Here is a 138,161-nt window from a genome sequence, read left to right as displayed (position 1 = left end):
CCAGCCACGACCCATCTTCAATGCTCTTACTGAGGGAAGATCTTGCGATACATGGCCCCATCCATCCTCCCCTCGATACGGTGCAGTTGTCTTGTCCCCTTTGCCGAAAAGCATCCCCAAAGAAAGATGTTTCCACCTCCATGCTTCACGGTTGGGATGGTGTTCTTGGGGTTGTACTCATCCTTCTTCTTCCTCCTCCAAACACGGCGAGTGGAGTTTAGACCAAAAAGCTCTATTTTTGTCTCATCAGACCACATGACCTTCTCCCATTCCTCCTCTGGATCATCCAGATGGTCATTGGCAGACATCAGATGGGCCTGGACATGCGCTGGCTTGAGCAGGGGGACCTTGCGTGCGCTGCAGGATTTTAATCCATAACAGCGTAGTGTGTTACTAAAGGTTTTCTTTGAGACTGTGGACCCAGCTCTCTTCAGGTCATTGACCATGTCCTGCCGTGTAATTCTGGACTGATTCCTCACCTTCCTCATGATCATTGATGCCCCACGTGGTGAGATCTTGCATGGAGCCCCAGACCGAGGGAGATTGACCGTCATCTTGAATTTCTTCCATTTTCTAATAATTACGCCAACAGTTGTTGCCCTCTCACCAAGCGGCTTGCCTATTGTCCTGTAGCCCATCCCAGCCTTGTGCAGGTCTATAATTTTATCCCCGATGTCCTTACACAGCTCTGGTCTTGGCCATTGTGGAGAGGTTGGAGTCTGTTTGATTGAGTGTGTGGACAGGTGTCTTTTATACAGGTAACAAGTTCAAACAGGTGCAGTTAATACAGGTAATGAGTAGAGAACAGGAGGGCTTCTTAAAGAAAAACTAACAGGTCTGTGAGAGCCGGAATTCTTACTGGTTGGTAGGTGATCAAAAACTTATGTCATGCAATAAAATGTAAATTAATTATTTAAAAATCATACAATGTGATTTTCTGGATTCATGTTTTAGATTCCGTCTCTCACAGTTGAAGTGTACCTATGATAAAAAATTCCAGACCTCTACATGCTTTGTAAGTAGGAAAACCTACAAAATCAGCAGTGTATCAAATACTTGTTCTCCCCACTGTATTATATACTATCCATCATTCCAGTGGGGGTTTTTATGATACATTGCATATTATCTGTTGTTGAGGTGTGTGTTTATTATAGATTTTATCGCATCACCGTTCTGGTGTGTTTTTATAATAGATTGTATTGTATCCATTGCTCAATCAGTTATTTCTATAATAGATTGTATCGCAACCATCGTTCTGGTGTGAGTTTCTATGATAGACTGTATCATATCCATTCTTCTGTTCTGTGTTTCTATAATAGATTCTATCACAACCACCATCATCATCATCATCATCATCTTCCACTTATCTGGGGTCAGGTCGCGGGGGCAGCAGTCTAAACAGAGATGCCCAGACTTCCCTCTCCCTAGACACTTCCTCCAGCTCTTCCGGGGGGACACCGAGGCGTTCCCAGGCCAGCCGGGAGACATAGTCCCTCCAGCGTGTCCTAGGTCTTCCCCAGGGTCTCCTCCCGGTGAGACGGACCGGAACACCTTACTGAAACAGATGCCCAAGCCACCTCAGCTGACCCCTCTCGATGTGGAGGAGCAGCGGCTCTACTCTGAGCTCCTCCTGGGTGACCGAGCTTCTCACCCTATCTCTAAGGGATCACCCAGCCACCCTGCGGAGAAAGCTCATTTCGGCCGCCTGTATCCCGGGATCTTGTCCTTTCGGTCATGATCCAAAGCTCATGACCATAGGTGAGAGTAGGAACGTAGATTGACCGGTAAATCGAGAGCTTCGCCTTGCGGCTCAGCTCTTTCTTCACCACGACAGACCAAAACATCGACCGCATTAGACTGCAGAAGCTGCACCGATCCATCTGTCAATCTCCCATTCCATCCTTCCCTCACTCGTGAACAAGACCCCTAGATACTTAAACTCCTCCACTTGAGGCAGGCACTCTCCACCTACCTGAAGTGGGCAAGCCACCCTTTTCCAATTGAGGACCATGGCCTCAGATTTGGAGGTACTGATTCTCATCCCCACTGCTTCACACTCGGCTGCAAACCGTCCCAGTGCATGCTGAAGGTCCTGGTTTGAAGGGGCCAACACGACAACATCATCCGCAAAGAGCAAAGACGAAATTGTGTGGTCCCCAAACACCCTCCGGCCCCTGGCTGCGCCTAGAAATTCTGTCCATAAAAATTACGAACAGAACCGGCGACAAAGGGCAGCCCTGTCGGAGTCCAACATGCACTGGGAACAAGTCTGACTTACTGCCGGCAATGCGGACCAAGCTCCTGCTTCGGTCGTACAGGGACCTGACAGCCCTTAGCAAAGGACCCAGGACCCCATATTCCCGAAGGATGCCGCGAGGGACACATTCGAATGCCTTCTCCAAATCCACAAAACACATGTGGATTAGTTGGTCAAACTCCCATGAACCCTCCAGCACCCCGTAGAGGGTATAGAGCTGGTCCATAGCGCTCGAGTATAGAGCTGGTCCCCCTATAGTTGGAACACACCCTCCGGTCCCCCTTCTTAAAAAGAGGGACCACCTGGTGGTGTGTTGGATCCGATGGCAGGGGAGGAAGCTGGACAGGCTCGGCAGGCCCAAGCGTACTGTAAGGGTCTGCTGGGAACGTCTGGCCGAGTCTCCTGTCAGAGAGATCTTTAACTCCCACCTCCGGCAGAGCTTCGACTGGATCCCGAGGGAGGCTGGAAATATTGAGTCCGAGTGGACGAGTCCACCTCTGAGCCCTCATCCTCTGCTTCTTCAATGGAATACGTGATGACAGGATTGAGGAGATCCTTGAAGTACTCCTTCCACCGCCCGATGACATCCACAGTTGAGGTCAACAGCTGCCCACCTCTACTGTAAACAGTGTTGGTAGGGCACTGTTTCCCTCTCTTGAGGCACCGGACGGTTTGCCAGAATCTCTTCGAGGCCAGCCGATAGTCCTTCTCCATGGCCTCACCGAACTCCTCCCAGGCCCGAGTTTTTGCCTCCACAACCACCCAGTCTGCAGTCCGCTTGGCCTGCCGGTACCCGTCAGCTGCCTCAGGAGTCCCACAAGCCAACCAGGCCTGATAGGACTCCTTCTTCAGCTTGACGGCATCCCTTACTTTCGGTGTCCACCACCGGGTTTGGGGATTGCTGCCTCGACAGGCACCGGAGACCTTACGGCCACAGCTCCGAGCGGCCGCTTCAACAATGGCGGTGGAGAACATGGTCCACTCGGACTCAATATTTCCAGCCTCCCTCGGGATCCAGTCGAAGCTCTGCCGGAGGTGGGAGTTAAAGATCTCTCTGACAGGAGACTCGGCCAGACGTTCCCAGCAGACCGTTACAGTACACTTGGGCCTGCCGAGTCTGCCCAGCTTCCTACCCCGCCATCGGATCCAACACACCACCAGGTGGTGATCAGTTGACAGCTCCGCCCCTCTCTTCACCCGAGTGTCCAAGACATATGGCCACAGGTCAGATGAAACGACAACAAAGTCGATCATCGACCTGCGGCCTAGGGTGTCCTGGTGCCACGTGCACTGATGGACACCCTTATGCTTGAACATGGTGTTCGTTATGGACAAACTGTGACTAGCACAGAAGTCCAATAACTGAACACCGCTCGGGTTCAGATCAGGGGGGCCGTTCCTCCCAATCACCCCCCTCCAGGTGTCACTGTCGTTGCCCACGTGGGTGTTGAAGTCCCCCAGTAGAACGATAGAGTCCCCAGTTGGAGCACTTTCCAGCACCCCTCCCAGAGACTCCAAGAAGGTCGAGTACTCTGCACTGCCGTTCGGCCCGTAGGCACAAACAACAGTGAGAGACCTATCCCCGACCCGTAGACGCAGGGAAACGACCCAACACAAATGGCGGCAGAGCTGGGAAGCTATAAGCAAACCCACACCAGCCCGCCGCCTCTTACCATGGGCAACTCCAGAGTGGTGAAGAGTCCATCCTCTCTCAAGGAGTGTGGTTCCAGAGCCCAAGCCATGCGTAGAGGTGATCCCAACTACCTCTAGTCGGAACCTCTCAACCTCACGCACGATCTCAGGCTCCTTCCCGGCCAGCGAGGTGACGTTCCACGTCCCTAGAGCTAGTTTCCATGTCCAGGGATCGGGTTGTCTAGAGCCCCGCCTTCGACTGCCGCCCGATCCTCTCCGCACTGGCCCCTTATGGTCCCTCCTACATATACAGTGGATATAAAAAGTCAACACACCCCTATTAAAATGCCAGGTTCTTGTGATGTAATAGAATGAGATCATGTCAGAGCTTTTTCCACATTTAATCTGACCTATAATGTGAACAATTCAATTGAAAAACAAACTGAAATCTTTGAGGAGGAAAATTTTTACAATAACCTGGTTGCATAAGTGTGCACACTCTTAAACTAATACTTTGTTGAAGCACCTTTTGATTTTATTACAACACTCAATCTTTTTGGGTAGGAGTCTGGGCTCTGACTGGGCCATTCAAAAACTCTTCTGGTGAAGCCATGCTTTTGGATTTGGATGTGTGCTTTGGGTCGTTGTCGTGCTGATAGGTGAACTTCATCTTCAGCTTTCTAATGGACGCCAGAAGGTTTCATGCCAAATTTGCCTAGTATATGGAACTGTTCATAATTCCCTCCACCCTGAGTAAGGCCCCGGTTCCAGCTGAAGGAAAACCCTAAGAATGATGCTGCCACCACCATGCTTCACTGTGGGTATGGTGTTCTTTGGGTGATGGGCAGTGTTGTTTTTGCGCCAAACATACCTTTTGGAATTATGTCCAAAAAGTTCAACCTTGGTTTCATCAGACCATAACACATTTTCCCACATGCTTTTGGGGGACTTGATGTTTGCAAACTTCAAAAAGGCTTCCGTCTAGCCACCCTACCCCATAGCCCATTCATATGAAGAAAATGGGAGATTGTTGTCACATGTAGCACACTGCCAGTACTTGCCAGAAATTCCTGCAGTTCCTTTAATGTTGCTGTAGGCCTCTTGGAAGCCTCCCTGACCATTTTTCTTCTCGCCTTTTCATCAGTTTTGGAGGGACATCCAGTTCTTGATAATGTCTACGATGTGCCATATTTTCTCCACTTGATGATGACTGTCTTCATTGTGTTCCATGGTATATCTAATGCTTTGGAAATTATTTTGTACCCTTCTCCTGACTGATATCTTTCAACAAATAAATCCCTCTGATGCTTTGGAAGCTCTCTGCGGACCATGGCTTTTGTTCTGAGATGCAACTAAGAAAACGTCAGGAAAATCCTAATAAAACAGCTGAACTTTATTTATGGTTAATCAGAGTCACTTTAAATGATGGCAGGTGTGTAATGACTTCTATTTAACATGAGTTTGAATGTGACTGGTTAACTCTGAACACAGCCACATCCCCAGTTATAAGAGGGTGTGCACACTTATTGAACCAGGTTATTGTAAGGTTTTTATTTTTCACCCTAGAAGATTTCAGTTTGTTTTTCAATTGAATTGTTCACATTATATTTCACATTAAAATTGGAAAAGGTTCTGACATGATTAATTTTTGTCTCATTCTTTTACATCACAATAACCTGGCATTTTAACAGGGGTGTGTAGACTTTTTATATCAACTGTATGGTTGAAATGAGACCTAGAGGGAGCTGAGTTTCCGCACTTCCAGTGGCCAGCAGTTGAACATTTTAGATACAACTGGAAAGTAGAAAGTAGGGCTCCCCTGCTTCCCAAATCCAAATTTGACCCCTGTGTTTCTATAACAGTTTGTATGAGATCATACCTTGCTGTAGCTGCTGACCCCTACCAGGGGTCAAATTTGAATGTAGCCCCATCACAAATAACATGGGAAAGGTACTCATACTCAACCAATCAAACTGGAATTACACAATACTTTTTAGACAAATAACATGGGAAAGGTTCTCATACTCACTTTTTAGGCAAATATAGACTATTTTTTAAAGAGATAAATAAAACATTTAAACAATTGGATGACAAAGCATGAGTAGGCAAGAATAATGAACAGTAAGCAATTAGTGACAACAACTTGAACTAAAATAACTATAAAACACAACTGATATAAAAAAACATGACCATGGCAAAATTAATAGTGGATTATCTTTCTTGACAGATTTGTTACATTTGAGGTGTTGATTCTGCTTACTATGTCTTGATACTACCTGCTATGTCTTGATTCTACCTACTATGTCTTGATTCTGCCTGCTATGTCTTATTTCTACCTGCTATGTCTTGATTCTACCTGCTATGTCTTGATTCTACCTGCTATGTCTTGATTCTGCCTGCTACGTCTTGATTCTGCCTGCTATGTCTTGATTCTGCCTGCTATGTCTTGATTCTGCCTGCTATGTCTTGATTCTGCCTGCTATGTCTTGATTCTACCTGCTATATCCTTATTCTACCTGCTATGCATTGATTCTACCTGCTATATCCTGATTCTACCTGCTATGTCTTGATTCTACCTGCTATATCCTGATACTACCTGCTATGTCTTGATTCTACCTGCTATGTCTTCGCAGGGGTTAAAGGCATCAGCCTCTGGGGTGCACTGGAGGGTTGGAGGGTTGGTCTGACAGTCAAGCCCTAGTTCTGGATACTGGAAATCTGCACCTATGTAGGACCCGTCTTTGACGTCATTGGGTATTTCAGGTATTTCTAGAATGGATGGATCCATCACTTCACCGGGAGGCCTGGTGGTACAGAAAGAGAGGAAGGTACATGTAAAGACTAGGTCAAGGGTCACCAAAGTTGTTTAATTTAAAAATGATCTTATTTACATGTATTTTGCCCTGAAGCCCAATATGAAAACAGATGTACTATTAGCTGAATAGAACACCTGTTTTCATAATTCCAAGCAGAAAAAGTCAGAAGGTCATAACTGGACCTTCACGGCTGATCATGATGTATTGTAAATAAAGCAGGATTGCATGAAAAACAAGAAATCTTCACCTGAATAGGTTAACTGGTACTCCCTGAGTAAAATGTATTAATTTGGCAAATTGTACTGTATATACAAATAGAATTATAGAAACCTTGCCCATCCTGTGAAGTTTAACATATTTTGCAGAGGGCAACTCAGGCTATAGAGTTCTACAATTGTAGTAAAGAGATACAATATCTTTGAAAATGTTCACTCACTTTTTCAATGTACTGATATCATCACAATACACAGGTCAAGATCTATTACGTTCTGCACTGATTGGGTAATCCCTAGAAGAGAAAGAGGTCAATTAATATTTTTTTATACAAACACAGCTTTGAGACATAGAGATGGATAGAGGGCGCTCTTTTCCCAACATACAGTCCAAAATAAAACAATTCAGCCTATTCAGTCTGAACAAAAAATTATGTTGTGGAGGGGTTCTCTCCTATACCTGGACCCGAATGCCATGATATTAATGTAATTGTGAACTTCATTGTTGAACTACAACAGATTGAAACGGATATTAAATCAACTTATTATCTGATAAGAAAATATGTAACTGTTTTCTATATTTTCATATATTAAACATTTGCAAATTGTTACAACATAGTACAAAGCCAATTATTTAACGTTTGAAATGTATTTATCTTCCTTGAAACATTGGTAGGTGTAATGTTTACTTGACCTGGGAACTTTTTTTGTACATTTACTTTGTGTAACACAAATACATTTAACCAGAATCAAATGTTATTACAACTGGCTTCAAGAGCTAATAAGTGTCATTTTTTTGGGTTCACAGCTTCTGTAAATGGCTTGAGAATTAAAACCATCTGTTTTGCCCAAAGCCCATCAGGAACAAATCTAAGCATGACCAGTGGCGTTTCTAGAATATTTTACATGGGTTGGCAAGTTGAAATTCAAGGGTGGCTTATCATTCTATTCTATTCTATTCTATTGTTGGTTATGTCCAATTTATTAATAGAAATCCTGCTATTGAAAACAGACAGTGTAATGTCTTGCTACCATACATCTTCTACACTTTGTTGTTTATGTGTTCAAAGTTTGGTATGAGTCTTTCAAGTGTGCAAAATATCTATGAGTGTTGGGAGTTCCCTAAGCAATTTACAAATTGTGGGAAAAGATCCAGTATTTTACGGCTGATCAGTGTGTATGGCTGATCAGTGTGTATGGTCACTACCAATCTGGTTAACGTCACAAATAATTGAAAAAGTGACCCCGCTGTTCTTGTGAACAACTTCGATAAAGGGCTGAATAAATGTAACCACCATCAAATTCACTGACAGAGCTATGTAAGGAAAAACAACCCAAATGACATTTTCACTATGTTTTGTAGACAATGTATACAGTATTTGTTTACAGTTAGATCCATACAATGAATTACTTTGAAACTTTAAAGAAAACTCAGCGAGAGACAGGCCTGTTCTCAGTGTCCTTGAACCTCATAAATACTTTAGGGTAGAGGTTGAATGTATTCCAAGTGCCAGATGCTTTCAATGCATAGGGATGTGCAGTATATACTTTATGTTCAGTATGTGTAGCCTATAGGATCTCTGCAACTGGCTAAAGGTGAAGATGACTGCAGATGGTTTTGCGATAACAGATTTAAAAAAAAGATGAAAAGACAGGATTTTGTTGCAATACAGTACGTTTAACTTACAGTACTCTTGGGCCCTCTGCTCCTCTTTATGGATCACTCTAAGGTTTCGGTTATTCTATAAATAAAAAACTATATATAAAACTCCAAAACAGTTGTAATTGTGTGATTTATTGCTGTAGCTTGTATCTTGTAATTTACAAAAAAAAATCGTTTTGAAAAGCTAAAAGCTTGGGAAATAGTACAATGTATTGATCTTGGTTCCATTAAAGGCATGGTCGTGTATTTCCCTAATACCGTTGTTGAACAGGTTCCTGGAATAAAGGAAGGAACAATATTACTATAATTGACTTTGAGGCTTATAGATATTGCTTAAGTTGTGTGAGTATGAAATAAATGCACGGCTTCAACCTTGAAACTTACTCACTAGCGCCTTAACAAACCTGAGAATATAACAGGAGACAGGAACTAAGAGGATACAAGGTTATAATCAGGTCATAATAAATTCCATTACAGGTCATAATTAGGTCAGATAAAAATGAATCACTTCAGAGTAAGTTCCCCCACATAAGCAGAAAGCGATGACGGAATAAAAAGCTTTTCAGGGTAGCCAATGTCACTTTCATTTCTTTTCTTATGAAATTACTTTCTTTTGATAGGAAATGAGAAGTGAGACATGTAAAACGTTCCCCAGTTTGTCCCTGTGGGCAGGTTTTGAGAAAGTTAGATGTGATTGTTGCATTGTAGACCTTGATTATAGATATCCCAGACTTTCAATGTTATCTGAATTTAGTCCATATTTTATGTTGATTGTATAGTATTCCAGTAGCCTATATTAGCTTACCGAGAAAGTTTGTATTCGAGTCCCCATCTGTAAATACTATAACATGCATTAATACTATGACATTTCACAGTAACACTTTACAATAAGGATACAGTAATAATCATTATTAAATGCATTAAGTGACATGGATTAATGACTTATTAATGCATCTATAAAGCCTTGATTATGTGTGCATGTGTTAATAAACCTATTAACTAAGTATTAGTTAATGTTTATTGATATGTATTCCAACAGTTAACTAATACATTAAAACATAGTGTAAACTAATAGTTAATTACTGCATGTACATATAATGAACTTTGTGTGGTTGTGTCAATAAACATGTAAAGATCTTACATTTTATTCATCTTTAATTATAATCAAACTAATTATTATAGCTTTTAAGCTATGAAAACGTAGTTATGACTTTACAGTTTACAAGGATCACAAAGCTACTTAACTAATACTTAATTATAAGAACTTAATAGTTTATAACCATTTGCAAGTTCTATTCAGCAATTAATAAACAAATGAATAGTCGTGACTTTACAATAAGGATAACACATTAACTTAACTAATTATTAATTATCCGTATGTAACAGTTCATAATCATCTAAAAGCATTAATAAACTATAAAATACTGCTTTACTGTCATTAGCATGAATAAATGACATTTGCATTTTTGCACAAAACACTCTAAAAAGCATCAGACATTTGGGTAATATTACTTTGGAGTTAATGAAATGCTGTTTTTTGTGAGAACATTCAAGCATGTTTAAAGTATATATATAACAGATTCTTGAAACAGCAGAATTATACATGTGATAATTAAGCAATACATTTGGAGTGTAACACATGAGTTGTGTTACACTCTCTGCTTAGACTGCTGCCCCTGCGACCTGGCCCCGGATAAGCAGAAGAAGATGAATGAATGAATGTATCACAATAGGGTTGAACATAGTTAACAGGAAATAGTTTGTTAGTACTGGTGCTTAGGGTGCTGAGAGCAATATTTACACCCAGGAAATGGAATCCACACCCAAGCCACGGCTCTCCAAGGTAGAGAATAAATATTTCACTTTGACCATATTGAATGCCTTCTCTTCTAAAGAGATAATTACTTCAGGGACATTTGACGATGCAAGAGAATATAAGCAGAAAGAAAATGATTGATGAGAGTTGGCAATCCCTAATAAACCCAGTCAGTCTGATCTATTTATTTAATGTCTGCCATTATAGTCACAAAGGATTATGCAAAGGATTTCATGCATATTTAAACATCTAAATTAAAAAACACTATTGGATGGTATGAGCCACACAGATGGATTTTTCCAGGGTTTTAATAGCAGTCTGGGGCACGGTTGAACATTTCAAGAAAAAGGGGGTTTATCAGTTTGTCCCAAAATGTCTGATTGGATAGCAATCTTGGTCAGAGGATTTACAACTTTACATTGCTTCAATTGAGTTGATAAAAGACAGAGAGAGAAAAACAGGGCTCTGACAATCAGCTGTTCTGGTTTGTGGTCAATAAATCAAGATAATTTTTTGTCTGAGATAACCTTTCAGACCAGGCCATGGTGAAATTTGTGTGGCCTCATGACAATAGGACAGAGACAAAAACCACTGTCATTTTGACACAGTTTGCTACACTATAATTAGCTTTGGATTACAAAAAGGAGTACCCATTATAATAGTACAGCGCTTACATTGTTGTATATTCAGTTGTCATCCCAATGAAAGCATTTTCTGGTATTGACAGAAGATAAATGTCACAGATATCCCTGAAAGACAAGTTAAGGACAGGGTAATACAGTACTGAGTAGGCTTCTAGTTACTCTTCAACAGAAAGCCGGCAAGCCCCTTCAAAATCACCAATAAATGCTTTGCATAAATGTCTCTGAAAAGGTGGTGACTGCAAAATGTGCTGCAAATACATTTCTAATAAATAACAACAGAGGAATGGGGCGTGTAATACGCCTTTCGATCTCATGGACTGCTCTATGATTTAAGGATGCACCTGCTCTTCTGCTGATCTTGCATCCCTTTTTCATTCACATACTTACAAGAAAAAGTTTTGTTTCCATGGTTCCAGAGAATGGATGGATGTCATGTCAGGAAAAGACTGTTATACCAGTGTTGGATATACTCCTGTCAATACCAACGCTTCACATTACTTCATAAAATCATAGTAACATAATAACATATTTGCATTATCGTAGCAATGATTTTCTCATATCTTGTTGTATCATATATGTTTTATAGTTTGCATTTCTTTAATGTAATTTGCTGTATGTCTCCCATGAGAACAATAAAGATTCTCACAGTGTCAACATGTGCATTGTGGTAAAACATGAGAAAGTTTCAAAATGAATAAAGCGGTTCAGCAGAATCAAGTAGAGATGAACCAGCCCTCTTGAGATGAATGCCTCATGCAAAATGGGATCCTGTTTCTTTTACAGTGCTCTACTTTGAATCAGAGCATTATGGAACCTGGTCAAATGTAGTGCACTACAATGTCCAACACACTGGATGCGATTAGAGATGCACCAATGGTATAGTATGATATGATCTGTCCATGTTCAGAAGGCCTCTCACAGATAACGCAGCTTGGGAAGGTTGTTGAACGTCCTATGAGCGATGTGTTCTATTAAGATTGTTCTATTAAGAACGTGTGTATGAGGGCGCATGGAGCCCATATCTAGCACAAAACTGATTTTAGACAATCCCTTTAATATATTAGAATTTTTTACGACATAATACTATCCTACAATATTCCCAGAAAATCTGAAACACGATATTGAAAAAAAAAATGCTGTAGTCAGTATTAATAGAGTGGTTGGAGATGAGATGAGAAAGGAGATTACACTTTCTACAACGATCATTGTTGTTTTCTTGGAAGGGAAACAAACTCACATTTCGTCAAGGTCAAGAAGGTTGTTAAATGCATGGGTCTCGATGGTTTCCAAAACAAGACTCTGGGCAATTTCTCAGAAAAACTGTATTATAGTTTATTGAAATGTGAACAAATTGACAGATCATAAATAGCGAGGAGGACTTCATGCAATGAAATTACAAATATATATTTATATATATATATACAGTATATATTTAAATTAAGAGACCACTGCAAATTGAACACGTCAGTTCCTCACTCAAAACTTTGAAAAAGGTGCAGTGATCTCTTAAGTTTTTATGGAGCTGTAAATATATTTCGATAGAATACCTCTGTTATTATTCAGATTATTTTATATTTTGAATAATAAATTTTATATTTTTCTTTGAACAAGTCAAAAACATATGTGTACCGTTATGAACTTTTTCCTGCATCAGCTTTTTCCTGAAGTTGACTTGATAACAACACATTGTTTAATGTTTTCCACATAACCACACATACAGACCTCTTATCACTACTAACTTGTACTGTCCCAATAATATACTATAAAATGCTTTTCTCTGCGGTATACACAGTATCTCACAAAAGGGAGTAAACCCCTCAGATTTTTGTAAATATTTGAGTATATCTTTTCATGTGACAACGCTGAAGAAATGGAACTTTGCTACAATGTTAAGTAGTGAGTGTACAGCTTGTAGAACAGTGTAAATTTGCTGTCCCCTCAAAATAACAACACACAGCCATAAATGTCTAAACCGCTGGCAACAAAAGTGAGTACACCCCTAAGAGAAAATGTTCAAATTGGGCCCAATTAGCCATTTTCCCTCCCTGGTGTCATGTGACTCGTTAGTGTTACAAGGTCTCAGGTGTGAATGGGGAGCAGGTGTGTTAAATTTGGTGTCATCGCTCTCACACTCCCTCATACTGGTCACTGGAAGTTCAACATGGCACCTCATGGCAAAGAACTCTCTGAGGATCTGAAAAAAAGAATTGTTGCTCTACATAAAGATGGCCTAGGCTATAAGAAGATTGCCAAGACCCTGAAACTGAGCTGCAGCATGGTGGCCAAGGCCATACAGCGTTTTAACAGGACAGGTTCCACTCAGAACAGGCCTCACCATGGTCAACCAAAGAAGTTAAGTGCACGTGCTTAGCGTAATATCCAGAGGTTGTCTTTTGGAAATAGACGTATGAGTGCTGCCAGCATTGCTGCAGAGGTTGAAGGGGTGGGGCGTCAGCCTGTCAGGGCTCAGACCATACGCCGCACATTGCATCAAATTGGTCTGCATAGCTGTCGTCCCAAAAGGAAGCCTCTTCTAAAGACGATGCACAAGAAAGCCTGCAAACAGTTTGCTGAAGACAAGCAGACTAAGGGCATGGATTACTGGAACAATGTCCTGTGGTCTGATGAGACCGATATAAACGTATTTGGTTCAGGTTGGTGTCAAGCGTGTGTGGTGGCAACCAGGTGAGGAGTACAAAGACAAGTGTTTCTTGCCTACAGTCAAGCATGGTGGTGGGAGTGTCATGGTCTGGGACTGCATGAGTGCTGCCGGCACAGGGGAACTACAGTTCATTGAGGGAACCATAAATGCCAACATGTACTGTGACATACTGAAGCAGAGCATGATCCCCTCCCTTTGGAGACTGGGCCACAGGGCAGTATTCCAACATGATAATGACCCCAAGACGACCACTGCCTTGTTAAAGAAGCTGAGGGTAAAGGTGATGGACTGGCCAAGCATGTCTCCAGACCTAAACCCTATTGAGCGTCTGTGGGGCATCCTCAAACGGAAGGTGGAGGAGCGCAAGGTCTCTAACATCCACCAGCTCTGTGATGTTGTCATGGAGGAGTGGAAGAGGACTCCAGTGGCAACCTGTGAAGCTCTGGTGAACTCCATGCCCAAGAGGGTTGAGGCAGTGCTGGAAAATGATGGTGGCCATACAAAATATTGACACTTTGAGCCCAATTTGAACATTTTCACTTAGGGGTGTACTCACTTTTGTTGCCAGCAGTTTAGACATTAATGGCTGTGTGTTGTATTATTTTGAGGGGACATCATTTGCACAGTTATACAAGCGGTACACCCACTACTTCACATTGTAGCAAAGTGTCATTTATTCAGTGTTGTCACTTGAACAGATAGAATCAAATATTTGAGTGTACTCACTTTTGTGAGATACTGTACATACATATACATTGTATGTACATGTAGAGTGCCTTCTGAAAGTTTGAAGTCCAAGAAACTTTCTGTAGACATCTGAGAATTGTGTCTGAGGAAGGAAAAAAAATTGCTACAGCACTTAAGGTTCCTAGGAGCACAGTTGGCTCCATCAAACTGAAATGGAAGATGTCTGGAACCAAGTAACTGGGCAATACGTCCCTTGATCAGGGAGGTGACCAAGAACCCAATGGCCTCTGCTGAAATTAGGAATTCTGCTAGAAGGACAACCATCTTTGCAGCATTCCATCAATCATGCCTTTATGGTGGAGTAGCTACACGGTCACTTCTGAGTAACAGGCATATGACATGTTGTCTGAAGGACTCTCAAGAGGAAAAAGATTCTCTGGTCTCATGAAACCAAAATCAAACTATTAAGCCTGAGTGCTACATTCGGCATGTAGCGCCTGAGATGCTTCTAAGCAGCAGGGACCAGGAGACCAGTCAGGATTGAGGGAAGGATGGATAGTGCAATATACAGAGTCCTTAAAATATGATCCAAAGAGGACAGGACCTCAGACCCAGGGAAAATTCCTATTTCATCAACAACAACCCAAAGCACACGGCCAAGAGAATGCTGGAGTGGACTCAGAACAAGTATGTGAATGTGCATGAATGGCTCAGCCAAATCCCAAACCTGAACCACACTGACTATATCTGTGAAGATATCTGAAGATCTCACTTCACTGACACTCCATCCAATTTGACACAACTTGATAGCATCTACAAGGAAGATTGGGAGAAACTGACCATGAGTGAAAATATTCGCATACATGACATATAACCCTGTATCCACAACAATTGCAAAAAAATTCAAATAAAAACAGAATGCAATGATGTGCAAATAGTTTATCCCTATATTTAACTGAAAATAGTACAGAAAAAATATAAAATGTTGAAAATTTGAAATGTTATAATTTTTTAGAAAAACGACATGCCCATTATAAATTTGATGCTAGCAAAAATGTTGTTTTCATCACTTCTACTTTTAACAATACTGTGTAAGTATTTAGGAACAGAGGAGACCAATATCTGTAGTTTTGAAAGAATGATGTATTCCCATTCTTGCTTGATATAGGATTTCAGCTGCTTAATCAGTTTGGGGTATCCTTTGTCATATTTTAAAATTCATATTAATGTTTTCAATGAGTGACAGGTCTGGATTGCAGGCAGGCCAGTTTATCATAAAGACTCTTTTACCACGGAGACATGCTGTTGTAATATGTGCAGAAAGTGCTTTGGCATTGTATTGCTGCAATAAGTATGGCCTTCCCTGAAAAAGACGCGGTCTGGATGGCAGCATACAATGCTCCAGAACCTGTATATATTGTTCAGCATTAATGGTGCCTTCACAGATGTGCAAGTCACCCATGCCATGTGCACTAATTCACCCCCATACCATCATGGATGCTGGCTTGTGAACTGAGGGTTGATAAGAAGCTACTGTAGATTTTTCCTCTGTAGATGGTCCCTCTTCTCTTTAGTCAGGAGGATGCTGCGTCCACAATTCCCAAAAATAATTTCTAATTTTGATTAGTCTGACTGCAGGACAGTTTTTCACTTTGCTTCAATCCATCTTAAATGAGCTTGGTACCAGAGAAGGCGGCGGCGGTTCTGCCCATGCAACAATTTCCAGTACAGAATTGTGTCTGTTTGTGCAGAGTCATCTTAGGGCCCGAAGATCATGGCCATCCAATTTTGGTTTTTGTCTTTGTCCCTTGCAGTTGACCTAATTAGTTGTGTGATATTCCACCAGGTTTAGATTTTTAACATTATACAACTTTTCCAGTCTTTTGTTGCCCCTGTCCCAACTGAAACATGTTTGTAATGTCTGCACCACGTGGCACAGCTACCCTCCCACCTCTCCGGCTTTCCACCTTGCTGACTGATGGCAGCAGCGCTCCCCAAGGACGCATCTGTTCTCCATCAATAATTAGTAGCATATATACATGTTTGTCTTACCACTGCACCCCACTGACTATTATTTGTTGTTTGACACCGTGAGGCAGGGGCATAGGTTTCATTATACATGAGTGGGACATGTCCCCCCCACTTTTTGAAAATGGCGTTTTGTCCCCCCCACTTTTTACTAACACAACTCTTATTATAAGCTCAAACTCTTATGAACGTTGCAGTGGCAGAACGGTAAGCAATTGCGTAATTCTAATCAGACTGGCTTTAGGACCACATGCAGGCACTTTGCTTTGAGGTACAGTAGTTGCTAGATAGGTCTGGTTACGTTAGTAGGGTAGAGGCTACGGTTGCAACTGTGATCTCTGGCTCATGAAATTGTATTAACCTAGCTGATATTACTTCTAGCATCGTATGAATGAGGTAGATAATTATCTTATCAGAGTGTTTTTCTAAAACCGGTAAGGTATAGTTCGACTAACGTTATATATGAATGACAGTTGCAAAATATATATCAGCTTGCCAGCTAACGTTATTTCACTAGCTAGGAAACAGTCCACATTACACTAGGTTCACCTCACTCACAACTAGCACCGTATGAAACCAGCCAAGAAAAGACTGAAATTAGACACACTGGTCTGTCTTTATGCAAAGGCAAAGTGAGTGGTACAGCTAGCCAGCAATGAGACATTAGAAGATATAGCTAACTAGAGTAGCTTAATAGTTGATCTCTTGAAATGTTGGCTGACGTAGCTGCATTTGACATTTCAACTTAATGTGGGTCTTATAGATCAACCATCTGGTTCTGCAAGCTTCAATGTAGCTCAAGTTGTTCATGTCAATTTTATGGCCTGCATTTTAGCAGGATCAGATGGTGACCGTAAGTAGGTCCTTGTCACAGCAGGATCAGACAGCCAGGGAGAAAAGGTCAATTGGGAAGCTGTGGTGAAATGTTGTCTTTTAGGGTGGATAACTTAAAGAACATAAGTTATGTTCTGTGTAGCCCATATCTTGAATATTCATATTTATTAGCAGAACCAGAAGGATGTTGAGTCAACCAGTGTAGTAATGCAAGGGAGTGGTGGAGCTTAGGTGGTGATGGTGTGAAATTCATGTACAGTACTGGCAAAATGTAGATCACATATCAGCCACACACATTGAAATACAGAGGTCTGTAGTAGCTCTTAACTGAGAGCACACATCATAGACAATATGTTAACTAAGCAATATTAAATTGAATGGCTGAAGGCTGTATTTTGCGAGTTTTTTGTATCAGAATCAATGAATTATTGTGTCCATCAGTGCACATACAGCATATGGCCAAAAGTATGTGGACACCCGACCATCACGCCTATATGAGCTGGTTGGCCATCCCATTCCAAAAACATGGGCATTTGTAAAAACATATTTGTCCCCACTGGCATTGCTATCCTGGGTGCAGTTGCACCAGGGCCTGCATTGGGTGGGAGGCCCGTGCTTGACCTCTATGTGGTTGTCACTGCTTTCCACCTGCTCGGCCGGCATTCTTGCCTCCAACTGCTGCATCACCTGGACCATATTGGTCATGGCCTCCCCCAGGGATGCAATCATGTCCCCATGCTGTCGCAGCAGGTCGCTCCCTGCTGACTCCATTTTCCAGGTGAGGTATTCTGTCAGAAAATCAAACGCTCAAGCGCAACAACAAGCGTGCAAACATCTTGTACAACGACAGACAGAGAACAATACCTCATAAAGACTCCTAGAAACACAAGAACTAATATAGGCAACCTAATGAGGGAATGGACACCAGGTGTATGTAATAACAAGACATGACAGTGCCGTGGGAGGAGGAGCGGCATGACTAGAAGGCCAGCGATGACGCACGCCGAATACCACGTTGGGAGGGATGGCACGCATCTTCCACGCGCGTCCTCGTTACAGGTTTAAATGATTTGCACATTATTGCATTCTGTTTTTGTTGTTGTTTACATTTACATTTTTGAAAATAGGTGTTTTTAATTTTCTATAATTTGGGAATTGTTTCTGAAAACAGGTTTGTTTTGATTGTTTCGATCAAACATTTTGTTATTTTATCAATAGTAAAAATAAGTTTATAACACAAAAACACATGGCGAAGGTTAATTTGTCTGAATACTTTCCAAATGCATTGTATAATGGTGAAAAAGACAATCATCATCTGTACTGAACTTGGAAAATAAAAGATCTGGTAGGTGAGAGACAGTATATATTACATCATGTCAGTAATCCTCAGTAAGTACAGTATGGTCTGTCACTGTGTATGCTATACCAACACAATAAACAAAGAAAATAAACACTGTAATGTAATCTTGTGCCTTAAGAACAACTCATTGGTTCAACTCATTTTGTTCCTTGCATGCTAGATATATGCTATTGTTTCTGTGAGCTCTGGAGTTTGGCTGACCTTAGAATGAATAATGGAAGAATTCAAGTTTGAAACATGTTGTTATTCAGTCAATACTGTTATTCAGATTGAAGAGGTCCTTACCAATCTGAATTGATTCAGTAGTTAGGAACATTGCAACATCAACAGAATTACTACATGTTCCAGATATTAATAATTCCATTATTATTATTCTATCTTATCGGAGAGTTCCACCTGGTGTATGTGGACATCTACCTGAACAGACAAATCACATAAAATGTTGCCAGGCAAATTACCCAAAGTCCATAAGCAGATTATACACACAATGCTGTCACTCACACTGAATCATCACTCAGGGATGGAAAGTTTAAAACATTCTAGTGTAAAACTTCAAAGTTATAATTTTGAATGGAAGTGTTCAGAAGTTGTCCAGTTATCTATCTAAAATAGGAATGTGCATACATTAGAGTGTAAATGGGGTCCTCCATGAAGCATTTAGTTTTTTCCTATCAGTATTTTTGAAGTCTTTTGAAATGTCCTTTAGTTGAATGATGTTAACTGAATAATACATACATTTGAACAATGACTGATGTCAGATCCTGGCTGGGGTGCATTTAGTCATCCCTATATGCCCTGGGGGCCACAGCCAGGGCCTGATTGCAGAGGTGCCTCTAGGCATTGTTGACAGGCCCCTTGTTGACAATCCCCAATTAAAGGTAGCTGCCTCCCGTAGCCTGTATTTGGGGACCCTATTTAAGTTGCCCTTTTGAATCTATCAGTTTGTGGAACATTATTTGCGTTAGTTCAGGGTGTACCTTGTTGTGGAAATTTCTTTATACAATGTATTCTCACTGAGTAAAGGACTGTGTCCCACTGTTAAGATAGGTAGAGGAATGTGTGGGATCTGGTATTTGCATAGGGGACATCTATTGTCTGTCCAGATGGAGATCAATGGGTTTTAGGACAGGATAGGAGAAGATACAACAGGGGGCAGTAAGGCCAGTTGGCCCCTTTGGGTAAACACTACAGTAAACATTATGGCAGGAAGGATAAGGTGGGGGAAGATAGCATTTGACTTGTGTGATAGAACAAAGGGAAAGGTGTTTGATTGACATGAGACAGATGGCAGCATCTTACCACACCCCTTTTCCTATGTAATAAATTCTGTCGAAATGATGTTTTTATTTAGAAACTATTCACTGTTACTTTGTAACCTGCATACTTTCTCCTTGCAAGCAAGATTAAAACCGTTTATTGCGCAATTGATTTCTCCTGTCTTACCTACCATTTTCATAGAATTATTTGGATTTTAGAAATTGCCATCACAACCTCTCCTTTTATTGTTTGAGTTTTTGTATTTTCATCCTCCTTACAGACATCTGAAATGGTAAGGTTTTGAAGTTGTCCATTACTTGATACATTTCCAGTATGGCCATTGAATTATCACGGCCCCCTAATTCTTCCCAGCTTCCAATTGGTACATTATCCCCTCTACGTCCTCTTTACTAAAACAAATTCTAACTGTGAAGTCACCTAAATTACAACCTTGTTTCCAAAAAAGTTGGCATGCTGCGTAAAATGCAAATAAAAACAGAATGCAATTATGTACCTTAACTGTAGATGGGCTGATATTTTTGTATGTCTCTGACACGCAAAGTCTGTAAAATACTTGCTTTTTATCAATGCAATAGGTACTTCCAAAACTATGAAGTACCCTTTCAAAGTCTCAGGCCACCTAACCTTTTTTAAAGCTATCGGGGCAGTGTGTGTTTATTCGCTCATATAAACACAATATAACAACAGAATCAATAAAAATTAACACAGTAAAATGTAACATAGATTTTCTGAGTTGTCCAAAAGGTAATCTTCAATTAATTGCATACCGTAGTGTTAAAGAGAATATGGTGATGTGTGATTGTCAAATTACTTCAAATGTATGGCTGCATGTTTGTAAACCGTCATCAATTTGGCCAAGAACAGATATACCCTCAAGGCATTCCTAGCACCACATATCTATTCTAAAGTAAAGGGATTGTGGAGAGTTTAATGTAAGCTTGCTGGATCTGCGTGAGGCTTATTGTGTTAGCCACTCTACTAGATAACATGACCATATCAATACCATGAAATTGTTCAAAAAAGCGTATTTGTGTTTAGATGCTGAAGTGCTCCTAAGAGCCTAGATACTGTTTGTAATGCAGCAGAACATTTTCCTTTGATTCTTATTTTGGTTTACATCTTTTGTCTGAAAACAGTTCTTTAAATTGTATTTTTATTTGTAGCAGGCCAACATGACCCAAATACTTCTGAACAGATAAGGCTTTGTATTTGGATATATGCCACCAATCACCAGGAAAGAGTGCACGTTTGGTAATTAAGACTTTAGTTTTTGCACTGTGTGCACTCCAAAACATCTGTATATCCACAGTTGATGAACTCCCAGTCATACAGACAGTCAGGGATGTAGAATTACACCCAATATTACAGAAAGTGACCCCGATTATTGACCCGATTCATTGACCCCGACCCCCCCCAATATACAATACAAACCTACGCCATCCTATGCTGTTGCAAAAGTAGTATCATCTTATAATTCAACTTTTTAAACAACTTTGGACCAAATTTAAACACCAGATGGAGAGTCTGTGGAGATTGTAGGCCTAGACATGGCTTTGAAGATAAAAACGTGTGTGGCCTAACATAATTACATTTTCTGGAAAGTCATGTAACAATTCTCAACTAAAGATTAGCTAATCTTGCTAGTTTAGTTGCGAAACTGTCACACACACACACACACATACACACACACACACATTGTTTTCAGACACATCAGAAATCATGCATTCGCTATATTCAAATCCTAAGTACTGTATCCTATCCATAATTACACTCCGTCCGTTCTAGCTCAATAAACTAAGAGACAGCACCAAACAACTGGATAAAGGAATCAAGGGAACAATATTAATTCTGTATATTTTTTTTGCTTTTATCAAAACAAGTATGCTACTACTGACAATCATGCTTTTTAAAACAATTTCTCTGTTATCCTCATTTAACTTTTATTGCATGTCAGGCCCGGTGCCACCAGGGGGCAAGAGGGGGCTTAGCCCTTGAATTTGCACACAAATCTCGCCGCACACGGGCAGATTAGGTAGAGGAAGAGCAAAGAAGATGCATAGTGCAGAAAGGGAAGAGAAATCCACATACTGGAATTTTCCTAATCTTCAAGGTCAAGCAACACGCTCATCAATAATTATTTGGTAGAATTCAAAGGACCACATAGCAGCAGCAAGAAAGACAATTTATCCTCCGTTTTGTGTTTGCACAAAGTCAGTGGAAGTTAAAATGGAGCAAAAGAAACCGTCATTGCTATACCCATCAAAAGTACAACCTGTGCTGTGAATTCCACATAGCGAAGCGAAGATGCATGCCTCAGACTTGCGTGCAATGTGCAGTCCAGTCCCGCCTCGGTGCCAATCCCCCCTCCCTCATCATTCTGCACCCGTCCTAGCATTTTAGTGGTACTCTGCAGGGTGAGATGGGTAGACCATTCACACCATTTCATGCCTATTAATTTAGACGTATTGTATGTAGTCTTTATACGGATATTTTATATGGACATGTAATGTACACTATTGACAAATAAATGTAACACAATTTAACCAAATACACTTAAAGATTTTACTTTGCACCAATTTTTTATAAAACATCAACAGAAATGTAAACTCAGCTAAAGGATTATTAGGAACACCATACTAATACTGTGTTTGACCCCCTTTCGCCTTCAGAACTGCCTTAATTCTACGTGGCATTGATTCAACAAGGTGATGAAAGCATTCTTTAGAAATGTTGGCCCATATTAATAGGATAGAATCTTGCAGTTGATGGAGATTTGTGGGATGCACATCCAGGGCACGAAGCTCCCATTCCACCACATCCCAAAGATGCTCTACAGCGAACTCATTGTCATGTTCAAGAAACCAATTTGAAATGATTCCAGCTTTGTGACATGGTGCATTATCCTGCTGGAAGTAGCCATCAGAGGATGGGTACATGGTGGTCATAAAGGGATGGACATGGTCAGAAACAATGCTCAGGTAGGCCATGGCATTTAAATCATGCCCAATTGGCACTAAGGGGCCTAAAGTGTGCCAAGAAAACATCCCCCACACCATTACACCACCACCACCAGCCTGCACAGTGGTAACAAGGCATAATGGATCCATGTTCTCATTCTGTTTACGCCAAATTCTGACTCTACCATCTGAATGTCTCAACAGAAATCGAGACTCATCAGACCAGGCAACATACTTCCAGTCTTCAACTGTCCAATTTTGGTGAGCTTGTGCAAATTGTAGCCTATTTGTAGTGGAGATGAGTGGTCCCTGGTGGGGGTCTTCTGCTGTTGTAGCCCATCCGCCTCAAGGTTGTGCGTGTTGTGGCTTCACAAATGCTTTGCTGCATACCTCGGTTGTAACAAGTGGTTATTTCAGTCAAAGTTGCTCTTCTATCAGCTTGAATCAGTCGGCCCATTCTCCGCTGACCTCTAGCATCAACAAGGCATTTTTGCCCACAGGACTGCCGCATACTGGATGTTTTTCCCTTTTCACACAATTCTTTGTAAACCCTAGAAATGGTTGTGCGTGAAAATCCCAGTAATTGAGCAGATTGTGAAATACTCAGACCGGCCCGTCTGGCACCAACATCCATGCCACGCTCAAAATTGCTTAAATCACCTTTCTTTCCCATTCTGACATTCAGTTTGAAGTTCAGGATATTGTCTTGACCAGGACCACACCCCTGAATCCATTGAAGCAACTGCAATGTGATTGGTTGATTAGATAATTGCATTAATGAGATATTGAACAGGTGTTCCTAATAATCCTTATTTGGCGTAAACAGAATGAGAACATGGATCCATCATTCCTTGTTACCACTGTGCAGGCTGGTGGTGGTGGTGTAATGATGTGGGGGATGTTTTCTTGGCACACTTTAGGCCCCTTAGTGCCAATTGGGCACGGCCTACCTGAGCATTGTTTCTGACCATGTCCATCCCTTTATGACCACCATGTACCAATCCTCTGATGGCTACTTCCAGCAGGATAATGCACCATGTCACAAAGCTGGAATCATTTCAAATTGGTTTCTTGAACATGACAATGAGTTTACTGTACTGAAATGGCCCCCACAGTCACCAGATCTCAACCCAATAGAGCATCTTTGGGATGTGGTGGAACGGAAGCTTCGTGCCCTGGATGTACATCCCACAAATCTCCATCAACTGCAAGATTCTATCCTATCAATATGGGCCAACATTTCTAAAGAATGCTTTCATCACCTTGTTGAATCAATGCCACGTAGAATTAAGGTAGTTCTGAAGGCGACAGGGGGTCAAACACAGTAGTAGTATGGTGTTCCTAATAATCCTTTAGGTGAGTGTATTTCTGTGCTTGCACTTACCTCTGTTGGTTCTCATCCCCACCGCTTCACACTCGGCTGCAAAACCGTCCCAGTGCATGCTGAAGGTCCTGGTTTGAAGGGGCCAACACGACAACATCATCCGCAAAGAGCAGAGACGAAATCGTGTGGTCCCCAAACCTGACACCCTCCGGCCCCTGGCTGCGCCTAGAAATTCTGTCCATAAAAATTACAAACAGATTGGCGACAAAGGGCAGCCCTGCCGGAGTCCAACATGCACTGGGAACAAGTCTGACTTACTGCCGGCAATGCAGACCAAGCTCCTGCTTCGGTCGTACAGGGACCTGACAGCCCTTAGCAAAGGACCCAGGACCCCATATTCCCGAAGCACTCTCCACAGGATGCCGCGAGGGACACAGTCGAATGCCTTCTCAAAATCCACAAAACACATGTGGATTGGTTGGGCAAACTCCCATGAACCCTCCAGCACCCCGTAGAGGGTATAGAGCTTGTCCAGTGTTCCTCCGAAAACCACACTGTTCCTCCGGTTCTACTTTCGTCCATATTCTCCTCTCCAGTACCCTGGCATAGACTTTCTCGGGGAGGCTGAGAAGTGTGATCCCCCTGTATTACAGCTGAATTCAAGAGGGTAAATTCCACAGTTCTTTTACCACTTAGGCCCTCCAATCGTTAATAGCTGAGTGATGTGCTAACGAAAGCTTAAATAAACAATAATATTGAAATGCGAGGACAGTAATTGGAATGCTAGGACAGCCTAGTGGTCCAGAGCATTGGCCCACTAAATGAAAGGCTGCTGGCTTTAATCCCAAAGCTCATCAATCAATAACATTTATTTATAAAGCCTTTTTTACATCAGCAGTTGTCACAAAGTGCTTTTACAAAACACCCAGTTTGAAAACCAAGGAGCAAGCAACAACAATGTTGAAGCAGAGTGGCAAGGAAAAACTCCCTAAGAGGGGCCGAAATTTATGAAGAAACCTAGAGAGGAACCAGGCTCGGAGGGGTGACCAGTCCACTTCTGGCTGTGCCAGGTGAACATTTTAAGAGTACAAGTTGTAATAATTAATAAATGCATTTGGGCTGTGTCCAGAGTCTATAAAATCTAATCCAGGGAAGAAGCTTGACCAGATTGACAAGGACAGAGACAACCAGGGTTGGGGTGGGGGGTTGGTCAGAAGAGTGGTAGATGGAATTGTCAGGTGTTGTCTTGATCTGCAGCACAACCAGGAGGACTTTGGACAGGGTCAGCAAAGAGTCTTTAGAGTCTAGTACTTAGAGGTGTGGCCCAAGACCTGCCAAGGTACAATGCTCTGAGGAAGACAGTCAAATCTAATTACTCTGAGATTGTGGTTGTAAATAAAAATGTATTCTTAGCATATTAACCTGATACAATGAAAGTTAAAATAAAATCTCAACATGCTTTTACAAGTGCTCTTCCTGGCACAAAAACATGTGCTTTTTGTTCATTTGATCCCCCAAACGATTAAATTTTTTTTTTTACATACACACAATGCGAGATGCAGTTAATAAAATTAAATCAGTCAGTTGAAATAAATAAATTAGGCTTGTAAAAAAAAATTTAACAGTCCAAAGATCTAAATGAATATAAACTCCTAACTGCCAATGTAATATAAAAAGATAACAACATCAAGACATCATATATTGCTTCTCAATTTCAAATTTCTATCACAGGCTCTAATCTAAGGATTTCAGATGACTTGGAATACAAGATATCCATCTGTTAGGCACAGGTAGTTCGTAACATGGTATGGGCGTGGATTAGAAAACTAGTCAGTGTCTGGTGTGAACACTATTTGCTTTTTGCAGCGCAACATCGAGGGTCTCAGGACTTTGTCACAGTACAAAAGCACAGAGATGTGCTTCCCTGAGACAACTTTGGATATTTTGTCATTTATGCAAACCCACAATTTCATTTGCTAACTGATCACTTGCCACGTGTCAGATGATCCAGAAGGTAAAGGAGGAAGACGTGGATGTCCTGGGCTGGTGGGGTTACACTTGGTCTGCGGTTGCTACAGTAGGTCGGTTTAACTTACTACCAAATTCTCTAAAACGACATTGGAATTCTAACAGAAGAAAAGTGCACATTCACTTCTCTGGCAACAGCCCTGGTGCACATACCTGCAGGCAGCATGCCAACGCTGTCTCCCTCAAGACCTGAGACAAATCTGGCATTGTGTCGGGCGACAAAACCTGAACATATTACTGCACATTTTAGAGTGGCCTTTTTAGTAAAAGATGTAATGATGATACTGTTTTATCATCTTGATATGACACACCTGTCAGGTGGATGGATTATGTTGGCAAAGAAATTCTCACAATGAAATGTTGTGCACAACATTTAAAAGAAATACGATTTCTGTGCGTTTTGAACATTTCTGGCAATCTTTTATTTCAGACTCTGAAAGTAGGGACCAGCACATAACATCTTCAGTTCATACTGTACTACTGATCTACAAGCCCATGAAGAGTGAGAATAGACCACAGTTGACTCAGACAACAATAAAGTTTACAATGGATCCCAAGAAAGTATTTTAAAACATCAGATCCAGTTCACTAAGTTAAACAATAAATAACAATTAAAAATGTACAGATAAAATTTACAATAAATAAAAAACTCAGTAACAATATTTGACACTAAATTCCAAAGCATCTTAAAAAAATATTTTCAAAAATCCCTCACTTTCATCCTCGTAACCAAGAACAACTTTCCGTACCAGCTCCATATTATCACCTGTCAGTCTGTTTATACATGAAAAGGTGAGTGTAACTTTTTAAAGAATCTAGTATTACAGCTCTTTCTTCAGTAATATTTTACCTTGTAAAAATCCCATAGTATCTTTACTTTGCGTTTCTCTTGCTCATCATTAACCAACAATCACATACAAAGTCAACACCATCAAAATGCATGGAAGCTACAGCCCTAACATTGGCCAGCAATTTCGATATTTGAGAAATCAAAAATGATCACATACTAATGATAATCTATAAGAATAAATGGATATAAACAAACAAAACGTTCAATAGCCACTGATCTCCTCAAGAACTGGAGAAGTTATTGGTCTCTATAGGGGTTCCCAAATTTCACCAGCTTTGCTTTGTTTCATTTGAGAGACCAAGGAATTGTTGGTTGTTTTTAAGCACAATTGTGAAAAGAATTTGGTATGCAATTTAAAAAAATAAACCCAATTTATTATTCTTTTACCAAATATATTTGTCAAGATAATTTTTATCAAACCACCATTTAAAAAAACAGTAGTAGTTTGATTGATAGTGACAGTCACACATAAAATTACTTCACAAGCAAAGTAAATTTCGACTTAAAAAGGTCATAGATCAGCTTCTGGATGTCATAGAGACAAACCAAAATAATCCCACACGCCTCAAAGTCGCTTTATTTTCCGTATTTCCCAAATAATCACACATTCGTTTTGTAATGCACTGGTATAAAATATTGTTAATTAAAAAAAATAAACATTTTAATTCTCTTCAAATTAAGGAAGACACATCCCCTCATGAAATTTTGGCATCCCATATTTGCATCATGACCCCTAGTAGATCAGGTTTCCCTGCTCTACATGATGGCTTTTTCATTGTTGACGTTACAAAGGATGTTCTTAGCACCACTCTGCCACGCCAGAAGATTGTCACTTGGGGACTTGCCGTCCTGCACAGGAAGAACACACATTCAAGTAAAGAGAGCATAAGTTAAATAGCAGCTCCCCATTCAAACTGCTATATTATAGTGCACACTGGAGGGCGCCATTTTCACACAATATGCAGTAACAACCATGTTTCTAAATATACCTAAATGAGTTACAATATGAGCAAAGTATGGCCTGAGGAAATGTCTCTACAGACTTATTAGATGGCTCTAGGCAATACATACATTGTTCTTAGTTTTAAGACTGGCTCCGTACATCAGCAGTAGCCGGATCATTTTGAAACGGTTTATCCTCACAGCGTCGTGCATAGGTGTGTCCCCATCCTGGAAAGAAACAAAGCAAATATAAGAAATGCAATGGCCTACAAAAAAAAACACAACTCTTTACAATACAGCGCACCAAGTAAAAGTGTTAGGTTTGCGAAAGCCCCTTTGTGCATGGTTGTAATTTGTTGTTTTGCTTTACTCTGTCTTTAGCGTTGATGTCTGCTCCACAGTGGATGAGGTGCTCGGCACATTCATAGTGTCCCGTCCTCACAGCTACATGGAGAGGAGTGCTCCGCAGCTGATATGGTGAAAAACAGAGGGAATGACTCGGACCTCAAACACAGACTAATCAAATGCATGCCAACGGCACCCATCAGGCACACTGATCAAAAGGGTAACTATACACTTTGAGTATTCTGTCCCTAAATGTTGTCTAACACTAGCATCACTGTAACACTGAGTAGAATTCTGACTACGTGATGACACAATTAAAGGAGATATTGCTCCTACATCTGTAATGTTGGCCAAAGCCATGGGGTCCCAGTTCCGTACCTTGTCTCTGGAGTTGAACTTCCCTCCTTCGTTGAGTAGCAGTTCCAGAGCAGACAGGCTGCCTCCTCTGCAGGCCCAGTGTACCGCCGTGGCGTCCAGCTGGAAGTGGGGGCAAACGAGTTGGGTGACAATTCCCAGACATTCTGAACCATCGACCATCTACATAATTAGAGCTCCTTTGGGTGAGTGCGTGAGAGAGAGAACTAACTTTATCTTTCTTCTCAATGGAAGCCCCGGCATGCAGGAGTCTTTTCACAATCTCCACGTGACCCTTTGACGAGGCTTTGTGCAGCGCGGTCCTCAGGAACTGTGAAAGAGGGGGCGGAAGGGCTTTAGAGACGTTTTGTTTGGCTGCCTGTGACATCATTAAACTAGGGCTATTTTGGCACTTGACTGCATCCGAAGATTTGGTTTCACAGCCCATATAGCTTTCAGTACGGCAAATGGACGGATTTAGGTGTTAGTAGGTTAGAGAATCATCAGTGCATACATGATCACCGACGTTGGGGTCACCTCCATCTGACAGATACTTCTCAATCACCGGAAGCTTGTTCTCCATGGCTGCATTCAAGAACATTTCTTCATTGACTGTGTCTGGCTAAGGGATCACAAAAAAGAGACACGTTGTTAGTCGTCCTGGTTACCCAGAAGTTATGTTCTCTTGCGGATGTTTGTAATTTCCTGTTTTAATTCTCTGGTGAATACTGTGGTGAACAACTGTGATTAGCATATCTACTAAGAAAGGAAGTGAAGACTCTTCCCTTGCAAAAGCAAACTCTGCTAAATACCTTCCCTGTGCTAATTCCACATGCTAAGTTTGCTTATATAACATTTTTCTTACTACAAACTACTACTGCTTACACATTTCATAACTCTCGATGGGTCTTTACAGATTCTCACCCTTTAATCTGTGATTATCAAATTTGCATAGTTTTGTTGAACAGCTTTTAATTGGTTGTTGGCCTTTCTGTATTGAACTGATAAAGAATTGATGGGACATACAATGATCTCTGGCTCGGGTTCTTTTTTGTTCATCACTTTCCTCTCCCTCCTCCTCTTCCTCAGCTGAAGGATGTTAAAAAGGTCGTCCACAGTCTCTAGCTTCAGCCGGCCTGATTTGTCTGTCTGTAGAAGAAAAAGGCATTGAAAGAATTGGGCCCCATTTCAGATGGAAATTATAGGAAAAACAAGAGGCAACTCGCTTTTTCTGTTTCTAATTGAGTATTAAGCATGAGGTAATAAAAAAATAAAAAACTCACATTAAGATTGACAACTGTAATCTCCCCCTCACTCTCCTCTGGAAAGTTCGCCAGGTGTTTGTGTGATCTATGGCCATCCTGTTTCTCCTGGTTGACGGCGGCTTCGTACACGCTCTCCGAAAACGCTTCCGTCAGCCGCTCGTCTGCCTCCCTGCCCTCACACCTCCTTCCTGTGACCTAGGAGGAGATACAGATAGAGATTACCACTTTCTATTACAAGAGAGGAAAAAGCCGAATGGAGGACAGGCAGCCATCAGCACACCAAAGCCCTCCTTAGCTGAGCTGTTTCTTTCACGGTCAAGAACCAAAAAAGGAAGTAATGAGATTGCTAATAAGTGAGTGCAGTCCCATGTCCTGCTCGTTTACAGACCAGTTAAAGCAAATTATGTTAGATGACATAGCAGGCTACCCAATGATGCGTTATTTAGAACCAAATTAGTCAACCATTTCTTTACTTAATTGTGTGTTGGTATGCGTGGATGTGTGTGTGTGCAAGAGAGAGAGAGAAAGAGAGAGTGGGAAAGTAAGACAAAAAAAACTGTGTTGACAAACCGGACATTTTAGATGGTTGTCCGAAGAGATTACTAGCTGGATTGCGTTCAATAGAGCCAAGTTACATATACATACACAAATTCCAATAAAAGTCTCCTAATGAAATGACTCCCAAACAGAGAATGATACTGTCTGATACAATAACATCCAGACAGTCCAAAACCCAAAGGAAATAATGGAGTAAGTACCTAATTGATGCAAAGTGTTTCGAGAAAGAACCTACCAGCTCTTCAACGGTATGTAGCCCCATGTCTGAAATGTGTGACCAGAAGTTGGATAGTCCAGTGGCTCAACTCCCAAAGCGGTCAGTGTCAATTCTGTTCTGAGCGAGGCAGAGATCCATCCACTTATATAGACTCCTACGTGCTTAGGACTGCTAAAAAACAGAAGTGAGGTCATGTTTCCCGCTATTTAAATGCATCCCATACCATGACCAGGCATGCCAAGGTGTCTCGTCAACTAGGCATGCGCTTATGTCGCCACTGGTAGCTTCATCAAACAAACTCTTCCTCCTCGTAGATCAAATGTGACATTGTAGAATTCCGGTGACAACACGCCCCAGCTATGCGCTTCTGTTAGTGAAGTGTTAGGCTATTACTTGAGCTCATCAGAAACAGCTGACAGCGCTGACACATACAGTATACGTCTATATTCACAAGGTATAGGGTAAAAGGGTACTTAATGAAAATTACAGCAAAAAACTGAACTAAACAAAAGATGCCACAAATGTATAAAATATAGCACTTACAATTTCTAGTTGAGACTATTAATTATTCTTGCCTGGGTCTCATGAATAACAGTCATTAGGTTACATTTTCTGGCAACCAACATTATAGAATTAATAAGAAAGTGTTAGTCCTAGTAAACATTTCTCCTCAATAGTACTCCGTAAAACATTTCACTTGTGTCAAACTATTATTTAGTAACTCATTCCACAACTTTGTTTATATGTTCAGTTTGGTTTTTCATTTGGTTTAATCACTTTCCCCTGCCTCCCCATGTTGTGTTCTGACACATACAACATACTGTAAACATTTTGTATTTGCTCTACTTTTCTCAAATGTTCATTGAAATATGAATTAGTATCTGTATATGTTTGGAATTTATTACAAAATTTGTTGTAAGCTGAGGCTACCAAAAAAACATTATTAATTGAACAAGAAATTAAAAGTTTCAACAACGCCTCATAGTGTTTAGTAAGGCAAGATGTTTCAAAGCACCTTCCATTACTTTTAAGTAATATAGCAGACATTCTTCATTGTCACCTAGAGCAAAAACATTCATGCTGGTGCCCGATAGGAAATTACCCACAGCCCTGGGTTTACAAGCACCATGCTCTTACCAGGTGAGCTACAGGGGGGATACCTTTGCAATAAGGCCAAACTGACACAATGATTTCATACATACTCTAACTGTGATTCATTATACTTTCTCTTTGCGAGTTGCACATGAACAATCAGGAAAGTTGACATATCCCAATATACAGAAAAATGTCCACAGGCTCCCACCAGCAAAAAGTTCAGATGAGGTTCTCTTTTGGAGGGCCAACAGAAACGACATGCATTTATCACTATGCTCCTGGATAAATGTATGTTTGATATCATAGCATATAGAGACTGGCACATTGTCATTATTGAAGTGATATTCACTGATATTCATCTGGATTATGGGATAATTGGGAATGAAGACCAAATAAGAACAAATGTATTTTGGTCTTTACATCTGACTATGTCAATGTGTTTCTGCTCCTTATACCCATGTAGGCACACTGCACAAGTGTCTAACAGATATACATTTAACTCTTAGCTGCTTTGATACATGTTCAGACACTTGTTTTTAAATCTATGAATATAGTGAAAGAAAATCTAATTACATTTTACATGTGTTTAATTCAGAAGTTTACATTTGTAGCTACAACATACAATTATTTAGTAATAATATTTTTTTTGTTTAGATTAATTAACATTTGAAGCAATTCAAGCAAACACATTTTAAATTGGATCTAAGTTTGGGCAAAGTTGAACATTCAGACAACCATTGAGAATGCTATAAGGACCAACATCACTCAATTTGTCTGGCTGTTTTAAAAGGCAACAGATAAATTTGGGTGTGTGTGTCAAAGTTCGTCCAAGCAATAGCACTTCCCTAAATATAATAACAATGAAAGTGATGATGACGATAATGAGGACAAAGGTGATTATAGCTCCATCCAGGACGTCAACACCATGCCACCATGTCCGGAGGAGAAGGTTTGGGCTTCTGAACGCTGCTGCCCTGACAAGACAAACCATCCAGGCTAGTCAGTGCAAGCATGAAAAGGTTTTACCTGGAAGTAGTAACTGCGCTGTTATCTGTGTTTCTTTAAGCAGAGAGCGAGCGTGAGAGATGCCAAGGTCTATGCTTCTGTATTTTGTGGACTCCATAGTTTTTTCCCTTTTCTTCTGTTTTGGGGTGAGGATTTTGTTGCTAAGTGTTTCAGCACTTTGCTCTCCAATCTGTTACATGGTGATAATGATGTTGGTGGTGGCAATGAATATGGTAATAATAAGGAGAAAGATGGTAGATGACAATGGTAATAAGGAGTAGGAGCAGGATTATTTTAGTGATGACAATGTTAATAACGAGTAGGAGCAGGATTATTATGGTGATGACAATGGTAATAACGAGTAGGAGAGGGATTATTATAGTGATGACAATGGTAATAACGAGTAGGAGATGGGATTATTATAGTGATGACAATGGTAATAACGAGTAGGAGCAGGATTATTATAGTGATGACAATGGTAATAACGAGTAGGAGCAGGATTATTATAGTGATGACAATGGTAATAACGAGTAGGAGCAGGATTATTATAGTGATGACAATGGTAATAACGAGTAGGAGATGGGATTATTATGGTGATGACAATGGTAATAATAAGTAGGAGCAGGATCATTATAGTGATGACAATGGTAATAACAAGTAGGAGCAGGATTATTATAGTGATGACAATGGTAATAACAAGTATGAGGTGGGATTATTATGGTGATGACAATGGTAATAATAAGTAGGAGCAGGATCATTATGGTGATGACAATTGTAATGACGAGTAGGAGATGGGATTATTATGGTGATGACAATGGTAATAATAAGTAGGAGCAGGATCATTATAGTGCTGACAATGGTAATAACGAGTAGGAGCAGGATTATTATAGTGATGACAATGGTAATAACAAGTATGAGGTGGGATTATTATGGTGATGACAATGGTAATAATAAGTAGGAGCAGGATCATTATGGTGATGACAATTGTAATGACGAGTAGGAGATGGGATTATTATGGTGATGACAATGGTAATAACAAGTAGGAGGAGGATTATAATGGGGATGACAAAAGTGATAATAAAGAGGATGGTGTGGATATGGTGATGATGATTATGGTTGTGATAATAATGGTAGGACGATGAGAGGCTGACATGCGTTTTATTGACCACGATGACGTTGAGGATGCTGTTGAAACAAAGAAAAGTGACCATGCATTTTCTCGTTATTATTGCCCATGGTGATTTTGTCACATATATCACCCCTATTGTCTACAAGGGAATACAATTTGGATGGATGACCTCTGATCAGCTCCATGTTTTTGTACTAGGCACTTCACCAGTGATCTGCACATCTCTATTTTAAGTCCTGGGGGATGTAGGAGTGTTGCTGATTTAAACTGGCTTGTGTGAAATTCCTGTTCTTGAAATATATAAATCTTGTTTAATCTATATATTATATACCGAATGTATACCTTTTTTAATCACAAGGTGAGGTTAATCGTGATATTTCCATTAGCATTTCACTATATTATATTTTGTTTCTGTGTCCCAGGTTGATTCAATGTCATCCCATTAGAAAGGATTTGGTGAGTTAATAATTAATTCAGAAGTTGCAGTGGTGAGCTAGTCCTATTATTAGGTTAATCCTCTATATGCAGAAGTGGCCAATGCTGTCTCTACAATTACACATCATAAAAGTGATTCTCATAGCCTGGGGTGGTCTGGTGATCTAGGCAGCAGCCTACGGCACACGTGCTACAGTAGGTTCTGGTCAGACCCATTGCTCTTTCAGTTAAAACTCTACATTCTTTCCTTAATGTTTTTCTGATAAATCATGAAATGCTTGAATATTAGATTAACTTTAATATTCCATGTAGGGCCTGGCACAAACATATTTTGTTTTAAACACAACAAATGCATAGATCTACAGTACATACTGTATATTATGGGCTGGCCATCCAGCATCCTAAAGATTCTCTTTACCATGCCATCATGAGGAAGTACTGATACAGTAAACAGTGAACAAATGTACACTCTAAATACTGTATGTGCAGCTTTCACAAGTTACATGCCGGATGTACGTCAGGATATGCAGATCTGTGTTTGGGACATATTTAGATGCCATAGTGAGTCATTTATTGATAGAAGACCACAAAGCCTTTCCTGGGAAAGCCAGGAATTATTTATAGTCCATGAAGTCAGAGCTGTCACTCACTAATGAGGAGGGTTTAGGGGGTGTGTTGATGAACCACTAGAGATCAGGGGTGTCAGAATTACCATCCTTGCCTGGGTAACCCACTGACCTTGGGTATGGTTTCACTCAGCAGCTAATAATTTGTATAGAGCGATCGTGTTTGTGTTGAAGACTGTGTTTAGGGATGGGTGGATTGTGGATGTGCACTCAACCAATGACAAAGATAACCTGCCAAAAGTTAATAACTAATGATATCATAAAAGAGTAGAAGTCACCTTACATAGAAATACAGAAGCTACTGATTTGAATTGAAGAACATACAGTAAAAACACTAATTTAACTGTTACTGCCATTGTGGGGACTGAACAAATGATCCCCATTGAAAATCCTATTTTCCCCTCACAGTAACCCTAACTAACTATTAATCATAACTCTAACCCCTAACCGTCATTCCAACTCCAAGCCTAACCCTAATTGGGATTCCTCACGGGAACTGGCCAAATTATTCTTGTTGTACTGTATGTATTTTCATGAGGGGGAGGAGGGCACACACAAACAAGTGTTATTTTCTCAGCCATCTCCTTACATAGTTTGTGATTTCACAGTCCAACTGTAATTGGCCGATTGCTTTTTGAATCTGCACACGATGGCAGGTAAGAGGTGATATAAACACGCTTTTTTTCCACTAAAATAATTAATATTTAGGCTTCCGTCTTGCAAACATTCAGCTAGTCAAACTAGTTTTAGAAGAATATTAACAACAAAAAAATCTCAATAACTGCCACAATTAAGTGACATCAATACACACACGTTTAGAACCCCCAAACTCAGATATCATGCATGTTGGGTTGGGAGAATTATTAATTATGAGCTGGACCGGCTCTTGACTTTTGGGGACCATAAGCAACATTTTATTTGGGGCCCAATCCCATAGTGGTCGGGGCCCCCTAGCCGTTTGGGGACCTAAGCAACCACTTATGTCGCTTTTGCATAGAACCAGCCCTGATAATGAGTTCACATGTCCAGTTGTCAGCAGGATTGTTTTGCTCATGATGTCCGGGTGTCAGACATGCCCTGGGGGTACTTGATTTATACACGGGGGTACTTGAGAAGCATATAAATGAGACCATAAACTTGCTGGTAAAATGCACATGGTACTTCAGGGACACTCAGTGCAGAGAAAAAATCTATAGGTGGTACAGTCACCAGAAAAGGTAGGGAACCACTTGTCTTCAATGACACAGACCAATACGTACTGTATTGTAGGTCTTGAAACGGAATCAACAACTTACTATTGTTGTTCCAGTATATGTGTAGAAAAATATATATCAGATGGATATATGTTTTCTTTAACTGACTCACAATTATGAATTAAAAGGTTTCTAACATTTACAAAGTACAGCTAATTATGTCACATCTGAAACCAGAGTAATAGCTAGTTAATAATACTGTAATAATGTAATGTGGGCTCAGATAATTAAAAAGAAATACTGTAAACATGAATAGATGGTACCAAAACAAACAATGTTGTTATTTACAGTATAGTGAGCATGCTCTAACAGCCGTTGAGGAGTAAATATAGCTAGGCCTATCAGCCTCTCAGCTGTTGATAAAAGCATTTCTGCTGTGATCTCACCTAGCCTATTTCAGGAATGAATCTGTGATGTCTCCGGATGAAGGAAAATACAAATGCACTAGGCTGTTTCTTCTCTTTAGCTTTGATCACCACCAATGACTTTCATATACTGTATATGTTTCTCGCAGAGTGGGTTGACAAAAACATATTTCGTTAATCCTTTTCTAAAACATCTGCATGTGGTTAAATAAGTGAAATACCCTCCACATGGTTCTTAATAGCTTAAATCTGCGGTATCTTCATGCAGCTAATCATAAGTGGGCTTAGGCTCTGTGTTTGGAATGTGCATCCACATAGTCTATTATCAGAATAACTTTAATACCAGTCAGAGTGAATGACTGACACAGCATTTCCCACGGCTCACTGCGCCAAACGCTTTTTCATTAAATTATGCCGGTCTTATCTTGGCCAAAACAAGAATGGACATGCAGAGCCTTCAGGGCTGGAGAAAGCCCTCTCTCCTTTCCTCCCTCATCTCTCCAGCTGCTTTCAAAAGAAAACAATGGGAATGATAAAAGTTCCAAAATAGACTACAATTTTTATTTATGCCCTTGAAAACCCCCAAAGATTATCCCTTAGCATAATCCTATAGTTTCTGATGACTGATTAACACGAGCAAAAACATAGAACCTAGACAAAAAATTTTTTTATAGAATATGAATTTAAAAAAAAATCTGCAGTTTAACTTAAGCAAGAACATCTTGCTCCTTCTCATCAGCTGACTGATACTACTGAAAAATATTCCTATTGTGATCACTAGATTTAATCTCTGTCACTGGTAATAATAATAAAAAAGAATTCTAAATTAGCCCATACTGTATCACCTTAAACTTATGGGTTCAATTGTATGCCATCTTTTTTGTCCTATTTTATTGTAGCAACACAGTACCATTAGACACACACTGTTTAGAGTACCTTACAGGCAACCAGAATGGAAGTAAAATGGAAGTATGTTTTAATATTAACAAACTCTGTAATACAACTATGATACCAAAGCAAGACAAGTAATGACAACCTTATTTCATGTACTGTACTACACCATAAACCGTAAATGCTTCCAAAATCAAAAACAAATGGATTAATTAAATATCTTGTGAGGAGGGTGTTGTATTTTACTGCATTTGACTGTCAGATTGGTACAGGGTAGATCTAGGTGTCCTGATTGGTTGGGTTAGCAGCTACATTTGTACACATACACATTTGAAATTATCAATGTTTTTTTTTTTTTTATCCCTTGAACCTATATATTGCACCAACATAGTTAAAATTCAACTTAAACAAAGAAATATAACACTGATAAAACCAAAAAAATCTAAGGTAATGATTCATATTTTATCAGTTGACTTAATGTAAATAAAATTTGGTTATCCTGTATTTAATTTATTTTTCATACTGAAGACTCCAAACACATGGCTATGCATTTGCATGTTTGTTATTCGAAATTACTTCCAAGTATAAATTCCCTGAATAGTAAGTTTACATGTATGCTGGCACAGTTTAAAAGCAATGGGATTCATAAGTAAAAAGGGTAATGTTGGCTTAAAATAAGGAGTACAAAAAACATAACCAAAGCGTTAGAGTATGTCACGATTCGGTATGGGTGGAGAAGACAAGTGCAAAGGTTTTTCAAGCGTTAACAAAGTTTAATCAACAGGCTCACCAAAAACAGTGGCTGACAGGAAAATAATGACCAACAAGAAAGACTTGGGCTGGAGGAACTCACATAGGGATACAAAAAGGGGGCAAACAAGACACAGGGGTGAACAATAATACAGAAAGACAAGCTACGTTCAAAATCAAAAGACAAACTGGACCTCAAATGAAATCAAGTGGAAGGATTGAACTTCCAAGTTTAAAAGTGACTAATAGTATACCCAATATAAAATAAGCAATGGCAAAAAAAACACTGGAGAACAATGTGAATGTTGTAAAATGAAAATGATTTCACCAATGGCAAAAAAGTAAGTTCAGCTCCCCATTCAATTCCAAAACGATTGAGGTTCAATGATGAAAGCAAAAAATATTAATCAAAAGCGTATAATTTAAGTGAGCTGTCCATAATTTGTGAATACTCTGCCTACTGTGCACTGTGTAGCTTGGTATTCAGTTTCTTGACCTTGATGGACATGTTATTTGAGTCAAGCTCCATAAGGACTTTCTGAGCAACCTCAAAAGTGAGTCTCAATTCCTTTGGATATTTCAGTTTAAGTGCATAAATGAGTCCGAAGAGCATGGCAAAACCTGTTATGAACAAAGGCAACTTGCTCAGGACTTCAACTCCCTCAATTTACAATCCCGATATCTTTGGATGTGAAAGATTCTCATCTTCCCTGATGACAACCATAGCCATGGTGGCCTGCTGTAGCCTGTGTCCAGCCTCAACCAGAAAAAATAAAACACAACTCTGGACAACAAATTCTGGATTTGAATTCATGGCATTGCTGTATTAAAGGAGAAGCTTCCATTTAAACATACAAATCTTGTTTTTGATGTTAATCGTATGTTTGGGAACGATCCAGATACTGACTGGAGTGTTTGTCCAACTGGGCCATGAACTGCGCTTGCAGATTTTTTTTTTGGATTCAATGAAATTAAGCATTTATCTAGGGAATGAAAAGCAATGCATGAAAAGTATGTGAATTAATGGATGACCTGTAACACAAAGCAAAATCATTTGATAAGATTACTTGATGAAAAGTTTTAATGAATGTTATTAAAAACACCTTAAGGGATTCTACATAAATGGCCTTGATTCCACAGTAGGTCTAGTTAGCACATTTGTTGAAAGATCACTTCGAGCTAGTGTACCTCTACCACTTGAAGAAGTGCTGGCCATCTGTCCTTGACATCTTCAATGGTGAGTTGTTTATCCACAAGATCTTGCTTCCTGAACACACATTATTTTTAGTATATTGTGGTGTGATGTTGTTCTACCGGGCAGCTAGTGGTGGAATAGAAAATTACAACATAATCTCAATGGAATATTATGTAATTTTAGAGTTCAATTCATGAGTTCAATTCATGAATTGAATAACTAATAACTAAACAAATTTGGTTAATGTAATGTCAACTGTCGGTGTCAGAAATAAACAAATGACTTAAATTTTTTTGCAAATTACTTAAACCCATGTCGGTATTTCCAAATGTAAAAAAATCAAGTAATCTAATTTTGCCACAGGTCAAGTTCAGTTTGGGGCGGTGCCGGGACAATGAGAAAAAAAGTTAGTAGCAAAACCTGCCCAAATGTCTTTGCCATTCTCTCTCTCATAATTTCACCATTATTTATCTTCTTTACTTCTGTCAAAAGGGATGTTCTCACTTGTTTCATGCTTTGTGGAGACTCACTGCTTGAGAATGATGGATAGTGGTTGGACTCATCTCTTCTTGGTTTCTTGATGTTCTTTGCTGGGTGGGCATCATCACGACATTTATGGTTCAGGACATACCGTGCGACTTAAGCCGAGTCCAGTAGTTGGCCATCTTACACTTAAGCCTCTATTTCCATCCATAGCTCTGACTGAAAGGCAGAGTTGTACAACCCTGTTTCCCAAAAAGTCAGGACGCTGCATATGTAAATGTAAATAAAACCAGAACGCAATGATGTGCAAATCATTTAAACCCTATATTCAATAGAACATAGTACAAAGACAACACATGAAATGTCTCAGTTACATCATTTCATTGTTTCTTGAAAAATATATCCCTACTTTGAATTTGATGCCAGCAACACATTTAAAACAATTGGGGGCCGAGGCAACAAAAGAATGGAAAAGTTGTGTAATGCAAAAAAACCTAAAACTGGTGGAGTATCACACAATAATGTCAATTGGCTACAGGTCAGTAACATAACTGGGTATTAAAAGATCATTCCAGAGAGGATGGCCTGTCAGAAGTAAGGATGGGAAGGCGTTCACCATTATGTGAAAGACTGCACTTGACAAATACAATTATTTGACTTTTGCTAGCCACCAAAGTAGAAAGCTAACATGGCTAATAATTTGCTAATGATAGCAACGTAGCTAGGTGTATGCCATTATGTTTTCAGAGAACAGTTTGGATAAGAGATTTTATTTACCCGATGTAGAAGGCAAACAGTCCGCCTGGATGCAACTTTTTGGTAGTTAGATTGAGCATGCGCATACCTGTGCTAAATCAAAAAAATCATTAATTGAATCAAACTGAAATATTTAGGCTTGCATGTAACTTTTTTATTTTATTAAAATAATCATTTGATCATTTCCTCAAATCAAAAAGTGTAGGTTTTACAAATTAATTAATCATTTTCAAATAACTTTATATAGACTTTATTCTATGTTTTTTAAGGCACTTTACACTGCTACATTTTAAACTTGTTCAATTGTTAGAGCATGCCACTTTCACCAACAGCATGGGTTTCCAACCTGTTGGGATTCCAACAGGCAGACAGATCATGTTAGTAAAATGTAATTTTTTTAAAATTTCAGGCAAATTATGAAATCTGTTAAATAGTTGGTCAATTTACTTGCCAAGTTTTACAGACAAAACAAGCCACAGAAACGACACAGAAAATACAGTAGGCTACATACACTGAACATGCATTTAAACCCTCTTCTGAGACAGTTTAATTTAAAACCCAAAAATTTGTTAAAAAAAAAACGTTTTACAACAGCAGAACAACAACATTTAATTTAATCTTGTCAAATGTAATCTTAATTTAGAGAATGATTAACTTTTCATTAGGCTTAATTTCAAACTGGGTTTAATGTTTGGTGCCACAAGATGTATAAATAAACCTTGATTTAGGTCAGTTGAGGAGTTAATCCATGCCAATCCACCCTTCCTGACACCTTGGACCCCCTCCAATTTGCATATCGCCCCACCAGATCTATAGTTAATGCCATTGCCCTGACTGCACACACCACCCTCTCCCACCTGGAAAAGGGTAACCCATATGCGAAGATACTGTTTGTGGACTACAGTTCTGCATTCAACACAATTGTGCCCACAAAGCTCGTTCCAAAGCTCCGGACCCTGGGTCTTAACACCTCCCTTTGCAACTGGATCCTGGACTTCCTGACGGATCAGACCCCAGGGGGTGAGAATGGGCAACCTCACCTCCTCTATGCTGACCCTGAGCACTGGAGCCCTCAGGGCTGTGAACTCAGTCCCCTCCTGTACTCCCTGATCACGCAGGACACAGCTCCAACGTCATACTTTTGCAGATGACAACACCATCCTGAGTGTCATCTCCAACAACGATGAGACAGAATACAGAGAAGAGGTTAGTGACTTGGCTACATGATGCCAGGACAACAACCTTACAGGTGCACCACTGAGAGCATCCTCTCAGGCTGCATTACTGCATGGTACAGCTGCTGCTCCGCTGCTGACTGCAAGGCCCTCCAGAGGGTAGTGACGTCATCAGCATCATCTCCCTTCCGTGGAAGGCATCTACTACACACGATGTCTTAGGAAAGCATGGAACATCCTAAAGACTACAGCCACCCAGGCTATGATCTGTTCACACTGCTGCCGTCTGGTAGACATTGCCAGAGCACCATTACACACACTTCCAGACTCACAAGCAGTTTTTACCCCCAGACCATAAGGCTCCTCAACCAGCAACCGAAATCTATTGATCACATGAACACTTCATATGCTCTAGTCACTTTCTATTTACACTCATGCACATTTTAATGTATCCCTTTATTGGCACTACAACATTCATATTTATAATATTTAAGATCTCTATTCATACTGTCCATGTTCCCATTTCTACATAATTTGATTATGTATATCTTGTATTTTCTGTTATTATGTTTACTTTATAGATTTCTTAATTACTATGCAGATGTTGCTTCCCATGTCACAATAATTTCACTTCAGAATGAGTCACGTTATTCAGTGCACTTGACAAATACAATTATTTGACTTTTGCTAGCCACCAAAGTAGAAAGCTAACATGGCTAATACTTTGCTAATGATAGCAACGTAGCTAGGTGTATGCCATTATGTTTTTAGAGAACAGTTTGGATAAGAGATTTTATTTACCCGATGTAGAAGGCAAACAGTCTGCCTGGATGCAACTTTTTGGTAGTTAGATTGAGCATGCGCATACCTGTGCTAAATCCTAAAAATCATTAATTGAATCAAACTGAAATATTTAGGCTTGCATGTAACTTTTTTAGTTTATGAAAAGAATCATTAATCATTTCCTCAAATCAAAAAGTGTAGGTTGTTCAAATTAACTAATCATCAATGGCAATAATTGCATGGACTTAATATAGACTTTAATCTTTAATATAGACTTTTTAAGACATTTTACACTGCTAAATTTTAAACAAAAGGCTTCCACACTGGCGATGGCAACAGGGTAAAACAGCTGGCATTCCAATCTGGACCGTTATACATTGAACAAAATTATAAATGCAACACTTGTTTTTGCCCCCATTTATCATGAGCTGAACTCAAAGATCTAAGACTTTCTCTATGTACACAAAAGGCCCATTTCTCTCAAATATTGTTCACAAATCTGTCTAAATCTGTTTTAGTGAGCACTTCTCCTTTGCCGAGATAATCCATCCACCTCACAGGTATGGCATATCAAGATGCTGATAAGACAGCATGATTATTGCACAGGTGTGCCTCAGGCTGGCCACAATAAAAGGCCACTCTAAAATTTGCAGTTAAATCACACAGCACAATGCCACAGATGTTTTGAGTGTGCAATTGGCATGCTGACTGCAGGAATGTCCACCAGAGCTGTTGCCTGTGAATTTCTCTACCATAAGCCGTCTCAAAAGGCGTTTCAGAGAATTTGGCAGTGCATCCAACCGGCCACACAACCGCAGACCACGTGTAACCACACCAGCCCAGGACCTCCACGTCCAGCATCTACACTTCCAAGATCGTCTGAGACCAGCCACCCGGACAGCTGCTGCAACAATCGCATAACCAAAGAATTTCTGCACAAACTGTCAGAAACCGTCTCAGGGAAGCTCATCTGTATGCTCGTAATCCTCATTGGGGTCTTGACCTGACTGCAGTTAGTCATCGTAACCGACTTGAGTGTGCAAATGCTCACATTCGATGGAGTCTGGCACTTTGCAGAGGTGTTCTCTTCACAGATGAATTCCGGTTTTCACTGTACAGGGCAGATGGCAGACACTATGGCGTTGTGTGGGTGAGCGGTTTGCTGATGTCAACATTGTGGATTGTGTGGCCCATTGTGGCGGTGTGGTTATGGTATGGGCAGGCGTGTGTTATGGACAACAAACACAGGTGCGTTTTACGAAATCTTGAGGCCCATTTTTGTGCCATTCATCCACGACCATCACCTCATGTTGCAGCATGATAATGCATGGCCCCATGTTGTATGGTCTAATTAGCATATTGATATGCCACACCTGTGAGGTGGATGGATTTTCTTGGCAAAGGAGAAGTGCTCACAAACACAGATTTAGACAGATTTGTGAACAATATTTGAGAGAAATAGGCCTTTTGTGTACATAGAGAAAGTCTTATATCTTTGAGTTCGGCTCATGATAAATGGGGGCAAAAACAAAAGTATTGCGTTTATAATTTTATTCAGTGTATATAAATGGATGGGAAGTATAACCGCACTGTGGTGCAGTTGGTACAGCATTCTAACTTACAGGGGCAGTAAATATAGTCAATACAAATCCGGAAAAAACTATATATTCCACCCACTCATGGTCTAATAGTTTTTTTGGCTCTCTAAAGATACAATACAGAATATAGTACCATATTCTGTGGGGGGACTAAAGTATCCAAATACACCACCATTCCAAAATAATCAATGAATGCATTTTTCATTACACTGAAAGCGTCACTGTCAAATGATATTGTTTATATAATCAACTGTATACATCATAATCAGAAGTATGTTGACACATACCCTGCATTTTATGTCATGTCTAAACAATGCTGGTGTACAGTTTTTTAGAAGGTTTTTTCTTTAAATTTGATTTAGTTCAGGGCACTCTCTCTGTCATTTATAAACATTTACAATTTTATTACTTAGCCAACCCACATTGGAATGGCTATGTGTGTCTATCCTAAAAAGTGCTGCAGTCCCTGACAATGATAAAATTCCCAATCTACAGTGGGGAGAACAAGTATTTGATACACTGCTGATTTTGCAGATTTTCCCACTTATAAAGCATGTAGAAGTCTGTCATTTTTATCATAGGTACTCTTCAACAGTGAGTGACAGAGTCTAAAACAAAAATCCAGAAAATCACACTGTGATTTTTAAGTAATTAATTTGCATTTTATTGCATAAAATAAGTGTATGATACATCAGAAAAGCAGAACTTAATATTTGGTACAGAAACCTTTGTTTGTAATTACAGAGATTACGTTTCCTGTAGTTCTTGACCAGGTTTGCACACACTGCAGCAGGGATTTTGGCCCACTCCTCCATACAGACCTTCTCCAGATCCTTCAGGTTTCAGGGCTGTCGCTGGGCAATACGGACTTTCAGCTCCCTCCAAAGATATTCTATTGGGTTCAGGTCTGGAGAATGGCTAGGCCACTCCAGGACCTTGAGATTCTTATTACGGAGCCACTTCTTAGTTGCCCTGGTTGTGTGTTTCGGGTCATTGTCAGGCTGGAAGACCCAGCCACGACCCATCTTCAATGTTCTTACTGAGGGAAGGAGGTTGTTGGCCAAGATCTCACAATACATGGCCCCATCCATCCTCCCCTCAATACAGTGCAGTCGTCCTGTCCCCTTTGCCGAAAAGCATCCCCAAAGAATGATGTTTCCACCTCCATGCTTCACGGGTGGGATAGTGTTCTTGGGGATGTACTCATCCTTCTTCTTCCTCCAAACATGGCGGGTGGAGTTTAGACCAAAAAGCTCTATTTTTGTGTCATCAGACCACATGGCCTTCTCCCATTCCCCCTCTGGATCATCCAGATGGTCATTGGCAAACTTCAGACGGGCATGGACATGCGCTGGCTTGAGCTGGGGGACCTTGTGTGTGCTGCAGGATTTTAATCCATGACGGCGTAGTGTGTTATTAATGGTTTACTTTGAGACTGTGTTCCCAGCTCTCTTCAGGTCATTGACCAGGTCCTGCCGTATAGTTCTGGGCTGATCCCTCACCTTCCTCATGATCACTGGGGCATGGAGCCCCAGACCGAGGGAGATTGACCGTCATTTTGAACTTCTTCCATTTTCTAATAATTGCGCCAACAGTTGTTGCCTTCCCACCAAGCGGCTTGCCTATTGTCCTGTAGCCCATCCCAGCCTTGTGCAGGTCTACAATTTTATCCCTGATGTCCTTACACAGCTCTCTGGTCTTGACCATTGTGGAGAGTTTGGAGTCTGTTTGATTGAGTGTGTGGACAGGTGTCTTTTATACAGGTAACAAGTTCAAACAGGTGCAGTTAATACAGGTAATGAGTAGAGAACAGGAGGGCTTCTGAAAGAAAAACTAACAGGTCTGTGAGAGCCGGAATTATTACTTGTTGGTAGGTGATCAAATATTTATGTCATGCAATAAAATGAAAATTAATTAGAAAAAAACCCTACAATGTGATTTTCTGGATTCTTGTTTTAGATTCCGTCTCTCACAGTTGAAGTGTACCTATGATAAAAATTACAGACCTCTACATGCTTTGTAAGTAGGAAAACCTGCAAAATCGGCAGTGTATCAAATACTTGTTCTCCCCACTGTATGTTGCTCCCTTCACAGTAAGAATGGTGTTCTTTTGGTAATTTGAATTAGCGCCAAACAAAACGCTTTACTTTCACGCCAAATAGTTCCATTTTAATTTTGTCAGACCACAAAAAAGTTTGCATAGCTCCTATTTATTTGTTTGCTTTAAACAGGCTTTGTGCAACAGTTTGAGCTACAGTGAGGGAAAAAGATTTTTGATTCCCTGCTGATTTTGTGCATTTTCCCACTGACAAAGAAATTATCGGTCTATAATTTAATGGTAGGTTTATTTAAACAGTGAGAGAAAGAATAACAACAACAAAATCCAGAAAAACTACTGTCAAAAAAGTTATAAAATGATTTGCATTTCAATGAGTGAAATAAGTATTTGATCCCCTCTCAATCAGAAAGATTTCTGGCTCCCAGGTGTCTTTTATACAAGTAATGAGCTGAGATTAGGAACACACTCTTAAAGGGAGTGCTTCTAATCTCAGTTTGTTACCTGTATGAATGAGACCTGTCCACTGAAGCAATCAATCAGATTCCAAACCCTCCACCATGGTCAAGAACAAAGAGCTGTCCAAGGATGTCAGGGACAAGATTGAAGACCTACACAAGGCTGGAATGGGCTAAAAGACCATTGCCAAGCGGCTTGGTGAGAAGGTGACAACAGTTGGTGTGATTATTCGCAAATGGAAGAAACAGAAAATAAATGTAACTCTACCTCGGTCTGGGGCTCCATGCAAGATCTCACATTGTGGAGTTGCAATGATCATGAGAACGGTGAGGAATCAGCCCTGAACTACACGGGAGGATCTTGTCAATGATCTCTTGGTAGCTGGGACCATATTCACCAATGAAACAACTGGTAACACACTACGCCGTGAAGGACTGAAATCCTGCAGCGCTCGCAAGGTCCCCCTGCTCAAGAAAGCACATGCCCAGGCCTGTCTGAAGTTGGCCAATGAACATCTGAATGATTCAGAGGAGAACTGGGTGAAAGTGTTGTGGTCACATGAGACCAAAATCAAGCTCTTTGGCATCAACTCAACGTGTTTCGAGGAGGAGGAATGTTGCCTATGACCCCAAGAACACCATCCCCACTGTCAACCATGGTGTTGACCATGGTGTTGATGCTTTGGGGGTGTTTTTCTACTAAGGGGACAGGACAACTTCACTGCATCAAAGGGACGATGGACGGTGCCATGTACCATCAAATCTTGGGTGAGAACCTCATTCCCTCAGCCAGGGCATTGAAAACGGGTCGTGGATTGATTTCCAGCATGAAAATGACCCAAAACACACGGCCAAGGCAACAAAGGAGTGGCTCAAGAAGAAGCACATTAAGGTCCTGGAGTGGCCTAGCAAGTCTCCAGACATTAATCCCATAAAAAATCTGTGGAGGGAGTTGAAGGTTCGAGTTGACATACGTCAGCCTTGAAACTTTAATGACTTGGTGAAGATCTGCAAAGAGGAGTGGGACAAAATCCCTCCTGAGATGTGTGCAAACCTGGTGGCCAACTACAAAAAACGTCTGACCTCTGTGATTGCCAATAAGGGTTTTGCCACCAAATACTAAGACATGTTTTGCAGAGGTCTCGAATAATTATTTCACCGATTAAAATTCACATAAATTTATAATATTTTTGACATTTTTTAAATTATAGACTGATCAAATTCTTTGTCAGTGGGCAAACGTACAAAATCAGCAGGGGATCAAATACCTTCCCCTCACTGTATAGTATGTATACTGTGACTATGACTATAAATTGTTTTATTCCAGGAGGGGAAATTATCACAACACCAGTAGAAAATGGGTGGCATTGTCTGTTTGCTCTGAGTTTGTCTATCAAAGATAGGAAGTTCACTTTTGATAGGAGGTAATCTGCCCAAGAGTTGTTTTGGATCCATATGGGCATAAGCTTTCTTTCTATGTTTTGTTATTGCCAAATATGTCTTCAGGCATTGCGGCCCAATAGCTCCACCATCATCCTATTTGTCCACAGCACAATGTTCCAGTCGTTTTGTAGTCTTTACCCAGGTGTTGTCAGGCAAATGTTAATCGTGTATTGATATTATTTTTTGAGAGCAGAGGCTTCTTCCTTCCTGACTACCTATGTAGGTGAAGTTTGTGCAGTCTCTTTCTTAATGTTGGCTCCTGAACCTCAACATTGATTGTGGCAAGAGAGGCCTATACAGGTGCTGGTCATAAAATTAGAATATCATCAAAAAGTTGATTTATTTCAGTAATTCCATTCAAAAAGTGAAACTTGTATAATGTATTCATTAATTCCACACAGACTGATATATTTCAAGTGTTTATTTCTTTTAATTTTGATGATTATAACTGACAACTAATGAAAACCCCAAATTCAGTATCTCAGAAAATGTGAATATTGTGAAAAGGTTCAATATTGAAGACACCTGGTGCCACACTCTAATCAGCTAATTAACCCAAAACACCTGCAAAAGCCTTTAAATGATCTCTCAGTCGAGTTCTGTAGGCAACACAATCATGGAGAAGACTGCTGACTTGACAGCTGTCCAAAAGACGACCATTGACACCTTGCACAAGGAGGGCAAGACACAAAAGGTCATAGCTAAAGAGGCAGCCTGTTCACAGAGCTGTGTCCAAGCACATTAATAGAGAGGCGAAGGGAAGGAAAAAATGTGGTAGAAAAACGTGTACAAGCAATAGGGATAACCGCACCCTGGAGAGGATTGTGAAACAAAACCCATTCAAAAATGTGGGGGAGATTCACGAAGAGTGGACTGCAGCTGGAGTCAGTGCTTCAAGAACCACCACACACAGGCATATGCAAGACATGGGTTTCAGCTGTTGCATTCCTTGTGTCAAGCCACCCTTGAAAAGACACAGCGTCAGTAGCGTCTCGCCTGGGCTAAAGACAAAAAGGACTGGACTGCTGCTGAGTTATGTTCTCTGATGAAAGTACATTTTGCATTTCCTTTGGAAATCAAGGTCCCAGAGTCTGGAGGAAGAGAGTCACATGCACAAAATCCACGTTGCTTGAAGTCCAGTGTAAAGTTTCCATAGTCAGTGATGGTTTGGGGTGCCATGTCATCTGCTGGTGTTGGTCCACTGTGTTTTCTGAGGTCCAAGATCAACGCAGCCGTCTACCCGGAAGTTTTAGAGCACTTCATGCTTCCTGCTGCTGACCAACTTTATGGAGATGCAGATTTCATTTTCCAAAGAGACCTGGAACCTGCACACAGTGCCAAAGCTACCAGTACCTGGTTTAAGGACCATGGTATCCCTGTTCTTAATTGGCCAGCAAACTCGCCTGACCTTAACCCTATAGAAAAGGTATGGGGTATTGTGCGATACGCCAGACCCAACAATGCAGAAGAGCTGAAGGCCACCATCAGAGCAGCCTGGGCTCTCATAACACCTGAGCAGTGCCACAGACTGATCAACTCCATGCCACGCCGCAGTAATTCAGGCAAAAGGAGCCCCAACTAAGTATTGAGTAGTGTACATGCTCATACTTTTCATGTTCATACTTTTCACTTGGCCAACATTTCTAAAAATCATTTTTTTGTATTGTTCTTAAGTAATATTCAAATTTTCAGAGATACTGAATTTGTGATTTTCATTAGTTGTCAGTTATAATCAACACAATTAAAATAACATTTTAAATAACATTTGAAATATATCAGTCTGTGTGTAATCAATTAATATAATATACAAGTTTCACTTTTTGAATGGAATTACTGAAATAAATCAACTTTCTGATGATATTCAAATTTTATGACCAGCACCTGTAGATTCCTTAATGTTTTCATGGTGTTCTTAGAAACTGTGAGCATCTTTCGGTCCGGTCTTGGGTTGAATTGTGGGGTGACTTGTCCTATGTTGATTTCCAGTGGTCTGGAATTTTTTCTATTTGTAAATGATCGATCAGATGGTTGAATGTACTTCCTATTGCTTGGAAATTGAATGATCATTTTCAAATTGTTTGCACTTATTTTGATGCACCTGATTCAAATTTAGCCATTTTATATTGTGGTTAAATTAGGGGTGTCCTCAGAACACATTTTTATTTACAGCAGCACCTGGGAACAATTAGGGTTAAGTGCCTTGCTCAGGGACAGAACAAAAGGATTTTCACCTTCCTTGCCCAAGAGTTCCACCTAGCAACTTAAGATGCTATAATCACAAGGCTATCTGTCATCTTTCATGATTTCCATAGTAAAGATAGGGAGGTTTCTGCATTTCGTATGATTTAAAATGTAGTGTGATTTTGGTTCTTAAAAACTCATAGAACACAGGTTGAGGAACTGAGGGTTTAGCCTAAATACGCATTTGGCAAGTGTAACTTAAATGTTTAATCATTGAATCTTAAACTGTGGTCGTGCTGAGTCTGCAGGGCCAACCCCTGGCCATAGGCCAAGGCTGTGCATAACCCCCGATGTCAAGGGTGGCCCAAAGGTCAGCTGGTCTCCATAATTTTTAAGAAGCCTGATGGGGTGAGTTGATGGAAAGATTAAACCCCTGAGTGGCATTTGGGAGAACATTTCCTTTAGGATCTACCAGTTTTCTTGGGTATATATGCTAGAAACCTGATGGGTGAGTTGATGGAGAGGCCAGCCCCTGATTGTGGACTGAAGCTAATAGCTGGCCTCCTGGCAGGATTAGGCCCTGGTCATGGACTGAAGTTGTAATGAGCATACAGATGGAGCTTCCAGTTCTAATGCTCGAATACAAAATGGAAGGACAAGCCAATGCACAATGTTCAGTAGGGTTACGTGTGTCGTGTGAAGCTTACATTCCAGTCCTGAAATATAACGGAATAAGTAACTTAATTAGTTTTTCTATTAAAATGTAATTTAAAATCTAAATATGTCTTACCCACCTCTGTCCTTGAGGTTTTCCTGAATTTGTCAAATTTATCAAACGTAATTTGCGTAGCAGTCAGAAGTGGCTCCTGTATAGCTTAGTTGGTTGATTCCCGGGGAGCAGTATGAAAAAGTAACCCTCACTGCTATGTCACTCTGGAGACAAGCTTGTGATAAATATAAGTGCCATTATTTTCCCTGGATGCCAAGAAGACAATACTTTTCAAATCCTTCTGTAAAGGCATTTTGAGGTAGAATGATACATTTGTATGTTTCTGTAGAAAGATCTCATTTGAGGTATCCAAAATCTTTATTCAAAAATAAAACTTTTTCCAAGAATCACTGCTGTTTCACAATAGCACCCAGCAATGATACACAAGATCTCCAGAAACACAACCAAATTATTGTTTTTACAATAGCATGGCTTTTATAGTATATCCCTGAATTGCTATTCGAAATAAATTTTTGTAATAAATTTGTAGGGAAATTAATATGACTCATTTTGTCAAAACAAGAAATATGAGTAATTTGGGTTGCAAAAGTAGCCTATGATGAATTGGCAGCATCACACGCGCTAGTGACTCTCCCGCCCACTTTTCCAATCTGTGTGGCTGCGAGGCAGAGGTAAATTCCGTATTCTTGCCACTAGTATCATACTACGTCGCTGAATTCACCAATAACGCAGTGTCACGGATTGCCTGTTCTTCTACCTGCTATTATAACCTCATTGAAAAGGTTGAGAGTTTACAAGGTAAGAATTAAATGTTGCCGATATCGTTGAAACGTTTCAGACAAAAATCGAATGTAGCCTATCGGTTTATAATTCCCGTAATAGCCTACAGTCAAAACTTTAACGGTAGGATGATGGCTCGTGTGTCGTGAGTGAAATGATATGCACTACTGTATTTAGATTGCTAATGCTAGTGCACGTTAATGTTTTTGTTTGAAGCAGATGCATTGAGCTCGTCCACTGCCTTCACTTCGTACGGCTAATCCTAGCAAGTCGCAACTTTGTTTCAAGTAGCCTACGTGGTGTACATTTCGTTGTGGCTACAGTAGCCATATGTTTGAGGCTTCAGTGTTGTTTTGATAGAGGTGACGCAAACCGTGACGTTTTCTACGTTGAGATAATCCTACCGTAGTCTACCGATTTTCACTACGAAGCGTATGGTCCTTGTATTTCTTAACTGCGTATCAAGGATTTTTCTAGCAAACCGAGGGAGGCATTTGAATGACGTTTACGCCGCTATGTGCTGCGCTATGTACTGAATATCAGTTCTGCTGGAATACTATTTTTAATTTGTTTGCAAGCGTGTTTTATCATTAAGATAAATAAGCAGTCTTGTTGTTATTGCATCACTAATTATGTGGGTGGATTGGCAGTTGATATTTTTCCTGAAGTGTTATTTTGACAGGCGTAACGCATCCATTAACGCTGTAAATACTTTTATTTATATTTGTGTCATGTATGACCTGTTCTGTCGTTTTGTTTTGCTTGATGAACATACACATGTTCTGTTTTATGGAGTAACCTGTGTTAGACAAGTAATTTAGCTGATAGTCTTATTAAAAGATACTAACACAGTGAGTGCATGTCTTTTTGTACTTTGTTGCACTGGCCCCATGTAGAAATCAAACCCATCTGCATGCAGCAAATGACATAATATTTTTTCTTCGTTGTCTGTGTTCTATACTATATCTGCCAGGAAACCTGAGGGTAATGGTCTTCAGAAGAATGTTTCCCGGCCGATGAAGATTGGCTGAGGATGACAAAGATGAGGAAAATATAGGGGTCACCCCAGCAGTGTCGGGGGCTGCAGGGACCTCTGTGATTACTGACCCCTCGTCCCTGACCTCCCAAGCTCTGTACACTGGCTGGCTATGGCCGCACAGAGGACACCCCTGGTTAGAGACTTTAACCACTTCATCACTTGCTCTCTGTGCAGAGGTTATTTGATCAAACCCACCACGGTCACTGAGTGTCTACACACATGTAAGTGTCCCTTTCCAAAACCTAACCCAAAAGAGAATTCTTCCACCCATTCATTTTAATTCCAACCCTAACAATAACTTCACCTTTTTAATATTAAGTTGTACCCTCAACCTAATCTTTAAGATGGAAATAGCTTTTTCCTAGTAATGACTGGCTGAAAGCCTTGTGATAATTGATTTGTCAGGTTTTACGATCTCTGTGGGAACTTATGGTACTCAAATGTTTTGTTACACCTGGATCCAACACACACACACACCATCCCTTCACACACATCCTCTCCCAAAGCCACTGTAAGCTTCATACATTATGTAATACTTATAGGAGTTGTCTTGTTTTCCAGTTTGTAAGAGCTGCATCATCCAACACTTTGAAGACAGTAATGACTGTCCCAAATGTGGCATTCAAGTTCATGAAACTAACCCTCTAGAGATGCTAAGGTAAGATCCATACTCATTCATTAGCTCTAATACTCTGGCAGACAAAAAAGCAAACAACAAACACTTTGTTTTGAACACTGCAAGTGCTCCGTCAACACAAATCACAGCTTCCTCTTTGTCTTAACCCTTCTGGCTTCCTCTCTCTTCTCTTTAATTGGCCTCTCCCTTTCAGGTTAGACAAAACTCTGGAGGAAATCATTTTCAAGCTTGTGCCTGGACTTCGAGAAAGTAAGTTTCTATCAACTATGCACTTGACAAATGGTATATGTACCGGGGCATTTTTCTTAAATGTGTTTTAGTAGTTTAGCAGATACTTTCATCCAGAGGTACTTACAGCTTGTGCATTCATCTTTAGATAGCTGCCTTTATTTTATTGGGGGACAGTTGTCATTTGATTACTGGGACTGGATCTCATGAGATGATCTTTATGTTTTTAATGTTCTTTATGACTGTGTGTGATCCAGAAGAGGAACAGCAGGAGATTGATTTCTGGAGGAAGAATAAGTCAAAAGAAAATGGCCAAGGTATGGAATAAATCTCAGTGATGTCCTGCTCACCACTTGCATTTGGTCCTACTTGTACTGTACACACTGAAGAAGGCTTGAACACAATTCCTGATGTTGTCAATAGCATATCAATTGAGTATGCTTTATGCACACAAAAAACTATTCAGACCATCATGCATTTTGCTGCACTGGGTCTTAATGTCAGATAATACAGTAATAAGAATGTTATTATATGTTGTTAAAGTAAATCACGGGTATTGGACAACTCTCTCTTCTAGACTGGCTAGAATAATTTCCTAAAACCATTTGTACCTTGCTATCCCACAGGAGACAGCCTTGGATCTAAAAGGCTTCGGCACAGTGATGATGAAGATGGTGATGAAGATGGTCAAGATTACCACAGGAGCGACCCCCAGATAGCCGTCTGTCTGGACTGTCTCCACAGCAATGTCCGTGCAGGAGAAGACACAGTTAAGGTTATGCCTGTGTCTGTATTTGGCTGAATTATTTTTCTCTTCACATGTGTTCCATGGCAGTGTTCCGTGGGTAGTATGGGAGTGTTCCATGGCAGTGTTCCGTGGGTAGTATGGGAGTGTTCCATGGCAGTGTTCTGTGGGTAGTATGGGAGTGTTCCGTGGGAGTGTTCCGTGGGTGGTATGGGAGTGTTCAGTGGGTGGTATGGGAGTGTTCCCTGAGTAGTATGGGAGTGTTCCGTGGGTAGTATGGGAGTGTTCCATGGGAGTGTTCCCTGGGTAGTATGGGAGTGTTGTATGGGAGTGTTCCCTGGGTAGTATGGGAGTGTTGTATGGGAGTGTTCCCTGGGTAGTATGGGAGTGTTCCCTGGGTAGTATGGGAGTGTTCCCTGGGTAGTATGGGAGTGTTGTATGGGATTGTTCCCTGGGTAGTATGGGAGTGTTCCCTGGGTAGTATGGGAGTGTTGTATGGGAGTGTTCCCTGGGTAGTATGGGAGTGTTCCCTGGGTAGTATGGGAGTGTTCCCTGGGTAGTATGGGAGTGTTCCCTGGGTAGTATGGGAGTGTTCCATGGGTAGTATGGGAGTGTTCCATGGGAGTGTTCCCTGGGTAGTATGGGAGTGTTCCCTGGGTAGTATGGGAGTGTTCCGTGGGAGCGTTCCATGGGTAGTATGGGAGTTTTCCGTGGGTGTGTTCTGTTGGTTGTATGGGTGTGTTCTGTGGGAGTGTTCCATGGGTTGTATGGGAGTGTTCTGTGGTTAGTATGGGAGTGTTCCGTGCGAGTGTTCCATGGGAGTGTAGTATGGGAGTGTTCCATGGGAGTGTAGTATGGGAGTGTTCCGTGGGTGGTATGGGAGTGTTCCATGGGAGTGTAGTATGGGAGTGTTCCGTGGGTTGTGTGGGAGTGTTCCATGGGTCATATGGGAGTGTTCAGTAGCCTTTGGAGTATGTTTTTCAATATGCCCAAGCCACATCAGATGTCCTTTATGATCTGACAGTGACATCCTCTTGTCCATCTCAGGGATTGATGAAGAAGTTCATTCGCTGCTCTAGTCGAGTCACAGTGGGAACCATCAAGAAGTTCCTCAGTTTAAAGTTAAAGCTTTCCAGCTCCTGTGAGGTAAGACCTTTAGGACTAGTAGTCTAACACCAGTATGTGCCTCTGTGGTTTCTTACATGTGAGCCCCTCTCTCTCAGCTGGACGTTCTGTGCAACGGGGAGATCATGGGGAAGGACCACACTCTAGAGTTCATCTACATGACCCGCTGGAGGCTGCAAGGTGACAATGTGAGTATATTATGTCATTTCCTGCTTCTGTGCCTCTCTCCGTGCTTCCCATCTCAGCCAGTTGTTAGGAAACCTCTGCACTTGTCAGTCCTGTTATTGATCCATACACACTCTGGCATGGCCCAGTATTTTCCACACCCATCCAAATGCCCAATACAGCATGGAGCTCACAGGGCCGGATGACATCATGGGATCGGGTTATTGTTTAGTCATTTCCTGCCTGTCCCTGCCATCTGACCGGCTGTCCTCACCCTGGCAGGTCAGCTTGAGCTTCTCTGTTTTCTTCCCAAACTGTCACCACCACTGTCACACATTAGTCTACTGGGAAGCGGAGCATGTTGGGGGGCTCTGGTATTTGCTGTGCGTGCGTGCGTGAAAAAGAAGGTTATGAATGGGCTCAAACTTGTGTAAAGCCTCTGACAAGTGCAACAGCTGCCTCTGTTCGGGGAAGGGCCAATTGAATAAGTTACTAGACTCCTCCCCGGCCAGCACAGGGAATGGACCGTTCATCCAACAGTAGCCCAGACGTACACGGGTGTCTTAGTAACGGTTTCAGCTAGTTGATAGACATTTATCCTATGGACTGTTTTCATAGTCAGCATTTCGCTTTTCTTTTAGCATGATGGGAATTAAACCTTCACTCCCCCCCCCCCCCCCCCCCCCCGTACTGTTCGTGTTACCATTTCAGATACTTAGTGGGTCTTGACTGTTGGCTCCCAAATGCAGTGTTATAAATATATCCGTGCAGTTTTCTAGATGAATATCCAGCAGACACCTAGGAATTATTAGTAGCAGGTGGTTTGGACTAACTGCGTGTAGTTCCTGTCATAGAGAAACCACAAATACCGTAGCTTGTTGCCATGCACCTGAATGTCCAATACTGCCTCCTGTCTTCTTTCAGCTGTCAGCCGTAGGGATGTGGGATGGTTCACAGGGAAGTGTGTTCTTAAAACAACGTCCAGGAAAATGTTGGTTTTGAAGTCAGTTAAAAGGGGCAGTTCTGTCTCTTGGCATGACTTCCTGTAGAATACGGGCTATTTGAGTTGGAATTGCAAAGCTCATTAGTTAAATACACTTGGCTTGTTATAATGTGCCAGCATCTGTGCTGTTTATTTTGCAGGTCTGTTTATTTTTGCAGGTAACAGAAAATCAACAACACTAATGTCTCTTTCTACACTCAGACATACCCCATGGTCCTGGAATACAGACCGCGAATAGACTTTGGCTGAACGAAGCCCTTGAGAAGCCTTCCTCGGCAAACCAAGCAGTGACTGGATGTACCTACAGCCAAGGCCGGGAAGTCATTCCTTCTGAACATTTTGGCCCTTCTATACGTTTGACACATTCATTTTTTTCTTCAGTTTTTAGTTCTGTTGTGTCCCTCGTTGTCGGAAATGATGTGCTTGTGGCCAAAGTGATCTTTGAGACAACTAGGTGGATGTTTAGCTAAAGTATAGCTGTATGAATATAAATGTATCAACATCTTATTTATTAGCCAGGTAATCAGGTACCCTGGCAGTGATAATGAGCATGCAACTGCATGATAAATGCAAGTTGGACGGCGTGAATAGATAATTTTTTTTAGAAGATCAAAAGGGAGGATTCAAGCGACTTCAAGGGCTCTGACTGGAGGCCTGACTAACAAGAAATGTTAATTTATAAATGTAATTTTCCTCCTCTCTTTATAAATGCATAGAAAACTTCCACAGATTTGCCTGCAATCAATCAATTAGGAAACTTTTCATGTGACAGAGCAGCCTAATATTGGCAACAGGTTTCAGAGTCTAAACCTTAAGGCCATTTGTCTTCATTCTGACTTATGCTCAGTTATTAACCAGTCTGACATGCTATTGAAACCTGCAAAAAAAAAAAATTCTGGCAGAGGCTGGGGAGCCTGCAAGATGAGGAGAAAAACATTAAGCCTCTTTCGCGCACGTACAGACAGACAGACAGACAGACAGACACACACACACACACACCCATGAACTAAACCCATCCTGCAGTGTGATTATCCTGGCTCCTGCCAATCTCAGACCTGCACTAATATCTTATTTGGCACCTGTCAGAATGAGCAGCAGGTATTTCTTTTAGTTTTTTCAGATTGATCTTGGTATCTTTTTAGGCTAGTGAGATACTATTTGAAAATTTTCGAAGGGAATCCTTAACCCCAGCGGTGTGTACATTTCGTATTGTTACTAAACATTCGACATCGAACTGTTGGGTTTTCTTGAAGTCGTCATGAATTAGATGTCATTACAGCACTTACAGTATATATTAATTATATACACCAATTATGCCAATTCTGGATACGTTTTATCACTGAATAGCTTTGGGCACTGTAAAAACTGGTTTTAGCTAGCCATCTCAAGTTCAAACTTTTACACTGTAGTCTATGTTTATTTGATTTATACGTGTAAAACATTGATGTAAGTCTGTGGCAGTGAAACCAAGCTAATCTGCTGATAATAACAAAGAGCCCATCCCACTAGAGGCCTCGGACCAATAGCCATGGGTCACCATTGTATTTTTCTACAAAATAACGAAATAAGAAAGCGTGTACATACTACGATCAAAGACTTATGCTGCTTAGAATAATACATTTTTGAATCATATGATGAAGCTGTATAGAAAGATTGTACCTATCTGTATTTGATTTAGAATTATAATTGATTAATAAATTAAATGATTTATTCTGTCTACTGTTTATGGGCTTATTTTGCAAGTGACATGTATTTTTTGTTTGGTTGGCTTGGGCTTTGAGCCCCAGGAGCCAAGTCAGTTGTCAGGATAGACAGGTCGGTGTAATAAACTGATGGAGATGATGTTTGTTTCTCCAATAATCCTGCAAATGGCATGTTCACATGGTTCTAGTCTGTATTCAGTTTCTTACCAAACCCAATGTAAAAATATGCAAACGGTTCCTGTTCAAACCAGTGTACCCTCTTCTGGCCTTCTGTTGTATAGATGATGTTGGTCTGTTTATCTAGCTTAACAGTCAGAGGTATCGTGTTTCTAGATATTAAAAGCAGTAAGGATGTGAAATGCATCAGCCCAACTTAATCAGGACAGACAAAACGGGGTGGGAATGCACAAACGCATGCGCGCACTCAGTCTCTCTCTTGCTCTCTCTATCTGTCAGTTTTTGTCCCTTCAGCTGTCCCTGTCGGCCTTCCTGCTCATCTGGGAACGTTTAAGGTCAGATCCAAAGTTACCTACAGGCATCGTTGGTTCTCTACATTCACTCCCGCTCCAGTCTCGCAGAGATTTGGTCAGGGGGCCTAAATTGAGATTTGATTTTGGGGGCTCCTAACTCCCCACATACCCCCCCCCCCCCCCCCCCCCCCACACACACACACTTCCCCACAGCACTGAGAATTTCAGTAAAATTCTGAACATTCTCATTTTCCCTCATGACAAAAATCACATTTTGCTCTCTCTTGGAGTGACAATAATCCCCAAAAATCCTGTGGGACCCCTGGGTACTTACCTGCCTACCTGCTTGGTCAGTGTGGAGCCATGATTAGTATGGCAGCTAGATTGCAGTGTGTATAATTTTAGATGGCTGTAAAAACTGGTAACTGGCAATCTAAAAACTGACATGGCTAACTGCCTGGTTCACTGACTCACATAACATGAAAAAAAACCTTGCACATTTAAATGAATCTAAATTGCACCTGGTGTGTTGTACTATTTTTACTTTCAATATTAAGTTCAGATCCTGACCAGTTTGTTTTCTCTGGGGCCCCCTAGCAGCCAGGGACCCTAATTGACCGCATATTTCTCTTATGAGTACAGCTTGCCCTTCAATCTTGTACAAGCAAAATAGGGGGTTAAAGATATAATGTACATTCTCTTGGCACTGTCAGGTCTTTAAGACTACTCAAGGGTCCTAAAAGGGTCCCATAACTTCTCGATACAATGTATTTTATTTTTGGTGTTAAAAGACTAAAGCTCTTAAGCTCATGATGTGGAGTGAAACATTTTGGTCCAGTGCTTCAAGGATCTCAGATATTTTTACACTGTCTGTACGCTGCAGGGTAGCTCTTATAGTTTCCAGGGACATTGAAGAGTTGTTACATTTAAAGGAACCTGTTTTGTGTCACTTATTTACTAAAAATAAGGCCCAGGACCAGTAGCTACGGCTGACAGATGTAACAATATGGGCCAGTTTTGCAGACACAGAATAAGCCTATTCTAGGACTTAAATAACAAGCTCAATGCAGTTTCTGTTGAACTTGATTTTTTTTTGTCCTAGACTAGAACCCGCCATTTATGTTTTGTCCGAGAACTTCAGTCTATTGTAAACAGTTGTGTTCTGGGAAGAAAAGGGATTGCCATGACATGAAACAAGAACTCTGTTAATTGTGCAGAGACGCTGATATTAATAATGTAAAACATTCATAAGGAAAATTATATTTGAGAGACACCTTTTGATCAGTGACGATATTGTGTTGAAACAGGTGAAAGAGGACTCTTGTTAGCAAATGTTGGTGACTCACAGTATTCTAGAACAAATTAGTGTCATTGAACACACCTGTCAATGCCATTATGATACCACTGAGCACGCCTGTCAAAAAAACTATTGAAGTGTAAAGGGCTGAAATGATTACCTATCACTAAGTGAACATGGTTATTTCTTGACTGGTATGATCATTACCTAGATCTTCTTGGGTTACATCTTTGTTGTCAGTCGTACTGGTCACGCAACTGCCTGTTGCATGGATTTCTATATGTTGCATCATTTTTCCCTGGTACTTGATTGTTTTGTCAGGCCATTTGTGAGGCGTGTATCTGAAAATTGGATTAGAGAGCTTGTGCTTCCACAGCTTCATATTAACTCTTCCACATTCACTAAATTGGTTCGTCAGAGCAGTAAAGAGACCCCCTTCCACTTTTATCAAGACCGTTAGGTGTAGGATCTAGTTTCAGGTGTTTGGTTGCCCATGTACTGTATAAACAGAGATACATTATCTTAAGTTCCCATGTTAGGTTTCTGTCCTGACACGTCATCATTAGCCAAGTATCCTATTGGGAGCCTATGCTGTCCTTACAGGAATTCCAAATATAGAGTGATTCTCTGTTACACTTTGATTACTGACTTTGCCCGAGGATGACATCACTTTTATGGAAGTACTCCAAATATCTCTTGTCGGTGATATCGTCACCTATCACAGGCTTCAAAAGAACAGCATTAATCACCATAGATAGAAACCCTGTCCCCTGACGTGTTTTACCATACGATATAGGTCAAAGTTCAAACCCACATTGCTCAGTGTACATCGGCTGAGTGAGCACAGGCCTGGCGTGGCAAAGATTCTGCCGAGATGATGTCGCCTGTATGTCTATGGTTTCACCCTATCGCTCAGCAGCCCACATGCAGTTATGGCACACGACTCTGTGCCTATTGTGTGACACTGATGACACATGCCAACTGATATAGGCTAACAGCTGAAAGAGCCTGCAGTCTCCACTTACATGAATGGACTATTGCTACTGGGCCTGTCTCCTATGCCTTAATAAGTCAAGCCACCCGTATGGAGAAAGTCACTTTGACTTCAAGGACTTCTGTCTGAGGGGGGACCTAGATGGGTCTGCTGTAGTGCTGCACATGACTATTACATAATCCTAAAGCCTTGATCTTGTCACGGCAGGTAGCCAATTGGTTAAATAATGGTAAACATTATATAAAGGATGTTAGATCTATGAATACTGTATATATTGCCAACATGGGTACACTACTGTTCAAAAGTTTGGGGTCACGTAGGAATTTCCTTGTTCACTATGAAAACATACATGAAATTAGTTTGAATTGGAAATATAGTAATTGACTAGGTTAGAAATAATCATTTTTTATTTAAATAATAATTGTGTCTTTCAAACTTTGCTTTCGTCAAATAATCTTGCATTTGCTGCGATTACAGCCTTGCAGACCTTTGGTATTCTAGTTTTCCATTTGTTCAAGTAATCTGAAGAGATTTCATGTGTTCTCCAGGGAAGCGACGCACACGGACCCGGCCATCCACGTGATGAATAAGGAAATGTGATTCATCAGACCAGGCCACTGTCTTCTATTGCTCCGTGGTCCAGTTCTGATGTTCACAGGGTTCAGCATGGGTACCCTGACTGGTCTGCGGCTATCCAGCCCCATTCGCAACAAACTGTGATGCACTGTGTGTTCTGGCACCTTTGTAGTTTTGGAGATGCTCTGACCCAGTCATCTAACCATCACAATTTGGCCCTTGTCAAAGTCGCTCAGATCCTTACGCTTGCCCATTTTTCCTGCTTCTAACAAATCAACACATCAACTTTGAGGACAGAATTTCCTCTTGCTGCCTAATATTTCCCACCCACTGACAGGTGCCATGACAACGAGATTATCAGTGTTATTCACTTCAACCTGTCAGTGGTCATAATGTAATGGCTGATAGGTGTATATATACAGTACCAGTCAAGTTTGGACATATACTCATTTAAGGGTAGTTCTTTATTTTCACTATTTTCCACATTGCAGAATAATAGTGAAGACATCAAAACTATGAAATAACAAATATGGTGTTATGCAGGAACCAAGAAAGTGTTACAGATCAGGGAGAGTGTGTGTACATTTATATTTTAGATTCTTCAATGTAGCCAACCTTTGCCTTGACATCAGCTTTGCACACTCTTGGCATTCTCTCAACCAGCTTCTTAAGGTAGTCATCTAGAATGCTTTTCAAAAAGTTTTGGAGTTCCCAAATATGCTGAGCACTTGTTGGCTGCTTTTCCGCTGCTTTTCCTTCATTCTGCGTTACACACCATACCATAGCATCTCAATTGGGCTGAGGGCAGGTCATCTGATGCAGCACTGCATTGTTCTTCCTGGTCAAATAGCCTTTTCGCAAGCTTGAGGTGTGCTTTGGGTTATATTCTTGTTGAATAACAAATGATATCCCACTAAGAGCAAACCAGATGAGATGGTGTTTCGCTGCAGAATGCTGTGGTAGCCATAATGGTTGTGTGTACCTGGAATTCTAAATAAAACACTGACAATCACACCTCCTCTTCCATGCTTTGGGCAGAACCACACATTGTTGGAACCCAAAATCTAGAATCTTGACTCAAGTCCAGTGATAGATTTCCACTGGTTTAATGTCTCTTTTTTCATACACTTTTTCATACTGCTGTTCATCAGTAGTGTCTTTTCAACAATTTGACCATGATTGCCTGATTCAAGCAGTCTCCTCTGAACCGTTGATGTTGAGATGTGTCTGTTACTTGAACTCTGTCAAGCATTTATTTGGGATATATTCTGAGGTGCAGTTAATTTCCAAATTCTTAGGCTGGTTACTCTAAGGCTGAGAACATATTCTCTCCAGTAGAGAACTCGGGGTCTTCCTTTCCTGTTTCATCATAGCGCTTGATGATTTTTGCAACTGCACTTGAAGAAACATTTGCACTGCACTTGAAGTTCTTGATATTTTCTGTATCGGCTCACTTTCATGTCAAAAAGTAGTGATGGGCTGTCATTTCCCTTTGCCTGTTTGATCTGTTCTTGCCATAATATGGACGACTACAGTTCTGACAAAATGATAGTCTTCTGTATACCAACCCTACCATGTCACAACTCAACTGATCACCTCAAATGCATTTAGAAGGGAATAACATTCTACAAATTATATTTTAATAAGGCACACCCGTAAATTCAAATGCATTCCATGTGACTACTTCATGAAGCTGGGTGAGAGAATGCACATTATTGTGAAAGCACATTATTTGCTATTATTCAATGTGGAAAACTAAAGAAATACCCTTGAAGTAGGTGGGTCCAAACTTTTGACACAATCTCTGTCTCACCTTGCCAACACCAAGCTTCACACTGAGGGGCAGGTCTGAAGGAGTGATGTAATGTGTTTTTTGTACCTAACTAGGACCACAAGTCCTCACAATCATAGTTAATAATAAATTCTGTGAACACACTCTGTCTCGTTAAAAAAAAAAAAAATCTTTGAAGAGACAAGATTTAGCGTTAGCATTAGATTCACATTTAGCATTAGGATGTCATGTTTAGGCTAGAAGTTATGATTAGGTTTAGGGGTTTCAGAGTTATGGTGAGGGTTAAGAGTTAGGGTTTAGGGTTTAGGGAAAACAGCTTTTTACAGTGGTGTGTGTGTGTGTGTGCGCGCATGTTTCAATGCGAGAAAAACAGGTGTGTCCCTGAAATAGAAAGGTGACATTGAGCTCGAGCGGAACATACAACACGATGACACGCTGGCAACGTGTGGGGATGTATTGTATATTGAGTGAGAGAACAGATGAATGTGTGTTTGTGCTTCTATGAATGGAATGTGGTTTATGATAGCAGGTGTTTGTTCTTTACTGAACACGCATGTACAGATATGTGGGTCTGTGTGGCTGTATGTAAGGGTGAGGAGGGGCCAGTGCAGAACGCCCGGCCTTTTTATGAGCATCCCCTTCGTTTGTTCATTGGCCGATGCGGAGGGGAGGAACTGAGAGGCTAGATCGCATGTGACCTAAAACCTGTCCGCCTCCCCCCACCAGCCGTCTAATGGAAATCTATCTGTTCATCTCGACATTGGGACAGATTTGCAAATGACATGTTCGAAACGGAGGTGTGTTGTAGACTGATGCAAAGGATGGTCAGGGCCTATGTAATGTGGGGAGATTCAGTTGGACACAAATGCCATGCCATTAGCCTAGCATCCAGGTCACAGCATAAGCATGGCTTGTTCACTCAAACAGCATATTACGTATACTGTCAATAAATGACATTTCTCTCCAGGATATAGGATAGCTGCTGCTCTCTGCTGGATGAAAATGAGAAAGTAACACTATTGTCTGATGTCATTATAACCGCTTAAATAATGCCCGCATTTAGTAGGCTGGGATAATCTTTTACAAATATACAAATCAAAACATCATGCTTTTAATAAATTCACGTTATGAATTTATTCACAGGCTGACTTTATTCCAACGTGGACGACATTAAACCACTTTCTGAATATTAAACGCTGTTCATAGATGGGAATGGTTCTGTGGTAATCATAGTGCTGTCCTATGTAGGTCCCTTTAAAGCGTCTCCGTTTTGTAGTGCTCAATGTTCTTAATCTTAATAATCCTCCTGATTATCTACAAATGTGGCTGGAAGTCCTACCCAGTTGAGTACATTGAAAAGGTAGAAGCCCCACGGTGCTGGCACAGAGATGGATAGGCGCCTCTTAGTCTCTTGAGGTAACAGAAAATAGTGGTCCCTGGGCACAAGGTTGTAAAATCTCTGTCTCACCTTGCCAACATCGATCTTCACACACAGGAGCAGGTGTGAGTGTGCGGCATGGCATGTGTTGTAGTGCATTACTAGTGGGGGGGAGGGGATCCTCCAAACACCTTTTGTACTGTCTTCACTTTGACAAAGGCTGTTTGTGCCCTAGGGGTTTGGTGTATGATTGGGGTTAGAGTTAGAATAAGGGGGTAGGTTTATGTTTAGTTACAGGGATTCTTAGGGAAATAAATCAATCTGTTATGGTTTTATTGATTCTATTTATCTAACTTTACTGTATAGAGGGATCACACCTCTGCTTTCAGTTATATCCTCTGCTGACAAAGGAGTGGATTATAATGCTATCCAGTAGATGTGGGAAGTCCTATATTATTAGGTGTATAAATAGCCACTGCTACATTTTTATTGGCTCAAAGTGGGTCATATCAACAGCTATAGACAGAGTTCTGTGTAAGCTAGAGCGAATGCAACTTCTTCTTACCTCTGACCCGGAGGAATTTAAAACATGCATTTATAGGCCAGCCTCCCAAACCTCTTAAAAGGACATAAAATAACAAATATTTGTTGGTTTAGGTCCTGGGCCTTGTATAAATTGAATGGTGTGTTGTCTGTCCAGGTTTGACAGAATATCCAAGGAAATTAATTTGCTGTGTGAAATGCATATGTAGAAATAATATTTGTAAATTCTTCAAATGGTGACGTCTTATTAGTTCACCTAACTAATGTATGTAATTGTTTTATTGATACTGAAGATTTGAATAAGAGGAAAAACATTTTAAAGATTTTAATGCGCTGTACTAACTCTGACACAATCCTGCCCCTGTCGACTGTATTCTACAGCTTTCTATTGATAGAGACTTTACTATTCTATTATTCATGGTTCTCTTTTTCTTTCTTTTATCAAGAGGCTGCTCTGCAAAGGAGTTATAAATAATAAGGGATGAAAAAGAAATGAAACAGACAACTAAAGAGCATCTGTTATCATGCATGAAAAATAGTTATACAACTCTCGTCACATGAGCACCGCACTGAAATTGCCAAACTCCCCCAGAAACACACTGTTGTCAACCCACACCTCATCCAGTTTCACACATTCAATGACCTTCGCATGTATTGGGGTGATTAACAGTTTTGTTTGGTTTTGGCTCTACACTCGAAAAGTCTGGATTTAAAATCAGTTATTATTAGGTAGACACATCTTGGCCGTCTTTTCACGTTTGTCCATCTGTTTGGGTACAAATCTATTTGGAAATCATCTACAGCTTCTAGCCTGGAATATATATTGTTATTGTAAATTGTGCAAGCCTATACAATTATTTTGTCTTTGTTGAAATATCTACAGGAAATGAACACAAGAAAACACATTTGTTTTCTATTTTAACCACCATATGCTGTATTGACAGTGTGTTACTGCGTAATTGCTTGGTGGACAAAAGACGTGTTAAAGACATTCACCTGGCAATTGGTTTGAGAGTAAAATTTGTTTGGTTGGTTAATTATTGAATGAGGATGGATATTATTCTCATATTGTGAACTTCTTACTGACTGCTCATTGACCCCAAAGGCAAGCATTCTATTTCTGCTTAATGTGCCTTCCCGACTCTTTTCACATGGCAAATGAATGAAGCTTACCATTCCTCATACTGATATGCTACTAAATGATAATCTTGTGAATAATTGTTGAGAATGTGAACAGCAGTGCGTGGGTGTGGTTTGCCACTGCCAACCAGCAAGTAAACCAGATGCTTAATTTAGCATCTGTTCTTAATCGCAAACATTAGCTGACTATAATATCATTTTTCCCAGTTCATGTGACTAAGAAAATAAAATGTCATCTGCACTGTTTTTCCATGACTTGGATTTAACGATGGATTTATTTCATTTAACCTTGGTATCTACTACATTGTTGACCTAATGATAAGGTTTATTATTTTGTATATTGCACTGTAAACCAAAACTCAGTGAGTGCACATGACAATGGAACATTGGGTTGGGAATTTCTTTATGGTTAAAAACTGAATTTTCACAACTTAGTTGATAATGAGGAACAAATTCAAACCCCTGGATGGTAAGTAATCTTGTTGGTCAAGCCTCAATGAGTTATGGTCTAATTCACTTTTCTGTCAGGCTGTGCAACCTTTCACAACTAAAGAATATCTAATATATAGCTACTTTAGTTGTGATCCAAGTTTCCTGATGTTTTTTTTATTATTTATTGAGGGACGTTTTTGGTTTGGGGCTCAGTATATTCCTGGAATGTTAGACTGGGCCTGGGCTCAAGCTTCATATAAGGCTTGGGTCGGACCATACGTTTTCAGACCCGATGAGAACTTTAATGTACAGTTGTGCTCAAAAGTTTGCATACCCTGGCAGAAATTGTGAAATGTTAGCATTGATTTTGAAAATATGACTGATCGTGCAAAATATTTAAGTATAGTGATCATATGAAGCCATTTATTATCACATAGTTGTTTGGCTCCATTTTAAATCATATTGATAACAGAAATCACCCAAATGGCCCTGATCAAAAGTTTACATACCCTTGAATGTTTGGTGTGTCACAAGGTGACACACACAGATGAAAATGGCAATTAAATGTGAACTTTCCACACCTGTGGCTTTTTAAATTGCAATTGGTGTCTGTGTATAAATAGTCAATTAATTTGTTAGCTCTCACGTGGATGCGCTGAGCAGGATAGATACTTAGCCATGGTGAGCAGAAAATAACTGTCAAAAGACCTGTGTAACAATGGAACTTCAAAAAGATGAAAATGATATAAAAAGATATCCAAATCCTTGAAAATGCCAGTCAGTACTGTTCAATCACTTATTAAGAAGTGGACATTTCGGGGATCTCTTGATACCAAGCCAAGGTCAGGTAGACCAAGAAATATTTCATTCAAAACTGCCAGAAGAATTGTTCAGGGTACAAAGAAAAACCCACAGGTAACCTAAAATACAGGCTGCTCTGGAAAAAGCACAAGGCCAAGCTGACCCTCCAGTGGTTACAGCAGAAAAAGGTGAAGGTTTTGGAGTGGCCATCACAATCTCCAGACCTAAATATCATCAAGCCACTCTGGGGAGATCTCAAAGGTGCGTTTCCTGCAATACAACCAAAGACTTTGCATGACTTCACCAAGACGAAGGGACTGCAATACGACCTGCAAGAATTTGGGGCCTCGTAGACAACTATTAAAAAAGACTGCATGCTGTCATTGATGCTAAAGGGGTCAATACACAGTATTAAGAACTATGCAGACTTTTGAACAGGGGTCAGTAAATGTTTTTCTTGGTTGCCATGTTTTGTTTTATGACTGTGCCATTCTTCTTAAAAGAGCCTGCCTCAAGTGGAGGAGTTTAAGTATCTAGGGGTCTTGTTCACGAGTGAGGGAAGGATGGAACGGGAGATTGACAGACGGATCGGTGCAGCTTCTGCAGTAATGCAGTCGATGTATCGGTCTGTCGTGGTGAAGAAAGAGCTGAGCCGCAAGGCAAAGCTCTCGATTTACCGGTCAATCTACGTTCCTACTCTCACCTATGGTCATGAGCTTTGGGTCATGACCGAAAGGACAAGATCCCGGATACAGGCGGCCGAAATGAGCTTTCTCCGCAGGGTGGCTGGGCGATCCCTTAGAGATAGGGTGAGAAGCTCGGTCACCAGGGAGGAGCTCAGAGTAGAGCCACTGCTCCTCCACATCGAGAGGGGTCAGCTGAGGTGGCTTGGGCATCTGTTTCGGATGCCTCCGGAACGCCTTCCTGGGAAGGTGTTCCGGTCCCGTCCCACCGGGAGGAGACCCCGGGGAAGACCTAGGACACGCTGGAGGGACTATGTCTCCCGGCTGGCCTGGGAACACCTCGGTGTCCCCCCGGAAGAGCTAGAGGAAGTGTCTGGGGAGAGGGAAGTCTGGGCATCCCTGCTTAGACTGCTGCCCCCGCGACCCGGCCCCGGATAAGCGGAAGATGATGGATGGATGGACTGTGCCATTCTGTTATGACCTACAGTTGAATGTGAATCCCGTAAGAAATAAAATACATACATTTTGCCTGCTCACTTTTTCTTTTTCCCTAAAAAAATAAGAAGGTACATATGTGATATTACAAATTCTCCAAGGGTATGCAAACTTTTGAGCACAACATCATTCAGTTCATTGTCACACCAAAGATGTTACAGGGGTGGACAAAATAACAAAAACAACTAACAATATATTAATATTATGGACCTGACTAGGAGTAGTGCCAACTTTTGCCTTTAGAACATTTCTCATATTTCTTGGAATGCTGTGATTCAACTCCTAAACTGTGTGTAGTGGGATATTATGCCATTCCTTGAGAAAAGCTTCTACAGTAGTTCTCATAGGGATGATGGAAGTGGAAATCTACTTCCGGAGGTGAAAACTCTACCACTGTGCTCCAGAACATTCCGTTCAATTATGTTTAGATCTGGTGATTGAGGCCACGGAAGGTGTTTGACATCATCCTGGTGTTCATAAAACCCTTCTTGAATGAATTCAGCAGTGTGTATGGGGGCATTATCATCCTGGAACAATGGAACACCATGAAACAGAGGGAACAGTGTTTGCACCATTGGGTGCACCTGGTCCTATATAATATCCTCATGTTCCTTGGCTGATAAACGACCGTGTAGAGCAATCCTCAGACCCAGTGACTCCCACAAGATGGCTGCCCATAACATTACTGATCCCCCACCATGTTTAACAGCTGGTAGCAGCCATTGCGGGCTGAAGGCATCCTTTAGCAATTCTTCCAAAGGTACACCCATCTGGATATTGGAAATATAGTGAAAGATGAGTCAGATCATATAACTTTTTTCTATTGCTGAAAGATTCAGGTTTTGTGCTTACACCATGTTACAAATTGATTCAATTCTGTGGTAATTTATATGGCTTTAATATGCAGTCATGATATTTTAGACTTGAGATTTCAAATGGATGATCATGTTTAAGTTAAATTGGTTCTGAGGCCTTTAGATTCTCTTGAAGTATGTTCCAAGGGAAAGTGTTGTAATAGCTGAAGGATGCCTCTGGCTTTTGTAACAACTAATAGGCCATTGCCAGGGGATCTAAGAAAATGTTGCATTCATTGTTTGATTTGGCATATACATTTTATGTGAAAAAAACATAGGCTATATGCGTGCCATTCTGTTGCTGTGAAATAGCCCAGAGGTATTTTAATCATTCTACACAAGCTACCGTGATTATATAATGAGTCCTTGATGAAGTTACAATTAGTCTCTTAAAATGCTAACCTAATTGGGAAGGTACAGATTCTGACAACCTCAGGCTATTCATGGTAAGCCTAGCAAATGACTCGCCTTTACAAAGAGCATTTTACCGTGAATGCTTAACCAATTATATTACTGATCCATTCGTAACATAGTCCTATTTAGCTGAAAATACTTTTGCTATCGATGATAAACCTGGAACAAAAAACAAACAGTTTCTTTAAGAAATACACATATCCTCCTAGTTATTATAGTACTACTTGCGTGTTGTATCGGAGACAGTGTCTATTGCTAACACTGTAAAAACTGTAGAAAGATGCACTGATTCACTTATTCCACTAGGTGGAATGCTGTACACATCGGAGCATGGTGCTACTACATCAGAGGCACAGGGCTGAGGACTCACCGTCGTCAGAGATCGTTAATGATGGCTGGTTAAAAACATGCTCTGTAACTTTGGCGTCTATGTAAGTATTTTTAAAATCATCTGCTTGGGCTGGATGTGTCGATGTTTCTACCAGTTATGTCCTCTAAACCATCTCTATGTATAATCTTTGAGCAGAATAAGAGTTTTACCCTCATTATCCAGAAAATAACTAGTTTGAAGGCAATTGCGTAGTGAGTACGGGATGGGTTTCCCTACATTTTACCCCATGTGGCCCAGCCCCCTGGCAACTAAAGGCTGAGCCAGTGAACAGACCCAGTAGTGGAACAGAGAGACATTCATATGACATGCTGCACATGCATTAACTGCACAGATATAACATAGTCTGTCATTTGGAAGGAGACATGTTTGCACTTCAGCGTTTATTTCAGAACTACTAGGTGAAAAGTATGCAAATCTCATGGAGAGGCTTGAAAGTGTTCACACTGTGTTCTATATTCAAACCTGTTGAGTCTCGAAACTTGTGAATGTGAACAGTTAAAAAATTGCTGGCTATTTCCTCAGAATGTTATGTCATCTTCCTGAGCAGGAAAGGCTGGCCAATCAGTGACTCACATTCATTTCTGTAGACTAGCCCACATCATTATTTTTTAAAGGTACACCCACATCATTTTGACACAGAATATATGCTAGTAACATACTTTATTACAATGTTTTGGACTGTTTATCCCAACCTGAGCAGGGTCTGTGTGGAAAGTATATCTAGATACTGTCACTGTAAACAATCTCTTTACGCAATCCTGAAAAATGCTAAATCAATGTTTCAGACCTAAATGTTTCCATCTACGACTTTAGTTTCCTGTCGTAGAGTGGGGAGAAATGACAGAGATGGGCAAACATCTCTTGAAAACTGCCAGAAAATTGTGAAGATCTTAAGATACCCATAAACACTTACACACAACCATGCAAACGAAAACCACAAAACACACACACACAACGACAATTACAGATGCAGACAGATAAGTGTCTGTCTTAGAGTCAAGTGTCAGGAGGTAACGAGTTGAATTTCTCGTGAGAAAGCTCAGTATTCACCATACAGACCCGGAACTTGTGGCGGCAGTGGTTTCAGTGCAGTTGGCGATGTTCTCCTTTTGGCTGACGGGTCAGAGGACCCGGGTGCCTTGTCACCCCGACAGGAAACCTCCAAACCTCGAGTTGAAAGGTCGTCAGAGTAACACCAGCCGGGTCAAAAGTTTACGGCAGACACAGACACGCAAGACAAGTAGTTCGTAGGTAAAGAAATTGTTTGAGACAAGGTCCCGAAAATGTATAAGATGTGTGAGGGTGTTTTCTTGAGTTTCACCGCATCATCGACCTGGTTGAATTCTGCTGCATGTCTGATGCATGAAGATGGGATATATTGTAATTAGGCTCATGAGAAATACATCACATTTGTCTTCTTCACACTTACTTAAATCTGTGTAATGTTATATGTTGCATAATAATGTAGGATTTTCCTTATCAAAACATCTGATTAAAAGCATCAGAAGCGTAATACACTTCCAAACGCTTTTGACTAGATTATTGCAGATAGGTAGACCCACGGGGTGGGAATGTTTATTCCATAATTTTCTTTTAAAGAACACAGCAACTTACCATAAAACGTTTCAAAGTGTTAGACGGGACTTCTATGTGATTTTCCAAACATCAACATCCTGAGAAGATGTGACAAATTCTGTACTTTGAGTGAAGATAAGTGTTATTTTTGTTCACTGGTGGAAATGGTAATTGTTTATGGACCGATAGTGCAGACAGTTTAAGACGTGCCTAAAAATTTGTGAAATGGACGGTTTTAGGAGCGATGTCTACTTTATCCCACAGTCTGAACTCCTAACATCCAATACTTATGTAATATGAAAGGAAGAGAGAAAACCCAGGAGGGGCAACCTTTTATCTATAAAACACATCCTGACAAATGATTCCTGCATCACACATTATTTTAAGGAATTTGCTTATTTATTGTTTGTAAAGGATATCCTGTCTCCTTCAGTTGTATTACTGTTTCCATATTGATAGAGTAGACTCACTTGTTGTCCATAGCCTATTTTTGGCTTCATCCTGAGAGAAACAAAATAATAATAGTAATTGTGATTTGTCTCTCACAGAGTTTGAACAGTCACATATACACTCTCATCTAATGGTCATTTAATAGATGCTCTTATGCAGAGTTATTCACTAAGCAAATGCAGTTAAAGAAGGATATCCCTTTTTTCAACTTGATTTCATTGTAAAATTACTTTCTTGGTCTGACAGAAACCTTTATCAACGTTTCAGTTCCTTTAAACAGTCAGTGCTAACACTTCTATGGAACATCAAGAGCTCAAGCGAACAATGCTTGGTTTTTCACCTTACCAACGCCAGAATTAATTCGAACCAGCAACTGTTCAGGAAGTGGCCCAAGACAATTAGTGAATACATGATCTTATCGACTATGTCGTCAGCAGTGGCTTGAAGAAAGGAGACTGAAATCACAGGTTTTAGACCTACCTTGAATACAATATGATTTTAATCTTTGAATCAAAAGTAAAAATGCTGCTTTCTCTTGCTCTTATCTGCTTTTGAGTGTTTTGATTAAGATTTTTATTATTTAGTCTACTCCCTGACAAACAGAGACCTTGGGTGAATTAATTCAGATTAAGTCCTGTTTTGTGGTTTTCTCCCCAGATCCATTCTTTGCAGGAAAGTTTTTGAGGATTTCCTTTCCAGAGTTTGTCTTACCTTTTTATTTGTGTTTCACTAATGTGAACTTTTTAGAACACCATATACATCTTGGAACATTGAAAATACTTTTTCTAAATTTCTAATATTCTAGAATCCACTGCAGCTGTCATGAGAAAGCGGGTCTTTGTTTATAGGAAGATAGAAACTGCCCTGAGATCAGGCTATCAGAATAACATTCTGGATTAGAGCAGTGTAACATAAACAAATTGCCTTTGGATCAGACCATCAGGCAACTGTCCTGGGACCTGCTAGTGTCCCACAGGAAAGTCAAGGGTCAACACATGATAAGACTGAAAGCAGATCCTTTCCAATCCTCTTTCAGTTTTTGCCAGTGTTTTTCCCGAATAGGAAAGAAACAGCTCAGTCGCTGTCATAATTCAGCTGTTTGTTGCTACTGGGCTACTTGCCAAACGCATCCATTTTTACTTCAAATAAACTTAGTTCATAATGTGTAGTTAATGACCTCACCAATATCCTGTAGTCGAGGACATACAGGAGATACACAGGGACAATTGAATACGCATTATTCCCAGGATACCCCTGGGTTCTACCGGTGCAGAGGGAGCTGTGACATCACACGGGGGTTAAAATCTTCATTATCCCTCTCTTTGCTCCCACCCTGCCGTCCTTGGCCCTTGGTGACATTGTTCCATCCATATTGGATTACTGTCGCTCCGCTTGCACAGAATCCACTGCGGTGATGGAACATTATCCGTGCGGACACAATAAGTGCCCATTCAGGGACAAGGACTGGCAATGGGTGGGCCACATTAGCCGGGACGTTGAGCACTCTGCCCAGGACAGCGTGCCCTCTGATGGGCACAGGGAGGAGGCATTATGTGGCAGTCCCCGCCCTTAGAGGATCAACAGCGGCCAGCGTCATGGCAACACACTGGGCCGGCACCACAGTGGAACTCACACTGCCAAGCGTTAATGTCCTGGTTAATTGGACACGGTTCGGGAGATTGCTCCTTTACATATTGTCTCACGGACATCGACGGTTAGTCTGGGGGATTCAGCCTTTGTCTTTTGTGAATTTACAGTAAGATGTTTCTTTGTAAGTGTTGTGGTTGGTTATATTGGGCTTTAGAATAAAGGGTTAACTAGTCCGCTTTTTCCCTGTATGCCTTAGTCACTTCCCCTCTGTCAGCGGGCTCTTTCTCACACCTATCATTCCTCTCGCCTAAACAATGAGTTCTCTGATAGCACAGCTCAACTGGACACAGACCCAGGATGGGGTTCTGTGTCGTCTCATCTGGAACCCGACGCATTTATTCGGGGAGACTGATAGTGCTGTGAGAAGTAGAGAATGGTCAGTCAAATAAAATAAAGTGTTATTACTTATTTACAAATGCCTTGAGGTTGCAGCAACATTTGCAATATTGACTTTACTGTCCCAATACTTGAGGGCACTGGAGGTCATCTCATTCTAGCCTGAGTTGGATTTCTTTCTCACCTCTTCCCCACACCATTCTGGTTAAATTAATAAAATGCCCTCCAGGGCACTGAACATACATTCTGTGTCCGTTACAAGACCAAATGTTTTCGAGCAATAAACATGGAAGTCCTTTAGACAGGTCTCCTTTCTTCAGTACAGCATTCAAGCAGAGGATTTGTAATGACTTCATTGACCAAAACAGAATAAAATCTTTTTTTTTACATTTTATTGTTCATTTCCTGCAATTTTTCAAACAATATATAATGACTAACTTTGGAAACCATTTTCTATCCTGTCAGAAAACATGGTGAAAAGCACCCTCCTTCAATGGACATGTGCACAGTAGGTTTCTTGAAATGTGACAACCAACAAAAGTCTTAGTGCTAAAAGCCCACATTCCACTCAAAAACTTTTTGTACAACAACACTTTCTAGATCAAACAGTGACTGCTGTGGTAAACCCATCAATGTTATTGGATGGACCACAAAATGTTATGACATTTTCAAAACAGTCCAACAGGTAATCATCTGCTTCATCTGACCAGTTCCTTACTGAGCACATCACTGGTACTTCCTGATCAAGTTTATTCTCTTGATTTGGGTGGGCTGGGGATGGTAATCTTTTCGACAATGTGATCCAGAGTTATGTCTCTTCCAGTTGCACAGTGTTCTTTGTGGTAAACATTTGATTCAGTTTCTCTGTGTTGAAGTCACTGCCACAAAGTACACCACCTCTGGTTATGCATCATGAAAGTGTTTGAGCAGTTCACCCTGCAGACTTTGTCTACTGAGTCAACAGAAATGTGCATGATGCTATCAATATTGACTTCCACTAACATCCTCCAGCTCAACCACACGTAGATATGTCACAGGGTATTGTTTGTGGACCTCAGCTCTGTGTTCAGCGCTATCACCCCAGAACTATTAAAAGACAAACATTTAATAGTTCTCAGCACTGCAATGCTGTATAAGTATGCAAGTTCTCACAACATAATTCCAAAAGTGCCATCCAGAATTATTAGCACCCTAGCTAAAGATGAACCAAAAAGGCTCTGAATTTAAAAAATCTAAACCTTTAATTGAATGAAGATTTAGAGACAAAGTATAAGAAAAAGTACCACAGTTATTGGCAATACATCTTTTGAACAAAATCTAATTGATACAAAATCTGATTAAGGTTTTTATATTTTAAAATTAAAGGGTCCAAATCTTAAGTGGTCATACGTTTCATTAGGGAATAAATATGAGGTTACTCACATGCTAAACTCCCTTAGTCATCCGTCAACATGGAAAGGGCCAAAGATGATAATGAAATGAGACAAAATATTGTTGACCTTTAGAAATCTGGCAATTACTTAAAAAATGTTGATACACCCCTTTATTATAATGGCAATTATAATCAGGAAATGGGAAACAATTAGAACTGTGAGGAACCTGCCTGGAAGAGAATGCACATGCACAAGAATGGCAAAAAATCCAAGGAAAATTCCAGTTTAAGGGTCATCAAGCCTCCAAAACTACAATTTAAGCGTTTGGAGTTATGGTCTGATCTGGCCAAAATGTAACTTTTTAGTTATAAACACCAGAGGTGGGTTTGGTGTAAAAAGAGCCTCGATCTTGCAGAAAATTACCTAATCCCCACTGTGAATGATGGTGGTGGATCTGTGATGTTGTGGGGCTGTTTTCCTTCCAAAAGCCTCCTGTAAACCATTTTAGAATAATCTGCAAAATTAAGTCAATCAGGTACCAGGAAACTTTAGGCCAAAGTCTGTTTGCCTTGGCCAGGAGGCAAAAAAGTGGTCTTCATTGAATTCATCAGGACAACGATCCAAAACATACCTCCAAATACACATGAAAATGGTTAACTGACCGTAGAATCAAGCTTTCGCATTGGCCATCATAGTCCCCTAATATAAATCCCATTTACAACCTCTGTAGTAAGCTGAAGCTGAGTCCACAAATGAAGACCAAGGACAATGAAGGATCCGTAGAGTTTCCATATGGAGAAATGGTCTCAAATCACTTGCTATGTGTTATCGTACCTCATCAAACATAATAGGATACAACTAAGAGCTGTTTTCTTGGCAACGGGAGAGCACAACATGTTCTGTATGCATGGGTGCCAATAACTATGGCATTAACGCTTTTGAAAACAATTATTGATGGTTATTCCTTTCAAACAATTTTACAAGATTAGATTCATAAAATTTTTCAATCTGATAAACAGCAATGGCACTGTACATGTGGGTGTGGGTGTGCGCATTTGTGTATATACAGTATGAAACCACTGCACCTTTTTCTTTCCTTTCCAAAAAAGTTAAAAAAGGAAAGTTTTGAGTGAGGAACAGAAGCGTTTCATTTGCAGTGGTCTCTTAATTTCAACCCTTCTGTTAACTCAAAACCTCCCTTTTCGACTTTTTTTGATAGGAAAGAAAAAGGTGCTGTCTCTTAATTCTTTCTGGAGCTGTATATATATGCTGTAGACATATATTTTTTACAGATGGATTTAACAGCAGAGACTTTGTGGGAAGCAAGGATTTTTTGGAATAAAACCATCGTTTTTCCCAGCAAGCATTCTATATTTTTTGTTTCAATATCTGTGTAAACAGGCTGTAGGTAATTACATTTTTCAGGATTTAAACTTCATTTTCAACATAATGTGTTAAATCCCAACACAGGCATACCTCATTTTACTTAATGAACTTTGAGTGAAGATAAGTGTTATTTAACCTGAACCAAATCTAATTGAACGAGGAAAAGTATAACAACCACTGCTGTGGTCATCACTATCCTCTTGCAATAGGAGCAACTGAATGGCAAAAACAGTGCAAGTAGTACCTCAAAGGTAATTTGAATAAAAAAATTGCTATTCAGCATGACAAAAGAGTTGAAAGGAAAAGCTTTGAGTAAGGAAAATAGGGGTTAAATTCTGGCTTTACTGGGAGAGGGATACAGTGAGTTTCAGGTTGCTTCCATCCTGAAAAGTAAAAAAAAACGCTGGTTCATAAGAACAAGGTCAAGCAACAGACATTGGGGACAACACAGCTACAGATTGGCAGAGGGAAAAAACGACGGTCCACTGACCAAAATGACCGTCAACTCATTCGCATGCCACTCAATAACCATAGGATGACATCAAGTGACCTACAAAAAGAATGGCAAACAGCAGCTGGGGTGAAGTGCACAGCGAGTTCGAAACAGGCTCCTAGGGGCAGGGCTGAAGTCGTGCAAAGCTAGAAAAAAGCCCTTCATCAATGAGAAGCAAAGAAGAGCCAGGCTGAAGTTTGCAAAAGACCGTAAGGATTGGACTGTAGAGGAATGGAGTCATCTTCGCTGACGAGTCAAATTTTCAGCTTTGCCAAACACCTGGTTGTCTAATGGTTAAACGGACACCTGGAGAGGCCAACAAGCCACAGTGTCTTGCACACTGTGTGAAGGACACATGAATCAAGCCAAGTACAAGGTTATCCTGGAAGAACACCTGCTTCCTTCTGCCCTGACAATATTCCCCAACTCTGAGAATTTTTTCTGGCTGTGTGGCAGGACAATCCTCCATGCCACACAGCCAGGTCAATCAAGGTGTGGATGGAGGACCACCAGATCAAGACCCTGTCATGGCCAGCCCAATCTCCAGACCTGAACCCCATTGAAAACCTCTGAGATTTGATCAAGAGAAAGATGGATGGTCACATCCACGGGCCATTTCATGCAACGTTGAGTAGTACACAATGTTGCATGAGATCTTCAGTTTGGAATATCCTTAATTTCTCATAACAAGAATAGACTGATGAGTTTCAGAACAATGTTCTTTGTTTCTGGCCATTTTGATCCTGTAATTGAACCCACAAACGCTGATGCTGGAGATACTTGTCTATTCTAAAGAAGGACAGTTTTATTGCTTCTTTAATCAGCACAACAGTTTCAGGTGGCTCTAACAATCAAAAAAAGGGTTTTCTAATGATCAATTAGCCTTTTAAAATGATAAACTTGGATTAGCTGCTAGGAAACCACTGCGAAGGAATGGAAACAAGCAGAAGAGATTTGTTTGGGCCAAGAAACACAAGGAATGGACATTAGTCCAGTGGAAATCTGTGCTTTGGTCTGATGAGTCCAAATTTGAGATATTTGGTTCCAACCGCCGTGTCTTTGTGCGACGCAGAAAAGGTGAACGGATGGATTCTACATGCCTGGTTCCCACCGTGAAGCATGGAGGCGGAGGTGTGATGGTGTGGGTGTGCTTTGCTGGTGCCACTGTTGGGGATTTATTCAAAATTGAAGGCATATTGAACCAGCATGGCTACCACAGCATCCTGCAGCGACATGCCATCCCATCCATTTTATGTTTAGTTGGACCATCATTTATTTTTCAACAGGACAATGACCCAAAACACACCTCCAGGCTGTGTAAGGGCTATTTGACCAAGAAGAAGAGTGATGGAGTGCTGTGCCAGATGACCTGGCCTCCACAGTCACCGGACCTGAACCCAATCGAGGTTTGGGGTGAGCTGGACCGCAGAGTGAAGGCAAAAGGGCTAACAAGTGCTAAGCATCTTTGGGAACTCCTTCAAAACTGTTGGAAAACCATTTCAGATGACTACCTCTTGAAGCTCATCAAGAGAATGCCAAGAGTGTGCAAAGCAGTAATCAGAGCAAAGGATGGCTACTTTGAAGAAACTAGAATATAAGACATGTTTTCAGTTATTTCACACTTTTTTGTTAAGTACATAATTCCACATGTGTTCATTCATAGTTTGATGCCTTCCGTGTGAATCTACAATGTAAATAGTCATGAAAATAAAGGAAACATATTGAATGAGGTGTGTCCAAACTTGTGGCCTGTACTGTGTATATATATATATATATATATATATATATATATATATATATATATACACTCACCTAAAGGATTATTAGGAACACCATACTAATCATGTGTTTGACCCACTTTCGCCTTCAGAACTGCCTTAATTCTACGTGGCATTGATTCAACAAGGTGCTGAAAGCATTCTTTAGAAATGTTGGCCCATATTGATAGGATTGCATCTTGCAGTTGATGGAGATTTGTGGGATGCACCTCCAGGGCACCAAGCTCCCATTCCACCACATCCCAAAGATGCTCTATTGGGTTGAGATCTGGTGACTGTGGGGGCCATTTCAGTACAGTGAACTCATTGTCATGTTCAAGAAACCAATTTGAAATGATTCAAGCTTTGTGAGATGGTGCATTATCCTGCTGGAAGTAGCCATCAGAGGATTGGTACATGGTGGTCATAAAGGGATGGACATGGTCAGAAACAATGCTCAGGTAGGCCGTGGCATTTAAACAATGCCCAATTGGCACTAAGGGGCCTAAAGTGTGCCAAGAAAACATCCCCCACACCATTACACCACCACCAGCAGCCTGCACAGTGGTAACAAGGCATGATGGATCCATGTTCTCATTCTGTTTACGCCAAATTCTGACTCTACCATCTGAATGTCTCAACAGAAATCGAGACTCATCAGACCAGGCAGCATTCTTCCAGTCTTCAACTGTCCAATTTTGGTGAGCTCGTGCAAATTGTAGCTTCTTTTTCCTATTTGTAGTGCAGATGAGTGGTACCCGGTGGGGTCTTCTGCTGTTGTAGCCCATCGGCCTCGAGGTTGTGCGTGTTGTGGCTTCACAAATGCTTTGCTGCATACCTGGGTTGTAACGAGTGGTTATTTCAGTCAAAGTTGCTCATCAGCTTGAATCAGTCGGCCCATTCTCCTCTGACCTCTAGCATCTACAAGGCATTTTCGCCCACAGGACTGCCGCATACTGGATGTTTTTCCCTTTTCACACCATTCTTTGTAAACCCTAGAAATGGTTGTGCGTGAAAATCCCAGTAACTGAGCAGATTGTGAAATACTCAGACCGGCCCGTCTGGCACCAACAACCATGCCACACTCAAAATTGCTTAAATCACCTTTCTTTCCCATTCTGACATTCAGTTTGAAGTTCAGGAGATTGTCTTGACCAGGACCATACCCCTAAATGCATTGAAGCAACTGCCATGTGATCGGTTGATTAGATAATTGCATTAATGAGAAATTGAACAGGTGTTCCTAATAATCCTTTAGGTGAGTGTATATATGTATACACTGAACAAAATTATAAACGGAACACTTTTGTTTTTGTCCCTATTTATCATGAGCTGAATTCAAAGATCTAAGACTTTCTCTAGGTACACAAAAGGTCTATTTCTCTGAAATATTGTTCACAAATCTGTCTAAATCTTTGTTAGTGAGCACTTCTCCTTTGTCGAGTTAATCCATCCACCTCACAGGTGTGGCATATCAAGATGCTGATTAGACAGCATGATTATTGCACAGGTGTGCCTTAGGCTGGCCACAATAAACGGCAACTCCACAGGAAAAGCTGCTTGTAAACAGAAAATGAAAACTCTTTATTGGAATCAAATCTTTGTTCAGTTACTTGAAGGTAGTATTTCCATCTAAATAAATATTGATGTTGATATGATATGACAATTTAAATACATAAATAACAATACACCTGGCAACAACATGCATGCTGAAAGACTACACAACAAAATCTGAAGACACGTCTTTCATTGTGGTCCTCATAATTGAAGCCCACATTGACCCCATTATTCTTCCTGACACTGCTGTTATTAGTGGCAGAAGCCCGATTGCTGACACAGCCTTATTGAAGTGTCCTAATGAACTGTACTTACTTTTGATGGGAACAGACCAGCTAAGCGCCGAAAAAGCAGGCCAGAGGCATTTCAGAAAAACAAAATAATAGTAAACATTTTGGCGCAGGATGGCGGAGAGCCCTATTCGGACAATCTCGGTCTTGTCCGTGGACTATTAAAGTAATTATCAATGAGGCAGCATCTATGACTGGAGACCTGTTTTCCCCTGAACGACACACACTGACCAAACACTGTGGTGTTCTCAATGTGAGTTAAGATACAGCATGGTAATGATGAGGAGCTGGCAGTACTCACCTCTTTTCTGAAGCCATCCAAACTCATTATATTGAATTACAAATTAACACAGAAGCCTTGTGCAGCCTGACTATTATTGATTACCACCCAAAAGAAGCCAATGGAAAGGTTTTTCTACAAACTAATGACTGCACCAAATACACATTTACTTATAGGACACTGTGATCAAATCATTGATAAAAACACAGCACTCATGATTTTGTTAATGTTTTTCCTGCCTTTTAGTCAAATTGTTTGGGTACACCTTTTTAAAGAGAATCTATCGAAAGGTTAATGTCTCTGTGTGTTCCAGTGAATGTTTTTTGTTGCAGTCATTGTTCTGTGTCCTGAAAGCCTTTGTGTCCATTGAAATGGTTTCTGCCAACATAAATTGTTTGATACCACTGCTACCTAAATATTCCTCTGGAAACATGATGCCTGAGGAAGTTGATGAGCTCAAATCACCAGTTCCTCCCATTTTACCTCACTATGTTTTCTTTTTTTTTGTTAAAAGAAAGGACAAGAAATGTTTGAGACTACTGAAACAAAAGAGAAATCTTTGTAGCGACAGAAGAATGGAAGTCTGGACAAAGTTTGGTTTCCAATCTGTTTAAGGAAGGAAGAGGCACACAAAGGCTGGGTTTAAACAGGCAGCCCAATTCTGATCTTTTTCAAAACATAATTAAAACACATTTTACCAATCCTATCTGATGTTTTCTTTCTGATTTTGTGTGATCACAATCTTTTGTCAGTGGTGATAAATACCAGTTGGTGAAAAATAGCAAATTCAGCCAAATAGTTTGGGCTGTACCAGTTTTTGGTCCCCTGTGAATACCATTTAAGACTTTCTGCAAAACATTACCACAGGCCGTCAATGTTCTGGACAGCTACATCACCTCTGAGACAAAATGGTTAGGCAAAGGAGACTTCTCATAGTCTTGGTTTGTTTTATATTATTTTTCAAAATGTTTCTCTTGGCTGTCAGCAAACACGTTCCAGACACATATTTTGTTAATGTAGAAGAAATCCAGATAGATCAAATGGAAACACGACATGTCAAAATAAATTATGATGTGAACAGATTGCAGATTCAATGTGGTGGGGTATATTTTAGATGTTCATGTATATCCATCATGTCCAAGTAAAAGTCCTCCCAAAACTATTACTCTGAAAAGCATACAGTTTATTAGGCTGCAGGAGAAATTCTGTTTGTTATGAGGAACTATGGCAGTAACGGGTACGGTAAAACACATTTTAGCTGACTAGTGACTAAGCTTCGTAGTGCTACTGAACAAATGTGACGTTATAAGTTATAAGTTAGTGAGAAAAAAAGGGGCCGTGAAGTTGATGTTGTCCGTTGTAGTATCAAGGATTCGCAGACCAGACAGTTGTTACGGCTTTCCATTAAGTGACGTGACGTCTCGTAAAGGAGCAAACAATAAATACCTGGTTAAATAAACTGGGGCCACGGGAGGCCGTTCCTGTCTGAGTCCAACCCAGTCTGTCGAGGACGGAAGAGGAAGTGCGTCACAACCAAAAACAAAAGTAATAAGGACAATAACAATGGTGGTGGTGGTGGGGGGGGCACGGGTGGATTGAAATTTGTTAAAAGTTAACCCAAGAAGCTTGCTGTGATTAGGAGGGAATATGTGAAAGGCGAGATATTTTGGGTGGAAAAGCATCTGTCAACTGATTTATTTCGTCAGCTGTATTGAGGATAACTTGAATGTTATGTGATGGCTACACAATATACACGGACGTACAGAATCCAACGTTACGCCATCATCTTCAGAAGGTTGCAGGAAATATGACTGATGCAACTTTAAATGAAATCTTTAAAGGATGCATTTCAACAACCCAACCGCAGTCTGTCAGCTGCTAAAAATGGCCTAAAACAATCTATTTTGGTTTACTTTGCATCATAAATCTGGTGTCACATTCTGACTTGTCTTGGTTGCGTTTACCCAAGCAGACTAATTCAGAGAATGTTTTCACCAACTGTTCTTTATACCAGTAATAACAGACCTTTCTAAATCCATTTCAGAGATAATCTCTGATCAAAAAGACAAATAAGTTTAACAAACAAATCAGAATTGGGATGCCAATGTACATGAAGGCTCTGACCCTAATACAGTGGGGAGAACATGTATTTGATAACCTGCCTATTTTGCAGGTTTTCCCACTTACAAAGCATGTTCTTACAGAGCCACTCCTTAGTTGCCCTGGCTGTGTGTTTTGGGTTGTTGTCATGCTGGAAGACCCACCCACGACCCATCTTCAATGCTCTTACTGAGAGATGGAGGTTGTTGGCCAAGATCTCACGATACATGGCCCCATCCATCCTCCCCTCAATACGGTGCAGTCGTCCTGTCCCCTTTGCAAAAAAGCATCCCCAAAGAATGATGTTTCCACCTCTATGCTTCACCATTGGGATGGTGTTCTTGCGATTGTACTCATCCTTCTTCTTCCTCCAAACACAGCAAATGGCATTTAGACCAAAAAGCTCTATTTTGTCTCATCAGACCACATGACCTTCTCCCATTCCTCCTCTGGATCATCCAGATGGTCATTGGCAAACTTCAGACGGGCCTGGACATTCGCTGGCTTGAGCAGGGGGGACCTTGCGTGCGCTGCAGGATTTTAATCCATGATGGCGTTGTGTGTTACTAATGGTTTTCTTTGACTGTGGTTCCAGCTCTCTTCAGGTCATTGACCAGGTCCTGCCGTGTAGTTCTGGGCTGATCCCTCACCTTCTTCATGATCATTGATGCCCCACAAGGTGAGATCTTGCATGGAGCCCCAGACCGAAGGAGATTGACCATCAGCTTGAATTTCTTCCATTTTCTAATAATTGCGCCAACAGTTGTTGCATTCTCACCAAGCTGCTTGCCTATTGTCCTGTAGCCCATCCCAGCCTTGTGCAGGTCTACAATTATATCCCTGATGTCCTTACACAGCTCTCTGGTCTTGGCCATTGTGGAGAGGTTGGAGTCTGTTTGATTGAGTGTGTGGACAGGTGTCTTTTATATAGATAACGAGTTCAAACAGGTGCAGTTAATACATGTAATGAGTGGAGAACAGGAGGGCTTCTTAAAGAAAAACTAACAGGTCTGTGAGAGCCAGAATTCTTACTGGTTGGTAGGTGATCAAATACTTATGTCATGCAATAAAATGCAAAGTAATTATTTAAAAATCATACAATGTGATTTTCTTGATTTTTGTTTTAGATTACGTCTCTCACAGTTGAAGTGTACCTATGACAAAAATTACAGACCTTTACATGCTTTGTAAGTAGGAAAACCTGCAAAATCGGCAGTGTATCAAATACTTGTTCTCCCCATTGTAGTTGTTCATTTAACAGAAAGTTTTAACAATTAGATGGGTGGACTCTATAGCTTTTTCTTTTTCATTTACTCCAGAGGTTCTGAAATGTAATGAAAGTAATAGTTTTAGGTTCGGTTTAGGTCAGGTTCGGTTTGTACAATGCACATTTGTATGGTCTATGAATATTGTTGCAGAGTTCATTTTTTTATTAATAAATATCTGTTTCCCAATGTTGAGATATTCACAGACTCTTGAGGAATGCACACACATGCGTAAACCTTGCCACAGTATACACTCAGAAAAGATTTTCGATTTGAGAAGGTTTGTAGTTCTCTTCAGGTCAGGACACAGGTGGTTAATCTATGAATGAGCTGTCAAGAGGCTGATGCAACTTCCCATACTTAACAGTCCAAACACTGAATCAGTCCTAAAAAAAAATGTGTATCCACTGTGAACATTCACAAAACATATTCATTGATCTCTGGGAATTTTTTGTTAGCAACGAGAGGGAAAGTACTAAATACTAATCTAATACATTGGCCAGATATCCTGCTTCTAGGCCAGTTGAAGGAAACAGGTTGATTTCCCCCCCTTTTACTTCTGCTTTGTGGTTATTGGCACCAAAGGCACAGAGATAAAGCGAACAGAAAAGAACCCACAGAGACAACCTGAGGAAGACATAATTGAGAGAGGCAGTCAACCAGGTAAGAGAGTATTGAGTTGGAATGTTGTTTAAATAAACAGACTGAAGCTCTGGAGGTGCCCACGGCAGAGTTGCAGCTCACTCTCCTCTCTTCTGTTCCATCAGTGGCTGTCAGGGAGGCCTGGGGGTTCACGTGTGAGTGCTCCATTATTAGAAGCTGCCAAACTAGACAGACTTTATTCTTTCTATTGGGACTGATGATTCCCTCTGTCACCCAGTAGAGGGGAGAGAAGGGAAAGACCTGATACCCTGCGTGGGTGTGAAAAAAAGTGATGAGGAGTACAGAGTCACCCAGTTAAGAGAGTACATGGCTGGAATGTTTCATTTATTAATAGGCCGAAGTTCTGGATCTGCAGAGCTTCAGCTTTCTCTTCTCTCATCCGCTCCAGGGCTGGCTGGCAAGGGGAGCGAGGCAGAGACCTGGACTGAAACACTGCATGGATGTACTGAATGTATTAATGGCTTGATAGATGGATGAATGGCTCAATGGATGGGAAGTGGGTAGAGTTATTTTCTGCCTGGTTGACCCTGTCTGGGGATACCTTTGGTCAGGGCCATAGTTTGGTTGTTTCTGTCCTTGACCACCTGGTTATCCATGTGATCTGGATTCTGCCTAAAAACTCTGAACACATCCCACCTGTACTCATTATCCAGCTGGTCATCACAACATAAATATAGACGTGACCCAAAAAGATCATACTCTATTATAATCTTCACCACCACAACCAGAAGAGTACAGATCACCCCACAGAGTCTGTCACTTCTCTAAGCTTCTTCCTAGGCCCTGGTTCTAATATTACAGTTTTTTTTATTCGCTTTGGTACTATTATCGCAAGTATGTGGTAAAACCTCACAACTGTTAGTACAAAACTCAAAGCAGATCATGAAAAAGGTTTTTTTTTTTCAAACATGTAATCACATGTTCAATTGACTAAGTACAACGCACAGAATTACACATTCACTCTTTAACCACACCTAACCAGTGTGTCATCAAGACTTACCTTTCATATGAAGATTAGTTGAGCCAAATCTAAAAAGATCAACTGTCAATTCTATCATCCAAACCTTTTGCCAAGAAAACCGGTAAGTGTGGAAGATGTATACTATTACATTCACAGTAAATTGTAATGCATGTTAGTAACATGTTACAGTATTTGTACAGCATGATCTATTGATAGTATTCTCTGTTCTATGCTTAGAATGAACAGAAAACCCCATAGTGGTGGTCGTGGCCGTGTGCTGACCGACCAGCAAGATTTGGCAGTGGTGGAAATGGTGAGGGCCAGGAATGATATACGGCTGTCAGAAATAAAGCAGGCAATTGAGGAGAACAATGACACCTTTGCCAATGTGGCATCCATCAGCCTACCAACAGTAGCCTGCCTTTTAAAGCGGCACCAGGTATCAATGAAACACATTTACCTGGTGCCTTTTGAGAGAAACAATGACCGGGTGAAACAACTAAGGGCTGAGTATGTTCAGGTACAGCACTATACTGTATATTGTTTTACTGTTACTATTTGAAGCATCACTTGCATCATATGTATATTGGAACAACACTGTAAAAAGAACTAACCAAATTATATTTTTTAGAGGGTTATGGTGCTTGACGCTGATGTGAACCATCACAAGTACGTTTTTGTTGATGAAGCGGGCTTTAACCTTGCCAAAACTCGTCGCCGTGGACGTAACATTATCGGCCAACGGGCCACTGTCCAAGTGCCTGGACAACGTGGAGGAAACATCTCTATGTGGGCAGCTATCTCTGAAGATGGTGTCCTAGGACGTAGGCCATTACTTGGCTCCTATAATGCTACACATCTTATTGTGTTTCTCAATGAAATTGAGCTGGCCTGTCAAGGTGAAGGGGTCACATATGTAATTGTGTGGGACAATGTCAGTTTTCACCACGCAGAGGTAGTTCAAGCATGTTTTCAGACCCATCCTCGATTCATGACCCTCTACCTGCCTCCATACTCTCCTTTCCTCAACCCTATTGAGGGATTTTTTTCAGCATGGAGGTGGAAGGTCTATGATCGCCATCCCCTTGAACGTGCCACCCTCCTTCAGGCCATGGATGATGCATGTGATGACATCAATGTAGACCAATGTCAAGCATGGATTCGTCATGCCAAAAGATTTTTTCCAAGGTGCTTGAACAATGAAAACATTCATTGTGATGTGGACGAGAATCTATGGCCAAATGCTCAAGACAGGCTTGAGCCAAATTAATGTAATGTGTGCACTAATTGTTATGTTTTGTTCTCATTTAGTTACATTATAGAAAATATAACTATGTTACAATTATATCTGAAAAATAAAAACTAATTTGCCCAAATGATTGAGGATGTCTTCATTGATCCTTCACTTGATTACACATAGGAGAGATATTTTGGAAATGATAGATTATGTAAATGTAAGTAATGTAAGTGTATTGCCTAATGTGTAACTGTGTAATATGTATTTTATAGTACTATAGCATATTAATTTCAGCACTTCTAAGGCTGATTTGAAACATGTATCTTGCATTGTTTGCTGTTGGATGAACTGACTGTTAAAAGTACTAAACTGAAAGAAGATCATACTGTTGTGTTTCGGTGATTAAACCAAATGTTCTCATTACATATTACAATAATCTTGTGTTTGAAACGATGATCATGTGGACTGAAAACATTACATCAGGTTTTGAAAGAATGACTAGCTGCGTTACAAGTGTGATCAGTTTGGATATTTGTACTAAGAGTTTTGAAAATGTACACCTTACTTGTGAAAATAGTACCAAAGCGATTAAAAAAAACTGTATTATTTTTATGGCTGGGTCTGTTGATGTAAGAAGGGCTTTATAAAATAAAGTTGATTGGATAGATGAATAGATGGCTCTACGAATGGATGGTTATATGGATGGATGGCTGTATGGTTCTATCGATAGATGGCTGTATAGTTCTATGGATGTATGGTTCAAAGGATGGATGGCTGAATGGAAGGATGGTTCAATGGATGGATGGCTGAATTGAAGGATGGTTGACTGTATGGTTCAATGGATGTATGGTTCTATGGATGGGTGGCTGTATAGTTCTATGGATGGTTGGTTCTATGGATGGATGGCTATATGGTTCTATGGGTGGATGGCTGTATGGTTCTATGGGTGTATGGGTCTATGGATGGGTAGCTGTATGGTTCTATGGATGGATGGTTCTGTGGATAGATAGCTGTATGGTTCTATGGATGGATGGCTGTATGGTTCCATGGATGGATGGTTCTATGGATGGATGGTTCTATGGATGGATAGCTGTATGGTTCTATGGATGGATGGTTCTATGGATGGATAGCTGTATGGTTCTATGGATGGATGGTTCTATGGATGGATAGCTGTATGGTTCTATGGATAGATAGGTGTATGGTTCTATGGATGGATGGCTGTATGGTTCTATGGATGGATAGCTGTATGGTTCTATGGATGGATGGCTGTATGGTTCTATGGATGGATGGATGGCTGTATGGTTCTTTGGCTGGATGGAAGAATGGTTTTATGGTTCTATGGCTGGATGGAAGGATGGATGGATACTCTTGTATTATTACTATAATTATTTTGATTTTTTCAAGGTCCAGTGGAAGATGTTGTCCATTATAAATCATTGCGTGTTTAAAGTGTGTTAAGAATGCTGTATAGGAAGTGACACAGGGAACGGACCACAGTACATGACAACCCAAAAGACAGGTAAGATCAGTATGCTTTAATAAGATATCAGTGCAGAAATACATCTTCTTTTTGGGTTAAATCCCCCATACAATAATAACAATAATAATAATAATATAATGTCAATATGAATTTAGGGTATTAAAAACATCATAGCATCAGCTAATATAACTATAAGAAATCCAACAATTAAATGGATCAAAGCAGAACATATCCCAAGGAAACAAATAACCCTCATTATATTTAGTAACCTAGAATGCTGATATTGTCTTTAAAGAGGATAAGAACTGTACTGTTCCATTATTCATAATTGTATGTTTTACGTTTTGAGCCCTTCAAGTGTCACAGTCTCTACAGCCAGGACTGGTGGACAGCTTTCCATCTGCGACCATAATGTTGCAACTTCCCTCTAGCCTACTCATTTCACATACAGGAGAACAATTAAAGGCCAAATCCCATCTGTAGTTCCATCTGACATGGCAGCCTTGCGTCCTCTTAACCAGGAACAGGACTACGGCCAGCAAGGCAAAGCACTTTATTTTACTTTGGTTTCTATAGCTTAGAATTCAAGTAATAAGAAAATAAACTCATAGAATATTTATGATCACACGCGCAATTCGCGTGACTTTTGCATGATTTTACATACTGCATATCTGGGTGACAGCGAAAATATTGACCAAAACCAGGTAATTGTAAGCTTACAGTGGTCCGATCTGTAATCCGCAGGAAGAAAATCCCGTATTCGCATCTCCTATTGGTTCCATATAATAAATAAATACATATAGGTACACAATTTTCCATTTCATACTGTGTTTAATTAATCTGGGGTGTCATGTAAGAAAACGTCCCACATTCCATCCACTTTGGCTCAACGAGCATATTTTCTCTAGTCTTTGGAGGAACTCATGGCGTCGATATCATTCCATTAACAGCGGAAGCAATGGTTTGTCTTTGATAAAATGTGCTAGCTGGCCACAACGTGCCTATAAAGTAACATGGGTTGGACAGAAAAAGAGATTTAAAGGAGGGAAAGAGATTAACAAAGATAGAAAGAGGGAGATGAGCTGAATACTGACTGAAGTCGTGTTGTGAAATCAGTGCGTCAGTGAGCTGGCTGAGCAGGATGTATCTCTATCAGTCACTTACAATTCAGTACCCGTCTATCTTTCGCTCTCCGTCTTCCTTTTGCCTCACGATTCTATCACCAGCTGCATCGGATTCAACAGGTTTAAACAGGTCTGCCACCCATTGCTTTATCTTTATGTAACCGTTACGGTCTCTAACCCAGAAATCTATTCAACCGTTTTGATTTCGAGATATGTTTTTATCGCCAAAGCATGAGCCTCCGAGCTGTCAAGGGAAGTGCCAGAGTTTTCGATTTTGACGACTGGTCTTTTAATGTGTTCAGTATAACACCCTCAAGTATACGCTCACATCACATCAAATCCTATTACTCATCACCAACCTAAAATCGCATTAAATCAACACATACAGATGAGATTAACTATATTGCAGCCTCTGCACGAATCAAATGTCTTCTTAAACAACTGCGTGTATAACACGTATTTGTCTGCTTTACAACAGAACGGGGAAAAAATAGCAAAGTGAAATCTAGATTTTTGCTAAAATAATGAAAGAATTATCTAACATTAGAATTAATTTGGTTAGAGGCAGGTGATTCATGTTTACTGCGTTATCTCACCTGTGGGACGTTGCAGATACCTACAAGGTACAAATATCCATTCAAACAGTTTTGATAAGAGAGAACAACATACTGCTCTATTGCACTCGCATTTCAGTGCAAAGGAGACAATATAATTGACCACCATCTGTAGCTCAATGTGCTGAATGTAACCCTTTATCTTTCTAAAATTCCCTCCTCGCCATCATCTCTTTATGACCACCAGTGGAGGCCTACACTGGGCTTGTAATTACAGTACATCTAGTAATACTTTCTGGATCTGAATGGGATTCTAATTATTACATTTTGTCAGATATTCTGGATCTGAATCTAGGGCTCTCTAAGCTAAACATCAGGATGTGTGTAGGCTAGTGTGGTTTTATTCTCTACAGAGTCAATCTGTGCATTTGAAGGGCAGAAAACTGGGCAGAATCAACCTAGCAACAACCTTAAGGCAATGTTAAGGCACATGTATCTGTTAATTTACCTCTGAAGACAATCTCAGCATGAAAATAACAAAAACATCAAAATACAGTGTTAATGAAAGTGGATCCAAGAAACGTATAAAGTTGCCCGTGGGAATAGCTATGAAGCACCATCACTTTTTAGATACTGTTGAAATAGATTACTTTTGTGTCAATTGCGTTTGTTTTACAGTATTCAAAATGCTACACGTCAAAGTGGAATTTAAAAAACGTATATCTTTTATCAATTTTTTTCTCTCCATTTTCTTTTTTTTTCTTTAAAGCGCAAGAACAGATCAGTACTGGCCTGCCCACAATATTCTTTATACTTTTGCATATACTCTGTAAAAATGCCACTTAAAACATAGCAGATACCTGCACTATGGAGGACCATCTCAAACACAGGGATTTGATCCGCATCTACTGGGTAGAGAAGGCAAAGTACCAAGGCAAATAGACACTAAAACACTATCTTTTACATTATAATAGAAACTTCAGAGCTTCTGCTTTTAAATACGTGCGTAGGATGTTAAATTGAAACTTTAAAGTGGTATCCACAAAAAGAAATATACCTCAAAGAATAGAATGAAACAGAAAGGGAGGAAATACAGAAACAGTCTCAGTTTCAATAGTGAGTTGCGTTGCCTTATTCAAAGTCTCCCTGATTCTGATTACATTTTAAACCCATGTTAAAATGACCAAAAAAAGGACCACAGTACCCTCCCTATGTCAAGGATCTGCTCCAATTAAATGAATCAACTTCATGGCCTAACAAGCACTGTAACTATCCAGCAGGTTCTCACTGAGAAGGAAAATCAGGCACAAACTAACCGACATCAGTGAAAGACTGACTAGGCAAACAGAACTTGAAGAAAGCTAGACTGTAAGAAATAGGAAAAGATTACATATATATATTTATATATATATATTTATATATATCTATATATATGTATATATGTATGTATAATATATATATATATATATATATATATATATAAATATATTTATATATTAATATATATTTATATATTATTAATATATGTTACCCACTGTGGGTAAAGTTCAATCTGGACTTTAGACTTTTATGTTTATTAGTGTATCTGTGACAGTGTTGTATGGACAAATGGACAGACAGACTGAGAGCGAGACAGACAGACAGAAAGAAACTGTGAAATTAAAATGAAGTGTAAAATCCCCCCGCTACCAACTGCACAATCAGGAGGAACAGAACAAAAACACAAAACAGATACAATCTCATCTCCAAACAATGAGAATAGACTCGTAACAAAAAAAAGTGTATAATTTATGTTAACAAAGACAACAAAAACAGAACAGAAGCTACATTTTCCTAATGACGGGGTACATGGGCGTGGAGGAGGCAGGTTTTGTGTTGCTTTGTCGACGAAACAGGCTCCTATGGGGCTCGTTATTATGGGATAGGTGGTGAGGGTGGTACTATGTTATATGTGCCAGGTCTTTTGGGATTAGGACAGAGGGCTTAGCTGCGGCCACAGTCTGGGATGAAGTTGCACTGGTGGAGGCTAAGGTATGGGTTGGGAGGGCGCTGGGCAGAGGTGAGATCGGAGTAGTGGAGGGGTGTAGGTATGGGGTACGCAGGGTAGAGGAAGCCTTGTCTAGGTTGCCTGGTCCAGGGCTCTAAGCAGATCGCTGCCCTGAAGCAGGTGCAGATTGCCCTGGAGAGGGATGTTGACCTCACAGTCGTAGCGGGTGAGCTCCGGCAGACAATATGTTTCGAAGGATGGGCCCAGAAGCCGACTGGCCACCCCTGCACACGATGAGATTGAGCTAGTTAGTACACAGGGAAACGCTTCAGGGCAGCAGCCAAACAAGCGTAAGGTATCCATAACCATAACAAAAGATATCGTTTTGTCCAAATCAACTTTGTGCATGTCTAACCTGGCCAACTGGTTGATATTGGTTTGATAAGAACATATTTTTTTGTAATGACACATGACAAATGGGAGTGTCATGTGTCATTACAAAATGGGGGAAAAGGCAAACTTACACTCTGTCCTGGAACACGGCAGCATACTATATTGTCTGTAGTTGCAGCACTGTTCTTGGAAGTTTTTTTTGGGTCCATCGTTCCCACATCCTGGATACTGGGACTTCCTGTGCTGCTGAAGAGACCTGGTGTGCTGGTCAACCCCATCATGTATGCGCATACCTTTATCTGGAAACGAAGGGGGGACGAGAGATATTAAGTTTGGTATCACCAACAGTCCTTTATTCGATATCCTAATGTAAGTTATATTTGTTTGTGGACTATCATGTCCCAGATGGACCACATACCTGGCAGTGAACTGGTGCTGAGAGACCTATCCATGACGCCACAGTTTTCGTTCCTCATTCTCTTCCACATCATCTCAGGTATTTTACTGGGAGTCGTGTCACCCTGACAAATACAACATTGAAGTTCAATTAACTAAAAGTAGACTGCAGTTTGAGCATTTAACAATCTCCTTACAAAAACATTAAAAGTCATCACACTGGATATACACTGAACAAAATTATAAACGCAACACTTTTGTTTTTGCCCCCATTTATCATGAGCTGAACTCAAAGATCTAAGACTTTATGTACACAAAAGGCCTATTTCTCATTTCACAAATCTGTCTAAGTGGCCTTTTATTGTGGCCAGCCTAAGGCACACCTGTGCAATAATCATGCTGTCTAATCAGCATCTTGATATGCCACACCTGTGGTGGATGGATTATCTCGGCAAAAGAGAAGTTCTCACTAACACAGATTTAGACAGATTTGTGAACAATATTTGAGAGAAATAGGCCTTTTGTGTACATAGATCTTTGAGTTCAGCTAATGATAAATGGGGGCAAAAACAAAAGTGTTGCATTTAGAATTTTGTTCAGTGTATATGTACAGATATAGGAAACTAGTTTCAGCGAACTTGCTACAGAAAGGCAATATCTGTAAATGGTGTTTACATTTTATTTCAGGTAGCGTTTTACCACAGGATGAGAGAATTAAGATGGACATGAATCATAGCTGATGATCGGTGAAAAAGCAGAGAAAAGGTTTGTACCATTATCATTGGTGTGAAGGAGCGCTTGAGGTTGTTGGCAATGGCAACTCTGGCCGGACTCATATCTTTGTAGGCCTGTAAAAAGTTCTCCACGGACCTGCAAAAGGACACCACATCACATTGACTATCTCTGTATGGTATTCCAGCTTGAACGTCCTTCAGTACAAGAAACCGACTGAAATAAATCAGCAGGACAGACCATGAAGGCCCTCATACATTTCACCGCCATGATATTCTATGTTAAAAACAGTAATGTGACATTGCGGTAGGTATTCTTCGACTGCGTCTGACTGACTTGCTGGTATCCAGGAATGGAAACATTAGGGAACCTCATCTGTACAGTACCTCTGCTTGTGCTTCCTGTTGACCGGCATGTTCTGACACGCTGGGCTTCCGGCCGTGGCATCCGCCTGCTGTTGGTAGTGTAATGGCGGATCCGGAGGCCACTGGATGTTCTGACATCCATCCATGGAGGACAGCGGGGCGCAGGGGGAGCCATTGTAGGATGGGATCTGTGTAGAGGCTGTGTAGGCCAGGTTAGTTCTGGGGTCCATAGTTCCCATCTGGCTGGTGTTCGGACCTCTCTTGTCCCCGCGGGACCACTCGGCAGACTGGTAGCGGGCAGACTGTGGGGATCTGAGGGGCTGGAAGAGGCTGGCGATGTTGCTGAAGCTGCTCTGCGTGGTGGGGTGGCCTGGTAAGCCAGAAGCCCCCTCGGGCCCCCCGGGGGCCTCTTCGGGAATGATGGGGTGGAGCTGGAAATCCTCCCCGTCCATGGGGATGTAGGGAGCCAGGGTCTCCAGGTCCAGATCGCTGAGGTCCATCTGAGGGGGTCACATGGAATCAAATCAAAACTTCTGAGGTGGATGGAGCCATACTGAAACAAGCCTAAAAAAATTAGTGGCGCTGGGGAGAATCACCACACAAAATGACAGGAAACCTGTCAATTGCTGTTTTGAAAATGTCTCCATCTGACACACGTTTGAGTGACAAGTGAAATGAGTCTGTGAAGTGACTGTAACACTGGCCTGGATGCTTCCGGGACTCTTGGGCCTCTCTGTGTCCAGAGCAAACAGCTTCTCAGTCAGCTCTACCTTCAGGTCAGTCTCTCTCTCGCTGTAGTAATCTCCTGGGCTGCTGGGCTGTGAAGACAGAGGGACAGGGAGAGAATGAGCGAGAGGAAACTACAAAAGCTCCATTGAGGCCTGAGTAACTTAATGACCAGTGTTAATTCCAACTCTCCACCCCCTCCATTCTCACCACTCACACTCTGCCCACTGTCCCCAACACCCAGGATCCGTGCCCACTCCACGACAAACACACACGCTCACGCAAGTAGGCTACAGATGCACAAAAAATGCAGACGGACGTAATACAGTCACGCTGGTTCACATGGTCACATTCACCTGAAGCGGAAAGAAAAGCTTGTGGAAGTGGTACTGGTCAATAGAATAACTAGAATAATCCATGGAACAGAGCCTGTAGTACTAAATAGAATAAGGCCATGGAATGAATAATGGTAGCTATGTAATAGGAATGGTTGTAGCTACAGTATATACCCTGACGAAAAACTAGGAATAGTAATATACCATGGAGAAAAACTAGGAATAGTTATATACCGTGGAGAAACACAGTATAGATAGACATAGTTATATACCGTGGAGAAAACACAGTATAGATAGACATAGTTATATACCATGGAGAAACACAGTATAGATAGACATAGTTATATAACATGGAGAAACACAGTATAGATAGACATAGTTATATACCATGGAGAAACACAGTATAGATAGACATAGTTATATACCATGGAGAAACACAGTATAGATAGACAGTTATATACCGTGGAGAAACACAGTATAGATAGACATAGTTATATACCATGGAGAAACACAGTATAGATAGACATAGTTATATACCATGAAGAAACAGTATAGATAGACAGTTGTATACCATGGAGAAACACAGTATAGATAGACATAGTTATATACCATGGAGAAACACAGTATAGATAGACATAGTTATATACCATGGAGAAACACAGTATAGATAGACAGTTATATACTGTGGAGAAACACAGTATAGATAGACATAGTTATATACCATGGAGAAAAACTAGGAATAGTTATATACCGTGGAGAAACACAGTATAGATAGACAGTTATATACTGTGGAGAAACACAGTATAGATAGACATAGTTATATACCATGGAGAAAAACTAGGAATAGTTATATACCGTGGAGAAACACAGTATAGATAGACATCGTTATATACCATGGAGAAACACAGTATAGATAGACATCGTTATATACCATGGAGAAACACAGTATAGATAGACATAGTTATATACCATGGAGAAACACAGTATAGATAGACATAGTTATATACCATGGAGAAACACAGTATAGATAGACAGTTATATACCGTGGAGAAACACAGTATAGATAGACATAGTTATATACCATGGAGAAACACAGTATAGATAGACATAGTTATATACCATGGAGAAACACAGTATAGATAGACATAGTTATATACCATGGAGAAACACAGTATAGATAGACATAGTTATAAACCATGGAGAAACACAGTATAGATAGACATAGTTATATACCATGGAGAAACACAGTATAGATAGACATAGTTATATACCATGGAGAAACACAGTATAGATAGACATCGTTATATACCGTGGAGCAGCTGCTTAGACTGGGGGTGGCAGTACTGGGAGTGGCACTTCCCGGGGTGGGATCCTGGGCCACCGTGAACGTTGCAGCCATGTGGCTCGACATGTCTCCCGCCTGACAGGGCTTGTGTGCATCACTGCCCCAGTCCTGAGGAGTGGGTGGGGCCATGGGAGACATCTTGGGGTACAGAGGAGGTTGAGTCTCCTCAAATGGTGACCTTCCTGCAGGACACAGTAATATAAACCCTAAATGTTTAGTATTCCACAGAGGTTACAGCATTACCTGAGGCCACAGATGGTGTAACTGGGTTATGTGGACACATTCAGGCCAAACAAACTTCATTAACACATTACAAAAGCGAGGCGAGGGAGAAATTTAAAAACACATCGTATAAAATTTGCCTTATTAAAAAACTTGGTGACCTCGCCAGGAACCCATTGATATCAGAAGTGGTGCAGCGTCATAATATTTTGTACCGACCAGTTTGGAGGCATAGTTCATCTTTCACGGTCTGAGAGAGAGTTGTGCCTCTTTCATTTTTGCTACTTTTCCTGATGTTTGTTTCTTATTTTTGAGAAAGTCTTTCTGTTGAAAATTAAATCAACTTTGTGCAGCCTAATGAGAAGGTGGATAAAGGTCTATATACACTGCATATCATATAGTATATAGGGAGGTCTACAGTAGAATGGGATACAATGGGGAGGGGCGGTTCTGACCAAAGTCGAGGGAGATGATGGTGTCTCCAGGTGTGGGGGCCAGGTGAGTCAGATCCTCTGGCTCCTCTTTCAGTTTGGCGAACAGGGTCTCCTTTGGCTCCGTGGACCCCGTTTGGCTAAATAAGCTGTTCATGTGGTGGGGTTTGAGTAGAGATTCAGTCTGGTCCATGGAGAAGATCATGGACTTGTTCTCCACTTCACTGAAAACAAACAGAGAGACAGAGAAATCTCAGGGATGTGCCTCCGTCCAGATTAGGTTCTCTTTTCCAGATGATAAAAGAATAACCCACTCTTCTGAACAGTCATTTTCGCCCTCATTTCATACAGTTTGGAACAATGTCTTGAACATGTTACGCCAAGTCCCGGACTACAAGCACCTCCAAGGATCTCCATGGAACCAACATGTCATCCAGGGGTTTAAGCATAATCCCTGTCTGAGGAATCCAGACAGCTTGTGGCATGCAACCACCCAAATGGCCTCCCCCGCCCAAACCTATCATAATCCTAACCTCTGACCTTGACCTACGACCCTACCTGAGGACATAGTTGACGCAGACAATGCACTGCGGCTGAGAGTTACGGGTGTTGTAGATGACGGTGCCCTGGGTCTCCACCCACACATAGCCTCCGTGTTTGGCCAACATGCGATACTGTCCACTCACTGCCTGTCCCTTAGCGCACACTGTATAGAAGAGAGACAGAGAGAGAGAGACAGAGATATAGGAGAGAGTGGGAGAACCAGTCAGTGTAAAACCAAGATGAATGGATGTGAATTGGAGAGCAAGCAACCCAGTCAGTAGGAGAGAGGTTGCAGTCACGGTAACGCCGAAGGAAAGAAAAGCGGTGAGGACAAATCGTTTTTGGGGATGAGGAGAGAACGGAGAGATACGAGCGCAGTATTTGGGGAGTGCAGGAGGAGATGGCCTAGTTAGCTGCTGTCCTCAGCGTGTGTTGGCCCAGTCCCAGGGCTGGCGTGGGAACGGAGCAGGGCCAGGGTCATAGGGTTCATCCCAGGGCAGGATTAGAGCGAGTAAACACAGACCAAAGCATGTGCTGCTCTGCTGGCCAGTCACGTTGCAGAGGACCCGGCCCGGCCGTCTCTGTGTGTCAGGGCCGGAAAGGGAGACGCATAGAGAAGCCATTCTCTGTAAGAGGAGGCTGTCAAGTGCATTGAGTCAGTGGTGTTAACCCGACCGCTCATGAATCTATACCATCTTCAAAAACGACAGCAAGGTGCCTGGAGGGTGAAGCGCACCGCATGGGCTGACAGAAGGAAAGCTATCGCTGCTACAGTGGGACGTCTAACCTGACCGACTCGGCACAAGAGCCTCTTTAGAAACAAATGTACAGCATGTCGCAGTTGCGAGCTATTTAAAAAAAAAGATCCTCTCTAATAGCGCATCTGGCCGTTTGAATGGACGCTTAGAGGGAGCGGACTGTGCAGGTCGTGGATGGTTCTTCACATCCTATTGCTGCTGCCATTTCAAATTAGTGATGCTCAACTGAGGCTTTTTTTGGACCTTGCAGCAAATTGTTATTTAAAAAAATATATATATAATTTGCCTTCTCTATGTTATTATCTGTTTACAGTACAGCTTACTGACATCTGCTGGTCAGCAATTAAATCAATTACGTTTTTACACTATTTTTGTAAATAATTCGGGCTTAGCGTTTAAGTTGACAACTTGGTCACAGGTGGGATTTGAACCCACAACCCTGTGGCTTTAGCAGCTGACAAACACTAATACACACAAATACAAGTTTTATATGTTTCATTATGCTTTTCTTTTTCACCTTAAAAAAACAGTAAATATACTGCATTATTTTTACAGAACAACGTGCAGAAAGTGTTTCACATAAATCTATTTCCAAATACTGTGTCTTTGCATTGCTGAGCGTATCACAATGCCTTTCTCTACCTGCTAAGCTACTGTTCTGGTGAAACGTCCTGGTAACATAAACATTTCTTATTACAGCATTGGTGTTTAAAACCTTGATTGGAACAGAAAAAAAACAGAAAAAACAGTCGGATCTCACTTTTAGCACACAGGAAAAAAAAAACTTTTGATCAAACAAAGCTTAAGAATTCATTGATCACAGGCTTCTGAGAAAACACTTCAAGAATCTATACATGGCTAAACCACTCTGCGACTTCATCATTAGATATTAACTGGCTGTACATGGAGTGATCAAACTTAAGCAGCTCACAAACTGACAAGCACAACATTGCTAGAAATGTTGAAATGACAGTGAGCAAAGGGAGTGCAAGATGTGCATGTTTTAACACATGGTTAATTTTGGTTTCATATAACCACGTTCAACCAACTGCTATACACCGCAGAGTTCCTTATTGTATTTGCGTCAACTGAGGCCTAACATCGACCTCTTGCATAAAAACTACATATCTAGGGAGCTAATAGCCATTACTTCAGTTTTGAACTGTTCTGATGTGGCACCAGCTGAACTTCACTGGCAACGTACTGACAGGTTTGACAGCTGATGCTGCCAAACTCTCGTTAAAAGTAAGAACGAGCAGTGCTTAATATTTTCAGAAGAGGAACTATCCTGTCGTCCACAAAGAAAGTTACATCCAAAAGAAGACTTGTTTATCCATGGAGCCATGCACCTCTCTAGGTTTCTTCCTACGTTCCTGGGGACTTTTTAATAGCCACTGTGCTTAAACGGTTGATATTCAGTGCTTGCTCTTTCAGGTGTCCGTAAAGCACTTTTAAACAGCTGATATAAAAAATACTTTGCACACCCACAGACACACACACACACAGACACACATACATTCCATCCACTAGTACCATACGAGGCCACAGTACTGTCCCTGCTACAGGTAGATGTGCTTTCAGTGAACAACACAATCCAGAGTCATTGTGCTTCCCTCATTCCCTCCTCTCTCCTGTTACAGAGAGAGGCCTTTAATGATGTGTAAATGTCACTGTGGGATAGAAGCCATCCCACTGCAGGGCCTCATTAAAGGGGCAATATGGGACACCTGGTCCCCTGTCACCACAGATACCCCGCGCTCCTCTTATCTCCCCCGTCACAGGTCAACCCTAATGGGATTCAAGACATCTTAATACAGGCCCAGGTCTGCAGAGCCACGCTAATGTAATAAGGCCTGTTTTGAATTATATTCATAACTCACACATGCATCTGAAATGTAATTTGGAGAAGAGAGAGACAGAGAGAGAGAGAGAGAGAGAGAGAGGGTTTAGAAGCGAGGGTGTTGTGTGTGAGTGCTACAGGGGGACGGATCATGGCTTCTGGTGTTCTCTGTGTTCTAGAAGCGGGTCGGACGTCAACATGTATTGTGTTTCGCCAGCTGGTTAGACCAATACACATGCACTGAACAGAGACGGACAGCGGGGCCAGAGGGAGCTAGCCGTGCACAGCCGCATGATCCCGCGAGTGGATATCAGTGCGGTCGTAATGAGCAGGCTTAAGTTTGGAGCCGGATACTGTTTAGCCGGGGCAATCAGCGCACTTTCATGAATTATGGGTGTGGTCTAAGGTGATGACGAGTATGACCACAAACATATTTTTCAGGAACATTCAGCAATGTTAAACCTAATGCTATTGGTCTTTCATTAAAAAGAAATATTCACTCTTTTTATTTTTCCCAATATTTGCTTGGCACTGGCTAAGCTGCCTTTCATAGGCAAATGGTCTTGACAAAGACGGCAATAATTGTATTCAGAGAAGTTAATCAGCTACACTTGCTGATCTGCTTGTTTGATTGCTGTTGCTCAGTGTACAGTACGGTTTGTTGTTGCGAATTATGATGCTTTGTTACTACATCACATGTGTTGCTGGTTTGATTCGTTTATCTAATCACATTCAAATTAACTTTTCTCAACGCCCCATGCCCAAACGGTTTCAATCACAGCCGGACCAGACTGATATCCATGTAGCGTTCAAATATAAGCTTGTGGGACCAAGAGGCTAAGCATGGCTAAGAAGCAGTGATTTTTTTTTCTTTCTCGCTGTTCATCCTTCCCCTCCAAGGATGAAGCATGGTACTTTTACGAATAAAAATCTATTTTGCAAAAACCAACCATTTTGGGAAGGATGTTTAAAATGTTGTTTATATGTACAGCATCTGTAAGTAGAATCTCTATCATACCTCAGTTAGCCATAAAATTCCAACATTCTTTTTAGATATACAGTACATGAAATTGTGAAATGTTATCAGGAACCCGTTTTGGCTCATCAGCTCCACTTTTACAACCAGTGGCCAAAAATCTGTGAATGCTTTTTTCATTTTTCTTACATATCTGCCCATCCTTTACTCTTGGTTTGATTATGATGAAACCCGGCAGCTAGGTCGATAGAGAATCAAAGAGCTGAAAAAAGATGATCCGGCCACAAAACAAACAGCTACATTGCATTACCGAGTTCGCTTCTTTCACTGTTTTCTTTAAAACAAAATACCAAAGACAGACCGACCGTGTGCGCTGGGTACTGCACAGTTACTCCAATGCCCTGTCTTATTCTCTCACACACCGATGACATCAGAAAGCTTGGGAACCAGGACTTAGTGTCTCCGACTGGACCATCCAGTCCAGTTCACTAAGAACCTGCCCTGAAGCTCTGCCAGATCCTAATCACATCACATGTCTTTCTCGCTCCATTTCTCTTTCTATCTCTCACTCGCTCTTTGTTATAAATCTCTCCCTCTTTTTTTTTTTTTTTACATTATTTTTCTCACTCAGTCGTTTTAGCAGGCTCGCATGTTGTGGCAATCAGTGTCGGTGAAAGAGTAAGTAATTGAGTATCTGCCCGGAGCTAAGAGACTGTTTTTTTCACGACAGAACTGGAGGGATAGCGTGCGCGAGCGTGTGCGCGCGTGTTTGTGGCCAACTGATTCATACGTTTTTACAAGGTACCGAAGAGGAGATTGAAGGTCATCCGCAGATGGTAGACACATTCCCCATCATTCTGTTGAAAGGACAACACCCCCCCAAACCCCTCCGAGGATGCAGTGAGGTGGGTTTTGTATGGACACTCACAGTTCTGGTGGCTTTTGGTGACGCTGTCCGAGTCCAGGGCGTGGTAGAAATCGTACACTGAGCGTCCCAGCAGGTCCTCGGGACTGTAGCCTATCAAGTCGGTGACTCTGGAACACACACACGTACAGAGAACACCGATTAACCCAGGTAGCACAACGTCTCTGTCGGTTTTGCTTTGCCTCTTGCGCGCACACACACACACACACACTCACACATAGACCCACACATATACACGCAATACTAAACAACCCCAAAGACTATCCCTCAGTCCTTCTCACCTTCAAAAACATTGACAACATTGTGTGCAATTCATGAATCTCAAATTTTGTGAAGTCCTGACAGAGAGGGGCATATTTCTGCTATTACAGGCTTTTTGGCAGCAGATAAGACCTTCTTGATTATGTGAAATGGGAGAGAAGCCTAAGTTACTCAGGCCTCAATGGAGCTTTTATCATACTCTCTCTCTCCCTCACTCCCTCTCTCCCTCTCTACCTCACTCCCTCTCTCTTATTTTCCCCCTCTTTCTCTCTCACTTCCAGGAAATATTAATCTCACTCAGGTCGTCATGCGGTCTGCTCATTAATCCAGATGATTCAACTCTTCTGAGCGCTGCTTAACAGAACAGACAACACAAGCAGAGTTCTGGTCGACTCTCTCCCCTTTGACATGCAACACTATATCTCTGGACTCCTGCGACCTCATATGATCTGTGATATTCGTAATACCCATAATCCTTTCACTTGATTTCTTACGATTTCTCTGCCTTAACTCGGCTACCACATGAACAGGGGGATGACCCTAGGGCATAGGACTCCTGCAATCCATTCTGTAAATAAGAGGATGAAAGCATTGTGGAATGTGATACTGAATAATTGGGAGACGTGATATTCAGTAGTACTCAACTGTAGAGGTTATAGGTCACAACCTCCTTCCCAGGCTAACGCGGTGACCTTAGAATTCCTAAGTGGCTGCGAGATGCACCTCGGAGGAGAGGGCGCGAGATTTCAGGGCAGCTCCCTGGCATGAACTGGCTGAGTGGCAGCATACGGGTTAGGGGCGGGGGAAGGCAGTCCGTGGGTAGATAAGATCAATCAAATGAAAGCTTATACATGCGGGGAGTTGGACTGGTCAACTGACAGTAATGGACTGCATTTCTACCGTTCCTGTACTTAGACGACCTATCTACAAGGACTGTGGGGGATGTTCACAACTTGTTAATAACAAGTATACTCTCTGTGACTGGGCGTGCGTATGTGAGAGAGAAAGAGATACAGGCCGTCAGTCTCTTAGCACTCTCTTGTCCTGTTCTTACATAACCCTGGACAGCTGCACCCGCAGGGTTTGAGATGGAGGGATGAAGGATGGGGTAGGAGGGATCTTCTGAAGGCCTCTCTCTGTTCTAAAACCATTTCACTAATTAGTTCCTGTGGATGAGTCGCCATCACAGGGGCGTCAGCTAGCTAGGTGCACAGATAGGACCTGCCTCACTGCCTTGTACCCACACGCCGTTTTTTTTTTATCTGCAGCGATTTCACTTGTTTTCCCATTCCAGTCGTGCGGTTTTGGATGTTAGATACAAAATAGAACTTTCAACTCCCTCAAAGACACCTGCATAATCTTCAAACAAAAGGAGGGGTGTTGGGTTTTAACAGATCGAGAGTCAGATAATCGGCGCAGCTACTCGGTTCAGTGAGAAGTTCCACCAATGAGAAACGGTTAGGTAACCCAGCCCTGCAAAACGGCTCGCGGACCTTAATCGTCGGTGGTTATTACAAAAGCATAGACATTTGTAGAAAAGGTCAAACATCTAGATTCTGTATTAAGACAAGGTCTGCAATGTTGAAATAGCGGCAATAATGATGATTGCAAGCACATGGGGCTTGAGAATCCTCCATCATTAAAGTTTCCTGTAGGTTCTGCAGGTGCAACAGGTCCGCTGAGCACAGAACGAGTGGAAAGTTAAGCAAAGTTTAAACTAACATCACCTAAACATTTCTCAGCTCTTTCCGCCCTTTCTCCTCTCACGGCGGTCAGTCCAAGATCAACTCGTGGAGAGCCAGGTGGGAGCACCAACGAGGACAACTAATGAGCATAACGACATGTTCCAGGCATCATGGGCCCTCACCTCATTTGCGTAATTAGAGGCGATTTGTGCGGCGATTAAATTAAAAAAACATAAATGCAAGAAAACTCAAACGGGGCCTCGTGTTGGCAGGAAGGTACACACTGTTCTCAAAGGGATTCTTTTGTCTTTGAATCAGATTACGGCCCAACCAGTAGGACTTCTAGCACAGAGGAGGCTGGAATGTTTTTCTCCACCGGTTTTTGGCTCTAAGATGGCCGCCCTGTCTTTGAGTGTGACGCGGTCGGCCAAGAAGGGGAAGGAGGACCAATGGGGACCTCCTTCGTCACCCAACGTGACGGTGGAACTCGGACTTGTCGCCGGGGTCACTGTTGTCACAGTGACATGTTGCCATGGTTTGGAAGTGACGATGGACCCCTGGTGCCTTCTTCGCTGGAAGCACCCAGAGAACAGTTCACACTGCTGTTTGACGTGAGAGTCATATTTGTGTGTCATTCTTGATGTCTTTTCCTCACCGGTTCTGCCAAGCCAAACTCCTTCAATCAGCAGATCATTTACCCCAGCCTGTTTGCGTGCTTCTCTGTATGTGTGTGTTTGCATAATATGTCGTTTCGTGACCCCACTTGATTTTGAGTTTTACCAGCCTCTGCAGCTGCTGCTTCTCCTGCCTAGGATCTACTATTTAAATATGTGTGTCTGTGTTTCAGAGTGTGTCTGTGTTAGGCTGTTTGTTTCTGTTTGGGATGGTTAGTTAGTGTTATTCTGAGTGCGTGTGTGTGTGTCTATGGGTGTCTGTGTTTTTGTGTGTGTTTGTATTCCGGTGTGTGTCTGGGTTTCAGTGTGCGTGTCTGTGTTTCTGTGTGTGCCTGTCTGTTTTAGTGTGTCTGTGTTTCAGTGTGTGGGTGTGTGTGTCTGTGTTTCAGTGTGTGCCTGTCTGTTTTAGTGTGTCTGTGTTTCAGTGTGTGGGTGTGTGTGTCTGTGTTTCAGTGTGTGGGTGTGTGTGTCTGTGTTTCAGTGTGCATGTCTGTATTGCAGTGTGTGTCTGTGTTTCTCTGTGTGTCTAGGTTTCTCTGTGTGTCTAGGTTTCTCTGTGTGTCTAGGTTTCTCTGTGTGTCTAGGTTTCTCTGTGTGTCTGGGTTTCTCTGTGTGTCTGGGTTTCTCTGTGTGTCTAGGTTTCTCTGTGTGTCTGGGTTTCTCTGTGTGTCTGTGTTTCTGTGCATGGCTTTATTTCTGTGCATGTCTGTGTTTCTCTTTGTGTCTGTGTTTCTGTGCATGGCTTTATTTCTGTGCATGTCTGTGTTTCTCTGTGTGCCTGTGTTTCTCTGTGTGTCTGTGTTTCTCTGTGTGTCTGTGTTTCTGTGCATGGCTTTATTTCTGTGCATGTCTGTGTTTTTCTGTGTGTCTAGGTTTCTCTGTGTGTCTAGGTTTCTCTGTGTGTCTGGGTTTCTCTGTGTGTCTGGGTTTCTCTGTGTGTCTGGGTTTCTCTGTGTGTCTGGGTTTCTCTGTGTGTCTAGGTTTTTGTGCATGTCTGTGTTTCTCTGTGTGTCTGTGTTTCTGTGCATGGCTTTATTTCTGTGCATGTCTGTGTTTCTCTGTGTGTCTGTGTTTCTGTGCATGGCTTTATTTCTGTGGATGTCTGTGTTTCTCTGTGAGTCTGTGTTTCTGTGCATGGCTTTATTTCTGTGCATGTCTGTGTTTCTCTGTGTGTCTGTGTTTCTGTGCATGTCTGTGTTTCTCTGTGTGTCTGTGTTTCTGTGCATGGCTTTATTTCTGTGCATGTCTGTGTTTCTCTGTGTGTCTTTGTTTCTGTGCATGGCTTTATTTCTGTGGATGTCTGTGTTTCTCTGTGAGTCTGTGTTTCTGTGCATGGCTTTATTTCTGTGCATGTCTGTGTTTCTCTGTGTGTCTGTGTTTCCGGTAGAGTGTTAATGTACATCTCATCCAGGGTGAGTTACCTCTCATCACAGTAAGTGAACTTCATGTCCATGTTGTGGCGACTCAGGAAGGTCTTACTGTCCAGGGGCGTATCTATGTTGGATGGATGGGGGATGGGTTCGCACATCATCACCAGGCAGGTGAGGGGGGGCTCCTTAAACCCACAAAGCACACGAGGGGCACAGCTGTTGTACACCTTCAGATGGCCTGTGCAATGCAGGACCTAGCAGAGAATCAGTAATATTATGTACAAGTACGACCCTATCTCTTAGGAAATGATCGCAATGTTGCAGTCCTATTCTCAGTGACACACATAATATTTGTAAAAATGTGGAGGTGTTGTAATAGATTACAATATAGTGGAGTGGATTAACAGTGGTGATAGTGGTGATGAAAAGTGGTCATTGCAGCAATACATAGTGGTGAAAGTGGAAATAAACAGTGGTTATAGTGGTGATAAACAGTGTTAATTGTGGCAATGAACAGCGGGTGATAATGGTGATGAGCAGTGGTGATAATGGTGATGAAAAGTGGTGATGAATAGTGGTGATGAATAGCGGTGATAGTGGCGATGAACAGTGGTGATAATGGTGATGAACACTGGTAATAGGGGCCATAAGCAATGCAAATAGTGGCGATAAACAGTGCTAATTGTGTTGATGAACAGTGCTGATAATGTTGACGAACATTTGTGATAATGATGATGAACAGTGGTAATAGTGGTGATGAACAATGGTAACAGTGGCAATGAACAGTGGTGATAATGGTGATGAAAACTGGTGATGAACAGTGCTAATAGTGGTGATGAACAGTGGTGATCATGGTGACGAAAAGTGGTGAATATTGTAATGAACAGTGGTGATAGTGGTGATGAATAGTGGTGATAGTGGTGATGGATAGTGGTGATGAATAGTGGTGATAGTGGCAATGAACAGTGATAATAGTGGCAAGAAACAGTGCTAATAGTGGCGATGAACAGTGGTGATAATGGTGATGAACAATGGTAACAGTGGCAATGAACAGTGGTGATAATGGTGATGAACAATGGTGATAATGGTGATGAACAGTGGTGATAGTGGTGATGAATAGTGGTGATAGTGGTAATGTGTGTGGTCCAATCACCTTCCAGCTGGCTGACTTCAGGTTGACGGTGCGTCCGCGGTTTGTCATCGTGCACTTCATCCTCATGAAGAAGTCTCTCTCCGTGCTCATGTCTTTCCCCTTCCGACCAAAGCCAGTGCCTGTGAGGAAACACCCAGAGCTTCATTTATTGATCATTCTCACCTTAATCTCCCATTTACATGCCACGATCTTTCTGAGAGGTCAAGGTTTAGATTACATTTCCTTTACATTTCTTTCAATCAAACACACGTAGTAGAGTTCATGTAGTAAGCACATTCCCTTTGAAAGGACTCTGACCCATGTTTCTGGAATATTCCTCTGCCTATCTAGAGCAGCAACTCGGTCCAAAAGGGCTGTTCATGAAGGCTTTCAGTGTTGTCATCGATACATTCTAGCATAAGCTGTTACAGCACAAGGTCAGAGTTCACCCGTAGATGACATACCTCAGACAATGGCTACTAAATGTGGAGGCAGGCCAAGTCATGCGGGTGAGGGTAATAAGGATTGTTAAGGGGGGCACATGAACTGACGGGAAGGGCCCTTGGAACCGGCCCCTACTAGGCCCTTAGTCAGAGTACTTTTGTGCAGCCCACCCTGGAGCGAGAGGAAATTCACTCAAATAGCAACAAAAACAAAACAGCAGATCACAAGCTCCAGGAACACTGGAGGGGAGGCTGGACGCAGAGAAACAGAAAGTGTGCATGCACCGGGAATGTTATTTTTACAATCACTATTTTCAAGCCATGATAGCTGTTATTTTAGTGTCATTACGCAATTATATACTGGAGCTGTTCAGAGGTTAGTGCAGTGGTGATACGACCTGGAATCTGAGGCACATTCAATAGGGGAATTGGTTTGTGAATGTTCACAAACGTTAACTAAGAAGGTAATTTGCAAGAACATACAGCAAGTGTTCATTTCAGTTTGAAATGGCATGGTAGGCTTTCCAATATTACTAGTAAGAAGTTATTATATGTTGACTACGAGCTGATTTTTAAACGTCTATGGTTTATTGTGTGTGTGTCTGTGTGTGTGCGTGCACATACATTCATGTGTGTTTGCATACGTGTGCATGAGCTTGTGTGCGCGAGCCTTTCCACCTAGAAACATTGTGGCCTGTCGCCCTGCATATCTGACTATACTGGTCTCTCCTAGTTTTCTTGGGCTCCCTAATCAGTCTCTGCCCCTCGTCCCAGCCCACATACACATCTACTAACCCTCAATCTCTCCCATGGCAAATGCTACATTCCAGGTATTCAGTCTGCTCTGACTCTCATCACGCTCTTTCACGTGAACATACAGAAGAATGTTACATACCACTTTTCAGACTGAGGTTCTCGCGTATCTCGTCGTGGTCGCAGGGATGTGTGAAGTCGAGGATGCTTTGTCCGGTCAACTCCACCTGCACAGGAACATGTACACCATCACGTCAGCTTGACCTCACACAGGGCCTTCGATACATGGCAGTGACGCTGTACCTGCCCCATGAAGAGACTAGCAACGTCGGCATGCGAAGAGACTAGCGACACGGAGCTCTCTGACAGCATTGGTTATCTGATGTTGTTGTGAGAGAGACCAACGCTAGGTAAAACTGACAGTGTCAGAAGTGAGATGGGTGGAGTTCTAGCCCTACAGTGACAGGTTGTGTGTTGTGGTCAAACAAGCCTCTTACACGGTCAACTCTCTCTCTCTCTTTCTCTGACTCTAGATGTTCCTGTATGTAATGTACATACAATAACCCAACCCAGGGGAGAAACAGCCTGTTCTGAATGATGTGACATCGTAATATTCAGCCGATGTTGGGTGGATGAGTGGACCTGTATGCGTGTTTACTCTAACATCTCCGTAACCAAACCCTCAACGTAGCTCGCCGAGTTATAAATGATTGTGTTTTCGACCACACTTCCTGTTTCGGTTCACCTGTGTTAAGCCCATGAACTTGTTGATGTTTTCCGAGATGAAGATCATGTCGCCGTCTGACGTTACCACGGTGACAAACCCCTCCAGTGACTTCAAGTACAAACTGTCCATCTGTCGGTCCCCATCGGTCTCTGCAGTGTTGGAGCAGCCTGTGGGGGGAGAAGAAATGGCATTGTCCGCATGAGATCTGTGCATGTGTCTGTGTTTGACTCTGTGTGTGTGTGTGTGTGTGTGTGTGTGTATTTGTGTCTGTGTGTTTCCGTGTTTCAATGTGTGGTTTTGTGTGTGTGTGTGTGTGTGTGTGTCAAAATTGTTTTTCTTCTTGAAGTCCTGGCCCACATCCAAAACAAACCAGAACAACTTCATCCTGCATCTCTGAACACTCCCAAATCTCCTGACCTTCCCCTCGGTCGCTTCCCTCACAAATACACATGAACAATTAGCCCCACATTTGTGTTTGCGTGCACACACACACACACACACACACACACATACAATCATACAGACACCACATTACCAGCACACTAAAAGTCATAACCAAACACACATGATATGCAAGACCGCTCATATAATCCCACACAGCGTTTCCGTAACATACGAAGGGTTCTCTTCGGACACTCGTACAGCCTGACAGCCACTGGACAACAACAGCCTTTCACCCGCACCATGTTGTTTATTTTCTGCCTCTACGTCATTTCGCTGAGTATGCCTTTAAAACCAAGCGAGAAAATAGAAATAGTTAATTTGGCATGTGCTCAAAAGAGAGGCAGTAAAATAACTAGAGTCCCAGTAAACAAAATACGGCTCCACGCTGGGGGGTTGGGGGGGGGGGGGGGGGGTGTCGGAAGCCTGTGATTCCTCCAGTGTGCTTCCCTTAGATAAGCGATGTTCTCAAGGCCTACGGGGGGCTAAGGAAGCCTGGGCCTGGATTTTGGCCCAGCCCAGAGAATGTGGCCCCAGGGGAGCACAGACTTTCTCATGGGCCGTCGGGTGATGAGATTAAACTCTACAAGAACACCTTTGGCCTGAATACATTATAGCGATTTCGGGCCTTTCGTTTTCTTCACTATGACTTTTAACTTTTCAAATTCCCGTGCTGTGCATCCGTGCTAACTCTTCATTAAACTACAGCAGGACAAAAAAAAGCCTGAACAAAAGCACAGGTAATACATGCTATAGGTTGGCATGGACCGTATCAGAAACACTGCAGCGCAGTGCAAATGCAACAACAAAAACGACGCGGTGGTGGAAGTTACAGGGGCGATAATGCAGTCAGTCACAGTGCTCCTCTTAAATGAAGACGTATAAAAAAATATAAAAGAAGAATTAGTGCACACAGAAAATCAGGCCTGTCAGCAAATGTCAGACAAATTGAATGTGCGCCCTGGTAAATAGATGTAACTGAGTCAATTAGTCAATCATTCATTCATTCAGAGGCAGTGTCCCAGAACCGCGCTGGCAGCTCTTACACGGCGAAGGTGTTTCCCCTGCTGCTGCCGTCGCTGCAGTGAGTGTGCGTGTGTATGTGCGCCTGGGTGGGTGTGGCGTGGGGTGTTTGGGAGGTTGGTGGTTCCATGGCGCCAGGGCAGGCCGTGTTATGGCTGAGTTGAGAGAAGGAGCGCCAGCTTTACAGTGGCAGCAGTCGGGCCTTCCTCCGAGCGGCCTCCAATCACGCTCTCCATCACACTCCAATCAGAGGCACAGCTGTGCAGATAGGACTATCAAGTGTACCATCTCCCCTTCTACAGAGCAGCTATTCTGCCCTTCTCTCTCCCTCCCCTGCCATTCCACACAGCCCCACTCAAGCCTATTCTCAGCCAATTCTTACCATCTACTTTCTCCCATCAGGACTCTACAGTGCGCCCATATTACTCACCCGTCTTATATAATAGGTGATTTCTCTAAACAATAATACAATTACTAAAATGTTAACACCTTGGTGGCACAGGTGCGCACACCCTTTACCGATTTAACTGTGGTCAGATTTAACACATTCCAAATCATATACAAAGGTCATCTGCAATCACCTGACATCAACTGAAGTGATGCTGATTAGCCCTTAAAAGAACAGGATGTCCCAGTAAGGCAGAGATGGCCATGGTTCAAAATGAGCTAGCAAAGGTGCAGATGGGGAGAAAAAAATCGTTTTGAAGGAATAACTGTGAAGGCCGTGATTATTATTAAGGGGAGACAAGAAAGTTCTTTGGAGAGGCCAAAGGCAACCTTAAGAAGCTGAAGGTATTTCTGTCAGGACATGGACACTCCCTGCATGTTACAACCATAGCACTCATTCTCCACGGGTTTGAGCTTTAGGGTACGGGTGTCAAGATGGAAGCAGTTTCTCACAAAGCATCCAAGCCTGAGTTCAATTTGCAAGAAGACAAAATCTCCCAAAATCTGACTCTGAGAGCATGAGATTTTTTTTAACTTTAATCGGATGAGATCAAAATAAAACTAAATGCCAAGCTCTATGTGTAACAAAAACAAGGTCACTTATCTTTCATCACATGGCTAATACCATCCCTACAGTGAAGCATGGTGGTGGGAGGATCAAGCTATGAGGATGCTTTGCAGTGGCAGGGATTGGGAGACTGGTCAGGACTGATCCAGATAAACTGATCCAGAGCACAAAGAATCTCAGACTGGGGGGAAGATTCATCTTTCAGCACGACAACAGCTGGAAGCACACAGCCTAGACAGTGCTGGAGTCTGAATGTCATTGAGTGGCCAAGTCACCCTTGAACCCAATCGAACATCTGTGGGGAGACCTGAAGATCACAGTTCACAGTCTCTTCCCATCCAATCTGGCAGAGCTTGAGAATATCTAGAAGGGAGAATGGGAGAAACTGACCAAATCCAGGTGTGCAAAGCTGGTAGACACATATGCAACAGGATTTGGAGCTGTGATCACTGCCAAAAGAGCTAATGTACATTCCCCATAAATATTGTTTGTTTACAAGAACTTATTAAAATAGAAAAAAGGTATTTTTCATCAACCAATAAAGGTGCATAGACATTTGATATGCACTGTCAGTATTTAGCGGTGTGACCCGGGATATGTAATTTAGATGCATGTTTTTTTCTATTCTGCACCTTTCACATTTTTTTCCACTTATTTTTGTCAGTGTAGAGTCCTATCTGTGGTACAGCCATAGTCCTCCCCCAGACCTACCCCAACTGAGAACTGACACTGTTCTGACATGGGTGCCAACTGTAGCCATGGAAAAAAAAAACTATTAAGAATCCTGCTGATCAGGGAAGGGTTAAATCAAGGTGATTTCAATATTTTTGGGGGACAGAAAAATGCATTTTTAGGGATTATTTGTAACATAATAATCATTCTTCCATTTATTTTTGAAGACATGACGTTCGTCCTAAAATGGCTAGCTGGGACAACCACTCAACCCAGTGTCATGAATGCATGTATTTCCGAATATGGCCAGGAAGATTTCTGAAAATGTCCAGGGACTCTGTTGTCCAAGCTATTTACACCATTGTGGTGCCAGGGGCTTTAACAGAGCTGCCCAAGGCCAAAAGATCAGAGGTGTTCTCCGGTCAACAGTTGAAAAGCAGCACTGTCTGACGTTCTACCCATCCACCCCTAGATGATTTGTCCCACCCTCTACAGGACCCCTAGATGGTCAGTATGCCACTTCATCATTCAGGAGCCCCCTAAAAGCTTTTTTTTTGCCCATGGCATCTCATGTTAACTGGGCTATGGTCTGCAGTTACATTTCTCATTTGGAATTGATTCAATAATGTAATAACGAATCTGCAGTTGATCCAGCAATGTAATAATGAATCTGAAGTTGATCCAGTAATGTAATAATGAATCTGGAGTTTATTCAATATTATGTTATTGCAATAAATTCTGTCTCGTACAACAGAGAGGGTGGAATTCCAGAACAATGGAGGGGTTCCTTTGTCTGTCTTCCGGAGATTCTAATTTTATAAAAGCACGGGAAGAAGAAAAGGTTTAAAGACCTCCCCCGCCGTCCTACCCAACACACACCGACACACACATCTGCCATGCATCCAAGAAACATCCAGACATGCTTGCCAGATTTATCATTTCTGCATGACTTTCCTCTCTCGCAAGGGTAGTCCTCATCTGTCCTACTGCAGTTTCCTTAGTTTACCTTACTGTGACCATTATAGTGCAGAAGGAAGCAGCCCTGTGATTAATAATCTTTACTGCATGTATCAGTGACTATATGGGACAATCATATCCTTAAAAGTAGCCAAGTGCAGCAATAAATATCTTACTATGACTTTGTGACAACACCGTACCAGTGGTTTTCAATTTGATTTGATCAACTGGATCTTGCCCCGATGGGTGACAGATTGTTAGGGAAAGAGGGATGGCACCTCGACGTGTGAATACAGCGTTGTGAATCTTGTGTGTGTCTTAGATTTTTTATGTGTGTGTGTGCGTTCGGTATTTCCTAGCTCTGACCTGAGCCGACGACCTTCCGCGTGCGCAGGAAGCTGATGGCCAGCCTCATGATGGAGGCCTTGTCCAGGTGAGCGCTGACGCTATGTGGAAGGGGCAGCTGGTGTGCCAACTCGTAGAATACCTCGGTCTCCTTGCTACGACGACAGCGGGCGGCGTCACGAGACTTCTCCTTCCGCCGCTCCGAACTGTTCCTTGACAGAAAGAGAGATGAGGTCAGGCGGGCGAGGTCACATGGTCAGGTCACCTATAGGCTACAGGTAGAGAGTTTCAAATGGTCCAGTGTATCCGTTCTTTACTTTCATTTTCAGTACTCATTGTGCTCAGGAACAAAATGTACAAAAATCTAGAGAGTCTATGGCCCAACTTCTCTGAAAACTGAATCGAAGTACCAGTAGAAAGATTTAGAATAGCAGTTTTCATTATAGCTCAATCTCTGGAGGTTCTCACAATAGAGATCTAGTGTCAGATCTAGATCTTTGGTTCTCAAAGTATTGGGGTCTCCCATCAACATTGGAAACAATCATGCTTGACTGTTACTTTAAATGCTATTTGAAACGGAGTCAGCAAGATGATAGACTGTAACTGATGGGAAAATTCATGAGTAACTTTGACAATGCTGTGATAGAGTCACAAAGAGAGAGAGAGAGACAGAGATAGAGACAAAGAGACAGAAACTCCTTCCAGAGATGCACCCAATCACTGAACCCACTTCCTTTTAACAGTTTCCGTCAGTAAAAGCAGGTCAGTGCCCAAACCTTGACACCACAAGGTTCTTAGACTCTCTCGCTCACATACGCACACACACTTTCTCATGAAAAGAGATCTTGTGCCATCGCGCAAACCATAACCACACACAAAAACTCTCAAGAACATTGGCTTCTGACATCTCGACAAAGAAAGAACTCAAAGACAGGCAGAATTGAGACATTGCTCATTTTTTTTCCTGGCTAGACTCTTTAGCAGTCAGTCACATGAAAGGATTAGTGTCTTTCACCTCAATAGAGGCCCACTCTCAGCCAACATGAATGTACATTGAACCAGGGAGGAGTGCAAAAGCAAAATAAAAGAGCGCGAGAAGGGAATCTGGTGGGTAGTTTTCAAAACAAAACACATACTCTCCCACACGATCAACAAACCCTTAGCGCCGTCTATGCAGTACATGTCTACGTACCACAGGGCAATGTAGTACAGACTGTCTAAAATAACATTCTAACACAACAAAAAGCACAGGTGTTTTAGGCTTCAGAACCTGCGGACTAGTCCTGTGGGTTGAGCATCACAGTCCTCCGTACCTTAGTAATTTGGCTGGATAAAACACTTAAAGGGAGAATCAGCAGTTTACAAACTATAATCCATACTGGGGCAGTCATCCTGGCTCTTTCTGGGTAAAGAAATTGAAAAATGTAAACACTCAAATTCAGAGACTGGTTGTTTTAACCACGTTTAGAAGATATTGTAGCTGTCGCAGATATTTTTTCTCCTTTGAAAGTTTTTGGTTGGTTTGTTTGTTCTGTTTTATAAACTTTGTGTAATACTTATGTGAGAATTGTATTGATCTACATGATAGTTAAGTAATCGTCATGTGATTTTATTTTGCGTGCTCACCGGAAAAAGAAAAGAGAAACACGAGGTGTCGCACACAATCGAAAGAGGTAAAATAAGAAAGTGTTTGATCAAAATAATTGCCTACTGAGTCCCAATTGGAAGGCACACGGTATGTTTGTATGTATTTTAGTTATTGTTTGTTTATAATTTGATGTACTGTGTGTATTGATTTCAGTTTAATGGGATATGTTTCGAGTGATGTCATGGCAGAATCGCTTCAACAAACTTGATTGTAATTTTGGTTTATTTGTCAGTTTTTTCACGGTGTTCATTCGATTTTGTAATATGGAATATCCTGATTCCTGAGAGGAAAACATTAAAAGATCGAAGGCATCAGTTGAACCGAGATTTTTCTGATCTGGAAAAACATTCAGGAGCCGTTATAGATATACTGTACAGTGCTTCTTTGCTGTTACAGACTATTTCCCTTGTTACAGACACACAAGGTATGCAAGCTTTTTAGCACAACTGTACATTTCACCCCCCCCTCAAAAAAAAAAAAACATCAGTGAGCCACCACCACGCTTCACAATGGGGATGGTATTCTGTTCACTATAGGCCGTGTAAACTCCTCTCCAAACAGATTTATGGTTGTGTCCATATAGCTTTATTTTGGTCTCGTCACTACAAATTACAGTGTGCCAGAAGCTGTGAGGCATGTCAAGGTGTTCTTGGGCATATTGTACCCAGGCTTTTTTGTGGCATTGGCACAGTTAAGGCTTCTTTCTGGCAACTCCTGTGGGTTTTCTTTGTATCCCGAACAATTCTTCTGGCAGTTTTGGATGAAATATTTCTTGGTCTACCTGACCTTGGCTTGCTATCAAGAGATCCCCGAATTTTCCACTTCTTAATAAGTGATTGAACAGCACTGACTGGCATTTCTTTTCTGGTCCCCATGGCTCAGTATCTAGCCTGCTCAGTGCATCCATGTGAGAGATAACAAACTCATTGACTATTTATACATTTATTTAAAAAGCCACAGGTGTGGGAAATTCACCTATAATTGCCATGTTCACCTGTGTGTGTCTGTAACAAGGCCAAACATTAAAGGGTATGTAAACTTTTGATCAGGGCCATTTGGGTGATTTCTGTTATCATTATGATTTAAAAAGGAGCCAAACAACTATGTGACAATACATGGCTTCATATGATCACTATCCTTAAATATATATATATATTTTTGCATGATCATTAATATTTTCAAAATCATTGCCAAAATGTCTGCCTTTATGCAAACTTATGAGCAAAACCATATCAATAGGTTGCTCATTTAAAACAAAATACGACATTTTTTCAACTTTTGTTGAGAGGTCGAAATCCGGTTTCTGAATAATACAAAACAAACACAGAGTTAATATTTCCTCATTCCACTGAGCGCACCACTGGCTCAGTGCTAAGAAAATAAATACAGTTTTAATGATAGTGGAATGTACTGCCTCCCGTTTCATAAACTATACTATAACCCCAAACTATGATCCTTTCTTAATTCACAAAAGAATCGAAAACTCTCAGAAACCCAAATTACAGTAAAAGTGCGTGGAAGTACATCAAAAAGGTTATACAGAACCAAAGGCTTGGATTGAAAAAGATAAATGATTGAGTTTGACAAAAGGAAAGAAGCTACAAATATAGCTATGATTACACTAACGCTAACCCACAAGAAGAAAGGGTGATGTACTGTAAGATAGGGTGGTTAGACAAGATGGGGTGAAAGAACAGAGGAAGGGAGAAAGCGTAACAGAACTGTAGGTGGTGGTAATAGGTTGTAGTGAGCTGTGTTCACTCTGACGTACAAGCAGAGACTTGATGAGCTGAGATGTGGTTTGAGGGCTGTTTTACTGTGGCATGGCGTGTGGCACGAGGAGGCTGAACTCTGTGTGCCCTCTGCCCTGGCAGACCACAGCAGTTACAATACTCATGACTGACGCATACGCATACACACACACACACACATACACACACACACACATACACACACACACACACACACACTTTTGTTTTATTACCCTTACAGGCACCAGAAAAAAAGAAAAGAATGTTTCCCATCCCCTAACCTCACTAACTTCATCTTTAAGCCTACGCTGAACCTAGCTCTAACCCTAAACCTAACCTGTAATGCGTATACCTAGGCCCAGTTGTAGGATGGGGGTCAGTCCATGTGTGGATCACACACATGCATATACAACTTTTCCGGTTCCTCAGAAAAGAGGATGACTAACTTACTAAAATCCATAAAAAATATTTTTTGGAAACTTAAACAAAGTACTTTTTTTATAACAATAAAACAGAATATATACATCAGTATCACAAAATAGCTGATTTACACAGAAAGCTGGAAAGGTCAATTGTGGTCTCAACAGCACCCTCTGGGCTAGACCTTGGTAAAGCAAAGGGAGGAGCAATGCGCGTCCTCTTCTAAGTTCTACTTCCTTCCATAGCACATCACTATTGCAGTTGTTTGTTCTCATACCCCTTCAGCTTGGTTTTAAAAATAGATTTCTGTATTCTCACATTCTTTCTTGGGTTAACTTCCAACAGTGTTTGGGAGAGCCCACTCTTTCATCCTGGAGAACGCAAAGCTCTTAAATTCCATTACATCTGAAACATACTAGTGTTTCTGTGGATAGGAAATTGTATTATCAGCACAGCTGAGTGTAAAAGGCATCATTAGTGACGATAACGTCGGACAGTTTGTTCATTGTTAAGCTAGCTACCTGCTTATGTTAATAAAATGGAATGAAGATCTATCCAATATCAATGATATAATAATGCTTATTTAGTACAAATTGGCTCCTATGTTGTGTATTCGGCCATGCCCCAATGAAAACAATTGACCAATTGTCCAAATTCTTCTTTCGGTAGTTGCAATGAATGCTGGGAACAAAGCATCTGAAAAATGTGAAATCCTGGCTGCAATGCTGAGTAAGGCAGTGAGTTAGGATAGAGGGCCATTCGGAATTCGGCTACAATACTTGTATGAAAAAAAACTTCTACCACCACAATGGTTTTGTACAGTACATGATCCCTTCAACAATTGCAGTGGATTTTTTGAAGAGGGTTTTTCCTGTGATTGCATTCTTAAATATTGCGCAATAATACAACATTTTCCTTTCCCGCTACTCAGAGAACACCCAAGAACGACGGAGAAAACACAATGCTACAAAGCAACTAGTAAGAATTTGATACTCTAGTAACCAACTAGCAAGAAAATAGAATGTGGTGCCCCGTTCGTAACTGCCTCCTACATGTGTCCTTCATCCTGCTCATCACATTTACCTCTTGAGTTAAGATTATATAATCCCAAATTGGATCAGCTGTTTTTAGGAATGCAACTACAATCGAGACACTGCGTGTAGAGTTAATCTTTTCCTGTACAAATCACTGCTCTGTACATGTTCTATATTGCATGTCATTTACAGCTTCTGTTTCACTGGGTAGCAACTTTATTTCCATTTTAAATATAGTCATTTTCTGTACAATACATTGGCTAAACCTAAGGCCTGCACATTTGCTTTGAAATGTACGATTTATAAAAATCAGCAAGCAGTCCAGCAGTTGAAGCATTTGACGAGTAACCAAAAGATTTCTAGAACAAATCACAGAGCAAAACAATATGTCCCTGAGCAAGCCAGTTAACCTTTTCCCTGGTCCTTGCTGTAAATAATTCTGAGAAGAAGATCTCCGTCAACTTATAAAAAATATTTAAACAACACAGCCAAAATTTGGGGAATTCTATTTGATTCTAGGTAGATCTTTATGCAGACTTCTACTTAAAGAACATTTTAATATGCTTCTACCTTGAACCCTCTATTGATTTCCTGCTACATAATCATGCTCCTATCTAGGGTGATTTATACATTTGTGAAAGCATACACGCAGCACCGACCGTAATATGTTTCATACAGAAGAGAGAACAGGAATTATAAGCCTATTAGAAGCTGTCGAAAATGAGGTGATTTCCCTCAGGTTCTACTAAGGTTTCCACACCAGTTTTATTAACCTTAAAGATTTCATAATTTATGACTTTACATGACATAACACAAGCTGTTTCTTTGAGGGCCTAGTTGTAACCTACAGGTGTTGGGAAACTGCTAATTTATAGGCCACAACAGGCCTCTGAGTCACATTACACTGGCCTGTAAAGTGATAAAATACCTACTGGAGTAAGGATATCCAACAAGTGATATTGTTAGTAAGCATTTCTTTCTGTAGCATAAAATGAAATCAACCAATCTCTGTGCATGCAAAACAAAGATTAAAAAAAACTATTCAGAAAAACTAGCTGCAGTTAATATGCTGTGAAATACATTATACAGTATGGTTCAACGTTGAACCATTCTTGCCTTCTAAACAATCCTTGCCTTCCAAAAAATGGATGGTAAAGTTTTAAAGTAGAAAACTTTGCCTGAAACTCTTTTGTCTGAAAGACTTTCCCTAGGCAGAACTGTCTTTTGTTTGCTCAGGCCAATAGAAATATGAACTGTTCTCCAACACCATCCATTCATGACCAGCCAGCTTACATTAGATCAGTCCTCAACACTACTAAAAATGAGAGCAACTCGAACAACAAAAATATTGTTGACCACTTAAATATACAGTGGGGAGAACAAGTATTTGATACACTGCCGATTTTGCAGGTTTTCCCACTTACAAAGCATGTAGAAGTCTGTAATTTGTATCATAGGTACTCTTCAACTGTGAGTGACGGAATTTAAAACCAAAATCCAGAAAATCACATTGTATGATCTTTAAGTAATTAATTTGCATTTTATTGCATGACATAGGTATTTGATACATCAGAAAAGCAGAACTTAATATTTGGTACAGAAACCTTTGTTTGCAATTACAGAGATCATACGTTCCCTGTAGTTCTTGACCAGGTTTGCATACAATGCAGCAGTGGATTTTGGCCCACTCATCCATACAGACCTTCTCCAGATCCTTCAGGTTTCGGGGCTGTCGCTGGGCAATACGGACTTTCAGCTCCCTCCAAAGATTTGCTATTGGGTTCAGGTCTGGAGACTGGCTAGGCCACTAGGCCACTGGCTAGGTCATCTCAAGGCCACTCCAGGACCTTGAGATGCTTCTTACTCCTTAGTTGCCCTGGCTGTGTGTTTTGGGTCATGGCCCATCTTCAATGCTCTTAATGAGGGAAGGATGTTGTTGGCCAAGATCTTGTGATACATGACCCCATCCATCCTCCCCTCAATATGGTGCAATCGTCCTGTTCCCTTTGCAGAAAAGCATCCCCAAAAAATGATGTTTCCACCCATGCTTCACGGTTGGGATGCTGTTCTTGGGGTTGTACTCATCCTTCTTCTTCCTCCAAACACAGCGAGTGGAGTTTAGACCAAAAAGCTCTATTTTTGCCTCATCGGGCCACATGACCTTCTCCCATTCCTCCTCTGGATCATCCAGATGGTCATTGGCAAACTTCAGATGGGCCTGGACAGGCGCTGGCTTGATGGCGTAATGTGTTACTAATGGTTTTCTTTGAGACTGTGGTCCCAGCTCTCTTCAGGTTATTGACCAGGTCCTGCCATGTTGTTCTGGGCTGATCCCACACCTTCCTCATGATCATTGATGCCCCATGGTGTGAGATCTTGCATGGAGCTCCAGACCGAGGGAGATTGTGGTCAACTTGAACTTCTTCCATTTTCTAATGATTGCGCCAACAGTTGTTGCCTTCTCACCAAGCTGCTTGCCTATTCTCCTGTAGCCCATCCCAGCCTTGTGCAGGTCTATACTTTTATCCCTGATGTCCTTACACAGCTCTCTGGTCTTGGCCATTGTTAAGAGGTTGGAGTCTGTTTGATTGAGTGTGTGGACAGGTGTCTTTTATACAGGTAACAAGAACGTTTTATTGTGAGAACCGGAATTCTTACTGGTTGGTAGGTGATCAAATACTTATGTCATGCAATAAAATGCAAATTAATTATTTAAAAATCATACAATGTGATTTTCTGGATTTTTGTTTCAGATTCCATCTCCCACATTTGAACTTCTACAGACTTCTACATGCTTTGTAAGTAGGAAAACCTGCAAAATTGGCAGTGTATCAAATACTTGTTCTCCCGACTGTATGTCTATATATCTGCAGACATACAGATAGATGACAAATTAAAGGAAAAACCTAAATAAATGAGTGGTGGAACATAACGAATGCAGATGATTCCATACAGGTGTACTACATGATACAATTAACATCATGCTCTGCTGCATGTATAGAAAGGCTGAGCAGGTCCAGTTGACCTCGATTTGAACCAAAATGTGACAGACATCAATGAATAGGATACGAAATTGTGGTCCAAAGCGCCCATTCGATGACTGTGATGCTTGCGCATGTCTGCGAAATGTATGGAAAAACAGAGGAACAACTCTTTCTGAGGTGACTGCATGCCAATGCAGGATGTGATCAGACTGTGTCAGCAAGAACAGTCCGTCGAAAACTACACCGAGAGGGATATTACTGTAGAACTACACAGAGAGGGATATTACTGTAGAACTACACAGAGAGGGATATTACTGTAGAACTACACAGAGAGGGACATTACCATGTGGGAGGCTTTTTGGGTTCCACTTTTCCCCTTAAAAGTCATTGTAAAAAATCTCAAAATTCTTCTTGTGATCAACCTTTATCCTATGGTGAAACATATCTATCATGATGGGAGTGGTCTCTTCCAGGATGACAATGCCCCATCCACAGGGTATGAGGGGTCAGTAAATGGTTTCACGAGTAAGAAAATGATGTGAATCATATGCTATGGCCTGTGCAGTCACTGAATCATAACCCAATTGAACACCTATAGGGAGATTTTGGACCGACGTGTTAGACAACGCTTTCCACCATCATAATCATCATCAAAACATAATTCATAAAATCTATGCCAAGGTGCATTGAAGCTGTTTGGGTGGCTCGTGGTGGACCAACACCTTACCGAGACACTCTCTGTTAGTTTTTCCTTGAATATGTCAGAAGTCTGTATCTATCTTATTGTAAGTCACATTCTCCTCTACTCCCTTCAACATTTCCTAGATACTAAGTGTACCGAGGAAAGCACTGCACTATATTTTCTGTCAATATACAGTAATGTGCAAAAGCCTTAGGCACCATGAAGTCAAACTAAAGCCATTCATTTAGGTAGTGTTTATTTGTATAAAATAATAAAATGGTTATAAAAGATATTAGAAATAAACAGTTACTACCCAAATATATGGCATTTGACTTTCAGATACCTAAGACGTTTGCACATTACTGTACATACCTGATGGGGCCCTATAAAATCAGATTAAAAAAAAAATCTTAATTCTGATTAACATTAATATTGTTTCCTCTTCTGTATTTTTCCAGACTTTTTTTTTGTTGTTCAAATTATAATTCTTGAAAAGAAAATGTATAGTGTATTTCCCCTTTTATTGTATATCTTTAATGAATTTGTAGCCTACGGCTCCTGCAATCTCATAGAATGAACTAATAATAAATCAAAAAAACACAGCAGAGTCAAGTTCATCCGACTCTGAGGAAGCGAACAAAGAGCCTCACTGCCAAAATCCCCAAGTATATATGTTTGGTTTTAACCAAGTCAATTATTTGGGACTTGGCAAATTATTTATAAATCCTTACAGAACTTTGATGAATGACAGGAACTCACTCAAAAGGGTGGTAACAGTGATCTGAAGTGGTGGCACCACTTTGTTGTCCTCCAGGTCCAGGTCTTGTTCTGCTTCCTCACTTAGTATTGGATAAACAGGACTGTGGTGTTTTTGAGGATTGGGTGCTTGGGTCCCCGCCAGGGCAAGAAGCTCAGACGTCCAAATCGTTCCCCACAATAGGATCCCATATTTGCCAACATTAATAGAAACAACATCCCCCCTCCTCCTTCCTCCCTCCTTCCTCTCATGTCCTATTGGTCAGAGAATAAATTGCCATTAAGATGGCTTCAACAGAGACCGCCTCGGACTGAACGTTGTCACAGAGGCCCTGTTCTAAAAATGAACTGTGGAAGGCAGACATTCGCCTTTCCTGTCTTGTATCCCATCGGCCAAAGGAAGATGGTAAAGAAGACTTAATCACATACATTGTCTTACTAACTGTATTTTTAGCTCCTCGGACAGATAAGGGGTCGATGTATACCAAAGCTATCGCAGGCTTCAATTAGAGTCAATAAGGGATTTATCTGGTCTTATCTATGGTTAAGAGGGATCGACTACTTTCATGGGACCTTGTGGGACACCCGGGGGTGGTCGCAAATGGCACAATCAGGATTAAAACTCATAACGAGAGGCTGCGTATTAGACCACCTGGTTAGGAACCTTGGCTTGGTCATGAACTCTGACCTCTCTCAATCCACAGCACTGAAAAAAGACCTGCCGTCCTGCTCAACATCACACGGAGGCAATGGAGATAAACAGGAAGGACAGCTGTGAGTCATAACTGACTCTTATCTAGGCCCATCTACATTGACCCGTATGAAACGATACATTTCGTTAGAGATGCTACAGTGGGCATACGCAAGTACACGCTTGACTGTACACCCAACTTTTGTTCTCGTACTTTTATTTAATAAATGTATTCGTCAACTCACTTTTGAATAACCCAAAAACAAGGCATATCAAATTGATACGGTTGATAAAAAAAGATCAGAATGTTCTGGAATGATTTATTTGAACTTGAAGCACAGCAACATGAAAGCGTAAGACTGGGTGGAATGTAGACCAGGTGTGGAGTCCTCACTTCTGTGGATGTGGAAATCCAGACCAGTGTGGACCCGACCAAATCTGACGTGAGCGTGGATGCGAGTGATCAGATTTGCTCCGCACCAAATGAAGTTACAAATAAATGGATGTTGAGGACATGAACAAAAAAATATGTTAAGTGGAAGTTTGATTTGTACAGAGTTCACTGGGAAAATTTTCAGCAAAATGTCCAGATTTCAAACAAATAAAAAGAAGTCCATATACACAGCAATGCTAATGATAAAAGGCCTGTATTCTAGCAGACTCAAATGCTTTCCCAAAAACCATGCTAACTAGCCTGGCAGGATGATGTCATCATTTATTTTCAGTGGCCATTTATTTTGCATACTCGATCCATATTAAAATTGGTCCCCTGGTGTGTTTGAAACATTGTATGTGTTGTTTTTCCAAAAAGTACACATTTCAGAACGAAAACATGAACGGAAATCGGGGAGAAATCAAAGACCTGTGAATTTCCAACTCAGCTGACAGACTCAATAGCAGGCCTTCTATCACCATCTGGCATGGTATACAGTATACCTTGGGTTGGTCTGACTGAAAGACAAATAGGCCCGTGGGATCTATAATTTGTAGGTCATTTAGAGTAGCCTCCATTTCACCGTTTCCACACAGGGCACCTTCCCTTCGCCGGACGGGCCTTTATTTGAGTAACTCTTCAGGCACCACTGCACCACTGCTGTCCTCTCATTCTGCATCCATTCACCCTACACAGGTGATCTAGCCAGTGTGCACTCTTCACTATCTTACTAGTGTGTGTGTGTGTGTGTGCGCACGTGTGTGGCTCAACTCTTTGAATGTCGACACAATAGTCGCTGCTTAGTCCCAGGACATGAAACAATGGAGTCTCAGCGTGTACTCACTGTCCGTTCTCACTCACAATCTATGGCGCTAGTCTACACAGATCCGTCCTCTGAGAAGGGCAGTTTCAAACAGCCCCTGATTCTCTTTGTTTGTCCGTTTAAGTCTGCAATGTCCACATGTAAATGTTTTCACTGAATTCATCTAAACTTCAGCGTCTTGTTTGCCTGCAATGTCTTGTTTTTTTGATTAAATGCAAGACCCCTGGAATGCTAACTGTTGCCAAGGCATCCGCTAATGGGGATCCAAATAAACAAATAAATGCTAAACCAGTAGACAATGGCCACCATCCATCAAATGACTCGTCATCCCAAGAACCCAGGAGGTCTAACCCAAGTGGACTGATCCAGTATGTCTACCACGTTAACAATTACCCGGGTATCCTCAGCCGGGCCAGGCGCCCGATGCTTGTCCCGTTTCTCAGAACGCCTACCTGGATTTCCTGGATCGAGCAGGATGGCAATCACATGAATAAAACGTCAAATAACCAACATGCTGTCACTCAAAATGTGTGGGGTGTGTGTATGTATGTGTGTGTGTATGTTTTTTGTGAAGTTTTAGTGAAGTTGTGTAAACAAGAGAGAATGAGATAGAATGATGAACATTTCAGCCCAAGGACAAAAAGCATGTCTATGCAAAGAGACAGAGCCAGCAAGAGAGTATGAGAGAAATAATTTCAGCGCTGAAAGAAAATTACATCTAGATGCAGGCAGAGCTTGTTCTGGTGGAGACGTGGCCAATACTGGCAGAGTTTTCCTCATTCCTGGGTCTCCTGAAATCCATCTATAGCTACAGTATATCAGTTATCTACATCACACATCTGAAGCCCCAGAAAATATGAGCAGGGACTAGGTCGGAGATTACAGGACTTAAAATGTCTTTCTTTTGATGTACCATGTCAACAGAGACCCCTATTGCCTAAACACACATCTCTCTCATCTCTTTGAGCAGCAATGGAAAAACATAATGGGAAATGTTACATTCAGTGTCACAACCAGCTAGTAGTGCTCCTCATATATTTGTCAGCATGCAAACCCCATTCGAGAGTAGCACCGACGTGGAACATGTTATTCTATAGCGCTGTCTGCTTGTTCAGGTACGGCTGTGCCGTCAGTTCTCAAAACCTTGCATTGTTTATTACCACATTACCCTATAGACAGATGAACAGTTTGCACTAGAAAATGAAAAAAAACGTTCTTTCTCTCATTTTGTTCCATTTTGTTCCTGTTGAACAGTGTCACCGAGTTTAAGGGCACCTGCTGACTTTCATATTCCTCCAAAAAATCTCAGCAATTCTGCATGCAAGACAGTGAAAAATGTCAACATGTCAAGTTGAAATGTGAGCTACGTAGTAGGGTGTGACAAATGAGCGTCAGGTCTCTTGGTGGAAGTTACTTCTCGATCATGTGATTAAACAGAGGACTTAGAGGCCAACTTCTGCTAACTCCAGGTCAAGTCAACCACCAACTAGAGATTCCATCTATATTGTATGTGTACCAAGGTGTTGACGTTCCTAATGAGGTAACCTTTGGCCCAGAAATGAACTAGAAATACTTCAGAGAACTACTGTCAGTATTTCACAATACACAATATTACAATATACACACACACACAGTGCAAATAAATCGAACAGATGTCAAAATGGTAATGTAGTTGCGAATATTAGTTTAAAATGTAGTGTTTTTTATTATACAGTGGTAAATATGAATATATTATATAATAAATCAAACAGTCACCATGTAAAGGTCGGCATCCACACTGTGGAATCTGAGTATTAACAATTACAATATAAATGTATGTTTCATTGGAAGAGAATGTGCCTAGATAATCAAAACATCTCTGTTTAGATTATCTCTCTGTAGGTTGCGCTCTGATAACCCCAGGAATGTTCACATTGACCATTTGGCATGGGGGGTTACTGTCTTGGAAATCTGATCTTTGCTAGGTAGAAACGCCCTTAATGTATAGGCTAGCTGGCAACTAACATTACAGTGAGAAGATAATGGAACATTCACCGAATGACATCTGTGCTGCAATTTTCCAATAAACTTGAGCGAACATCTCCCTCAATTTGATACAGATTCTACATTATTTCTCCCCTATATACGAAACCGCCGATTTCTAACAACACAAACCTCCCTAAAAGGATCTATGTGCTTCTTCGCCATCCCAATCCTGTGTTGTGTCCTTGACCGGGACCACACACACACACACACACACACACACAGACCAACATTAAAACCAAATGCACACTCATTCTTTACTCTAGGACAACTACCCACCCCTTCATGACCACGGGCAATGTAAGCATATTTTCATTTCAATTCAACATTTTCAGTGCACAAAGTATTTGCACAATCACCATTAACAAGATAATCTAGCCGACACCTTTTCACCTACTGTTGGTATACTGCACTTCAGAAAACTTATAGGCAAGGTGCTTAAGATTCAAACTTTCAACAGCTCAGACCGGCTAGACAATAAAGTAGGAGCCAACACTTACGACACCTCAGCACAACCGCCTTTCACAGAACCTGTTAACACACTTTCCACCAGCGGTCCTGGTAGTTCCCGTTGGCCAACAGTAGTGCCCTTTTTTGTGTCAGGCTTGACCAACACAGTGGGATGGCAATCAAATCCCTTTGGACAAGGCATCCCACGCTTGACCGCACTTTCTAGAAGAGGTGCCTTTTGAAGTGTCAGGCTTGACCAACAGGACCAATGTATTGCCCAGATCAGCCAGCGATCTTCACAAGTCTAAGGCCTGCTCGTTTAGCAATGGAACCAAAATGCCCCAAAATAATTTCCTATTTTGTGTAATGACATTTTAATATTCCAATATTATTACATGGCAAAATACCAGGCAATGTTGTGTGAAGATATATAGATTTTCCAATATTATTACACGGTAAAATACAATGTAATGCTGTGTGAAGATAATTACATTTTCCAATATTATTACATGGTAAAATACAACATAATGTTGTGTGATATTTAAATGTGCCTATGTTATTACACTATAAAATATAGTGACATCTCAGGGCGGCAAACATCCCTTCATTGTCTATTGGATTGTTTTGTGAATGTACAATACACACACAACATGCAAAAACTCTCTTCTTTCTCAAATTGGCACAAATATGCCGACTCAATGAAATGACTGAGGAATGTTTTGGACAACCCCAGCTTGGACCAGATATCTTAACTGTTGGACAACCTCAGCTTAGACCAGATATTCTAACCCTTGGACAACCCCAGCTTGGACCAGATATCTTAACTGTTGGACAACCACAGCTTAGACCAGATATCTTAACTGTTGGACAACCCAGCTTAGACCAGTTATTCTAACCATTGGACAACCTCAGCTTAGACCAGATATCTTAACTGTTGGACAACCACAGCTTAGACCAGATATCTTAACTGTTGGACAACCCAGCTTAGACCAGTTATTCTAACCATTGGACAACCTCAGCTTAGACCAGATATTCTAACCCTTGGACAACCCCAGCTTGGACCAGATATCTTAACTGTTGGACAACCACAGCTTAGACCAGATATCTTAACTGTTGGACAACCCAGCTTAGACCAGTTATTCTAACCATTGGACAACCTCAGCTTAGACCAGATATCTTAACTGTTGGACAACCACAGCTTAGACCAGATATCTTAACTGTTGGACAACCCAGCTTAGACCAGTTATTCTAACCATTGGACAACCTCAGCTTAGACCAGATATTCTAACCCTTGGACAACCCCAGCTTAGACCAGTTATCCAAACACCCGGAAAGCCAAGCTGAAGGTTCCCTATCCAAGATTTGTGACTGAATGAAAATATCTAGATTTCATATGCCAACAGCGAATGCTAGCATTCCTCGCCGAACCAACACTGGACTCTGTTCTGTTTTACTGGACGGCCCAGAAGTCAAGTAATCAAAGTCGCCACTTCCTCCCTTGCACTCAAAGCCCATTCATCAACTAAAACTGAAGATTGATTGTAAATCTATTGATTGTATCTATTGATTGATTCCATCTATTGATTGTAAATATCTACTGCAGCTAGTTGTTTATTGTATTTCAAATTGGCATAATGATAATTACAATAATTGTCATTAAAACTGTATAACAATTTATGACATTGGATCTGAACCACTGCTGACCTTTCAAATTACTCACTTCGTTCTAATTGAAGGCTGTACTCCGCTGCAAAGACCAGCATGAACTGTTGAAAATTAAGTCTTGATAGAGAAGATGTTGCTCTATCCAAACTCACATAATCTTGTGCTAATAATTAGCTGGTTAACAGTATAATTCATCACCTGCTTCTGTATTGAATACATATCATTATCACCTAAGATGAAATTATAAATTTTAGTCACTTCTGATGTGTGTTTCTATGATACAAAATAAGCTTGACTATATTAAACTAAAATTCTATTATTGTGTTAGTTTGGGTCTTATTGTGTAATTTATGGTTAAAACTGTTAACTCATCAAGTCTTCATAAAAGACAAATCCTCATCCAGTCCATTCTACACCGCATATGGATCTTGATCTTCAAGTTCCACATCTCTTAATTGTAATCACTGTAACGAGGAGCCACACCGAACCAGGAAAGTAGAGGGCTTTGTGATGAGTTCAGGGTCCGTTGGCAGAATATGCATACCTGACATTCTGCACTGTGTTTAACCTGACAGCAACGCTGACGTTACTGAATTAAACGTCCAGCCACAGCACGTCACAAGGCCACTGGGGCCCTGGTCTCATTGTCAAGTAGGATTAACGAGCCCAAAACAAGTCTGACATGTTGAAGCGACGTTATGATTGAGGAGTTGCTTTGGTTAGAACTTTGCGGGTTACACTGTAAGAGTGGGACGTAACCCGTGTTGAGCAAGACACCTGCACTCAACGCATTGCTCCTCCCAGGTCATCATCCCATGCTGTTCTCATCCAATGGGTAAAGCTACTGAAAGACGCACGTCCAGGCAACAGAATCTCTCGGAATTCGGGATATCGAGGAACGGTTTCCTTTCTTTTTACAAGGCAATTAAATTCGTTAAGTGATTGTTTGAGATTTATTTTTTAATTCTTCTTGGTTGCCTAGACTCACAGTCAGGACAAAACACTTGAGGGTTGTCAAACCGATGCTCAATGCAACCACATAAAGCCTATTAACCATTAATCTGTATAACCCCTAGCTGATGTCAATGGTAATCAAGAATTCAATTGGGTTCCGAAGGGTTAATCCGTAGGAACTCTTTGTCAATCGCACACATGGTTCCGTCCAAATGTGACTTTTATCCTTACTGAAAGACTAACTACAGGCCAGAGAAATTAGTGCAGGCTGCACAAAGGTAAGCTATGGCCTCTAGGATTTGAAACCAGCAACGTTACGGTCTCCAGCTCACTTCTTGACAGATATTTCCCCATCAGAAACAGGATTGAAACTGGCAACCTTGTGGCCGCTGGCTATCTAAGCAATTGGCAACATTCTGGTTAGTTATAGTCCATAGCAAGGATGTTCATTTTCACTTTCTTCCACAAACTGAAATCAACACCTACAATGAAAACAATTCCCAACTACCTTTGAGTGACAGCCTTCAATACCTAGCATTGGGCATGATGTTAAAGGGGGTATTTTTATTTGCATATTTTTTCCATATTTTTTTTCTAATTTTTTGGGGGTGGAGGCATTTCTTTAACTAATGTTATTTTAATGACAAAAAGAACCAGAACCTTTTATTCATTACATATGTTTTAGAGAAGTAGGTTGATGAACCAGATAAAAGTCACCACAGACATGTAAGAGAGACATTTCAGGTACAGACCCCTGATTGAATCACTGATGTTTGCAGATGACCAAAATCCACAGAGTGGTTGGACTATGACCACTTAACAGGGACAAAAACAAACTTTTGCACTCTTCGGAGTGACTGCCACTCTCTTCCCTTTCTTCCTCAGCCTCCCCGTTAACATTAGTATCAAATCATTTTTATGGAATTTGCGGGCTAATTACAATACTCTCAACTTTCCAGAATTTGTTTCATATGTTTTGTGACTGGAAAATATTCAAATCATTATAAGCACTGAAGGGCCAGCTAAGGGAACAGCTCTTTATTTTAAACACCAAATATGGTTACTTCTAATTTCTCCAAATTTATAAAAATAAAAGTAATCTACTTTCCATAAAGGTGGTTTCAGGTCACAGAAATGAACCAGACCAAACGCCGCCTTCCTGAACCCAACCACAAAAACACACACACACACAGATACACACACACACATACACACAGACCTTCCTTGCTTACACTCTGCCTTCCTGTGGTACTGGGGACTGGCTAAACACAAACAGTAAACATTACAGGCCAGTCTAATCTGTGATCCTTCGGAACCCCACGAGCGTTCCAGCACACAACCAAACAAACAGCGCCCACCCGCCGTCTGCCAGCCCCGCGCAGCGCAGTCCGAACTGCCCTCAATCAGGGGAAGGGAGATGGAAGAGATGACTGATGTGTCTGATACAAAGGTATGACCGGGTAATAACCGGCCCAGTCCGACAACGGCCTAAACTCCGGCTCTCTGCTTCCCGTGTCCCGCCTCAAAAGTCCCCCGCCTCTCCTAGTTTGGGTTAACTCGTTCGTGCGCCGCACTAAACACCCGTCCATCAGTGTCCTCTCATGTGACTTCAAATCCTTAACGGGCTTGTTGATGAATGTCTGACAGCCTGACAGTTTGGGCCACCTGCGCAGGGGCTACAGGCTTTCTCCGGAGGATAAGCGTTCTCTTGTGATTAGCTGAATGTGATGGGCCTAACGTTCAGGCGCACAGGTGGCAACCCACAGTTGCCCAGCGACGGGCTGGTTCAGCATACAAACTAGGCAACCCCGCCTTGGCAGAGAAGTGATTTAAGTCGGAGAGAAGGGGGGGAGTAACTTGTTTCGTCCTTCTCCGATGTCTTATCAGATAACAGCTGACACTTGTTTGACTTAAATGTGATTTAAGTGTAATCGCAAGATTAGGATTTAGTAATGTAAAAAAATTGGGGGAAATCTGAGCCAAGCTCTCTTTCTGTCTATCTCTCACCACATATTTTCAAATTGCACAGGCTGATGAAGTACAGCGCCATAAAACACTGGAGTTTGGTAAATGTTGCAATCATTCTCCAGCACTCCAATGGTGGGTTTAAAAAACAAACAAGTATTTAGACATTTTAATAGTAACTTCCAATCCACAATGACAAGCTCAGGCCAGGGCCTGTATTCCCGGGCACAGAAACTGCCTATCTGAGCACTGTCTACTGTGAATCATAAGGGCCCGAGATGCAGGAAAATAAAAAGCAACTATACATAACAACTCAAAGACATAGAGAACGATGTAGGGGCAACGTAATGATGCGCTAATGTCTCTGGTGAAATGGGGTTGCATAACCGAGGAGGGTCTGCGACCGGGGGGCTGGACTAGAGCCAGTTGACGTGAGGAAGGGCACCACAGTACGGCTGGCTGAAGGATGTGGAAGCAAGGGGCTGCCCGGCAGGAAGGACCAGGAGACAGTGTTCTGAAGGAGGTCAGGGGAAATCTACAGGTCTACAGCAACACTGCGGCGAGGCGGACAGCGAGGTGCAGTTTAACAGGGAGAAAGTGACTGATATACAGAGGTGAAGATGGAAAGAGCCCGAGAGGCAGACAGAGAGAGAAAGAGAGACAGAGAGAGGGAAATAAAGAGAGGGGGAAAAAGAGGTTCCCATTCCACACCAAGAATTTTGCCTCTTCCCCTGCTGTTTCTCCAGCGGGGTTGGGGTTGGAGTTCAGAAGCCTGTGTTCATGGTGTCTCCTGAGAACTTGTCACAATAAACGGCGTATTTCAGTTAAGAGACACCATACAGCTGGGAAACAGTGTTTGCCTCTCCGTGTCCCTCTAAAGCCCTTGTTCTAAACTCTAAAAGAGCTGTAAACGTCACACGAGCTCAGAGGTCTTAGACAAAGGCCGTTTCTGTGCCACCAGCCTGCGATTTAAAGATCCTGCAAAGTGCTATGAAACAGAAACAAAGCTGGGAGCCAAATCTGTGAAGTGGCTCATATCTGGGAGAGTACAAGGCCTGCACTTTGCCTTGTTATAACGTTGCGTGCGTGTGTGTGTGTGCGCCTGTGTGTGTGTGTGTGGATACTTTTTGATTACAGAATGAAAATCCCTATTGCTACGCATCCAAGGGACCCTTACCTGACAAAAACCTCTCCTTTATTTACTCTGAATATCTATTTGCTCCAAATGCTAACGTGTTTTTCTTCAGTTTGTGCTGAGGCCATGCCTCATTGTGGCAACTATCGACAGACTCATTAGAGTCCAACACCTGTGTCAGAACCACATCTCAACAAGCCGTTCTGTTTCTTTTCCTCACACTGCTCGCCCAACCCAGAAGTACCTTCCAGCACCTACACACTTGGAGGAGAATTGTTTTAATGGCCAGCAACCATAGTTGAGCTAGCAGGCACCCAAATATTCTCCAACACCAACCTCGCCGACACCGGACAGTGATGAACCAAATGACTCCGCTACATCCGAGGCCCCTGATCATCTCCGGCATGCTGCAACATGGATTTGAACTCCTGGCGGCAACAACGCAGCTTTATTGCAAGGCATTGACTTTACCGCTCCGTCCCTCCTGGGCACATCTAATCCCTCTTCTCTCTGTTCAATGGTCAGTAATCTACTCAATGTTACGTCATATTCAGTAGAACACTACCTATCCTTCACACAAATGGGGAAAAAAATAATAATAATAATAATAATAACGAGCACTTGACTATTTTGAAAATGACCTAATAACAATCCGGGAAAGACAGACACAATACCGTCAGAGGCGTGGAAAGAGAATTCGGTCTGTGTACGACCAGTCTGGAACGACCGCCTAGAAGAAAACGATGAGCGAGGGTATGTCAGTGTTTGGGTAATGTGGAGAGGGCTGTGGCTAGGCTGGCACACTGGGCAGTGGGCATTGTGCCAGCTCCGTCGCCATAGGCCACTGGGCTGTAACGCTGAGTTGACTGGGTCTCAGGCCAGACCAGGATCTTTCTTCTCGCTAGCAGGCTCGTTTAGAAAACCCAACGTAGAACAGGCCAGAGGGAGAGAGAGAGAGAGAGAGAGAAAGAGAGAGAGAGAGAGCATCCCATAATGACAGAGACGCAACCTCACCAAAGCCACAAACCAAAACAGACCCACACAAAGTGGCCGGTGTAAAAAGCCAGAATGCTTAATCATGCAGTACACAATGCTAGCTATAAGAATAAACTTTGTGGTGGAAGTAGGTGGAAAAACATTGGCAATAGCTTATGCGCTTATTTATAAGGGGAAAAAAGTGGATGCTTACATTTTTTATGTTGCATGTGCACTGTTTTTATTGCCATGAGGGGTAAGGAAATCAAAACAAAACAAAAATAATCCTGTTTGTGGACCATCTCACAATAACACATGGTCTATAAAACTGAGTATGCAATATCACAGCTCAAAAAACACTGCTGTACAAGCCAGGCCAGAAGCAATAATTCACTCCATTGACAGTGTAATAAAGACTAGACATTTCACGTTGCAACACAAGGATAAGGCCTAACACAGGCATACACAACCCCTTAGGGCTTTTGCTTTTTCATCTGTATCCTCATTAAACTAGCGAGCAGGAAGACTACTGTTTAAGATAACCACAGACACGTCTCATGAGATTTATACGTTTGCATTGCTAATGTGAAATGGTTGTCGGCCTAAAGCAAATGCCTCAATAGAATCTTTCTCAGTTCGATTCTTAATGCCTCTCTCTTTTCAGTCATCTGGATGTTTGGAGGTGATATGATAGTGGAGTTTAAACAAGCCTGGGCCAGACAGAGAGGACTTCATCTCACTATCAATACTTTTGACACTACTTTTACCACTAATGCAATGTCTTCTCATAGGAAGAGGACAAGAAGGCATGAATTATACGATGCAATTACACTATTTTTTTGGACTGATAAATAGTAGATACGTGACGACACCACCACCGGTGAACAATTAGTCCCGCTGTTGAGAAAAGGGCTCCACGTTAATACTCTGCCACTTAAAAGCTATACCTTCAGGCCATACATATGCAACCTCATGTAATACTTTCATATCCAAATTAAAGGCTAACGTCAAGCCAAAAACATTATAATACTACATGTGGTAGTATCCTTCAAGTTTCTCCGAATATTTGTGCCAATTATCGTCACATGAAATGGTCACAAGTCACGGTTACAAGTGCTATGATTTTCTGTAGGACCTCTTGAGTAGCCTACCATCCTATATAAAAAGTGGCCTAGTTCAACAAATTAACTCCTCTCGTCATCAGCAATATCTCCCTACCTGTTCGCTGATAAACGCACTGTATGAACCTTTTGTAGCCAGTTGGTTGAGCTTAGCAGTTCTGACAAGCAGATAAAGGTTTTGTCTGATTAACATGATATTTTCCAACCCTTCATAAGCTTCAGTGGCCCGGCATATTTGAGGCACTCATCAAAATGCAACAGGTCACAAAAATATCTGTTTGATTTTAAGATACAAATGTACAGACATAAAAATAGCGATGTTTGAATGTTAATTTATTAACACACCTAAAAAATCTCCCAACCAGAAAATTTATTAAAAGTGCCCAGAGATAAATCATTTAAACACGCAAATCTTTCAGATCACTCACCTTTAAAAAAAAATCCAGAGATGGTTCAGACATTCAATCAAAAGTGATTGTACGTAGCACAAAAATACCTAGATCTGTTATACAACAAAGGCCCTAAAAGCCTACAAAATAAAGAAAAAAGTGAGGTACTACAATGAAAAATAAAGCGGGTTCTAACAATGTGAAATAAATCACTCGAAACTGAATAAATGATTAAGCGGACTAAACGTGGTGCTCTTTGGTAATCAATGCAATTTGAAAAATGGTTGATGTTGAATATTAAATTGTTTTATTTGGTTGATGACTAGCAGAAAATGTATTATAATGGGACAATTAACTAAACACCATAAAAAACTAACATCGAAAACAAACCGCGACAGAGTTTATGACTAATCCGCACGTTTAGTGTAGCCTGCAGTCTGGGCTAAACAGCGCGCACAGTGCACTTTTTATTACAACCAAGTTGTGCAACAGGTCCCCGATCTGGCTGACAATTTAAATTGTTAAGTAAATACATATAATTGAACACGTTTATTGTAGGTTTAACATACGTATTTGTTATAGAATGCATTCATTTAAGACCAAATTGTGTCCAAACAGCACAGAATTTTATATGTAAAATCTACATTACCTTTTCTTGTCCTTATCAGCCGTCATGTTTTCCTTCGCAAAGTTCAGTCAGTAACGAAATTATGCAGATCCGAGTCAGTCCACTTATGCAACAATTTAAAAACCAACAGCGGACGAACACAGTGGAAAATATCGAAAAGTCAAATCGACCGTATGTAAATTCTGCTCTTTATGCACAGTCCATTTCATAAATTGTCCTTAAGAAGCAGTTGCAAGCTGTACAGTCTCAGAACACTGCCAAGGATTGTACTGCCCATTCACCGATTTACTAAAGGTAAAATCCACAAGGTTTAGCCTATCAATACTTTCTTAACAAGATAGAAAACACTGGGTCGGTCCGCTGTCAAAGTTTTCTCAGTTCTCTAGGTCGTTGCTCGTCTGCTGAAACTTCGAGCCCGGTTCCCCTGTACTCTCCAGCGCTCAGCTGGCTCGTTGACAGCGGCTCGGTCTGTCTGATCCACCATGATTGGTGAATATGTTGTGTAGTACCGCCTCAAATAACCCCACCCCCTACACTGATTGTTTCATTTCGCAGTTTTAAATTGTCACTCTGGTATATACAGTAGCCTATGTTATCTAGTCTTACAGGTCAGTAGCCTATATGAAGTGAAGGTCTTGTATGCGCCATGGATGTAAAAGTCAAAACACCTGTCTTGGAAGTCAGACACTTGCGGCATTCAAAGTCTATTTCATTGTGTTATTGATCTAGACCAGGAGTCGGCAAAATGTTTGGCTGGAGGGACACATTAGAATTATTTTTATTTTATTTTTGGCTAGAGGGACACATGTTC

General features: G+C 41.3%; 4 protein-coding genes and 1 pseudogene across 7 annotated transcripts; 2 read left to right on the top strand and 3 right to left on the bottom strand.

Annotated features, from left to right (window-relative positions):
• Positions 1–18,022, bottom strand: part of LOC105029047 — an 18,916-nt pseudogene extending 894 nt beyond the window's left edge.
• Positions 18,023–27,081: 9,059 nt separating this feature from the next.
• LOC105008388 (ankyrin repeat domain-containing protein 1) lies at positions 27,082–31,019 on the bottom strand. The gene is made up of 9 exons (XM_010867680.4): positions 30,748–31,019; positions 29,973–30,149; positions 29,716–29,838; positions 29,204–29,311; positions 28,922–29,020; positions 28,714–28,812; positions 28,361–28,459; positions 28,120–28,218; positions 27,082–27,897 (listed from the first exon to the last, which is right to left on the bottom strand). The coding sequence occupies exons 1-9, from the start codon at positions 30,772–30,774 to the stop codon at positions 27,805–27,807; spliced, it is 924 nt and encodes a 307-aa protein (XP_010865982.1). The 5' UTR covers positions 30,775–31,019; the 3' UTR covers positions 27,082–27,804.
• A 20,762-nt stretch (positions 31,020–51,781) lies between these two features.
• Positions 51,782–58,573, top strand: LOC105008387 (polycomb group RING finger protein 5-A). 3 transcript variants are annotated; one of them, XM_010867679.3, is made up of 9 exons: positions 51,782–51,934; positions 52,890–53,176; positions 53,517–53,613; positions 53,786–53,841; positions 54,078–54,137; positions 54,447–54,589; positions 55,613–55,711; positions 55,789–55,878; positions 57,060–58,573. In XM_010867679.3, exons 2-9 carry the CDS (start codon positions 53,065–53,067, stop codon positions 57,105–57,107), a joined length of 705 nt encoding a protein of 234 aa, XP_010865981.1. In that variant the 5' UTR covers positions 51,782–51,934; positions 52,890–53,064; the 3' UTR covers positions 57,108–58,573. The 3 variants fall into 3 exon arrangements, with proteins under 3 accessions (XP_010865981.1, XP_010865980.1, XP_019901771.1); XM_010867678.3 differs by having other exon boundaries at positions 54,447–54,595; XM_020046212.2 differs by lacking the exon at positions 51,782–51,934 and adding an exon at positions 52,208–52,620 and having other exon boundaries at positions 54,447–54,595.
• Positions 58,574–70,789: 12,216 nt separating this feature from the next.
• LOC117594488 lies at positions 70,790–88,251 on the top strand. Its single transcript, XM_034292101.1, has 3 exons — positions 70,790–70,861; positions 87,195–87,477; positions 87,589–88,251. Exons 2-3 carry the CDS (start codon positions 87,196–87,198, stop codon positions 88,225–88,227), a joined length of 921 nt encoding a protein of 306 aa, XP_034147992.1. The 5' UTR covers positions 70,790–70,861; position 87,195; the 3' UTR covers positions 88,228–88,251.
• A 4,870-nt stretch (positions 88,252–93,121) lies between these two features.
• epas1b (endothelial PAS domain protein 1b) lies at positions 93,122–137,792 on the bottom strand. 2 transcript variants are annotated; one of them, XM_010888790.4, is made up of 16 exons: positions 137,372–137,792; positions 114,846–115,036; positions 110,390–110,538; positions 109,787–109,871; positions 108,470–108,588; positions 107,368–107,570; positions 103,330–103,436; positions 98,843–98,990; positions 98,309–98,508; positions 97,596–97,813; positions 95,930–96,043; positions 95,247–95,725; positions 94,902–94,998; positions 94,151–94,253; positions 93,864–94,031; positions 93,122–93,623 (listed from the first exon to the last, which is right to left on the bottom strand). In XM_010888790.4, the coding sequence occupies exons 1-16, from the start codon at positions 137,395–137,397 to the stop codon at positions 93,472–93,474; spliced, it is 2,559 nt and encodes an 852-aa protein (XP_010887092.3). In that variant the 5' UTR covers positions 137,398–137,792; the 3' UTR covers positions 93,122–93,471. The 2 variants fall into 2 exon arrangements, with proteins under 2 accessions (XP_010887092.3, XP_010887093.3); XM_010888791.4 differs by having other exon boundaries at positions 114,846–115,030.
• Between the last annotated feature and the right edge of the window lie 369 nt (positions 137,793–138,161).

This window comes from Esox lucius, chromosome 5, assembly GCF_011004845.1.
Source record: "Esox lucius isolate fEsoLuc1 chromosome 5, fEsoLuc1.pri, whole genome shotgun sequence".
Classification (NCBI taxonomy): Eukaryota; Metazoa; Chordata; class Actinopteri; order Esociformes; family Esocidae; genus Esox; species Esox lucius.
Note: the sequence above shows the minus strand (reverse complement) of the source record. Positions and strands in the feature narration are given on the sequence as shown.

Coding starts and splice junctions, on each gene's coding strand:
- LOC105008388 (XM_010867680.4), bottom strand. CDS start 30,774: ATGGGGCTACATACCGTTGAAGAGCTG. Junction 28,219..28,360: donor ACATCAACGCTAAAGACAGA/GTAAAGCAAAAC, acceptor GTTTCTTTCCAG/GATGGGGACACACCTATGCA. Junction 27,898..28,119: donor GTCTTAAAACTAAGAACAAT/GTATGTATTGCC, acceptor CTTCCTGTGCAG/GACGGCAAGTCCCCAAGTGA.
- LOC105008387 (XM_010867678.3), top strand. CDS start 53,065: ATGGCCGCACAGAGGACACCCCTGGTTAGAGACTTTAACCACTTCATC. Junction 53,177..53,516: donor CACTGAGTGTCTACACACAT/GTAAGTGTCCCT, acceptor CTTGTTTTCCAG/TTTGTAAGAGCTGCATCATC. Junction 54,138..54,446: donor GTCAAAAGAAAATGGCCAAG/GTATGGAATAAA, acceptor GCTATCCCACAG/GAGACAGCCTTGGATCTAAA.
- LOC117594488 (XM_034292101.1), top strand. CDS start 87,196: ATGAACAGAAAACCCCATAGTGGTGGTCGTGGCCGTGTGCTGACCGAC. Junction 87,478..87,588: donor TAAGGGCTGAGTATGTTCAG/GTACAGCACTAT, acceptor TATATTTTTTAG/AGGGTTATGGTGCTTGACGC.
- epas1b (XM_010888790.4), bottom strand. CDS start 137,397: ATGACGGCTGATAAGGACAAGAAAAG. Junction 108,589..109,786: donor GAACCTCAGTCTGAAAAGTG/GTATGTAACATT, acceptor GTTTCCTCACAG/GCACTGGCTTTGGTCGGAAG. Junction 95,726..95,929: donor AGAGTCCCGGAAGCATCCAG/GCCAGTGTTACA, acceptor TGACCCCCTCAG/ATGGACCTCAGCGATCTGGA.